The sequence below is a fragment of the Phyllostomus hastatus genome, unplaced genomic scaffold, assembly GCF_019186645.2.
Source record: "Phyllostomus hastatus isolate PE091 unplaced genomic scaffold, TTU_PhHast_1.1 phas_contig_159, whole genome shotgun sequence".
Classification (NCBI taxonomy): Eukaryota; Metazoa; Chordata; class Mammalia; order Chiroptera; family Phyllostomidae; genus Phyllostomus; species Phyllostomus hastatus.
Genome location: NW_025333640.1, coordinates 5,668,105 through 5,790,000, shown reverse-complemented (window position 1 = coordinate 5,790,000; position 121,896 = coordinate 5,668,105). Strand labels below are relative to the sequence as shown.

Here is a 121,896-nt window from a genome sequence, read left to right as displayed (position 1 = left end):
AAATGTGAGAATTTATGGTCCAAAGCAGAGGAAGATGGGATGGGGAGGAGGAAAGGGATTTTAGAGATCCATGAGGAAAAACTCTGGCTGGGTGAAGGAAAGGGAAGCTCCTGGCTCATGTGCTGGAATAGATGGAGGTTCCATTCACTAAACCTGAGACCCGGAAGAGAGGCACGGTTGGCAGAGGGGGAAGTGGGGGTGTACGCAGGCAGCCCCAGCTGTGGACTTAAAGTCTCCAGGACGCCTGAGCAGCACCCTACAGATGTGTCGAGTTCATTGATTAGATATGCAACTGTAACAAGATGAGATTTTGAAATGTTAATTTTTTCCCTCTTCCCTAAACGCTCTCCTTAAATGCTCTCACCATTCTTCTAGCCAATCAGCAACATAGATATGGCCTCAAAGAGAATTTAAATGTAACAGCAGTAGAAAAGAGGAGAAATGTTAATATTCTTTTTCCCTCTTCAAACTAGAGTCCTGAAAATCAAAAGGGGAAGCCCTAAGTGGAAGAGCAGTTGGAGTTCATGCCGTAACAAGGTGACAGTGCAGATGTTCCTCGGGTGGGCAGCCAGCCAAGAGTGAAATATGGAGTTTGGGGCTTAAGCCAAGGAATCCGGGCCCTTCACACACTGAGAGAAATAACTGATTCAGGTTGGAAGCTATTTCCCATGACGGCTAACTGGTATGCAAGATTTTAAGATTAACGATCACATTTCACTAACATTAAGCTTGTGGAGTTGTGATGTTTCTATGAATAATCTCTGGAGGTACTTTTATGGTTACAAGATGGGGAACAGAATGGTTATGAGTATGTTTTTACCCAAGGGTCTTCATTCTTGTGAATATTTTCTGCCTCATCTCACACCTGTGTCAATATCCTCATCTCCTTAGAGTTTCTTTTCACAAGCTGGTTAATTAAGCAGCTCTCAGTTTCTGGCTTTAGGTAGGATTTTAGTAGCCAGTAAAAATAGAAACTAGAAAGTTTATAAAAAATGTAGGACTTAATAAAAAGTATAGAAAATTATAAATATTTTTTATAAGGTGGTGAGGTCTGTGTTATGCCTCCACAAAAAAATTAGAATGAGAATAGAGTGAAGGCGCACTGTGACCATCTGTACTCGGAGACAGCGCCCAGAAAGGGGAAGGCTGTGTACATGGACAGGGCTGTGTGTGTGTGCCTGCCTGTCTGTGTGTGTGTGTGAGACGGAAGAGACTTTGAGCACATTTGTTAAAGAGGAAGTCTAAGCTCAACAGGGGTTCAAATCCTGACTCTACTATTTATTAGCTCTGTGACTTCAGGCAAATTAGTTAACCTCTCTGTGCCATAGTTTCCTCATTTTAAAAGTGAGGTATATGATTGCAGCAACATATATCAAGGTCCCTTTTGTACTGTGAAGTGTGTGTGTGTTTCTTAAGGCACTTCCCCCACCCTCCCCACTGCCCCCACTCCCACAGAGTCTAAGTTCCTCCTAAGCAGGAGGGAGTTCTGTGACTTAATCACAGTTGTGTCTCTTGTATTAACTGACACAGTATTTCCTATGCAGTGGCATTCAATGCACACCTGGAACATACTAAGTGCTCTATAAATGCTTGTTGAATGAATGAACAAATGTTGAACTGAGTGTGGTAATTAAAGTTAGCAGAATTTCCAAGTATCTATTTTTCTTCTAAGCCAAACATGATTGCTACTCTAGGCTAATGCATTTTTAGTTATGTTTCAAGGCCAAATAAATTTGTAATAAAAAGTTATACGATAATCATTACACATTCTTAGTAGAGTATTTGTAATTGAGGAAGAATTTCACCCTTAACTATAGACACATTCTGTTAAGCCAGACTGTTCCTCTAAAGGGCTGACAGCGGCTATAAAAAAGCTTGTTCTTTCCTGCGCTTCTCTTCCTTTCATTTGTCTTCAAAGAATCCCTATTTGATGATAAAATAGAATCCATAAGAAGAAAGACCAAAAAGAAGGGCGAAACGATCAGTTTTGACCTTCGCGTCACCCCGTAGTTCGCGGCTCAAGCTTGGGCGTGCGCGCGCTTTTGAAAGTGAAAAGGATCCCAGTGTCAACGACTGTTGGCGAGTGTTTTGGCTTGCTGGCGGGACGCTGAAGTGGTCGTGGGATCCTGTTGGGGGACACTGGGTACCAATTTGAAGACATTCTTGGCCTGGACTTCTCGCCAGCCGGATCTCTTTCTATCCGGAGTGTGACTGCGGCAACCTGCGGCTCTAGTAAGGGGAGCTTTTCTCCAGCCCCTGACTGCGCGCCGGCCTGGGTGCGGGGTCCAGGGAACAAACACACCGCCGCTTACCCCCACCCCTACCCCCGACCCCCGGCCCAGGTCTTTGCGTTTGCTTTCTTAAGGAAAGTTGAAGACGTTGGAAATTACACTGGTAATTGTCTTAGGGTTCATCGTTGCGACCCCAACTCGAGTGCACGTCTGAATCACCGGGTAGGGTGGGGATTTCATGAAAGAGATTGCCCTTTCTCTAAGCAAAGCTTGACATTCTGTACTTTTAACGGACGCTCCCTGGGAGAATATGATGGTTAGACAGGTTTGGGGAACTCCGGGTCTAGCAAGCTGCCATTGTTTTGTTTTCAAATACGTTTTATTGATTATAATGTTACAGTTGTCTCATTTCCCCCTTTCACTCCCCTCCGCCCTGCACACCCCCTGCCACCCCACATTCCCCGCTTTAGTTCATGTCCATGGGTTGTACATGTAAGTTCTTTGGCTTCCCTTTTCCTATACTATTCTTGCCCTCCCCCTGTCTGTTTTCTACCTACCATCTATGCTACTTATTCTCTGTACCTTTTCCCCCTCTCTCCTCCTCCCACTCCCCTGTTGCTAATCCTCCATGTGATCTTTATTTCTGTGGTTCTGTTCCTGTTCTAGTTGTTTGCTTAGTTTGCTTTTGTTTTTGTTTTAGGTTTGGTTGTTAATAATTGCGAGTTTGCTGTCATTTTACCGTTCACATTTTTTATCTTTTTCTTAGATAAATCCCTTTAACATTTCATATAATAAAGGCTTGGTGATGATGAACTCCTTTAACTTGACCTTATCTGAGAAGCACTTTATCTGCCTTTCCATTCTAAATGATAGCTTTGCTGGATAGAGCAATCTTGGATGTAGGTTCTTGCCTTTCATGACTTGGAATATTTCTTTCCAGCCCCTTCTTGCCTGTAAGGTCTCTTTGGAGAAAGCAGCTGACAGTCTGATGGGAACTCCTTTGTAGGTTACTGTCCCCTTATCTCTTGCTGCTTCTAGGATTCGCCTTGGTGTGTTCCTCCTTGGAACCCAACTTCTTTGGGACTCTCTGAGCTTCCGGGACTTCCTGGAAGTCTATTTCCTTTGCCAGAATGGGGAAGTTCTCCTTTATTGTTTGTTCAGATAACTTTTCCACTTGTTGCTCTTCCTCTTCTCCTTCTGGTACCCCTATAATTCAGATGTTGGGACATTTAAAGAAGACCTGGAGGTTCCTAAGCCTCTCATTTTTTCGAATTCTTGTTTCTTCATTCTTTTCTGTTTGGTTGTTTCTTTCTTCCTTCTGGTCCACACCATTGATTTGAGTCCCAGTTTCCTTCCCATAACTATTGGTTCCCTGTACATTTTTCTTTATTTCACTTAGTGTAGCCTTCATTTTTTCATCTAATTTGCTAACAAGTTCAACCAATTCTGTGAGCCTCCTGATTACCAGTGTTTTGAACTGTGCATCTGATAGGTTGGCTATCTCTGTCACTTAATTGTATTTTTTATGGAGTTTTGATCTGTTCTTTAGTTTGGACCATTTTTTTGTCTGGGCGTGCCTGTTACCTATGGGGGCAGAGCCTTAGGTGTTCACCAGGGAGGGGTAACCCATGTTGCTTAGTTGTGACGCTGTTTGTCGGGTAGGGGTCCGAGAGAGAACAGTGGCGCTTGCTCCTCTCTCTGCTGGCTTTCAGTCACTTCCCCTGCTCCCTACAAGCAAATTGGGCCCTTCTGGTACTGATTCCCAGGTGGGTGGGCTTGTGTATGTTCTAGCAACCTAGGTCTCTCCACCGAACTCTCTTGTGAGGGTGGGAATTTCTCCTGCTGCTGCCTCAACCCCCACAGGTGTTTTTAATCACAGGTTTGAGGCTTTATTTCCCCACGCTGGAGCCCTGGGTTGCGAGGTCTGTTTTGCTCCCCAGTTGTTCCTCCCAGTTTATCTCCGGGCGAATGTGGGATTGCCTGCTCCACCAGCCGCCCCCGCAGCCTTGCCCGCCCTAGTCCTCCAGCCTCCAGCCACCGCCTGGCGTGGTCCTCTCCGAGCACCTGTCTCTGCCCCTCCTACGGTCTGGACGAGTGTGTCTTCTTTAACTCCTTGGTTGTCGGACTTCCACGCAGTTCAATTTTCTGTCAGTTCTGGTTGTTTTTTGTTTTTAAATTGTCGTTGTCCTCATTTTGGTTGTGCAAGGAGGCACAGTGTGTCTACCTACACCTCCATCTTGGCTGGAAATCTGCCATTGTTTTATTGCACAAATGGCGTTACTGGTATCGGGGTCCCAGGCAAGACCTTGGGCTGCAGGCGTATCTTAGTTGTGCACCAGCTCCAGGCTCAGGGGCTTGTGCTGCCTGAAACAGTTCATTGCTTCAGCCCAGTGAGTCTCAGTTACAGTCTTATGGGAGGCTAGAACTGGTGAAAGATTTCTGGTGGAAATGGAGGCGGTTGGGGGTTGAGAAAGGAGCGTAAAGCAGTTCCATGCTTTGCACCCCACAACTAATGTTGCTTCTGATGTTCAGGGGAGCTGACTGCGGTTGTTATAACAACCGGCTTTCTGTAAACTCCTGGGCTAGGGGTTAGGCACGGAATGAACAGTCCGTGCCTCTACTCCCCAGGAATCCTACTGAGGGTGCAAGTGTAAAGGGCCTTAGAAATAATCTGATCAGAACTTTCCCTTTCTGTAAATTCTGCATTTTCCCTCTATTTTGTTTCTCTTTTCTCAGTTATCTTTTTCTCTCGTTCTTGTTTTTCCTTTTTTCTACTGGCTATCTACACATTAGCTTCGCAGTAGTATCTATTTTTTTAGTCCTAAGGTGGCTTAGAAGTTCATGAAAAGGGGACCCTCTGTTGTAAATTAAGGCAAATCTGAAGACAGTGGTGATTGTAGCTACATTTAAAACAAATGAACAAACTTCTTATTGGAAAATTAAAGCTGGGCCTTTGAGGTGATTTCTTTGTTCTTGGCCCAGAGTTTTTAAAGATGGTATTTATTAAGGGGTCTATAAAAAATTATAGAAAACATTCTCTGCTTCCACATTTTCCATAGACAAACCAAATGAGCTTACAGACATGTCAGAACAACTTGCTTTACAATAAGTAACTCAGTGTTAAATCTAACTTTTTTAAAAAAGTAAAAGCAAAAAATATTTTTGTAAATTAAGAACTATGCTACAGAGAAAAAAGCTTGCATGTTATGTGCAATATGTGCATTTTATTTGCATAGTCAACTTTTATAATAGCTTATTGAGATACAGTTCACATAGCATACCTTTGAAAGTATATAATTCAGTAAAATATTCAAGTCTATATTTGAATATATTAACCACTACCTAATTTAGAACATTTTTGTCACCCCAAAAAGAAGCCCCACACCCACTGGCTGCTACTGCACCTCCTCCTTTTCCCCCAGCCCCTGGCAGCTGCCGATCTGTTTTCTGTCCGGACTGGCCCATTCTGGACATTTCATGTCAATGAAATGAAATATGTGGCTTCTTGTGTCTGGCCACTTCCACCTAGCATAGTGTTTTCAAGTTTCGTTTATATTATTGTATATACCAGAAGTTTATTCTTTTACTCCTTTTTATGACTGAATAATAATTGTATAGAATATGTATTTTGTTGAATAATATTCTGTCATCATCTGGTGGATATTTCTGTTTCCTCTTTTTGGCTGTTGTGACTGCTTGTATAGACAGTCTTTCAAGGGTATAAAAGACCCGTTAACTCTTTCCAGGAAGTGCAAGGAGGAGACTTTACCTTTTTGTACCAGGTGATTTTTTTTTAACCAAGTGCATGTATTTTTAATTAAGACCCTAAAAGTCCCAGTTACTAATAGTATGGTCTTGGGTAGGTAATTATACCTCTGGGTTTCAGTTTTCTTATTGTAAGTAAAATTGGACTAAATATTTGCCATGGTCATTTTCAGTTCTCAGATTTTATGTTTATATGATAAAGTGAATGCTAGTATTTTTTTCATGAATAAGTGTTGTATTCTTTATTACTTGCACTGTAACTTTCAATTTATTTTTGTGGTAGGACCTAGAGTGATTATTACGATGGAAGAAGTCAGTAATTTCAAGACGCCTAGCAAATTATCTGAAAAAAGAAAATCTGGTAAGATATAGAAACTTTTATTGTTATAGCTATTAGAACTGTCCTATTATTGTAGTTTGATGTTTTATCATACAGTTTTAGAGTAAGTCCTCTTTATAACGTTGATCTTAACAAATTAGATTTATTTTATAGGCCAGGATGTGGTTATCTGTGAGCTAATTTTTTTGACATTGTAACAGATTTGGAGGTTCTGTCTAGTGAAGAATCAACTTACCTTGAACCATTAAGGAACTCCTTATGTTTTCATTCTCTCGAATAGGCATTTCTCTTGTAAGGGAAACAAATTTTTAAGGTAATTCAAAGGACAATCTTCTTAACAAAAACAATTGGGTATTGATATGCAAATCAACCCTTAGCTCACCTATACACAAAAATGGTCACCATTATAAAATTTCTTGATGATAACAAGGAGAAAATCTTGTCACTCATTTGTAATACGTAGATTTTTGTGTATTGACCTGGTATGCTGCAAACATACTAAGCTCACTTCTTCTAGGAGCTTTTTTATAGATCACTGAGGATATTGTCCATTGTACGTAGTTGGTAACGGGTAGATAAAGACAGTTTTACTTCTGTTTCCTCATATGTATTATTTCATTTCTCTTTTCATTCCTGATGGCACTGGTTCCAGCATATTTTTTAATGGGAGAGGTGTGAGTAGATCTCCTTGCCTTGTTCACATGAAGTACAATATTATATTAGATGTAGGGCTTTTGTTTGTTTGTTTTTTCTAGTAGGCTATTTTTAGAGTAGTTAGAGTCGGAGTGACATTGAGTGGAGAATCCAGGGATTTCCCAGTCTCCCCTTCTGCCCTCAGCTGGGGCCCCTCCCAGTCCCCCGTTTCCACAGGTGCCCTTTACCAGGTTGATAATCAGGAACTTTTCTCTAATTCCTGATTGTTATCTTCATGAATGTGAGTTGGACTTTGTCTAGAGTTTTTTCAGAATCTGTTGGGATAGTTTTTTTCAGTCTGTAGATATGTTAAAATAAATTATGTTAATTTTCAAATGTTAAACCAACCTTTCATTCCTGGGGTAAAGCAAATTTAATCATGATATATTTTATATATTGCTTGATTCAGTTTGCTAATATTTTGTGTTCATGAGGGATATTTGACTGTAGCTGGATTTTTGTTTTTGTTTTGTAATGTCTGTCTAGTTTTGGTATCAGAGTATTGGGTATTCATAAAGTAAGATGGGAACCATTTCCTTATCCTGAAGAGTATGGGTAGAATTGATAGTACTTCTCTCTACCTGGTAGAATTCACCAGTACAGCCATGCGGTCCTGGAGTTGTCGTAGTAGGAAGACTGAACTGTGACTTGATGGTTAATAGATGCCAGTTTGTTCAAGTTATTTCTTGTTGTGTGAGCTTTGTTCGTGTGTTTTCAGGGAATTTGTCTGTTACTGCTAAGTTGTCAAATTTATTGTCATAAAGTTATTTATTATATACTCTTATTCCCTTTCTAATGTCAGCAGGATCTGTGGTAATACCTCTTTTTTGATTTCTGGTACTGATATTTTATGTTTTCTTCCTTGGTCAGTCAGATGTGCTTAGTTTATCTATCTTGGTGACTGTTTCATGCGCTTGAAAAGGTATTTCTTGGCAAAGTTGCCGGGCGCAGTGCTCCGTCAACACAGCTGGGTGGGTCTGGTGGACCGTCTGTGCTGTCTTGTGCTGGTCTCCTGTATCCCGGCCCGTCTTCTGTCTGTTCTGTTGCTGAGAGAGGTGTGTCTCCAGCTGCAGCTGTGGGTTTGTCTGTTTTTTTCTTTCAGTTCTATCCCTTGTTGCTGTGCATATTTTGAAGCTTGTTATTACATATGTGTACATTCAGGAAGGTTATTTCTTTGATGAATTTACTCCTTTACTGTTATGAATTGTTTTTCTTTATCTGGTATTATACTCTCTCTTTGAAGTTCGTTTTATGTGATACTAATTGAGCCACTGCAGTTTGATTCATGTTTGAATATTATGTTTCACCACTCTTTGCTTTTAACCTATTTGTGTCTTTGTATTTAAAGTGGGTTTATTATACAGCATGTGCTTATGTCTTGTTTTATCTATTCGGGCAACTTCTGCCTTTAATTGGACTGTGTAGCCACTGTCCACATGTGGTGACTTAAGCTTAGGTTGAAATGAATTAAAACTAAATACAGTTACAAATTTTGTTTCTCAGTTGTACTAGCCACATTTCAAGTGCTCAGTAACCACGTGTGGCTAGTGCAGCGGCACTGGGCAGCAGAAGTAGAACCTGTCCATCATAGCAGAAAGTCCTCTTGGAAAGCATGTTTAGACCATTTACACTCAATGTAATTGTCTGTGGTTGGATTCGAATCTGTTATTTTTCTATTGTCCCACAGCAAATGGTGATTTCCTTATTTTTTTCTAATATTTTCTCTGTGCTTCATTTTTGGTACTTTTTGTTGCTTTGTCCTAAAATTTTAGTGATCTTTTGCTCTATGACAATGTTATCCTTATCCCTTGTATTTTTCCACTGTTTAAAGTACCGTTATGATCTTTTTTTACTTCTCTGTCTTAACTTGTTATGGTCACATTTTCCTTTACATTATTGAGAATGTTTTTAAAGATTTATATCTTAAGGCTTTTACCTGCTACTTCTACATCACTGTCATTTTATGTTATGTTTCTCTTGACTTTTCTCCTGGAGTGGGTCATATTTTTTTGTTTCTTTCATACCTGGTAATTTTTTTTTGGTAGGGAGACATTTTACATTGTTGAGTGCTAAACTTCTTAAATTCCTTTGAAGGGTGTGTGATTTTTGTCGTGCTCCACCTGCAGTTAAGTTTTCTGCACATTAACTTGTTTCTTTTGAGGCTTGGCTTTTAGGCTTTGTTCTAACCTTTTCCCTTGGGCTAAAATTTAGCTGCGCTAAGTACTGAGTCATGGCCCTTTAGAGGACCTTACTCAGTGCCCTGTGTGTTAGCGAGTTACCACACTCCGGCTGGCGGCGACTACTTCTGGACTGTGTGATCTCCGTAATGAGTCAGCCTACTGCTGGGGTTTGGTGGTCTCCCCCGCGCTAGGGAGTCATGTCCATCCTGTGTGCAGAAAGTACTTCGATGCTTAAATGAAGACCTCTTTTCAGATCTCTGGAGCTTTCTCTCCTATTTTGTGGCTCCCTCTTTAGTTCTGTGCTCCATAAATTCTAGCCAAGTAGATCTTCCTGACCTCTGGTCTGTCTCCTCCATTTGACAAGACGTCTGAGCTGTGTTTCTTTGTGCCGTGGCCTGGAAACTGCCTTTAAGCAGTAAGTTAGAGCAGTGACAGGGCTCACCTCACTTGTTTCCTTCTCTCAAAGATCACAGTCCTTCTCTGCCTATTGTCCGGTGTATAAAGATGTTATGTTTTGTCAAGTTTTCTAGTGGAAATTCCAGGAGCAGTTAGTTATTCATTAGCAAAAGTAGGGCTCCTCTGTCTCATTTTTTATGACTGTATAATGATCTGTAATATAGATATAATTATGTCTTGTATATAATAATACAAGATATAATTATGACTAATGATGATTACTTAGGATTTTTTTGTTTGTTTCTACAGCCACAAAAGGGAATCCTGATATTCAAATATATATGCTTCCACGCACGTGTGTGTAGGTCATCTTTGGGCACATGCTGTACTGTAGGCATCAGCAAACTCCTTGTAAAGGGCCAGATAATAAATAGTTTAGGCTTTGTGGGCCACATAGGGGCACTATTGAATATTCCTTTTTACCTTTTTTTTTTTTTTTTTAAGAGAGAGAGAGGGAGAGAAACATCAATGTGTGTTTGCCTCTCACATGCCCCTCAGGCAGGGACCCAGCCCGCATCCCAGGCATGTGCCCTGACTGGGAATCGAACCAGTGACCCTTTGGTTTGTAGGCTGGTACTCAGTCCACCAATCCACACCAGCCAGGGCTTTTACCTATTTTTTTCAATCCATTAAAAAACAATTTTTAATTTGTGGGTCATATAAAAGCAAGCTATTTTCTGACTAGTACTTCAGTGTCACTGTAAGACAGAGCTCCAAAAGTAGACTTTGTCAAGGGGTCTCCATTTAAAATTAGGATGCAGAGTGTCCTAATTAGGCTGAATTAGAGCAATTAGGATTGCTCTCCAAAAGATTATGCCAATTAATACTCTTAACAATAGTATGTTGCAAATGTTAGGATGCATTTGTAGAAGTTTTTTCAAGTACTTATTTTTTATTTCTTTCTGGCATTTAGCATTGTGTTCAACTCCGTGTATAAGTATCCCTGCCTCCCCGTTTATGCAGAAGCTTGGCTACGGCACAGGGGTAAACGTCTACCTTATGAAAAGGTGAGTAGAGGATTTGAGATGAACCTTTTTATGTGAAACTGTAGTTCCCCTGTACTTGGAGACAAAGGAATATGCACATTCAAATACTTAGATTTGAGACATGTTCCTGATCCTCTCTGACTGCTATATTTGAGTCTTAGAACCTTTTATAACTTCATCAGGGCTCTGCCTGCAATACTTTTCACCTAGCTTTCTCCTGATGGATTATTAAAGGAGCAGTAATTCACCTTATAATTTTTCCTTGGCTTGTATAGGAAGGGAAGGGGAACCAGCCTGACCAACACAGCATGTTTTTAGGTTTATACTGTTTCTATGGTAGATAGAAATGCTTTCTTTAATAAAAAGCTGATGAATTGAGAGTAACATGGCAACGTGATGGAAGTGGGTATTCTTGAAGCATTTGTTCAGTTTAAACACCCCTTTGTGTTTGAACTTTTTGTATGTGCCTAAAAACTCTTGTCTAAGTTATTTTAAAAAATAAATTCTCATAGGTTTATGGCTAGTCTCTCTCTCTCTCTCTTTTTTTTTTAAAGAAAAATGTCTTTAAATGTAAAGTATATTGTCAACAAAGATATACGGTGTGTAACTTAATCAGAAAGCTTCCTGTGGCTGATAATTGGAAAACAGCAGTCCTGCCTGAGCCTTCCTCTCCTCATAACGTGTCCCGTCAGCCCGGGACTTCCCCTCCCTCCCGGCTACCCGGAGGTCTGTCTCCTTTGCTTCTCTGGTAACCTGGGTCCTCTGTTTCCCTGTGTCTCATGTCTTACTGTTTTGTGGTTTATATCTTGTTTTGTTTGAGGGTATCTAGTAGCTCCCTCTGAAAAGGTATACAGGAGCTACATTTTTGATCATTTACATTTCTGAAAATGTTTTCATTTTACCTTTATCCTTGAATGACCTTTTTTGTTCTTCTGGGCCAGAATTCTCCTTTGGCGGGTCATGAATTACTCTGTTCCTGTATGGTTCACAGGGATTCAGCTTTGCCACTAAACCTCAAGCTAAAGACCCTCTGCTTTAGCCCCTTTCAAAGTTAGTCTTCAGTCTTGAAAAGCAGGGGGGCTAGGGAATGAGCAGCTGCCTGATGATGTGGAATCAGGGAGGTGTCTAGGGAGGAATCCACCTGCTTTTGGAATAACTTTCAAGAAGTTCACTGGGCCTGTTAAGTCATTTACTATCATCTGCCTTCCAGCTTCCAAAAGTGTGTTGCTATTGTCTCTTGCTTATTATTCCCATCCTTGTTGGTGGGTATATGTCTTAAAATACCCCTTTGCTTTTATTTTAGTGAGGCTTGAGAGGGCTCAAAATTTTATGTGTATTTTAAGCAATCGTTTCTGAAAGTATAATTTAAGTGTTAAATCAAGTTTGTATCCCTAGATTAAACTCAATATACTGTAATAGTTTTTGATGTATTATTTTAAAATATACTGATAGATACAGTTTGCTATATTTAGAATTTTTGCATCTGTGATAGAACTGAAATTGGCCTGTAATTTTCCTTTTATTGCTGTGTCAGTCTGGTTTTTTAAATTAAGGTTATACTAGACTCTTAGCTCATTTCCTTTCTGTTCCTTGGAACAGGTTGAATGATAGGTTCCTTGAAAGTTTAGTAAACTCACTTGGAAAGTTATGAAGGCTTTGTATTTCTTGTGGGAAGATTTTAAACTCTTGATTAAATTCCTTCCTTCATCAGTTTTCTTAGATTTTTCTAAGAATTTGACCATTTTGTCTTTTAAATTTATTGGCTAAAAATGTTAGTATTTATTCACTTATATTTTTAAATCTATCTGCCCAGTAATGTCTCTATTTTTTTATTGTAATATTATTTTTACCTCATTTTGTTTTTTTCCTTGTGCAATCCATTCAGAAATCTGTCTGCTTTATTAGCCTTTTCAGTAACCTAACTTTTAGCTTGGCAAAGTGTTTTATTCAGATTTCATAAATGTGTTTTTTGTCGTTCTGTAGACTAGGATATGTTATGGAAAAGGTGAAGATGTACTTGATCACTGTTGATTCTAAACATTCAAGGCTTATGGGTACCCCTTGATAATTGAAAAAAAAATTTTTTAAATAAAATGACACAATAGAGGTTATCTCCAAATGCTGTTGTTATCTAAAACTGGAGATGTAAGAATAGTTTAGATAAGTCTGTAGATGACAGATGTATATCTATTAAGAAATCTAGTGATCCCTTGAGTACATGTGTGTGTGTTTTTTTTTTAAGATTTCATTTATTTATTGTTAGAGAGGGGAAAAGAGGGAGAAAGGGAGAGAGAGATCAGTGTGTGGTTGCCTCTCACCCGCCCCAACTGGGGAGCTGGCCCACAACCCAGGCATGTGCCCTGACTGGGAATCAAACCGGCAACCCTTTGGTTCACAGCCCATGTTCAATCCACTGAGCTATACTAGCCAGGGCCGTGTATTTTTATTTTTTATTTTTTATTTTTAAAAAAGGTCCTGCAATCATGGAGCTATGCTTATGAGGTAATACAAAGCTAAACAGATTTTTGGTTCATTCTGTTATGTTCTTATAGATTGACTTTAACTTTTGAGGCTGTTTACTAACTTTTGTACACTTTGCTTTCATAATTCGCTATCCTCTTAAATAAATGGCTACCTTGTCAGATAAACTTCTCTCCAACTTTGTTGTGCCTGTTTGTTTATTAGGTAAAACACTTACACTTTATTAAGATGGTCAGTCTTCCTAGAAAATAGACAACTTACCTTTTTCTTCTTATTTGTATCTTTATTATTATTGCTTTAACTGTTGTCTTTGAGTATGCAGTGAAAGATATAAGATGGATTAGTTAGTGGCAAGGCACAATATTCGTTGGTGAAGAACAGTCTGCTGTTCTTTGGATGATTACATATGTGCCAAATATTTCTTGTATGTCTCTTCTTTAAGTTTTTTTCTTAGAGTCCTGACTGGTCTGGCTCAGTGGATTGAGTGCCAGCCTGTGAACCAAAGGGTTGCCGGTTCGATTCCCACTCAGGGCACATGCCCGAGTTTTAGGCCAGATCCGCAGAAGGGGGTATGTGAGAGGCAACCACACATTGATGTTTCTCTGTCTTTCTCCCTCCCTTCCCTGCTCTAAAAAAATAAAATCTTTAAAATAAACAAATAAATAAATAAGTAGTTTCTTAGAGATTAGTGTTTATTACTTTAGTATTCTAGAACTTGTCTCTGGTACATATAGTTAAATGTTTGATAAGTACTTGGTAGTGTGATATGCTTTAATAGAAAAATATAAAAAGAGTAATCTTGAAGTTTAAAATTTATAACATTCCACCTTTTTCTTTCTTCTCTTTTTACTATCTCCTCCCTTCCAGCAATAGATATTCAGACTATTCTTATAATCAATACATATGTCAGCTATTTATCTCAGTTGAAAAGGAAATGTAGCGGAGGTGTTGATAGTCCAAAATTTGTAAATATTCTTTTATAAAACAACAAATCATTATCAAGTCCATTTCAAAATTTGGTAGTTCTTGTTAGTCATTTGAAATGTATAGTTATTAATCTTTATACATTATGATTATTTTTTTAAGATCTCCAAGAGGCTTGTCTTACTCTCCTTGGGCTGTGAAAAAGATTAATTCTAAATGTAATGGTCATTATCAAACTATGTATCAAAAGAGGCTAACTGATGAAGCTAAGATTTTGAAAAGCCTTCATCATCCAAACATTATAGGTAAGTTTAAATTTATTTGGTAGCAGTTTCTGATTTATTACTCTGTTTATCAGAAAAAGTTTGTGTAATTTCTTAACCAGTTTCAGTAATAAAAGTGAAGAGGATGGTGGTAGAGTTTGGTAAGAATCAAATTAATGTGAGCATTCTAAAATAAAAATTATATAATATTCTTAGATGCTTAAGTATAAACTTAGTACTTCATGGGAATAGATAGTCATGCTGGTACTATGGAGGATTTGGGAATATAAAATGATCTTCATTTGGATAATTTCCCTGTTTGCATTTTTAATATAAGTAGGGCTTGTGAACCATTATATTTAGGAAAGCATAAAATATTTCAAAATTTTAATTTATGATACTATTTGCAAGCGCTGATGGCATTTTAAGTTAGATCTATTGAATTAGTTTTGTAAATAATAACTGTTTCATTGTAATTTGTCAGTGTTAATCCAGATCCATTTTCAGTCACAGCTTTATGTAAAACATAAGAACTGTTGTTCTTCTCTATTCTAGTAAGAAAATGTTATGTTTCTTAAAGGTTATCGTGCTTTCACTGAAGCCAGTGATGGTAGTCTGTGTCTGGCTATGGAATACGGGGGTGAAAAGTCTCTAAATGACTTAATAGAAGAACGAAATAAAGACAGCCAAGGTCCTTTTCCAGCAGTCATAATTTTAAAAGTTGCTTTGAACATGGCAAGAGGGTTAAAGGTAACTATGCCATTATATTTTATATGACTTTCATGGAACACTAATAAGCTAAATACTTTAATACCTAATTACATGGTAGGATTCCCCCTACAGCCCCACAAAAAGGGGTTGCCTTAAGTGAAAGTTGCCTTATGGAATCCTTTATATTGCAAACTGCACAATTTTCTTGATCAACAAAGTTGATTGTTTTGAGGCCTTTGCGTAGCCTGAAATAGCCCAAGTCAGGTAGTTTTGCTTATAGAAGATCACATGTTAGATTTAGTTAAAAAAGGATTAAATTTAATATACATTTACTGATTATGCCTGAGGATGTAGCCTACGCCCCTATTGATGTAAACAAGTGTCTTAAAGATTGCTCTGTGGGATAAGTTTTGAGCATCAAGAGTAGTCATCTACAAGTCAAATGAAAAAAAAGTTCTTACTTCCATGCAAATAAATTATTGTGCCTTTGGATGGACACAGTGTTAGAAATAAAAAGAATTCTATACCCTAACTACCTTAAACAGCAGTTTCGTTGTTCCCAGAAAACAGTTGAATGATTCAGAGCAGACCATGTGATGTTACTGATGTCAAAGTTACACGTTAGAGTTGAAATAAAATTGATTCATGAAACGTAAACCGGAAAATGGCAATATTTCTAAATATGTATATATTTTAATATGTGTATAAAAAATCTTCAGTGGATAGGACAAATTAAATCATTTAAATTATTTAATAAATAATTAAAATATGTGGAATTAATAAATTATGTTATAAATATATTCAAGCAGGAGGAGCAGAGTTGCGCAGTGGAAGCGTGCTGGGCCCATAAATATATTCAAGCATATTCTCTTTTTAGGCAACATTTAAATTAAGCACAGTGAGTGTTTCAGGTTATATTCCAAGAACTGTCTCTGCATCATTTTCAAACCCAGTCACAGCAGATGCTCAAATGCTGATGAATGAACAAATAGCTGTTTTGTAGGATATTTTTGATTATGGATGAATATCGTTAGCAATTCTAAGAAAGGGTTAATGTGTAAAACAAAATACAGTCTTAGATTCTATTTCTGTGTCTTCTTGTTGTGAGTTATGTGAAGCCCCGAGTCACCTGCTGTTTTACGTTATCTGTTTGTTTGAAGAACGTGTGCCTCAGTGTGAAGGGTTCAAAACTAGTCCTGAAAATTTCCAGCCTCAAGTAAAGTTGCAGTGTATTCTGATATTTGCTGTAGCATCTTTTGATATAAAAGTATGTAAGCTGGGTTTGTAAATAAAAAGCTTATCTTTAAGTAGACATCCATCTCAAACAAGTCCTTTTAGTTTTCTGGTCAGTATGGCAGACCGGCATGGGATGTTTCCTTCTCGAGCTTGAAATGATTTGAAGTGATGGACAAGTAAAATCCTGTCATTTGGGGAGTTCAAACTCTATTTGTTTGAAGGCCATTTTATTTATACGTGCATAAATATATATACTTTTATTTTTGCTCAGATATGTTAAATTTTTCACTATTTTAGTATCTGCACCAAGATAAGAAATTGCTTCATGGAGATATAAAGTCTTCAAATGTGGTAATTAAAGGTAATTTTGAAACAATTAAAATCTGTGACGTAGGAGTCTCACTACCACTGGATGAAAATATGACAGGTGAGTATTCTAATTTTTTAAATTTGTTTTTATATAATTTTAAAATTTCTAATTATATATTTAAATAGATAAGTTCACGTTCTTCAAAAATTTAAAGTGCAGAATAAAAAGTATTTCTCCTGTTTCTCTCAGCCTCCAGCTCCCTCTCTTGCTGTACACACAATATAAATTATTTTCTTATTAATATACATTTTAACTGAAGATAACTTGAACTGTTTCTAACCTAGATTGGGGTTTTTAAGTGGTAGAAGATAAAATTTTAATAAGTTTCATACAGAAATGTATTTGGTACCAGTGCAGTGACAAGGTTTGGGAGAAGGAGAGGACCCTGGAGTGGAAGTAGCAGAGAGGTGCAAGTGGAGGCCAGCCTTCTGCTCTTTGCTCCCTGTTTCCCCCCGCCCCCACTCCTTCTCTCTTTATTATAAATGCTCGACGTTCTCTTCCTAGGGAATTTAAGGTATGTTCTTAGTGAGAGCCTAGAGACAGTCTTAAAAAGAAAGCTTTTGCATTCAGCTATTTAATACATAACACTTTAATTTTCCTCTTTATTTGAATGTTGTTTAGAACATATGTACACCTTAATTTCTAGCGAAAGTTAATGCCTACAAGTTGAATTAAAAAGTCTAAATAGTCATGAACCCTCAGGCTAAATAACTGCTACGAATTTGAAACTTAGAAAATAAAAGAATTTGTTGAAAAGAAAAATAAGATATTTAGCATAATTTTCTCAACCATTCATATATTAAGTAGATAAAACTGAGATGTAGAAGATTGAGTAGGTAATATGGTCAATCTCTGCATTAGACTATTTATTAAAATTGACCATATATATTAGGTTATAAAAGAAAACCTGAGATTACAAAAACTGGAAATAGCTTAGTGGTTGACATTCATTGTCCTCAGTGCTATATATATAGGTATTATAATACAATTGGAAACAAAGGAACCCAAATGTTTTGGGAATTTAAAATACTTGTAATTGAGTCTTAGTTGGGTTGCTCAAGAAAAAAAGACCACAAATCACAATATTAAGAATGAGAGGTAATTGCCACAGCTTTCGCACATATTTAAAGATCTGTAGATTGTCACAGATAGCTCTGTGCCAACAGATTTGACGACTTAGATGAAAAGAACAATTTCCTTGAAAAATACAATTTACTAAAATTGATACAGGAAGAAATAGGAAATCCAATAGCCCCATGTGAAAGAAACATTCCCCCATTGAAAACCCAAAACCCAGACTGCTTTTCACTGTTAATTTCTATCAAACATCCAAGGAAGAAATGGCACTGGTTTTTACAGTTTGGGTTTTTTCCCCCCAGAAAGTAGAGGAGTGGGGACCACTGCCTAATTTGTTCTGAGACCAGCCTAAAAGATAGTACATCTGACCAACTAGGTTTTATCCCAGGAAAGGCAAGTTAACATTCAAGAGTCAACACAATTTACCATATTAACAGACTTGAAAACTACATAGTCATCTCAATGGATGCAGAAAAATCATTTGACAAAATCTATCTTCCACTCGTGATTTAAAAAAAACTTGCTAAATAGAGGAGAGAACTTAACTTCAGAAGGGGTATCTGCAGGGAAGCCTGCAGGCAACACTGCACTTCAGTGGAGGACGAAGGCAGCATGCCTGCTCTGGTCGGCGGGATCAGCGCTGTCCTGTGGTCCTCGTGAAAGCCATCAGGATTGGAAAGGAAATGAAACTGTTCATGTTTACAGTTGATGTGATTGTTTACATCTCAATCTACAAAAGAACTACTAGAACTAATAAGTGAAATTATCTGTTATATTTCTACATATATAGTACCAAAAAGCATAAAATATTTAAGAATAAACCTAACAAAAAAGCCAACCAGGTACAGAACACCATAAAACATCACTAAGAGAACTGAATGGGGTGTAAGTAAATGGAGAAAGATCATGACTGTGGATTGGCAGGTTCAATACTGTGTACCATGTTAATTCTTCCCAAACTGATCTGCAGATTCCATCCAGTCCCAACCAGCATTTTAGCTGGCCTTTTCTTGAAATTGAAAAGTTGACTGAAATTTAAATGGAAATGTGAGTGGATCTGTGTCATTCCTGGGCAGAAGCCAGTATGTGACTAGACCCTTTCCCTTTTCCCTGAGTTTGCAATAACAGGCACATAGGAATGGTCCTTCACTCAGTCAATAATATGGAGTAGCATAGTGTGAAAACTGAAGAAGCAGGCACAGGGATTAAATGGTCTGTCTGCTTACAGTCACACAGCTTGAAAATGTCTTTGAACCCGGGCAAGACAATCTAGCTGCAGAGTCTGTACTCTTGACATCCATAATCTGTTTATACTCTTAGCACTTTCTAAGAGAATTGCTGTTTATGTACACCCTTGCCAGCTATCCAGCTTTCTGAATATCAGTCTGATAGGGAAAAAGTAATCCTTATTAATGAGTTGAGTGTATTCTTTTCATGTTTACTGGCTATATTTAATAACTTGAATTACATGTCAAATCATTTGCCCTTTATTATTATTATTTTTGGGGGTGGGGTGGGGTAGGGGGAGTGGTTTGCTTGCCTTTCTTGCTGATTTCTAGTGTTGCCGTTGAGACAATTTCACCTGCGTTTTACTTGTTTCAGTAACTGGCCCGGAGGCTTGCTATATTGGCACTGAGCCTTGGAAACCCAAGGAGGCTTTGGAGGAGAATGGCATTATCACGGACAAGGCGGACATATTTGCCTTTGGCCTTACTCTGTGGGAAATGATGACTTTGTCTATTCCACACATTACTCTTTTGGACGATGATGATGACGGTATAACTATATATTTTTAATGTAAATCCCGGTGTGTTTGGTTTGAAGTAAGATTAGTTTATAAAATTTTGTTTTTCTATTAAGTTAGTTTTAAAACAAGCAAAGTGATTTAGTGGCATGAGGTATAGATTATATTAGTACTGATGACTAATTTGGTACCATCTTGGTTTAATTTTATACAATTGAGATATAGATTAATTCAGAACAGGGAGATAAACTGAGAAAATTCAGAGGAGCAAAAAGTTACTTTAAAAACTTCCCTGGCCTGAGATTAGAAAGCTGTCCTAGTAAGGGGCTGATGATCACAGATTAAATCCATGACAGTAGCTAATCTTCACCATGGCCAGACTATTGAAGAGACTGTGGTTATAATAATGAAAAGCATATTGGATGATAAATTCTTGTTTCAAAAGGGTGAGTTTGAGCAGTTGATAAGTCCATGATTTAAAGTGACGTTATTTGTTTCAAACTCCTTCATGAGCAGATAAAACTTTTGATGAAAGTGACTTCGATGACGAAGCGTACTATGCGGCTTTGGGAACTAGGCCAGCTATTAATATGGAAGAACTGGATGAAACATACCAGAAAGTAATTGAGCTCTTCTCTGTATGCACTAATGAAGATCCTAGAGATCGTCCTTCTGCTGCACACATTGTCGAAGCATTGGAAGTAGATGTCCAGTGAGCTCATACTCCCAACTACCTGAGCTTCAAGTATGGCTTATGTGTATAACTGTTCTGTTTATTATATTTATGTAGTTACTATGATAATCCATACTTATTAGACTCTTTGAGAGTGGCCTATTTTAGAACCATAGCACCTTGTTAACATTTGAAAACTATTTCTATTATAAAGGTATTTCATGTGATCAGCATGTGATATCATAGTGGGTTTTCTGTAAATATAAAGTTTAAGAAACTATTTTGAGTTTATAAGTATTGAAACTTACTCATAGAGATTTAAAACAATAGCAATATTTGTCTAACATTAATTTGGGTAGAGTAACCAATAACTATTAATGATTTTAAATATTCTATTTAATGGATCTATTTAAATTAGCACTTTGCAGTACAAAATGTGTCTACATTTGCTTTTCTTTTAAAACATTAAACTTTGCTGTTCTTTCTGGGCTGTTGTGCTTATTTAATATGGTTTCTGGGAGCTGAGAGACTGTGGCTCAAAAGAGTAGCTCCTTGGCGAAGGCTTGTCTTGCCCTCCCGGTTCTCCACAGATCTTTGGTCTTTGCTTTCATTTATTTAATGTGTTTTCTGTACTGAGATCCCTTTTCTACTTAATCTAAAGCTTAAGCATTTCACAGTTCTGGTGTGTAAAAACAGTAAAACTAATAGTGTGATAGAAAATAAAGGACACTTTAGTTACCAGAAGAGTATTATTTCTTTCATCTCCATTGCTCTGAGTGTTGTCAGTGAAGTTGCTGAGTGAGTGAAGGGGTTTCTCTCTTGTCCTTATTTTGGTAATCTGTAAAGTGAGGGTGATTTGGACCAGTAGTTTTTATCTGTCAATCACAGCCGCCCCTGGGAATTTTCGGTTATTGAATTGTGCCTGTCTAGGTGGTAGGCCTGGAATTGACTGTAGAAAGAATTTTTAAAATTACTGTTAAAGGGAGGATTGAACCACTGTGCTGTGAGCATTAGCAATTTTAGAATCCACTGGAGGGTTGATATTGTTTTTTAATTTTTAGAGAGAGGGGAAGAGAGGGAGAGAGACATTGATGTGCCAGAGAAACATTGATTGGTTGCTTCTTGCATGTTCCCAATCAAGGACCTGACCTGCAACCCAGGCATGTGCAATTGAGTCGCTGACCTTTTGGTTTGCAGGATGATGGCCAATCCATGGCGGAGCCATGTCTGTCAGAGCTACAGGGTTCCTATTATGTGAGATTGTACCAAGCAATGGTACACAGATTAGTAAGCATACCTTCTATCAAAATATTAATGTGACAGCCCTGGCTGGCGTGGCTCAGTGGATTGAGCCTCTGCCTATAACTGAAAGGCTGCTGGTTAGAGTCCCGGTCAGGGCACATGCCTTGGTTGCAGGTCTGGTCCCCAGTTGGGGGCATGCAAGAGATGACCTGTCAATGTTTGTTTCTCTCCCTCTTTCTCCCTCCTTCCCCTCTCTCTAAAAATAAATAAAATCTTTAAAACCTACAAGGTGAAATTTTAAAAAAATAGTATGACACAAAAATAACGATCAAAATAAAATGAGAAAAGATTTTTAATGAAAAAAAAACAGATTTGTGGGATATGGTTAAAGATGTGCTTATTGAAACATGTAATATTAGAAAAGTCTGAAGGCCCTGGGGTTCTCGCTGCCAGGTCACAAAGCAAGACTTATCCTGTCCTTAAAAGCCTTGAAACCTGGCATTGACTTGGCCTCTTTATGGATGAAAGTCCTGTCCAGGAGAGTTCATCTGAATTGAATTTTGGCTGTCATGTAAATTTCCTCCACAATCAGCATATCTAGAGTTTCTAAAAATCCTTCAGCTGCTTTCACATCAGTACCTGCAGACTCATTGCTCACTCTTACATTATGTAAGGGATGACAAACGATTCTTAATCATTTAAACCACTCAGAGCTAGCAGTAAATTCAACGTCATAGTTGGGTCCAGCCTTTCATCATCTCAAGCAAACCTTTTGCTTTCCAGTGACCATCTGGGGCTGAGAGGGTCATGCCTGTGTCTGGTCTTGAAGCCAGGTTGAGAAGTTTCTCCAGTTTTTGTTAGTATTCCCTTCAGTGAAGCAGGTTCCTTAACAGTTTCCATCACTTTGTTCTTGCTCTTCAAGAATGTGGCTTTGGTGGAGTGGGACATAATCTGACTAGTGAGCAATAGTGTCATTGATTTTCCACCTTTCAGTCCTTCCTTAATCACTTTGAATTTCCAATTCAGTCCCTCAAGGTGGCCTCTCTTAGCAGTGGATTTTAGATGCTTAAGGGCCATGATGAACAAAACAACATGAGATTAAATCAAGAGAAAAATATGCAATCAAGAAATGCATTTAAACACAAGATGTATGAGGCTGCTACTGGAGTAACAGCATACTGTTTTAGAGTATACGTTTTAAAATAAGTAGAGTACACCAAAATAATGGTAAAGTGTAGTAATACACAAATCAGTAAGTCATTTGTTATTAAGTATTGTGTACTGTACATACTTGTATGTGCTATTCGTTTATACTACTAGCAACTCAGTATTTTTTATACCAGGATCCCCACAGAAACATGAGTAACATGTTACCCTGTGACATTCCGGTGACGGTGATGTTGCTAGCTAGGCAGTTTTCCACCTGCACTATAATCTTGTGGGACCACCATCATATATTCATTGTGTTGTTCATTGAAATGTCAGGTGGCACATGACTATGTACTTGTATTATATTTTCACTGCCCGAAAAATCCTGTGCTCCTACGTGTCTCTCCCTCAGCCACATATATTTTTACTCTCCAGTTTTGCCTGTCCAGAATGTCATGTACTTGGAGTCCTACAGAACATAGCCTCAGATTGGCTTCTTTCACGTGGTAATAGTTGTTTATGGTTCCTCCATGCCTTTTTGTGGCTTCTTTTTAGTGCTGAATAGTAATCCACTTTCTCAATGTAGCTGTTTATTCATCTACTGAAGAACATCTTGGTTGTTTCCAAGTTCTGACAGTTATGAATGAAGCTGCTATAAATAATCTGTGCGTAGGTTTTTGTGTGGATGGATATGTTTTCAATGATATTTTTTTTACAAAGAGTATATACTACTATTTTTATAGCCACAAAAAATTAGTATATTCAATTGTATGAGAATAGACAAAGAGAATATTGAAAAGAATTTTAATTGATCCATCACAAAAGCATTGAGCAAGCAAATAATGTTAATAAAATGTTTAAAATAAAATTAAAAACAGTGCAGAAAATAACATTAAAATGTTTGCATAATTACATTTTAACACGTTCACATTCTTTTGGAACTCAGGCTTTTAACTTTTGGTACCACGTTAGCTTACAGGCAAATAAAAGAACATAAATGAACACACTCTACAGTTATAACCTGGAAATCTACTTCCGTAGAGAATTATTGCCAGATAGCAGTTAAATGTTTTTAGACTCAACAATCTGAATAATTCTTTGCTTTTCAAGGTATCCATGAATTATAATAGAAAACTTATTTTTAAAAAGATTAAAACATTTAGCTGTATTTACATAAGGTTATGTTCTCTGGCCCATCAGCCTAGATCCACAAGGTCCGGCACAAATAACACCCCTTTTTTATTACAAAGTCATAAGCATGTAATTAGGTAACATTCAAGCGCTCAACATATCACACTGAAGCACACCATATGACATTTTAGGTGAAATGTTCAAATTCAAACCAAATTATTACACCCATATTATTACCCTACCAGTCACACTCAAGCAGGTGTTACTTCTGCTGGACCCTGTATATACTCACTGACCTTCGTACTGATACTATACATTTTGTTAGATGTCATAGGACAAGAAGTATTTCAGACATGCAAAACAATTTTAAGTGTAACCAACTATGTGAATCATCTAATCCCCACTGGGGCATCCATTTTGTTGTGAAGTTCAATTCCTAGTAATAAGTTCACTAAAGATAAGTAGCACAATTAGCGTACACCATAAATTAAATTACAATAGTGCAATTACTAAGTTTAGTTTTAATTAAATCTGGTGAGAACTGCTTTCAATTAATGATTTTTAAAGAGAGGAAAACAAACTATAGAATTCTGTTGTACATAAAAGCATATGGAAGTCTTTACCATCTTACCCCATTAGAAATTATACATTTAAAACTTTCTAAATATATTCAAACTGAGCTACCTATAAGGTGAAGATTCCTGGTACAGAATTCAGGAACTACCTTTAAAAACTGGGTGTGAAAATTTTATCTTTAAATTTGCCTGTTTGCTTCTGATTGAGGATGAGATAATCCTGATTCAAAAGTGCTCCATACAAGGTAAGCAGGCACATTTCTGTTGGAAACCACCTTGCTTTGTCAGTGTTCTTACGTAAGAAGTAATTTTCCAGTTATGTCTACGGAGTTTCAGAATTAAGGATTCAGAGTGCTAGTGCACATCATCCAAAGATTTCTCCTTTGAACCTCCAGATACTTTTTAACAAATCCCTGACTTTTCAGTTCATAAGGAACAGCAGATTGTGTGTGTGCACCTCGGTGTTTTTAACATTTGCTGAATGGTTATTATATAAGTTGTCTGAACTCATTCATATAGTAACTCTTCCATAGTTGAAACTGGCTTTAACTATTAAAGTTGTATACAAGGAAATTAGGGGTGTTGCAATACTTGGTTGCAAATAACTTGCCATCTGGTGTTGGGTCAGAAAATGCTATTTCATCAGTACTGAGAAAACAGCCAAACATGAAGCGATTCCTAAAAAAGAGGAAAATAAAATTTAACAGTGAAACCAAATTAAATTTTGATTAAACATTAACACAATTTATTTTAAAGCAATCCAAATATAAAAATTAAATCTCTTTAAATAAACTCAATTGAAATGAACATTTTAGCCCTGGCCAGTGTGGCTCAGTTGTTTGGAGTGCTGCTCTGGACACCGAAAGGTTAACAGTTCAGTTCCGGTCAGGGTTCATAGCACCGGGGTTGCAGGTTCAGTCCCCTCTTGGGGAACGTACAGGAGGCAACATTGATGTTTCTCCCCTTCTTCCTTTCCCTCTCAAAAAAAAATTCTATCTTATTATGTGATAAGATCACTTAGTGTTGTTTTACTTTTTTAATCCTCACCCAGAGACAGAAACATCGATCTGCTGCCTCCTGTATGCACCCTGACCAGGACTTGGTCCCTGCAACCTAGGTATGTGCCCTGACCAGGGATCGAACCCACAGACTTGGTGTACAAGATGATGCTCCAGCCAGCTAAGCCACTTGGCCAGAGCATGACTTAATGCTTTAGATTTGAGATGGAAGTCTAATATTTCACAGAACAGAAAACTGAGGTCCAGAAAAAATTCTGCTGAGACAAAGGGAATCATACAAACCATCCAGCTGACGAGGTGATCCACAGTAGCGAACAACTAATAAGAGGCAATATTGCTGATTTAAAGCCACAGATAATAAAAACCAAAGAAACCTACCACTGATTTTAACCAATAACTGCATTCTTTTCAATTATACCACATACTCAGAGCTGTACGAGGATAAAAACTAATCTGCATTTTGACTACAACTCTCCCTGACCCAGAGCTGTTAGGGTTAAAAGTAATGAAATGGTTGAACGAATTCAATAAACGTAAGGGATAGTGTATAAAGTAACTGGCCCGTACTCTTCAATGTCATAAAAGAAAAGGCCAGAAAACTGGCCCAGGTTAAGGGAAATGAGGACTAAAGAGATGACGACGTGCAATATGCGATCCTGGGCAGGGGAAGGAAAAGGCTATAAAGGACATTTGAGACAAATGCCAAAATTGAAATATGAACTATACATTAGACAAAAGCATTGTCAAAATTAAATGTCCTGAATTTGGTCATTGAACTCTGCTTATGTAAGAGAATATCCTTGTTCTTAAATAAATATACACTGAAATACAAAGAAAGTAAACATTAAAACTGGATGAATCTGGGCAAAGGTATATGGGGGTTCTTTTTACTATTCTTGCTACTTTTTTTTTTTGAAACCACTTCAAAATAAAAACTTAAAGGATTGGATTCAATTAAAGGTTAAGCTTCTGATATCCTTACTATATAAATGCAGTGTTCATTGCTGAATGTCCAAGGCAAAACTGGCTTGATTAAACAGTCCTGCCTTTATTAGTGCTATCAGCTGTAGAAAATATATTACATCTGTGGTTGAGTCCTAACTGTCTTTTTACTAGCTAGCTCATCAGCATAAGTTTGTACTTAATAATCCCACTTGAGCCTCGGGTGATTCTTATGTAAAGTAACTAGGAGTAATACTCTACCCTTGTGAGGATTTAAACATATATTGCCTGTATGGACAAGAGACAATCCAGCCTAAGGTTCCTCACATACAGGCTAGACGTCAGTTACGTTACCTGCATCTTCAACTCAGACATGTCAGAAAAGATGTCAGAAAAGATGTTCTCAAATGTGTTTTATATTTCTCCTTTGAGGGCAATTTAACATTTATTCATTATCACTTAGAGATAACCTACTGCCTTAGTACTCAAAGTATGATCTACAGACCAGCAACATTCATCATCACCTGAGATCGTACTAGGAATGCAGAATCCCAGGCCCTACCCTGACCTACAGAACCATACCTGCACTTGAACAAGATCCCCAGGTGATTCAATATGCACTTTCAAGTTTGAGAAGCACTACACTACTTCCTGGTGGAGCTAGGTAAGATACGGGCACTCTACATATAAAATTTATGTATTTCTTCATATAAAATATAGGAAATAGAGGTATTTCATAATTAACTGTCCAATAAAAATCTCTGCAGACACCATTTTTTCTCACTGCTCTGCTTTATAAAGTGTATGTGGGTGAGCAGGATTGTGACCAAAGATGGGATCCCCACAGTGGTCTCTGGTGTTCTTTCTTAAAACGTGTATAGAACTCAAAAGGCTAGATAGAATGATGCTACTCAAAGGGTGGTTCTCGTTCTGGTCAAAGTGCGCTCCCTCACTGGTTCGTAATCTGTTATCAAGTACAGAAGTTGAGAGAATAGTGTTGCGAAACTCACCCGTCCAATCTAGATTAGGTGAACTAACATGAGCAAGAAATAAGCTCATTTGTCACGTCAGAAACTTTTAAGTATCAATGTTAATGCATATGAGTTTAAAATGGAGAATTGCTATTTGAGATACAGTTTGTATACTATAAGGCTTAATCGCTTCAAGGTGTACAATTCAGAGGTTTTTCAGTAATAGTACAAAACTGTGCAACCATCACCAATATCTAATTCCAGCAGCCCAAAGCCATCAATCATCACACTCCAATCACCCCTCAGGCCCTGGAAACTACTCTTCTACTTTATCTGTGGATTTGCCTATTCTGGACATTTTCTCTAAGTGGAATCATTCAATATGGGGTCTTTTGTGACTGGCTTATTTCAATTAGCATAATGTTTTCAGGGTTCATCCGCACTGTAGTATCTGTATCACACTCTATGGATATACCACATTGTATATGTCCATTAATCATGAACTTGGTTTTCATGCTTTTTTGGCTATTATGAATAATGCTGTCATCAACATTCACATACCAGTTTTTGAGTGGATTTATGCTCTCATTTCTTTTGTGTATATAGGTAGGAGTACAATTGCTGGGTCATATCGTAACAGTCTATTTCTGAGAAACCGCCAGCCTGTTCCCACAGCAGCTGCACCGTTTTACATTCCTGTAGCGAAGTACAGGAGTGCAGTTTCCTCCACATCCTCACCAACACTTGTTATTTTCCCTTCTTTTGATCAGTCATCCTAGTGGGTGTGAAGTGGTATGAAGTGGTGTCTCATTGTGGTTTTGATTGGTGATTTAGTTTGGATAACTCATTATGTTGAGCAGATTTTCATGTGTCTATAAGCCATTTGTACTTCTTTGAAGAAATAGTCTTTTGAAATCCTGCCCATCTTTAAATTAGGTTGTATGTCTTTTTATGATTGTATTAAAAGAGTTCTTTTATTCTAGATATAATAGACCTTTATTAGAGAAATGATTTGCAAATATTTTCTCCCACTCTGTATTGTCTTACTAATTCACTTTTACATTAGTTACACTTAAGAGTTATAATAAGTCTATTAATTACCTATTTACTATCAACGGACATGTACAATTTCTGTAATTTTTTTAACTTTCATTTTCTTTGTTTTATATTTAATCATTAAATATTTATTGAAATGTTAATTTTACATCTGTTGAAACTGAATAAAATTAGGACTTGTACTTTCCTTTTTTGTTTTGTTTTTCTATTTTATTTTCTAGCAATTCATCTTTATTTTCTTTTATTAAAGTCTTGGTCTGTAGCAAATTAAACTATTCTTTCTTTTACCACAGGTAGTTTGAAAAGCACTGGGTTATTATGTTTCAGACCTGGGAAAGGGAATGTTGTATCCTAAACTGAGTAAATTTAGTTTAGTTTTGTGGGAGTTTTTTCAGTGCCAACACTTGTCTTACTCAGCCCAACTTTGATAGAATGTATCCAGAAGTGTCTTATCAACATCATTCATTTTGGATCATGAGCTGGGAATGGTTCTGGGAAAACCAATCTGGGCCCATTTTATTTTATTATATTTTTTACCTAAGAGTATCAACCAGTCGTCTTGCAATGCGCTTTCTTCTCTTCAGTCTGAAGACCCAGATTCTACTTATCCCACAGACTGCAGGGACAGGAACATCTGAACACTGCCACGCCCTGTGACATTCTCGAGAAGTTGGGGATTCTGGACCAGTTGGTTCAGACAGGACACGGAAGGCCTGCAATGATATATAGAAGCATCTAGAGTTAACGATACAGGTAAGTTCACGTTTCTTTTTAAAAACCATCCCATAAACAAAACTTAAGAGTTTAAAATTAATCTTATTATCCATTCACCAAAAATGTTAAAATTCTTTCATAGTTGTTGAATTCTTACTCTTTTATAGTTACACAATGCTTGAAAAAAATACTAGTGGTGTTGAGATATTCCCAACATGCCAGTGTACTACATACCATCATGAAACTTTACCATCATGAAAAAGAGAAAAAACTGTAAAAAAAAACAGACTGATTTTTAGTACATAAAATACATAAACTTCTCTTATTCTCTCCAACCTAAAATGTATATATTTTTTAAAAATGAAAACACTAAAGATTTTTACAAGTTAACTACAAAATTTGATTGGCATCTATGGCTTTTTAAGAAAATGTTTTATTTTGAAATAATTACAGATTCACAGGTAGTAGAAAACTAGTACAGACAGGGCTCAGTTTCCCCCAAGGGTTACACCCTCCATAACTATGGTACAATATCAAAACCAAGAAATTAACATGGGTATAATGTATGTGTATAGTTTCATGACAATTCATTATGCCAGTATTCGGTATTCATTTAACCATCACATTCAAAGTACAGAGGTACTCTACCATCACAAAAATCTTCCTCTTGCTACTACCTCTTTAAAATCACACTTACCTTTCCCCCTCCACAAAAAAGTATAAAATAAGTTTATGCTAGCTTCATTTCATGACACAGTGAGATAAGTATTTTAAAAGAAGGAGACAAGTGTGGAATATGATACAGGTAGAAAGAACACATTTCAACTATAAATGTCTATCTACAAATTACCCTGGAAAGTCCTTGAAGGCAAAAACTACATCTCTCTATTCTAGAACAAGGTCTGGCAACTTTTTCTGTTAAGAGGCCAAATCACTACAATTTGGGCTCTTTGAGCCAGGTGGTCTCTGTTGCTCCCACTCTAACCTGCCATTGTTGCACAAAAGCAGCTGCATGTAACACAGACATGAATGAGCATGGCTGTGTTCCAGGAAAACTTCATTTACAAAAGTAGGCGGCAGCCACATTTGGCCCACAGGCTATAGTTTGATGACTCCTTTGCTAGTACTGCTAGGGTACTGCTAATTAGTACCTAAAGTAGATTCTAATTAAGGAACAAGTAACAATTTTGGCAAATATACAGGGGTGAGCAAAAGTAGGTTAAATTACCAGCCATCATTACCCAAAAGATAAAAGGATACAAAATAATAACAATAATAGGGAGAAAAAGACAAATAATAAAAATAAATAATACAATAATACATAATAATACAAAAGTAAACTGTATACTTACAACTATAAACCTACTTTTGCCCACCCCTGTATTAACCTGCACTAAGCTACGTGTTCCTTACTTGGGATCTACAGGTTTGCTTATTTGAAACCACTGTACTTTATAGGCCAGCTATAGAAATGACTGCATGAACATGAGACCGACTAAAGTTATCCTGCTTTTATAGTGCAAAATACAAATATTAACAGAAGTAAATAACTTCAATTATTCATACAGTTAAGGATGTTTCAGCAGGAAAAAAAAGTCACTTATGGTAGTAGTCTTAAATGTTTATTGAGACTTCTCCCAACTAATTTATTTTGCTCATAAATTATGCCAGTAATTTAAAAGACTTACAACGTACCTGTGTGATAGGCTCTGCAATTAAACACCCAACTACTCTCTTTTCATCAGATATGAAGAGAAAAGTTTTGGTTTTGTTTGGACATCTGGGCACAACTTGCTGGAAGCCCAATTCACTGTCAACAAGTTCTTGGACGTCTTCTACCTAATGATTTTAAAAACCAAGAGATGAATTTGTTTTAAAAAGTGCAAGAGAAACTATAATTATATACACAAAATTTACAATCACTATCATTTTAGCCTCTTTTATCCCTATTTCCTAAATCTGCATAGCCTTCTCTTCTCCCAGTTATTTCACTGTTGATGCATGTACCTGCCACTTTGCAAACTGGGTTTTAAGAACCTGTTTTAAAGATCCCTTCCGGCAGAAAGAAATTCAGACTCCTGGGAGGGAGAAGGAGTATCAGTGCCAAAACAGGCTTTGTTTCAGCTTTATTCATTGTTTACTGGGGCTAAACACCCAGCCGAATAAGTGCAGGCGACACTAACACAAGAAACAGACTCTGGAGCCACTCATCTCTCAACATCGAAAAGTTTAGTTTCTAATCTTTCACAAGTGGAAGATAAATGTAAAGGATAAGCTTTTGTCTTTTCTATTTATTTATTTATTTTTAGAGGGAGGGGAGGGAAGGGGAGAGAAACACTGACTGGTTGCCTCTCATAAGCACCTTAACCAAGTGGGGACTGAACCTGGCATGTGCCTTCACCTGAAATCGTAATCAAACCGGCAACCTTTCTCTTTGTGACACAAGGCCCGAACAACTGAGCCCCACCAGTCAGGGAACAAGCTGTTGTCTTTAAACTCCAACTTCCATTCCTTTATTTGTCTTATAATTCTAAGTTTAGTTTTGTATGAGCTACTATGAAAATCATCCTTACATGTGTACCAAAGGGGATTGTATCAGCAAAGGCGTTTCACTCTTCAGCACTGGTGATCTCTTGGTTGGGGAGAGGAAGCAGGAGGAGAATGAGAATTAAAAAGCTAGTGCCCTGGCTGGTGTAGCTCAGTGGATTGAGTGTGCGCTGTGAACCAAAGGGTTGCCAGTTTGAGTCCCAGTCAGGGCACATGCCTGGGTTGTGGGCCAGGTCCCCAGTGGGGGCCAAGTGAGAGGCAACCACACATTGATGTTTCTCCCTCTCTTTCTCCCTCCCTTCCCCTCTCTCTAAATAAATAAATAAAATCTTAAATAAATTTTAAAAAGCTAGTGTTCTGTACCTTTTTGATAGCGTAACTTGGATCGTGTGGCAGAACCAACACAATTTTCCCATCCCAAAACTCTGCTACTACACGTTCTTTTTTCCAGCCCTGCCAAAGAGAAAAAGAGTCATAGTTTAATTTGAAAAGGAAAAAAACCCATAACATTAAATAAATAATTTAGTTTGGAGAAGACAAAAAGAACAGCAAATGATATATAAAAAAAAGATGGAACAAAATCCAATTAAAAACTGGGGGAAGGAAAATAAAAGATGCCTAAAACAAAGTGCCTGTCCTCAAGTGGCTGACGCTCTATTGGGAGATGTGTGAATACATAACCTATTACGAAACAAGGCAAAGTCAAATAAGTGTTCTTCATAGGAATATGCAGGATCCATCATACCTACTAACTTGGAAAAAAGTAAGTTGTTAGGAGTGGGGAAGTGGGGGATGGGCAGAATAATAAAACAGGCTAAAAATACTATGAAGCTATGAACCACAGCAATAAAAATGGGGCTGGGGGAGGATGCACTTGAGTAGCAGGTATCATAAAGATAGGGGCAATAATAGGATGTATTTGGGCCAGCAAGTTGCTTGATAAAGAGACCTCAGAAAAGAAAAAGCCTGGAGAAGTCACAGAAAAGCTGTTTTCTAAGGCTATCTATGAAGAAGAAGTTAAAGTGTGGAGGAGGAGGAGGGAGGCATCCTCGTCTTTGAATTTTGTGTATTGACTGTTCAGCTCTGCTCAGAAAGCTAGAGGTAAGAATGCAGGGTATTCATTTAACCTGGAACAATACTTCTATTATATTAGGATAGACAGTTTACAATGGTACTTTTTAACTTTTAAATACTGTTAGCCTCAAATATTAAGGACAGTAAAACTATAGATGGTGAAATATTTATGGATATATAGGTCTTTGAATATTTAAGAAAAAGACGTGTATCTTTTAAAGCAGTTTTACTTTTAGGACGAATCGGAAGACTAGTGTTTACTCACCGTGTACTTGATTCCCTCCAGAAACCTGTGGTGGTACTGAGCATGCTGCAGCCCGTCCTCGGGGCTGGAAGCCGCGTAGATCATGCCACAGGACTTGCACATGGTGGCTCCGAAGTGCTTCTGGCCTGCGTCCTATTCAGGGGAGGGAGGAGCCATCCAAGCATGTCACAAATAGCTCTGAGTTTAGTTCATGTAACCATTCATTCAAATTTCTCCTTATTTTTATGTTGGCACAAGTGAAGTACTAAATGAAAGTCTGGGTAGTCTATCTTCCTTCCCCACCCCCACGTAAAATGAAAAAGAAAAAACCCAAGAAATGCAATAAATTAATAAAATAAGTGGAACTATCTCTTGAAACGGACATGTAAAAAAGGAAAAATCAAGATTCTTTAGCTAGATAGACCCATAGTTCTAAAAAGGAATAGATTAAATCATAAAATTTATAGCTAAGATAAACAATGGAAACTTCTTTATTAAGCTCTTAAATAGAAACCTAAAACAGCCTTGTTTCAATGACAAAGGGCAAAGTCTTAGAACTTTTATATTCATTATACAGTATTTTTCCCTTGAGTATTTAGAAATATTAAAATTCTTTGCCCCAAGAGTTGATAAAAATAAATATGATACATAACAAAAGTTAAGGGAAGGCATAGATAAATTAACAGGGAGATCAGAAATATTTGATGTCATGGCTTACTAGTGAACCCAATTCTATCCCATAAGGCTTTGCTCCATGTTACTGGAAATTCCAGGTTCTGCAGTCTCAGGGCCAGAGAGTAACTACTTCATGCTTTGCAGACCACACATGATTTGTCACATACTCTTCTCCTTTTCCTCCAACCTTTACAAAATGTAAGAGCCACTTTAAGCTTACAGATCGTGGTCTATACTTGGCCCATGGCCAGACTTTGCCAAACACCCAAGTCTAATACATTGTAGCTATTCTCATTAACTCTTTCGCTGATCAACAATAATCTTCCTTATCTTAAGGCAACTTATTCATCAGCTTTCTGCTAAATGATTAACATCACCCAACAGTATCAATTTGAAAATTCACTTGACTATCTTTAAATGCTGCCATTACAACAAAACTGGCATTTACAAAACTCAAAATATCTATAACCCATGTTAACTATGCTAAGACAACATGGCTGATTTCATGTTCTGTATGTGAGAGCCATGGACAGGAGGAGCAGTTTGAACCTACTCACAATAACAAGCTGGTCTTTTGTTTCTTTATTGGTATCTCTGGCATTAGTACTCTTCTGGGTATTGATCTGTTTCAAGAAGTTAGTAGGTGTGTTGAATCCCAAAGGAGACTGTTCTTCAACTAGAGATCTTGAAATAAAGTTGATAAATGTTATTTAATAATTTAAAATGTTTAGAGAATTACAATGAAGAGAAAACTGATACTTATATGACATTTGTAGAGCACCTGGCAATTTTAGTGCTTTCTAGAGACAATAACTTGATAAAATAATAGGATTAGGAACAGTGAGAAGCCTCAGGCCCACTCCCGATCAGAAGTTTACTCAAGGGAAAGTAACTAGTAGAGAATGGCGCTGAGACTCAAATCCTCGTCTTGTAACTCCAAGTCCCAGGGACTTTCATCTGTAGTATCAGATGCGCATGCGCAGGATCTCTTCCTGATTTGACCTCACTCATAAAAAATAATATTTTGTTTGCTTTACACATTTTAGGACAATATTTACCCATGTAGGTATACAGAAATTCCTGGAGTACCACAACAAATACGTAGATTTGAATATTAAAGCCCACAGATCCATAGGAAGTCAGCCATCAGCACATATGACCCAACAACTTTTTACTTGGGCGGTGGTTGGAGCTAATACATGCACTGGTCCTCATGTCTAAAGCAGCACCCTACAATTGTCAAATTCTTAGGAAAAAGTGTTTTTGGCTGGATAGATGTTGTCAAGGCAACCTTTTCCCACTAGGAAAGAGTGTAAGGATTGTCTTATAGAGGTTGCAGATTGAAGCCCCTCACCCCAAATTCAGCTAGCAGATAAGTTTTGAATGACTAGGTGTTTAAGACTTTGAATTAGTTTCTAGTATTTTAAAAATGTAGGGATTTCACTTAAAAATGTGTATTTCCAATATTGCAAGAGAAACCGTAAGATCACTAGACCTCTACTTCTTCAAAGAACCTACTAGATGAAGCTAAGCAGCACACGCCCTTTTACATGGGCATGCATTCTCCAGCTGGCTGCACTCTCCACCCTGCTGCACTCTCCACCCAGCTTCGCTGGCTCTGTAGGCACTGAGTTTGTAACCCTTGCCTTGTAATAAAAGGGACCTTGGTTTTCCAAGGAACAAAGGAATAGATAACTCTGAGAGTATAGGCAAAGAGAAAAATAGGCAAGGAAACAAACCTAGTGCCTAAAGCAAGAAATTAAAAAAGAAAACACCTGACAATAAGAAAACACTGGGTGGAAAAAACTGTCTAAGGCTTTAAGCTAAGCCAAGCTGTCTTGTCCTGTGATCATCTGATTAGAATGGCTTTCAAACTGACTTCATTAACCTTGGGTAAGAAATACATTTTACATCATGACCAATGGAGATACACACATATAACTTAAAAAAAATGTGAGATGTATTATTCCATTTAAAAAATTCTGGATATAATGCCCTTGAACTGCTTTGACAAACTGCTGATGGTAATTATTTAATACCTGTAATATAGAAAACACGCATCTAGGTTGCTGGCACTGGTCTCTCTATGTAACCTTTGCTAAGTGACTCAGCTCATGACCACAACCTCTTTACTTCTATCTTAGCAATTTTAACACTTTATTATATGTATTTGTTTAAATGCCTTTCTCTAACCATAACTTCCTAGATAACATGACCATATGTTATTCATCTTCACATAACTAAAAACTCAGTATAGTTCAATACCACATAATACTCTATAAATGTTTGCCAAATAAAGGAATAAACCAAAAAACAAATGTGAGACTGTGAACCCAGATAATCTGTAGTCTACTTAAAGTAAAATAGATTAAACCACAAGAAATTGTAGGACCTTTTGGGTTTTATATACATAGCAATCTCAAATGACTCGACCAATAGTATCCTTATCTAATATCTCCTTATGCTAGATTAAATTAGTTTACAACCTTTATCAGCTAACTATGATAGATTTCAACCCTTAATAAACAGTCATGAAAGAAGACAGTGATGAGAAAAGGGAAGAGTGAAAGAAATAGGACTACAGCCTTTGAAGGGGGAACACTGCCCACCCAACCCAGTCTCTGAGGTGCTTTAAGGTGAGGAGCACCTAAGAGTAGGAGAACTTGGCTAGGAATTTCCTTGCTCAATGCCTATAGCCATTTATTATTAAACCGGGAGAGAAGTATCAAAGATGCTTAGGAAGATGTTCAGACTATAAGAAACTTCTTGTTCAGAACTTCCCACCAGCAAGCTCACATTCACCCAGGCCTCCCCACACCACACTCTTAGTTTTGACCAGGATAGTGGTAGCTTCTGCTGGGATTTATAATAGCACCAGGATGCTGCAAGTTACTTAATCTTCTGGCCAGAGTCTTCTCATCTATAAAATGGGGGTAATAATGGTACCTACATCTAAGGTTGTAAATGCTCATTAAACATCAATTGTTACTGATATATTATTACCCAGGGAAAGCAATATTGCCTAAAGGGCTTGATTCAAATACAGATTCTAGTCTTGGCTCTGCCACCTAATAGTTGGCAACTGTGGCTGAATTACTAGGTTTCCTCAGCTAAAAACAATTGATAATAGTATCTTCCTTTTAGGTTGTTGTGAGGATTAAGTAGGATAAAGGATATAAACTACTTATTATGGGCCAGGTTCTACACAAAAATGTTAGCAATTATTATTACTCAAGTCCATAAAGATCTTTCTCTTCTCCCAACTCTTAGGTTCTTATGCAGTTTCTATGAAAGGGTATGATTTCGTCTTCTATCCTTAATATCCCCTTAGCAGAGAAGGAAAAATTGTTCTCCAAATTAAGAAGTTTAAGAAAGAAAAAGAGACCCATAGGACTCATAATTAAATAATCATTGAACATTAAAAGAGCAATTCCTACCTTTTTGTATTGACTGAAGACGGACTGAAGATGGGATAGACAGTGAACTCAGGAGAAACTGGCAGGGGAAAAGCGACAATAATTTATATTACAAAATAAACTCAAAGTTTTACAGCTTAAGATTTTAAAGACTAATAAGACCAAAATACTCACATTATTTGACTTCAAGACTTAACAGTAATCAAGACAGTATGGTACTGGCGAAAAGACAGACAGACCGATGGAACACAGTAGACAGCCTAGAGACAGACCCTGCAAATACAGTTCACTGGTTTTTGACAGAAAGTCAAAGGTAATTCAGTGGAGAGAAGACAGTCAGCAAATGACGCTGGAACAAATGGACATCCATATGCAAAATATGAAAACACATACACTAGCTCAAAATGGATCACACATCTAAATGTAAAATGTGAAGCTATAAAACTTCTGGAAGAAAATATAAAAAAGAAAAATCCGAACTTGGATTTGGTGCTAAGTTTTTACGTAAAACACAAAAAGTACAATACATGAGAGAAAAATTAAGCTAGACTTTATTGAATTAAAACTTTTTGCTCTGCAAAAAACACTTAGGAAAATGAAAGGACAAGCCACAGGCTGGGAGTAAATACTTGCAATCATATTTCTAATCAAGGACTTGTATCCAGAATACAAAAAAGCATCTTAAAACTCAGCAATAAAAAAAAAAATCCAATTACAAATGAGCAAACGATCTGAACAGACAGTTTACCAAAGGCATAAATACAGATAGCAAATAAACACATGAAAAGACGCTCTGCATCATTTGTCAAGTGAAAAGCACAATGAGATTTCACCACATAGCTATTAGAATGGCTAACATCAAAAAACTGACAACAACGAATGGTGGCTAGAACAGTGAGTCACAGGAACTCTTACTCTTTGCAGATGGAAATGCAAAATGGCACACTTGTTGTGGGACAGTAGTTTGGCAGATTTTTATAAAGTGAAAACTTAGATTTACACACAACCCAGTAATCGTGATTCTAGGTATTCACCCAAGTACTTTGAAATCTCACACCCACAGAAAGCCATGTACACAAGCGTTTATAGTAGCTTTGTTCATAACTGCTAAAAACTGGCAGCAGCCAAGACGTCCTTCAAAGGGGAAAAAGATAAACAGACTATGCATGGTATATCCATAGTTTAGCAAAAAAAAGCAATGAACTATTGATATACACAACAATGTAGGTGAGTCTTAAATGCATTTTACTAAGCAAAAGAAGTCAGAATTGAAAGGCTACATGTTGCACAATTCCATTGGTGGTAAAACCATAGGAAATAAATTAGTCGTTGCCAGGGGGATGGCAGAAGAGGCATTGGTGACCACAAAGGGTACACAGGGGAAACTCTGGGTGAGAGAACTGTTTTGTGGAGTACTAGGAGTGGTTGATACATGGCTCTATGCACTTGACAAAACCCACAGAACTGTATATAACAAGAAGTGAAGTGTAATGCATGTAAAAACAAAAGTCATATGTCGAGGGACCCTGAGATGTCCTGCAGACTGTGACGAATGAAGCCGACTGTATTAGAACTGTACGGCATAACTACTCTGAAGGAGGTGGGGAAAGAGAGGGAAAATGACCTACGTAACTTTACAAAATGCTGTTTTGACTAAAAATTGTAAGGCTAAAGACAAGACGACCATACTTTATTTCTCTAGTTGGTAAATTTGTTTCTCATAGATTATGGATTAACAATTTAAAAACTGTCCTGCAGGTATGGGAATGAAGAATTAAGTAAGTGGAGAGTGAATGGTGAGAACTACATTTTTCACTATCTGAGGGAAGTTACAGATAAACAGGAAAGGGATAAACCCTGTGGCACTGGATTAGAGTCACAACATCAAATGTGAACTTATGTTTCTTTAGTACATATACAGATGGAGAGATACAGGAACAAAGTATACGTGGCTCTGTCTTCTGAGAGCGCCTAGAAACAATGCCATGCCAGTAGCAATGAGCATAGTGAGCCCAGGTAGTGAGCCTACATATTATTCCCCAATAGAAGAAACCAGGATTCCTTGGAGAAATGGCTAATTCTACAACTGGGACGAGGAAAATGCATGATGAGACTGGAGCATCTTACTAATGCCAAACAGTAAGGAAGTGCTCAAAAAACAAAAGGATGGTACATGCCAAAGAGAACTGACCTGAAAAGATCTCCCAATGGCCTGAGCAATAAAATAAATAATGTAGTATTAGATTATAACCCAGAATATAAAATAAATTTTCATGAGTCCATACTGATAAGACTCCATGAGTCCATTTATTTATCTAAAGACTAAATAAATAAATGAGAACGAAGAGACAACTCTTCCCTACAGAAGAATTCCAAATAAAAAATAAACATTTCCCCTCTCCAGGAGATGGAGCTCAATCCCCAACCCTCCCTGAAAGGATCGGCTCAACTTACTGACTTGCTTCCCAAGGCGGGGGTATAGAAAGGGAAAAGGGTCACTTCACAGTGGGGCAACCTGGCTAACCTCCGCCTAACCGAACACTGGAGGTTAACACCCTCTGTCGTGTCACGAGGACACCAGCACCCCCAATCCTACATGATGGGAAGGGTACTGCACCTCCGTGGCATTCTTCCCCAAAACCCATTACTCGAAGTTTAATCATGATAAAAACATCAGACAAAACCAGATTCAGGGACATTCTTGTCAGTACTGCTCAAAAATGTCAAGGTCAAAAATGTACCCCACCCCACCATTCTGTTGACATTGTGTCTGTAAGTGCTGCATCGGACTAACATGTAGCTTCTAGATAAACAGCATGTTTGTATAAGAATCCTAGGAACTAACTTCAAAAGATACAGACTCCAGCCTTCAGGCATCCCAGCACTGGGAGACTTTCGGACCTTAGACTACAATACAAGGAAGATGCACACCAGACCACCACTTGACCAGTTTCAAGGTCCTCAGAATGGACTGTGCTGGACTGTGCTGGTCTGCACATAGAGAATTTTTCAGCCCCCTCCCCTTGATCTCTTTCTTGGTTTCCCTCTTTCTCCTTATAAAAACCTCTGCCTGTGCTGAGATGTTAAGATGGGGTTTGGGACGAGTGTCCCCCATCTTCACCAGCTGCCAGCTCTCGAATCAGCCATTTGTCTGTACACCAGCACCTGACTCTCTAGTATTGGCTTTTGAAGTGGCAGGCAGCCAAACCTGGGATCAGTGTCAAAAAACAAGCAAACAAATGAACAAACAAACATGGAAACAAGGAAAAGACAGAAGATGTCACAGAGAAGAGACTAAGGAGACATGAAAAGTAAATGCAGTGTGATATCCTGGACTCGCCCTAGAACAGAAAGAGGGCATTCATGGAAAAACTGGTGAACTCAAAGTCTAGAGTTTAGTTAACAGTCATGTACTAATGTGGGTGTCTTGGTTTTGACAAAGGTACCATGGTAATGTAAGGTGGTAACACTGGAGGAAACAGGGTGAAAGATGTATATAGGAATTATCTGAACTATCTTTACAACTTTTCTATAAATCTAAAATTATTGCAAAATAAAGCTTATTTTTAAAAAGACCAAAATTAAAATAGTAGGTGATTAAAGAAAAATAACACATTGAAAGTGGACACACTTTTGGAGCTCACTGGCTGCAAACAAGGCCATGCCAGGTGAGGCCTGACCTGCTCGGGCCTGTTACTTCACCCGTCTGTTTGCTCGTCTATGAAACGTGCACACAAACCTATTCCCTGGGGTTGTTGTGAGAATTAAATGATAAACTACAGTTATTAAGTAATAAACTTTCATCATTCGTATACTGCCTTCATGGATTTTGCCATATCCTTTTGCCAAATTATCCTGTATAATTTCATATTGATACACATAATGAAGCATTGTCATAATAAATTCATTCTGAGAAGTTTTCTCTTACCTGCTTGGTTCTCACTGTGAGAATCTTCCAAAGGAAAACACTTATTTCCATCAGGTTTATGTTCCCTTGAAGAAACTACTCCACCTGAATCCTGATGATAATAGGTAAAATTTTTAAAAAACTGAAATTCTTAACCATTTTCCATTTAGTGAATGAATTCCAATAAATGTTTCTAAAACTAAATACCTAGTTTATTATGAATTATTTTATAACATGATTTTAAATCCTCAATTTTCAGCCTATCTTAAGGACAATTTCCTCTGTTTACTAAATGTGCATAACCTTTTAAAAGACAGAGAATGCATATTTAAGTGTGCAATTTGTCATCCTATCAAAAATGTATTTATAATTCCTGATAAAGATGGCAGAATGGAGACATAGAACACCCTTTCTATAATAAATTAAACAAGAAAAATGAGTGAAAATGGCAAACATTTTTCCAGTAGCCACCATACTAGAAAGGGACAACCTTTTATCATAAGGTTTAAAAACAGGGATCCAGGGAAAGAAAAAGAACATTCTTAAGTATTTGAAGAAAGTTCTAACTCCCCCTTTTGGGCAGTAGATGGGAAGTGGGAAAAGCAAAGTAGAAAAAAATTCTGACAACTTTCACTGACATTACTAATTTGGTGGGACTTAGAGAATGTACAGCTTGGGGAAAAGTCCTTCTGATTAAAGTAGAACTACTCCAGACCATAAGATCTCAGTAGAGATGAGACACACCATCAGATTGCCATTTCTTAAGGCTCCATAATGAGTTGAGGAAAGGCTATGCACCCAGTAATGAAGACAGGATTCACCCCTCACTAGTAGCAATGAATACTAGTAGTGGGTATTTAACAAAATCTTAAGAGAGGAGAGCCTCATTCAACAAATTTAAGATGCACAAAAGCATAGCTTCTCAAACTAATGATAACTAGACAGAATCCAATGCCCCTTAAAATGAAGCTCAGAAAATAAGGCAGAAAAGAGCATTGCAGAGGATTGGTCACGTCACTGTACTAGACAGACACGGAGAATATGAATCAGGAGATGCCTGGGTGGAAAGGCAGACCTCGCTCTACTTTGAGTTGCTGGATTAAGAATTAATTTTAGCTTGAATTGCCCCCCAAATTTTAAAAAATTGAAACATTTATATAAAGTAAAAAATGTAAATAGAGTTTGATGAATTTTAATACACTTACATACCCATGCAACAAACTCAAAACACCCAGCAAGATATAGGATTTTTGTGTTATTGTTTGTTTGTTTTGGCAGGAACCATATGGAGAATTAGTAAAATTAGACTTACATTGTGTAGCCAGCAAGAACATGTTCCATTTAGCAATAATACAGAATTGGAAATACTTGATAAACAAGAGAAAACATTTACAGTGGGAACCGCAAACTTAAATGCCTACAAGGGCAGCAGGTAAAATTAATAGCAAAACTGATCTAATTTGGTACACAGGTGTTGATGTAGTGAGGGAAATGAAGAACTCATACCTGTCAAAATGGTAGGTAGCCTGATACTGGGTTCTGAGAGATTATTGCTACCCATGAATGAGGGCTCAGCTTTGCCAGACCTCAGTTTTTCATGATACACTGGAAATCTGTTATCTTACATTTAAAAAAAGAATGCTGACTCAAAAAATTTTATATATAGGCAAAGCAAAACATTTATGGCTGGATTTGGTTCACTGGCCACCAATTTATAATGTCTGCCATTGAGATTTGAAATTTAGGTGACTACAAGAGGTATAATCTGGGACTGAATCTGAAAGGAGGCAATGAAGAGAACAATGAGAGAAGGTAAGTGAGTTTGAATTGCTCAATATGAGCCTCACTGTGAAAGCCTGTCGTTTCTCCAGCTGCAAAGACTGCGATGAGTATAAATCATCACAGACATACAATCCCCAAACTGGAAGACAGCCCTTCTTAAAGCCTGTTGCCTCCCTCCATTGCTTTCCATCCCTAGCTACCTGAAAACCAAAAGTCCTTTCTGTGATGAGATTACTGATAGGAAGTCAACAGAAGGGGAAGACCTGAATTGCCTATTGTGGTAGCCACCAGCCACAAGTGGCTAATGAGAATTTGCAAGAACAATTCACTAGTCCCAATTCACATGTGCTGCAAGAGAAAATAAACATTGATTTCAAGGACTTAGTACATAAAAATGTAAAATATTGCATTAATGACTTTTTGTACTGGTTAACACTGAAAGGGTAACAAAATATATGGGGCTAAACTTTTAAAAAAACTTAATATGGCCACTAGAAAATTTTAAATTAGTGCGGTTGGTATTCTATTTCTGTCAGACAGCACTAGTCGGAGCTATCTGTGTTAAATTTATGAGCAAGGTCAAAAAAGCATAGAATAGCAACAATGAAACCATACTATATACAGTGAACAAAAAACCCAACTATATGTTAACAGTGATCATCTCCAAGTACTGGGTTTGCAGACAATATATTTTTATACTTTCTGTATTCTCTAGATTTTCTAGAATAATCCAGTACTTTAAATAATATGCTGAAACAAACAAAAATCTGCTTATTTTCTGGAAACCTGCTATATGAATTTCATTATTTCTACTTTTTAAAAACACTGACTACCAAATAAAAGTTGTTAAACTTCTCTGGACTTTAGTCATGAGGGATTTTAATAAAATGTATACCTTAGTGCCAAGGAAATAATGATAGGTTCCCTTAAGCCAAAAAGGGAAGAAAAGTCCCATCTTTCCACCCTGACTCTAAATTCTTTACAGTGATTAAACTATACTGTTTGGAGTCATAAAAACAGTCCTCTAGACTGCAAAGAAAATAAAATATTGTTCAATCATGTTACATATATAGCATGTATACTGAAGTTTTGTTATACAGCCAACTTAGTTTTTAAATGATACATTTAGTTTTCTTTACCTTTATTAATTTCTCTTCATTTTTACTTCTTGTTCCCAGCAGCTCAATGTTCAGTTCCTTTTCTATTAACAAGGACTTTGGCACTTGTTTTGTCTCAAAACCTTTTCTTTCACTGAAAGTCTCTACATCAGAATCTTTAATCACTTCTGACTTATTCTCTTGAGTGAGTCCCAGGATTGGCTTATTTTCCAGAGACAATTTTCTAAGAGAGGATTTTTTTCTAACAAAAAATGCTGCTCCACCCTGGAGTGTTACTTGTGGTTTGACTTTTTGGCTTAGAACTCTAGGAGCATGCATATTCTCAGCTGAATAACAGTTGTTCTCTTTCTCCGCACTTGGTTTGTAGACCACTCGATTTTGCATGGGATTTTTAGAATTCTTTGATACAGGCTTGATGCACTTATAACTTGGTTGACCCTTAGCAGTTAAGCTCTTGCGTGGTTTTTTGTTCATTTTCTTGGAGTGGACTGGTTTTCCCTGTACTTTTTCTGTCACACCAGGAAAACTCTTAGCTTCATTATTAGTCTTTACACAAATGGATCTACTCTCTTTTATCATCTTTCTTTCCAGTGGATTGAGGTAACACTTATTTTTGTTGTAAAAGGATACAGCAGACACAGAAGATGTAAAAGGTGAGCCTTGATTTGCAGATGGTAATCTATTTTTCTTAGGTGTTTGGAGCAGACTTGAAATGGCATGGCCTTGTTGAGAGTAAGGCACCTTTTCTTCATTTTTACCACTGCTTTGGCAAATAGGTTGTTTATTAGGTGATGAAAATATATTTTCGGTAAAGTCCAAAGTTAATTTCTTTGATGGAATGTCTGATAATAGGCTATGAAAAAAAAACAAGGTCCATTGATAAGAATTTTAATTTTACTTCAATTTTTGTCAATTTACTAAGTAATAAATGCTACCTATAGGTCACACTAAAAACATTACATCTTCTCCACCAAACATCCATCCACACACATTATCTGTTAGTTTAACAGTAAGATTTCTCAAATTGTTTTTGCCAAGCAAAGCATTCAAATGGTTTTCAAAAGATAGTGTTTGTGAAAACACTGTTCACAAAGAAATTTTCATATATGTGTATATGTGTATGTTTTGAAACTATTTTAAAGTCCTGGCCAAATACAAATTACAGCTCACATACTTTGCTTGAGTGGTTCCGAGTCTTCTAAAATGATTAATTCTATGTAACTAGGGCCTGTTCTGTGGGAAGTAGTTTACATTTGGTGTGACACACAGTAAGTACTGAGTACACAGACTTTCTAGAATGGCTAACAGACCAGCATCTACTGCATGGAAAACACTGTGTAAGAATCTCGTAAGAGAGCAGAAAGGAGCAAGGTAATGGGAGATTTGACACACATTTTGAAGCCATAGTAAATAGCTCTTCCTGTGATTACCTGCAAAAGCAGTAAATAATTAATTTTGAAAGCTTACAGTATTTCCAGACTAGAATTAGAATATAAAATATTACTATAGCTAGTGGAAGAATGGAAATTTTAAGAAATAGAAGAGAGAAGGTAAGAAAGACAGGAAGGTGAATTTTTCTTTTTTAAGAATTTCTACCCATAAGATGAGACTTACCTGTCATAATTCAAAGAATTCTGCTTCCTTTTCCTTGGAGTAAAAGCTGACATCTTCTTAACTGAACTCCTAAAAGCAACAGGACAATTATAATAACCAAATTCATCCAATGTGCATAGAAATCACTATAAAAATTATACCTTAAAAGTCTGAATTACTTTTTGTATGGGTGATGGTCCATGAAGATCCAAGAAAAGGGTTTTTTTTTAAAGACTTTATTTATTTATTTATTTTTAGAGAGGGAAGGGAGGGAGAAAGAGAGAGAGAGAAACATCAATGTGCGGTTGCTGGGGGGCTGTGGCCTGCAACCCAGGCATGTGCCCTGACTGGGAATCGAACCTGCGACACTTTGGTTCGCAGCCCGCGCTCAATCCACTGAGCTACGCCAGCCAGGGCTCAAGGGTTTCTTTTTTAAGCAAATCACTGTAATAAAATTTTAAACGATGAAGGTAAAAAAAAGGAAAAACACTACATTACAGTAGTAATTAGAACAGGAAATAAAAGCAGGTATAGTACATGTTTCAAGCTGGAAAATGATCTTACCAAAAATGAAATATTTTTTACACTATTTTAAGGCACACTCTCCCTTTAATAGGCCGGATTAGTTCACACCAAGTTTAAACATTCATCTTCTGCAACACTCCCTTGCCACTGCCCTCACCCCACCCCACCCCTACACCGTTAGATGCTGTCCTATGCCTCCATTCCATCTATGCTTTCTTAATATTCTCCATTTAACACATTTTCTTGTTGGTGTAACTGCATTTCAACAGCCTGTATATGCAATGAAACCATTCCAACTTTCATTACGAGTCCAGCAAAAGATACGCTCCAATTTTACCAGGCGAGAAACCCCAACCAAGCCGCTCGTTTCCTTTTACAAAATACCCTGACCTCCTTAGGCTGCTGACAATAAATAATCTTTCATCTTAACTCGAGCAAATGGCATGTTGCTCAGCAACGTTTCCCCCTTCCCTTCCTTCGGACGAGGTATGTTTTGTAAAATGACACAAGCGTGATTTCAAAGTTAAACAAACAGAAAGACCAGGGTCTCCCGGAATTAATGTCAGCTGCGGCTTAGAAGCCCTTTCTAAGGCTGAAAGAGGAAAAGATTCTTTTCCTCTTTCAGCCTTAGAAAACTCAAGACAGGAAAACTCCGGCGTCAGGAAGATAGGAACCAGCTGACCTGGAAGTGCGAGAAGCAGTTGGTGTCTTCGGTCCTTGACATTCACCCCCACCACGTTCTATAGAATCTCCCGTTCTTCTCAGTCTTCCAGCCCGCGCCTCGGCCCCCTGCAGCAATTATTACCTGCACCTCGGAGCCCGCGACTTCTCCTCAGTCAAGCCTGTTGCTCCGCCACTGTATTCAAATTATCGCGCGCCAGGCCTGGATGAAGCTGCTGTGTCCTGATTCGCCACTTCTCAGCGCTTTCAGAAACTGGCTCGATGATTGGCCGCACATCAGTTATCGTCCCGCCTACCGGAGAGGTGGTCTCCAAGACTCTCCCGCCCTTGGGAGGTGAAACTCTCTCCACACCCGGAACCTTGCCATCCACGATCCCTTGCGGCCGCGCGTTCCACTCCCCAGGCCTTGTTTAGGTGTGTTCTGGGAATTGTAGTTTTCCGTAGAATACGCCCTCATGAACATTCTGGGGTCACTTGGTGTAAGATGTTTTTGTAAAGTAGCCTCTCGAGATTCTCCAGGCAGTTAATTTTCAAATATGAAGCTTTGGCGTTCAACTTTTTTTATTAGTAGTATGTTAGGTTTCTAGCTTATTATTTTATCTTTGAGGTTAAATTAAAAAAATTAAGTCATAGCACTATTATCTGCTATGTGCATTCTTGCACGCTTTGTTTTAACTCATTTACTCCACACCACAACCTATGAGGAATGTATTATCATTCCCATTGTACAAAGAATAAAACTGAGAGCCTGAAAACAATTACTACATATAGGCCATAACTAGGTTCTTGCTTTGGGGAGCAGGAACGTTCCTAAAGTACTCAATGATTGTTAGCTATTGCTTTTATCTGTGTGGAACCACTTCCTGGTACACTTTGCCCTTTTATTAGACTAATTCATACCAAGTCTAAACATTTACCTTCTGCGATGGAACATTTTTAGTCCTAAATAAATTTAAGTGATGCACTTAACTTCCTAGAATGCAGTCAGAATGAAATAAGAGGAACAGGTCAAAGCGAAGTACTGTGTGAGCTTCAGCGAAGTGAGATTATGACCACTTTACAGCAGGGAGATCTCTGAGGTTCACAGGTTTGAAATTTGCTCAATCTCACAGGTAACAATTAGCAGATCATAAAGGCAGAACAGTCCTAGTTGAAATCTCAGAGGCACGTTGCCTCTGGGGAGTATCACTAACAATTTATTTGAGTTGAGTGGGATGTCCTAACCCCCTCCTCCTATTAATTTATGTAACGCTAGCAAAATAATCGATAAATTAGCTGCTCTACTCATCTTTATTTTGCAGATGAGGGAGGTGAAGCACAGAATGTATCCAAATGTGGGCCTTACAAGTGGTGGAGCTAGAATGAAAATAACGGAGGAATTTGGGTTCGTTAAAAATTTAACGAACTACCGAAGTATCAAGTACCGCGATTGGCTCAGTGAATATCCAGTTATGAAAAAGGCAAACAGTTTATGCTCTCTGGGAGCCCTTGCGGGGGTGTGGGGAGGCAGATAATACCAACAAATAAGCCTCAAGACTTAACCACCCACTGGGTGGAGGTACCAGCCAATGACATTTTTCTTTTAAGATTGTTTCATGCAGGGTGGGGGGAGGTAGAAGAGGGTAGAGGGGGCATAAATGGTGATGGAAGGAGACTTTGCTGGGTTGGTGAACAGGCAGTACAATATACAGATGATGTATTATATGATTATGCACCTGCAAACGGTATGATTTTATAAACCGATGTTACCCCAATAAGCTCAATAAAAAAGGAAGATGGTGTACCCCTTACCTCCCCGCCCATGTTTTCCAACCACCAGCCGTCCGGGCCCCATCCTCTCCCAGGGTCTTGAAACACCCTCGGCCGCCAACACCATCGGCTCGCCAAGATCAAAAATGGCACTGACGGGCCGGCGTTATGACGCGCCCCAACACCCGCCGGAAGTGCGCGCAGGAGCTCCAGGAAACTGGCGGCCTCCGCGTCTGGTCTCCTGCTCTCCGAGAGTTGGGCGCTGCTGCTCCACGCTGGGGTCGCTGCGCCGTCGCCGGGATCATGGTGTTCTACTTCACCAGCAGCAGCGGTGAGTGGGCGCCACGACCTCCGGGGTCCCTGCTCCCCTGTGCGTTTCCGAAGCCGGGCCGCCGCCAAGCTAGGATCTCATCCTAAGGCGCTTCCTCCACGTTGGGCTCCTTTTCCCCGCTCCCATTCGGTCCTCTGACTCATTCCGCCCGGTGGTCTCCGAGTGTCCCCTTGTCGGGGGCCGCTGGGTGGGGTGGGGGGCGGCGGATGGACTGTCCCCTCTGCGGTCTTCGCATCCGGGAGTGTTCTCTGGCCTCAGTGGGGAAGACTCTGTTGTTACCTGGCATAGGGAGTTTGTGGGCTTCTTCACACCCCATTTCACGACCCCCACCACCACCCCCTTGGCCTTTATTCGGGCTGTGCCCTAGTGAGTATGCACTTTGATAAACAAAGGAGACACTTGTCAACAGCTCTGCCATCTGGGAAGTACGCCTTACCCTTCTAGAACAGGATTGTAGGGTCTCGATGCAACAGCGTAAAAGACCTTAGAATGGTAAGAAAGCCACTCCTGGGTAGACTTGATGTCTCAGATGTTGAAGAGTGACATGTGGTGATGTTTCTGACTTGTCGTTGGCAGTCAAAAAAGAAAGGGTGCTTTTAGTTCCCAGGAAGTAAATACTGTGTGTAGACTTCGTTTCTCTGCTGTGTTCTCTGCTGGAATCAACCCCCAGTTCACTGCTACATCCTTAAGACAGCTCTGGCTTACGTTTTTCAAATGCCTTTCCCAATCTATCTTCCACCCAGGGATTGTTTAGGTATACTTTTTCAGGGACCCCCTTAACATTCCGTGTATACCTTTGGTATTAGCACTTAATGGTAATAAACGCTGTCTGCTTGAGAGTGTAAACCCTTTGAAGGCAGGGACAGGATCTCCTTGTTTCCCCTAGTATAGTGCCTGGCTCATAATAGATACTCAGTAGATGCTTATCGAATAAAACAAATGTTATTTTTTTAAATTTAGTCATAAGACTAAATATTTTTCCATATTTTTCCAATAAATAGTCTTTAGACTAAGACTATTTTATTGCTGTTATCTTTGCTTGCCTGTTAAAGGTGAGCTCCGTGTTTGTGTGGGGTTGAGCAGGGTGGTGATTTCTCTTTAGAGTTGAGAACACTAAGGCCCAGAGATGTTGTAACTCACAGACCCCACCCCCCAACCCCTCCTACTCAATCACACTGTCACATCTCTTTTTTTCTGGGTAGTTTAGACTTCCATGGTGTGCCATATGCTAATATTTCTCTGCCTCTCTAGATTTGGTTGGGCTTACCCATATTACTAAAATTACTAGAAACTAAATTCAAACTAGCCTGAAAAATCATTTTAGGCCCCTGATAGCATTTTCAATCTTTCCTCTGTACTGTTTTGTTCTGTCTGACATAACTTCAGCATCTCTTTGTAGCTTCTCTACTCATGAAATTTCCCAACAACATAGATATCTATATGAGCTCAGAAGGAAATAAAAAGTATGGGGGGTCTATAAGTGCTAAATGTATTTTATGCTAGTTGCTTTAAAGCTATTCCAAATTATTTAAGCCCTAGTCATACATGTACAGGTGCCCTTAATAGAACAAAGTGCAGATTTGTGGGTCATATTTTTCTCATTGGCTTCCATTATAGTGTCAGAACTGCTTCCTGTTGGAAAAATATTTAGCCTCTAAGTCTAATAAAACTGCCCTTGTGCAGCAAATCTCTTAAAATTGCAAGGTCAATGGAAAAATATATAACTTTTCCAGTAAAATAGTAGTAAAGCGACATATCCCAGTACGGAAAACAACTTGAAATGCACAATCTTCAGGAACTGATTTCATATAGATAACCAAGCTTCTAACCAAGTGGTTGTGGCCTAAAACCTTTTTCAAAAAATGGAGAGAAAAAATCTCAGTAGAAAGCTTTGCCTTTCCTTTTGTTTCAAGATTAGTATCTGACTAAAATCTGTTCAATCCTGTTCTTTCATGTTTTCTCATAGTGACATAATGAAACATTAGCTTTATTATATTTCCAGTGTCACATTCAAGACCATCTGTGTTATGGACCCACAAAATACCTGCACTTTGCTCATGAAGAGGTACTTAGTACTGAGTACCTCTGAATAGCATCTGTCGTAGGATAGACTGTCCTGTATGTTATGCAGTGGTCACACGGCCCCTCAAGGTGGGTTGGCTGCCATGCCTCAGTCATCTACAAGTTAACCAGTTTCCATACTAATGAACCCTGTTATTTGGGTGAGAATAACGAAAGTACCAAAGTAATTCAGTTTATTTTTTTGTCTTTAGCTCTTTAACACCCACAGGAGCTTAATTCAGAACACTTGCTCAGCAATCATGCTCTTTTTAGTTCTGACATAATTTCAGTCTTTCAGAAAAGTTACAGGAAAAGTAAAAGCCTTTTATTATATCCTTCTCTTAGATTTCCGAGATTTGAACATTTTACCTTCTTAACGACATTCTAACAATTGCATTATTTTAATTTTCCCTGATATTTTCACTCTTCTCCCAAGTATTTTTTTCTTAAAATCAAGGATATTCTCTTATTAAAAGACATTTTTCATGATCAAAATTAGGAAATTAACTTTGCAACAATACTATTATCTAAGTAGCTTTTACTCAGTGTCCTAATGATTTGTCATTTTCCTTATAACAAAGGAAAATGACAAATCATTACAAGGGACTCTTTAGTCTCTTCTAACCTAGAGCATTTGCTCAGTCTGTCTTTCATGACGCTTGCTAGTTGAAGAATTGTTTTGTAGAATGCCCCTCAGCTTGGGCTTGTAGCAGTTGTGTAGGTCAGCCATCCAAACAATTGTCTGTGGTTCTCTTGGCTGTAAGTTAGGTAACTTGGCCGACACAGGGACAGCTTTGTTTTATTTTAATCATTTTAAAAATTACTTTTGTTCTGATTGCAAAAATGACCTGTATATTGTGTGAGAGCAAGCTAGCTAAGGTAACTATGTTAACAGATGTATATCCTTCCGTACATATAAAGAAAATGGATGCATATATTAAAAATATATATATGTGAACATAAATATGCATACTTAATTACATATTCATCTATTGTTTACAAATTGAATCTTATTGTATATGGATATACAAGAATACTGTGGCCCTTTCTTTTTAATGGGTACGTGACATTTTGTTTATGGATATACTATAATATGTTTAACCAGTCTTAATTAGTGTTTAGCTGGTGAAAAGAACATCATGGCTGGATGGAGTATTTAGTTAGCAGGATATACTCCTAGCGGTGACATTGTAGGATCCAAAGGGTATACACATATAGTATTGCCAGGTTGTGCACAGAGAATCTGAAACACTTTTTAGTGTTGTTCCTGCCCTTCTGGCATTTTCATATGCTATGCTAAGGCCTTATGAAGCCAATAAAATGCTCAATGATAGATAAGTATTTCTGTCAACTAGGCAATGCAAACATTCCCTTCAAGATTACTCTCAACTTCTTCCAAGTAATTATGGACTGTAGTCATTATAACTGCTAATCCAAGGAATTAGGAGTTTGCTCCCCAAGAGAGGCAGCCACAATCAGTAACCTAGGGAATGTTTCATTACTGAAGGGACAGGTCATCCTGAGCTCAGCATTTGTAGTGAAAGAGTGCCTGCTCCCTGGCCTTCTGAGTCCCGCCCATGTGTGGCAGTTCTGTGCTCTGGAGTGACAGTCGGCACTCTGCCAGACTAGCCTGGCACCCATCTGGTGTGTCTTACAGATTGAACCCCTGTGACTGTTAATTCAGGAGGTTACATTCAGATGGCATCAACTAAGTTTGGTAGACGAGCTTGGAAACCCATTGCCCAGTTCGGATTTCAATTAGGAAACCTAACTTTCTGTTTGACTCCAGATGGCGCATGCCCACATTAAAACACACTGCCAGTACAGTAAATTCCTAATGTAAGCCATACCAGAACATTCAGTTTGATTTAGGATAGTGGTTCCCAACCCTGACTTAACATCAGAATCACTTGGAAATCTTTTAGAAAACATCAGGGCCTGTCCTCCAGAGATTAGGATTTGGTCAGTCTTAGTGGAGCTGGTGCATAATTAGGGGATTCTGATATGTAATCAGGGTTCAGAGCCAATGATTTAGAAGCTTAAGAGGCATATTTCTTCCCAATGGGACAGGCAGCCCATTATAATTTGCAGCACACCTGGAATATAATTTAATATTGGCCTAATTAAATGATGAAAAATAAAACTTAGCTAAGTCTAGGAGCCTATTTTTAAATGATTGAGGTGAAGGTTGGATTTTTCTCTTTTGAAAATTCTTTTGAAAAAGGCAGAATATAAGACTCAACTGGAATTGCACTGAACTTTACCCAGGAAAGTAGGAAAGTAGCTATTTTTTTTATTATTATTATAAGAGTCAGAAAACTTTTTCTGTTTGGGCCAGATCATAAATATTTTAGACTTGTGAGCCACACTCTATAGCTTATTCTTCCTTGGTTTGCTTTTTTCCAGCCTGCTGAAAATTAAAAAGCATTCTCAGCTCCAGGGCTGTCCACGCACAGGGCTCACTTTGGCCGATGGGCCATCCTTTTTTTGCTGACCCCAAATCTAAGCATTTGTCACCACTTGTTTTTCCCATGACACACTTTTGGTGATGAAATTATCTGACTACTTTTTATTTTTGTTTTGTTTTAGTTAACTCATCTGCTTACACTATTTACATGGGAAAGGATAAATATGAAAGTAAGTTTCCTAAAGCATTTGATTTTGAAATTTCCAGAAGGTAAGTGTCAATTGCCTTTTCCTTCTATGGTTTGTTGGATATGAGTTTTCAACTTACTACTGCTAACTAACCCATTATAAAGAACTCCAGGGGATTAACTTGCCTAGAATTTAGTTATATCAGGTAATATTTGAGCTAATTGGACCACTAATTGCTCATTGGAAGCTTACTTAATGAAAGTTTTGTCATTAGGTTGATATGAGTCAGAGGTTAACCTTTGCCAGTTTAGATCAAATAAAAATAATCTGTGCCTTGGACTCTAAAAAGATCATTTCCTGCCGTTTTCACCACATTTAAGATTAGTGGAAATATGTCTATTGGTTTTCTAAGGCTGAAGATGGCTCTTTTAAGTCAAGGAATGTTAACAGTTTTTGTCTGACTTTGTCGACCCTTGTCTTCAGAATGAAATACATCACTTCATACTGTATACACAATCATATAACTGAACGGTATACACTTTCATATAAAGAAAACAAAAATACCCATATTGTTTGCTATGCCCTCTACTTTCTGTTTTATTTCCTGTTTTAAAAGCTAGTCTCAGCCTGCTAAATTAATTTTTTGACTCACTGATGAAATGAACTAAATTTAAAACTAAAAACATCGCTTGAGGGGTAACCTTTTTGACTGCAGGAGCGAGGAGGGCGGCGGAAGTGAGGTTCAGCTTCCTTGATCAGGCGAGCAGTGGGCTGAGGGCAGTGGGCTGGCAGCGCCGACCCCCAGGGTGTGGAGTACAGAGAAAAGAGCTGCAGTAGTAAGAGCTCTTGGAGGAAGTGCCAGAATTACTCTTCTTCAGTCTTGGAAAACACAGCTGCTTATCTCATGGGCTAGTATAACATTTTGGAAGAGACAGCTCCTAAATCAGGCCAATCTGGGTTAAAATTCCAGCTCTTTAGCAAACTAGCTATAGTGATTTAACCTCTTTGAACCTCAGATTTCTTAGATGTAAGAAGAAGACCATTGGTGGTATTTACTGTGTGAGGTCGTGAAGGTTAATGAAAGAGCCTGGGTGAGGTGTCTGGGCCCTAGTGGGCACTCAGTAAGTAGTAGTTGCCATACTGGAGTTTCTTCAGCTGCCCAAGCGGCCCTTCCCGCAGTGGGAACACTCCAAGTGGGATGACTCTGCCTCCGTAGTGCGGAGAGCTGGGTGATCCGCTAGAGTCACCTTTCAATTCCAGGTATGGCGTTTTTTTCCCTCTCTAAAACCACCAGTGTCTGTTCTAGGTGAGGTTTGAAACTGACCACAGTTTAAACTTGGTCCTTTAAAAGAGGCAAATATAACATTCTTCAGTATGAGACATTGACATTAATGACATAAATAAGGCCAAAAACTAAAAGATGTCAAAGAGCGGTGATGTAATTATATAGGTAGTGTATATATATATACTTATATTTAAAATACTATATATGCATACAATATATAGCATATATGATCTCTAATAATGTGATGTGTAATTGTTATATAAATGTAGTTACAATTCAGATCTACATAAAGTTTAGAACGTTGCTGTAACATGGTTGCTATAAAGCAGAATCAGTATAAGCAAGATTATCACATCCTTGCCAAGAGAGTAAAGCAAAACAGAATAATGTAACTCAATTATAAAATTTTTCCTTTTAATGAATTTATGACATTGATTCTAGATATGACTTAATGGAGAAGCTGCAATATATCAGTTCTAGATTTTTATGTTTCTCTAGTAAGCCATAAATTGTCATAGGTAATATGTATTTTCCTCAGAGCATCCTCCTGATGCATGCAGCTGAAGAGGGGGTGCTACCTTCCTGTATTCCATTGAACAGTAAGGCACAGTTAGGAGCCATAATTGTACCTACAGCAGATGTCAGTTCAAACCTGACCACATCTGCCTTTCTCTCTACCTCATCACACGTGCGAATCCAAGATTGAGGTCACTGAGAGGCTCCTAACACAGAGCTGCTTTGTGAGGTTGTACGAGGGTTTTGCACTGCACAGCTCCGGTTGTGGGTGGGGGCCGGGGGAGTGGGCTTTATGTATTTCTTGCAGCAAAGAGCTGCCTCCGTCCTGGCTCACACTGACTGGCTGCCCGCGGAGCCGGGCGGCCTGAGGCAGCTGTGCGGTAACTCTCCCACCTTGTCTCTCCGGCCTTCCGATTCAGTTACTGTTCGCTGGGTCCCTTTGCGCCAGCCTCTGTGAGTGTCCAGAGAGGGAGGTTCAGTCTTGTGTTTTCACAGTATCCAGGTGGAGGCACTCACCGAAGCAAGTGTGGGTCAGTTTTGCTCTGAACCTAAATTGCTTTAAAAAATAAAGGTTATAAAAAAGTACGGGCACAATAAAATTAATATTAATAGCAAATACTGTGGAAATGGAGGAGGCAGAGAAAGAAAACTGGATTAGGGAAAGCTGAGAAGGCTATGTGGAGGAGTAGCTGAGGATGGGCTAGATTGTGCAATATTTTATGTTTTGTTTTTAATTTTTGGTGTTTTTTTTTGGAATCCTTTAAATGTCCTTTGGAGGAATTTATATCTACAAATATAAATCTAGATATAGAATCTATGTCTGCATATGTCAATCTAGATTCTATCTAGAGTCCACTGGAGTGGTGTTTTGTTGTCATTAAAGTGTATATAAAATAAATACACTTTTCCCCAAGAAATCTTGGAGTCATTTGGAGGTGTCGACTTCCATAGCTGCTTTGTAAGAAAGGTGTAGTGTTTATTAAGCACTCTGTGCTCTGGTGCTCCTAGCACATCGCACTTACCTTCTAATAATAGTCTTGATGACTTTAGACTAAGGGCTGGATGGAATATAAATGAATTTCTATTGACTTGTTTACTTCCACTAAAAAGCGTCTGGTGTGTTCCTTTTCTTAGTCAGCAGGTGTCACCAGGGAGCCGAACATTGCCTGAGGATGAGGTTTTTAGATTTCCCTTTACTTGTTCTGAGTACCTGCTGGCTGTTTGCTCAGCTGCCCACTTAGGCTCCTAGAAAGCCCCTCAGAAACTCATGGTGTCTGCAGTTGCTAAGAGTACCCTCATGCAAGGTTTATCTTCCTTTTGCTTTTCTGGGAAGCAAATACCCCATTAAAGTTAGAGAGATTATATTTTCTTGGGTACATTTAAAATAATCAGATATGTATTATTTTGTGTACTTTACAATTTTTAACTCTGTGTCTAGTACTTTAAATAATGCTTCTGTGTTAAACATAGTTACTAATTGTTCCTATGGCTTCTAGAAGTACAGGGCAGGGCAGAAGTAGGTTTACAGTTGTGAATAGGCAAAACACAGCATTTCTTCTTCTATTATTTATTAATTATTGTATTATTTTCCATACAGACAACTGTGAACCTACGTTTGTCCATACATGGATATAAACTTTCTGTGGTGATACATATCATTAGTCTTAAAAATGTGTATAAATTTTGAATATTCGCCTTTTAGAAATACACCTTAAAGAAATAATCAGGAAAATGGACATACTTATTTAAAAATATTTATTGAAACATTTATAATTAGAGACAACCCAAGTGTCAACATTAGTGAGTTTATCCATCTGATAGAATCAGGGTGTTATTGTTTCCAAATAACTTTTTAAAATCTTGTTTTACTTTTACCTATCATACATAGTTTAAAAATTCTCATAGTGCCCTGGCCAGGTAGCTCAGCTGGTTAGAGCATTGACCCAATATACCACGGTTGTGGGTTTGATCCCTGGTCAGGGCACATAGAAGAATCAATTAGTGAATGCATAAACAGGTGGAGCAATCAGTGTTTCTCTCTCTCCCTCCCACTCTAAAGCCAACTTTTAAAAATTTAAACATTCAACAGAATGCTTGTAATAAAAACATCAGCTCCCTGCCCCATCCTTCCCAGTACCTATGTTCCAGTCTTCTGTTTTATTTTAGGCAATTCTTATTTTCTTTTTTATACTTCTGGTGTTAGTTTCATTCCCTAATTTTCTATAATTTTAAAATTCAGGGTTTTTTTTTTAAGAAGTAAAATGTAGTCCATTGGCTTTAAAATTTTAATAAAACAATTTAAACATATAAATATTATTACAGTGAATCAATTTTCTAAGACATCATCCAAGCTCAGCTGCTCTGTTTTGTCAGTTGTATTATCTTCAAATAGAAATATGTTTGAACTTTCGATTATAAGTATTGTTATAAAAGATTATCACAGTTATAATTGTCAAGTTGTAAAAACTATTTTTACAGAATTTTCAAGCATGAAAGTCTCTCTGAATTACTCTTCATTAAGGGAGGGAAAAAAATTGTGGGAAGGATTGTAGTTCTCCCCTTCCCAATAAACTCTGGCATATCTTCATTTGAAGGTTTTTTGGTTTTGTTGTGTTTTTTTTTTAACTTTTTCTTTGTTCTCTTGTATCTCCTTGCAGATGAGGATCTAATAAAGTATGGCTGGCCTGAAGATATTTGGTAAGTAACAATTTTGGTTCTGCTTTTAGTGGATCATTATTTACTTTTTTACACGTAGTCCACCACCTGACTCCTATGATAAGAACTAGAACTTCATGCTTTGGATGTTGTTTATGAACGTTCAGAGGTAAATAGCTGATGGCTAGTTCCCTTCGTTCATAATTACCGTCCGAACTGGAAATGGCGCCTCAGGATCAGAGCTCAGACCTGCGAAGGCCTCCAGAGCATAGGCTTCCTCTTTGTCCTGTGTGTGTCTCTGACTGCACTGGGGTGGCCAAAAAGTTCATTTAGTTTTTTCCGTACCATGGTGCTAGGAGTGCTTAGTTGTCTTTAACTTCATTTGAAATAATTTTGTTAGATTGTTATTGTGACAGCTGTCATATCAGCATACATTTAAAAAAATATCAAAATTGGTAAATTTTTGTGCAGTCATTTTAATATTGAAGATGGAAGAAGATATAGATTTTTAGCATATCATGGTTTATTATTTCAAGAAAGGTAAAAACGCAACCGAAACACAAATAAGATTTATGCAGTGTATAGAGAAGGTGCTGTGAGTGATTGAACACGTCAAGAGTGGTTTGTGAAGTTTCTTGATACTACTGACATTTTGGCCAAATAATTCTTCGCTGTGGGGCTGTCTTATGCATTGGAAGGTGTTTAGCAGCACCCCTGGCCTCTACCCATTAGAGGCCAATAGCAGGAGATAGCCAGCATACTCACAATATCCAAATCAATAAAGTTATTGGTGAAAAAAAAATGTGTTTCTTATTTTACGGAAAAAACTAAATGGACTTTCTGGCCAGTGCAGTAAGTTTCTGAGGCCACTGCAGCTACACACATTCAGACCACTCTTCCCGAGTGGGTGCGTGAAGGCTTCACAAGAAGCACTGAAGAAAATAGACACACGCTTCCAGGTAGGTGGATTGTGGAGCATCTGACTAGACTGAGCTTTGGAGAAACACGGACTGTGTTCCCTTTGTCCTTGTAACTCCCTCGAGCGTTTAGCGCTGTCTTGATCCAGCCCCTACCCCTTCTTTCTAAAATAATTTGTGGAAATTTAAATAAGACATACTTCCTTAGCCTCTTTCCAAGATAGTTGTGCTGCTCTCAAAACGTAGTCCAAAAAACAACAAAGTAAATGAAGGAAAAAAGACCTCTTTATTCTTATTGAGTTCTACTCTTTATAACTGCCTTAGAGCACCACTTGGGTTTTTCTGCTCTCAGATCCCGGACCTTCCCGTGGTGCACGGACTCTGGCCCTTCATGTTTCTTTCTTGGAATGCTCTCAGCCTCGGTTTGCTCACTCGCTCTGTCTTCAGCGCCCGCCGCTCATTCTGACCCCTGTGAAGGCTCCGCTCCTGGAGCCTAACTCTGCCCGTGGAGTGGGATATGGTCTCCACAGGTCCTAACTCCCTGCCAAATGCTCCCCCTGGAGATAAGCTCATGGACCCGGTTGCTTTGATGAGAGTAATAGTGAACATTTATTGAGCACTGAACTATATGCCAGATACTGTTACGTGTCTACCTCCATTAGTACATTTAGTTCACAGCATCCCTGGGAAATAGTTGCTGATAGTATGCCCATTTTTCAGATGAGGAAACTAAGGCTAAGAGAAACTGAACAGGCCTGCACTGGGTGTCACTGGCCCCTGCAGCTGGCTGTGGCTCTAAGTCACCGCTTCTCCATCCCTCTAGGCTGCTGCCCTTTGGCTGCAGGTCATTTCTTCCCTCAAGCTGTGGCTGTGGTCTCTCTGGACCTCTCTTCTCCAATTGTGGGCCCAGGCCCTTCACTTAAGTCCCTACAGAGAGTGTAGGCTGCCGCTTCTTAGAAGAGTTGATTGATGTTAATGAGGTGCACAGCACCGAACGCTCAGTGGGAAAAACACGACAGAACCTAACTGAAGCTCCCCCTGGACTCTGTTTGCGCCCTTTTTCTGCCCCCAGCCCTGTGTGCAGGCACCGCTGAAGGGCACTTCCTCTCCTGCTCCAGCCCACCCCACACGAAGGGGCTCGTCCATGACCCCAGTGGAAATGCTTTTCTATCTGTCACCCTCTCAGGTCCACCTACCAGGAACCAACAGGCACTAGAAACCTCAGGGATTTTAAAGTTTTTTTTCTTTTTATCTGCCCTGTCCCAGCACAGTGGCCTGTTGTCTGAACTCAAGTATGCTGTCGTGGTAGGTGATGCGTGGTACTCCCTTACCTTGGGTGGGCAGTTTGCACTGCTCAGAGCTTCTGGATTGGGTGCCACCCACCTTCCTAGGACCCTGGACTGTAAGCTCCAGGAGGACAACGATCTGTTTGGTTCACCACCGTATTCCCAGTTCCTAGCATGGGACCTGACTGACACCTAGGTATTCAGCAGTGGTTGGTTGGCTTTCTAATTGACTAGCTCTCTGCCTGTCTAGAAATGACCTCCATGGGCATTTCTTCCCAACAGCTGCAGGTTATCACCATTCTGAGCGCCTGTCACCCCCATCTGGATTATTTCACTTGACCTTGAAGCCCGAAGATCTCTAGACTTTGTCCAGGGAGATCAGAATGGCTGCACCTGTTATGTAGTTACCTTTTTAAAATTTTTAACATGTCAGGTTTGAGGCAGAAATACCTGCATAGAAAAGGGTATATATTCAGATGCACCATGAAAGTCAATTTACCTGACATTTAAGAAAAAAAATAAGTGGAAGAGAAATTTCCATTTTAAAACGCACACCCCATGTATCATGATTTGGGTTTTTGCATTTCATTGACGCTGACTCCTGGAATAGTACGTAACCAAAGTGGTGTCCACGGACACCTAGACACCCCTTGCCCTTTCTGACTCTCTGTAATAGTCCTGAGATTATTGACTATTGTGGAAAGTGAGTGACTGACTTTCAGAAGCTATTTGAGGTTGGAGGAGAGCCGGAAGAGCCCTAAATTCAAGACCTGTCCTGGTGCACTGGTGCATAAATTGTGAGTCTTGGGAACATCCTGGGGTCCCGGGGCGTGCTAGGAAGGATGCAGTTGGTCTGCATTCCAGGGCTGGTTTTCCTGGTTCACTGCCTCACTCTGGTGCATCACCCCCCCCCCCCAATGTCAACATCTGAAGTCACACCAGGGAACCTCCTGAGGTGCCTTTAGACAAAGGATTTTTCTAGCGTTAAATGAGAAGGAAACTAAATTCATCTTTAAACAAAGGAAAGTCGAAAATCTGCTTATTTGCTCCAAACTCCACAATGAGTGGTATTTTCAGAGATTCCACTTGAGGAAGTTAAATGACCCAGCTTCCGGGGCCCTGCGTCTCTTATCCCTAGGGCATTGATTCTTTCCTTGAAGTCTGCAGTCTCTGCACTCGGCAAAGGTGATGGTGATTAAGCAGGAAGAGAAAGAACACAGAAGAGGGAACTAGTGGGCATAATTTAAACTTCGAGTAAGCATTTTGGGAGGTATGGAAAGGCTTTTTTTTTTTAAGGAAACAATGAAAATAGTTTATTTACAGAGCTGGCTTTTTTGTGTGTTTTACATTTGAACCAAAGACCCCTGCTTTTACGCATCCCCCAGCCCTTTAGGTGGAGGTGTGCCTGTGAGCCTGCTGTTTCTGTGTGTATTTCAGTACTTTGACTACTTATGTATGAATCCATTAGATATGTATTGAATTATTTGTGCATTTCTTTTGGTAAAATTTTACATCAAAGGCCTTTAAGAAAAATCAGAATACAATTGGGCCCTTATGGGTACACAGGAGAGTTGTAAATGGAGAAGTGGCTGGAAGCAAGTTGGAATGGGAGAAGTCACTTCTCATTGAGCTTGCTTACTAATGGGGTATTTTCCTAAGATCCTGAGAGTAATGAGATATATAATTTCTAGATTTGCAAAAAAAAAAAAAACCAACAAAAAACCATTTTCTTGGGGGGGGGATGCCTAGCTCAAGATGATAATCTGTAGGACTCTCTTACATGGGAATGCAAATGAGTCAGTGAGGCAGTTAGAAAAAAATAAACTAGATGCTATACTCATTTCTGGTTATCAGTAATGGTTAAGAATAAAACCTGGAGTCATCATAGGCTGCCAAAAATGCATATGTTTCTGTATTCAAAGTGACTAGCAAGATGCTCATCCTCTTTAAAGAGGACATTAGAAACAGCCTAATCTTAACCTTTATATAGAGTCACACTGTGAATGTGTGACCACTGCACTTCTAAAACATGCATTAATGCTAAGGAAGTGCCTGGAGAAGTATATGATGGTGGTAGTGGTGCCCCCTAGAGCTTGACCCCACAGTCTTCAGTCTGGGCAGGTCAGGACTGAGGAGGAGACGGCCAGAGTTAACGGAGCGGCAGTCGCGAGGTGTTGTTTGGTGCTGGGGTTCTGGGGCATCTCTGGGTATTGCAAAGAGATAGTCAACTTCATTTGGTCAATTGTGAGTATGAAAAACTTAATATCCCAAAGTGTTCGACCAAGTGAGAAAGTACATTTTAAAAGAGTTAATGAAATTATTGGTGGATGATAGAGTCTTAGTGAAAGGTAAATTTAGGACATTGGGGCAGGTGGGCATTCAGAATGTTTTTAGGACAGTGTCGTAAAGGGCAGTCACCATGCTGTCCCAGGAGACATGTGCTGGTGCCATCGCTGGGTTTAAGGCTGGTTGCAGCGTTGGGCTGACCCCTTCTGTGATGTGTCTGTTCACTGCTTTCACTCCTCGCCTGCTCTTCCAACTCTGCTTGGCATTCTCTTTGTTTTGCCATCGCTTAGAACTCGGGATGTTGCGTCTCTTTCTCTCAACTGGTGCCGTCTGCAGCTGTGAGGTGTTTCTGTCAGTGGTCCAGCAAGTCTCTCAGGATTGCGGCATTGGAGTCTTGCAGACTGCCCTCCTTCCCCTCTCTTCTCAACTGAAATTCCTTTCCCTGTTTTCTCTAAGTCCTGTGCTTTAGTCAGGGACCCACCAAGTCTGATTGCCAGTGAAGCCTTCGGTCCCTGGCAGGGCTGTCTCACTTAAAACAGCACCCGTCCCAGGGCTGTAACATTGACTGCCTCCTGCACTTGTCTGGACACTTAGTCCCGCCGTAGTCCCGCCCAGCCGCAGGACTTCCCTGTGCATCTTATCTCTCCCAGTGGGTAGTGAGCCCTATGGAGGCAGTGACTGCGTTTCATACTCCCCATGGTGCTTAGGCACTGAGTTAATACTTTCTGGATAGGAATGCTTTAAATGCAAATGGCCCGAGGAGATGGCTGTCTTGTACCTCCTGCTAAAAGTGGTTTTCATTCTTTGTAGGTTTCATGTGGACAAAATCTCTTCGGCTCATGTATACCTTCGATTACATAAGGTAACTGGACTTAAACATGGATTCATGACGTTTTCTTTGGTGATGAGCATCACATCTTGTCCTCTCCTTTTTTCCGCAACTGAATCACTTAAGTAATATGTACAGAAGGCTGAAATTAGATTAAGAACTGTCTTCCCCTGACCCAGAAAATCACTCAGGGAGAGTCTGCTGATTTTTGAGACTTGGACATAGTACTTATTTCCCAGGTAGAAGCACTGCTGTGTCCTGCCAGGTCAAATGTGTTCTCTGTCACCTCTGCTTTCTCTCCCTTTCATTTCAGTTGATACTCCTGTACTTACTGTCTTCTCCATTGGAGATCGTGCTGCGGTTCCTTTTTTTCAAGCTCATGTGATTTTCCTGCCTCACCAAGGGCAGATGTTCCCAGTTATCAGGGGCTTTGGGAGGTTTAAAGCAGCATTATAATAATAAAGGGAAAAAATGTAATCTTTCCTAGTAAGGCAAAACCACTACTTTTCTAATGTATCTTTATAGTCTTATGGGGTTTTTTTTTTACTATTTTTAAAAATTTTATTTATTTTTAGAGATAGGAAATGGAAGGAGAGAGGGAGAGAAACATCAATGTGTGGTTGCCTCTTGCACACACCCTACTGCGGACCTGGCCCACAACCCAGGCATGTGCCCTGACTGGAAATCAAACTGGCTGGCGACCCTTTGGTTCACAGGCGGGCACTCAATCCACTGTCCACACCGGCCAGGGCATATGTTATATTTTATATAGTTGAATCATAGGGTATATATACTCGTTATATGTATTTTTTTAATGTTTTATTTTGGAGTAATTTTAGATTTACAGAAAAGTTGCAGAGAGAATGCAGAGCTCCCACGTGCCGCATACCCAGTTCCCCACATTGTTAACATCTCACTTCACCATGGGAGATTTGTCAGAACCTAGAAGCCAACACTAGTGCATTGCTATGAACTAAACTACAGGCTCTGTTTTGAGTTCATCAGTTTTCCATTAACTTCCTCTTTCTGTTCTAGGATCCAGTCCAGGGTCCACTTGCATTTAGTTGCCATGTCTGTGTAGTCTTTGGTCTGCGACAGTTTCTCACTCTTTCTGTTTTTCATGACCTTGACAGTTTGAGAAGCATTGGTCAATATTTTCTACTGGGATTTTCTGCTGTTTTTGCCAGGCATAGACTGGAGTTACAGGTTTGGGGGCAAGAATTGCACAGAGGCCCTCTCACCTGACACAGAGTTGGGAGACACTTGTATGTGTACCAGCCGTGCATCCACATCCGAACAGTCCTTTCCATATCTCTCCATCTCCACACCAAGCTACACACAAGCTCATACAAATGTACCTGACAAATCCATTCCAGCCTTTCTGCCTTGCTTATCTGTCGGTTCCTTCTCAGACAGTGAGCCACCTGGCTCCCCCACCGTTTATATGCTTATTTGTTTGACACCCGTATACATGCGAGTGGTTTCAGGTTTGTTAACCCATTTTCCTATATGAAACAACTTTATTAACTAATGTACAGTGTTTGTATGCAGGGGTTTTTTGGGGGGAGGGGTTGCCTTATAGTTTCCAGTCAAAACAATTTTTCAGATTTACTGAAAAGCCCCCTCCCCGCCCCCCCCGCCCCCCCAGACCCCTTCAGTGACACTGTGTCGTACGCTCGTGATACGGCTAGATTCTTCATCTCGGTTGGCATGCCATCCTGGCGTCCCCTGATCAATTGCATTACCTTTTAAAGTGACTGTTTATAAACTTTTTCATGTTACTTTTATTATTTTTATATATATATATATATATATATATATATATATATATATATAGGCTAACTGCTTTGAGTTGGCAATATGCCACAATTAATGAAAGCTTATATCAGTACAACCACTATGGAAAGCAGTGTGGAACTTCCTCAGAAAACTGAAAATGGATCTGCCTTTTGACCCTGCGATTCCACTGCTGGGACTCTATCCGAAGAATACTAAAACACCAATTCAAAAGAACCTATGCATCCCAATGTTCATAGCAGCACAATTTACAATAGCTAGATGCCGGAAGCAACCAAGATGCCCATCAGTAAATGAATGGATCAAAAAACTGTGGTACATTTACACAATGGAATTCTATGCAGCAGAAAGAAAGAAGGAGTTCCTACCCTTTGCAACAGCATGGATGGAACTGGAAAGCATTATGCTAAGCGAAACAAGCCAGGCAGTGAAAGACAAATACCATATGATCTCACCTTTAACAGGGACCTAAACAACAAAACAAAGAAACAAGCAAAATATAACCAAAGACACTGAAATAGTGGTCAGGCTGACAGTGCCCACAGAAGAGGGTAGAGGGAATTTCAGGGGACAGTGGGAAGGGTTCACGGGAACAAACTTAAAGGACACATGGTCATAAACTAAGGGGAGGGTGGTAATGGGAGGGAAGTGGGGAGGGGTGGGAGGGGGGGCTGGATTGGGAGTAAAAAGGAGAAAACTGTATTTGAACAATGATTAAAATAAAAAGAAAGAAAGAAAGCTTATATCAAAATTTAGATGATTTACAGTTTTTAGCATTATGACCCTGCAGTAAGAAATATCTTTTTGTGAACTGCTTTCTGTTTTTCTTTTGAATTATTTTTTACAGTAATTCTCAGAAATGGAAGTACTGGGTCAAAAGGTCTAAACAGTTTGGTAGCTCTTTTTAGGTCAGATTACTCTCTGAAAGTACTCTGCTAATTTAAAATGCTATCTGATAATTATAGGTTTTCCAAACACTTTGGGGAATTCTATAATTTAAAAAAACAACAACCTTTTGACCATTTTAGTAACCACCTGACCCACTTTCATACTTTCATGGTGGTTATAATATTCCTCCCTTAATCTGCTAGCAGGGTGAGCACCACGCCCCACCTTGCACTGTCGCTTTGAGGCCTGCACCGTAAAGGGAAAGACGGAGACCGTGAACTCTGTGCGGCAATAAAATTCTGAATTCCCCTAAGCTACTTCTTGCCATTTTGAACTATTTTAAGTTTAGGAAAAAATAGAGTGTGGTTTTATTACCTTTCCTTTTGGTTCACGTTAAAGATTTTCCTTTGGGTCCTGCCGTGTTAGAAAAATGGAAGTAATGGTGGTTGCCCCAAGTTCACATTAGCACGAGTTGTTACCCTATTTTGCCATGTACAGTGCACACCCACGTTTTGGCGTGCATTATACATGGGATTATTATAACCGTTATTATGCCCGTGGTATGTAATCATCATACCCACGTATAATGTGCATCCTTATTTTTCCTTCAAAAATTTGGGTGAAATGTGCATTATACACAGCAAGATACGGTGCTTATTTGAATAGAAGTTTCACTGTTATTTTCTTTTGGAAGCACACAGTGTGCTCAGTAAAAAATATATTCTCTTTAAGGAACTCTTACATGGTCCATGCCCTGCAGTAAACGGCATAGCCCTTTGTACCTAGCAGGTGCCAAGTAAGTGTTGGGGATGCAGTAGGACTGAGTGGTTCAGAACCCAGACTCTGGGTGTGAACTCCGGCTCTGCTCCTTGCTATGTGACTTGAAGCAAATTACTCAGCTGGGCCCATTGTCATCTGTACACGGGAGCTGACAGTACCTGTGTTACTGGGTCCCTGTGAGGGTGAAATGAGCTTGCCTATCTCAAGGACTTAGAGTAATGCCTGGCACATGCTAAGCACTTATATGTGTTCATCCTTTTCTATTGATGGATTTATCAGTTGGATTCATCCCAAACCTTGAAGATCATAGGTGTTCAGCTGTGCTCTTTCCTAGGCATTTTGATTTTTGAAAACCCATAGAAAATATCTCACTTATCTAGAGGTTTCTTATCTTATTAACATAGATGGCACAAAGCCCACAGTTCAAATTCTGATCTTTACATTTTGAGAGTACCTTAACCTCTCTCCACGTAGTTTGTTTACTCTGATTTTATGCATAATGCTAAGCTGAATGAGTTTTTTTTCCTGCTCATGTTGTTTTAAAAGTTGCAGAACAGGAAGTGGAGAGTGCTTCAGGAGTAGTGACTGCCTCTGGTGGTCAGAGGGATGTTGGAACATGGCCTGACATCAAGGCCAAGAAGCGGTTCCGCAAGAACTCTGTAAGCGCCACACCCTGGGCCTAGTTCCTGGAGCGTGGTTCTAGTCCTGGGTTCATCTCTCAGCTCTGTCACTTAACTACATATTTGGAACCTTGGCCCAGTTTCTTTCCTCACTGGGCTTCATTTTCTTCATTGGTAAAGTGAAGATAATACTTACTATCCATTCATATGTCTATTTACATAGTACTTGGCATGCAGTGGGTATGTAAAAACTGGTAGCTCTTGTTTTGTTTTTGAATTCTTAATTTTGATTTGTTTAGCATAGGGTCAGTCAGCTCCTGTGTATTGTAAAAGGCCCCTGAAGCCATCACTATTACCATATTATAGCCTAGTGTAATGGTTGATATTCATAATGATGACATTGTATTATCCAGATATTAAATTCAGAATCCTCTCTGTGGTTAGGGAATTGCACAAAATGAGATATGCTTTTTTTTTTTTAATTTATTGATTTGAGAGGAGAGAGAGACATCTCTTGTTCCATTCATTTATGGATTGATAGGTTAATTTTTGTATGTGCCCTGACCAGGGATTGAACCCACAACCTTGGCATATTGGGATGACCCTCTAACCAACTGAACTACCCAGTCAGGGCTCAAGATACATCTTTAAAATAGGGACAAATTTTAATCACATAGTTTTGGGTCAAAATTTGTGTATTTGAGAGATTCCTATTTAAAACATTTAATATAAACCAAAAAAACACATGTAGAAGCATAATGAAATACCCGTAATTTATCTAAAATATTTATGTAGGTAGAACATTTCTTTCCCAGACAGAAGTGCTTCTGTAATCTCATGCCTGGTAGGAGTCAATACCGAGTTGATTTCCATTCACTCTTGCCTCAGATATTTTTGTTCTTCTGGGAAGGCTTTGCTTATTCAGCTTTGACTTTGATACAGTATCTGTAGACGAAAGAATCAATATTATTTCTCCCTTACAGTGGATGGTTTTATTTAACACACCAAGAGCTTGCTTCCTGATTAGGACTGAGGATAGATGTTGGAGACTCAAAACTATGTCTTTTTGAGAGGAAAGTCATACGGGACCTCAGCTAAGAACACATCCAGGTGTCTTGAAAGCTTCCCCACAAGGTTTCCAGAAGTAAGAATGAGAAGAAAGAGGGAGAAATTACTCAGACATAATTACAGTTAATATTTTAGTAGTTTTCTTTTATACTCTCTGTTGGTATTTTTCACTTACTTATCAATATTTTCCATATTACTGCCTTCTTAGTTTAAAACACTCCTGTAACAGACTTCATTTTTCAATGCTCTGAAATACAGTTGAAGAGCCCCTGCTTTTAATAACATTGTGGCTGGTGAGGCCACAAAGCCCAGTGAGTGCTCTAGTGTCGATCAGTAACAAAGTCCTGGACCATTTGGTTTACTTTTGTGTTTCAGGGGGAGAAGATAGAAGACATTCCAAAGGAAGTATTAATGGATTGTGCCCATCTTGTGAAGGCCAATAGCATTCAAGGTCAGTTTTCCTAGAAGTGTTTTCAGAATTAGCACTGATTTCTCTGTGTCTGAAGTGGATTACATTGTAGGGGACATGTTTCTGACTTTGGCTTGAGTTGAAGGACTAACATGTTCTTTAAGATGGCAGTTCTGCTTCCTATTAAAGAACTAAAGACTGATCTCCCCTCCCCTCTCATGTTTACGGCCCTATCTCAACTCTTTTTTACCTTGTTTTCTTTATCTCAAATAGTAGGTTGCCCATCCTTAAGGTTATTTGTAGAGAGACTTTTGGAAATCAAGTTATGTTAGTAGCTAAGGAAGAAATGTGTCTCGTGGCTTTATTTTTAATGTTTGATGTCTTCATTTCCACTGTTTGTCATTAGATACTACAGCTCAAATCTCCAAATCACTCTTTCCTGCTTTTCTCCTTCCTTAATCTCCCTAACTTTTGTCTCCCTGTAAACTGAAGGTATCAGCTCAGTTGATCTTTATCTCCCAGAGAGTCTCATTTAACTGATCTGGGGTAACCCGGGAGTATCAGCTGCTGCCAGAGCTCTCCGGCTGATTCTGAGTGCAGAGGGCTTGAGAACCATTGGTGTTAAGTGTTTTAGGAAGGGCCTGTGGTGCTGGGCGTGGTGCTTTATTCCTACTGTACAGGACTTAACCTGTCAGTAGTGTGGGGTGAGAAGGACAGTTACTGAGTGGAGGTGGGAGTTAAAAAGGGGAGCCAGGAGATGGTGTTCTGCTGGGAATGTTTGAGTGAGTAGATTGGATTTTAGGCATAGGACATAGACCTGCATAGGGTAGAGGTAAGTTTGGTTTGAAATGAAGTTGGAGAAGATCCAGAGGGTTGGAAAGAAAGAAGGTCTGGGTAGAAGATAGCATGGGGCAGACACACAGCCAAGAGCAGGCACCAGGGGTTGGTGACTACAAAACAGGAACTGAGGGGTGTACCCTCTTCTCCATCACGTAGACTGTGTTTTCTGAGTCTAACTCAAGCAGCTTTAATGTTTCAGGTACCAAGTCGAAGAAAGTGGAAGTCTTGTCTTGTAGAGCCACTGACTTTCTCTTAACTCCATAAATCATTAAGTTGCAGTTAGTTTTAGGACATTTACTTTTTTAAAATTTTTTAATCCTCACTGAGGATATGTTTATTGATTTTAGAGAGAGAGGAAGGGGGAGAGAGAGAAACATTGATGTGAGAGAGAAACATCTGTCTGTTTCCTCCCATACGTGCCTTGAGCAGGGATCGAACCCACAACCTCGGTATGTTCTCTGACCGGGAACCGAACCCACAACCTTTCGGTGTACTGGAAAACACTCCAACCAACTGAGCCACTTGGCCAGGGTGGGACATTCCATGTTCATGAGTTAGAACAGTGTCTAAGATTTCCAGTTAAGATACTCAGTTATTGACATTAAAAATGGTGTAAATTAAAACCATCATTATCTTCTTTCCTTGTGTGTTGCAACCTCTTCTGCCCTGGCTAGCAGATGTGACTTTCTTAAAGGGGCTTCTTAGCCCAGCCTCTTTCTTCTTAATCTCTTTATAGATGACTAGTTTTAAAGAAAACAAGAAGAGAAGCCTTGACATAGAATTACTCTTCTCTCCTCACTCCCCTTTCACAGCCGTGGCTCACTTAGCAGAAAAAGGAGCTAGGCCTAAGAGTCTCACTGTCGTGAGTGAGTAGCAGAGGATGCCGAGGAGTGAAGAAGAGTGTCTGTGCCAGGAGATTTGCTAAGTGCGCTCCATTTGTGTCACTGTGGAGTTAAAATATTTTCCTCCACGGCTGACCGCCTTCAGCCTTCAGCATCAAGGAAGGTGTGGTTCGACTTGTTTGTCTTCATAGAGTCTGGTGATCCTGTTTTCTATTCATCTTCTACTCTCTTTCCAGATTAAACTTTCTAAAACCTTGGACACTTTTCATGACACCCCACCTTGTCTATACAATTAAGTCCAAACTTCTTACGCTGGCATTTTAAGCATCTTTGATCTGACTACAGAACTCTTTTTCCCTTCACATACTTCACACTCCAGCCAAAGCAAATATTTGCTGTTTTCCCACCTTGTGCCTTTGCTTTTACAGTCATGTGTCGATTAACGATGGGGATACATTCTGAGAAATGCATCGTTAGGCGGTTTTATCGTTGTATAAACACCATGCAGTGAATTTCTACAAACCTAGATGGTGTAGCCTCCTACACATATATCCTATTGCTCCTGGGCTGCAAACCTGTACAACATGTAATGTAGTGTATACTGTAGGCAATTGTAACACAATTGCAAGTATTTGTGTATCTAAACATAAAAAAGGTACAGTAAAAAATGTGGTATAAAGGATAAAAAAGGGCAGACCTGTGTAGGGCACTTAGCGTGAACAGACTGGAAGTTGCCCCAGAGTAAGTCACTGGGTGAGTGAAGACCTAGAAATGCTACTGTGCGCAACTATAGCTTTTATAAATACTGTGCCCTTATGCTGCACCAAGTTCATAAAAAAATATTTTTCTTCAATGTAACCTTGGCTTACTGTAACTTTTTAATTTTTTAACTTTTAACTCTTTGTAATAATAGCTCAAAATACACACTGTACAGCTGTACAAAAATATTTTCTTTTTATATAATTTTATAAGCTTCTTTCCATTTTTAATTTATTAAAGAATTTTTTTTTTTTTTTTACTTTTTAAACTTTTTGTTAAAGACGAAGACACTAATATACATATTGGCCGAGGCCCACACAGAGTCGGGATCGCCAGTGTCACCGTCTCCCATCTCCACGTCTCGTCCCACAGGAGGGTCTCCAGGTGCGATGACACCCACAGAACTGTTGTCTCCTGTGATAACACTGCTTCCCCTGGACCACCTCCTGGAGGGAGGCTCTTCTTAAGATATCACTCTTTTCAGAAAAAGGTCCATGGTGTTTGCTTGGTGTTTTTTTTTTCCAACACAGATTTGCTTATAAGCAGATAAGGCACCGTAAATATCCTTCTCTATTAATGAAAACCTTTCCGTGTTGGGGGTCCATGTTTTCTAACTTTTTAAGGATCTTACTAAAGTTTGCAAAAGCTTCTGCTACAACCTCCTTCATTGCAAATTTTCTTGAGAGTTCTTCATTTTCTTATTCTAAAGTTTCCTATTCTCTTGACTCATCTTCAGCTATGCATCCTGTTCCAGTTCCAATTACCCCTCATTAGTCAGTTCCTCAGGAGCCACCTCTAGGGCTCCTTGATGTCATCCTCATCCACACCCAAGTTGAAGTTGGTTGCCATCTCAACCATAGCCTTGTTGATTTTTTGTGACCTCCTTGTCCTTGACAAACTCTTGGAAGTCATGGATGAACCTCTTGAGCATCTTCTTCCCAATGCCATTTATACATCACTAGGCGATAGAAGTTTTTCAGCTCCATTATAATCTTATGGGACAACCATCATAGGCAGTTTGTCATTGACTGAAACGTTGTTACATGGCACGAGATTGTATTGTTCCCTCTGCTCTCAATTTTGTACTTCTTGTCAATCATCGCAAGTCCAGATCCAAGCTCAGTTTCAAGGTCCACATAATAGTTGTAGTACTCACTAACACTGAATGTTAATTATATTCTTAGCACTTTACAAACTATTCCATTTATCAACCCAGATAAATTAAAGATTATTATTGTCATTTTATAGATAGGGAAGCAGAGCTTAAAGAGAATTAAGGAACTTAGCCCAAGGTGTCAGAGCTCTGCCATGTAGTAGGGGCTGCATTTGAAGTCAAGACAGTCTGACTTGAAAAGTCTGCTGTCTTGCCCACTAAGCTGTATTAACCCTCTCATGGAGCCTTTCCCTTCCTCCCGTTGAGCGCCCACTGCCCCTCTGTACCACCTTAGCACCTTACCTGTAGCTTTCTGACATTTGGTGAGTTCTCTTCCAGTTGCAGTTACTCGGGTACTCTCCTGCCCTCCTTTATAGTCTTAGAAGGCATGATCCCTTGTCTAATCCATGATTGTATCCTCCGTGCATGTTGGAGACTTGCTAAAAACTCTATTTTGAAAAATCTCAAACCTACAGAAAAGTTGCAAGAAAAACACAGCTCTCATATACTCCTCATTTAGATTCAACAATTTTTCCATATTTATTTCCTTTCTCTCTGTAACACACTCATGATTAACTTTTATAGCTGAACCATATAAAAGAAACTGTAGATCACACTCATCATTTCTGTCCTGAGAACAAGGATATTTTCTTCAGTAACTGCATTACAGTGATCCATTAAGGAAATTTGACATGGAGCAAATACTGTTACCTGATACACAGGTACATATGTCTGTACATACGTTTTCCCAGCGTCCCACCTCCTGTCCCTCTGTAGCTTTTTTTCTGATCCAGGATCACGTGTTACCTTTCCTTGTCATGCCTCTAGTCTCTTTTATCTAGAGGCACCTCTTTGTCTTTCAGGACATGGAGCCTGTTAGAGTGCAGACCAGGTATAGGATATGCCAGGATACGGATTAGTCTGGCATTTCCTGTTGCGTAGGATAGCGTCATGAATTTTCAGGCAGGAATACTTCATAAGCGAAGCAAGGTTGTGATCATCAGATTTCTCCCATGTATGGAGTGGTTTAATAAACTATAAAATACACAGGCTTTGCCATCTAATCTCAAAGGGCTTTAAAGAGTGTTGGCCCAGCAGTTAAACTGATCCTGCGAGCTGCCTGGAGGCTGTCGATGTAGAAGGGCTATTGGAGGTGGGGAGGGAGGGGAGAGGAGGAGGAACAAACCGGGCACCTGGCATCCCTTTCATCTGGAGCATCTCTGCTTTGATCACCTTGATATGTAAAAGAGGTTCCACTGCTAAAAGAAAGCTAAAAAAACACACAAAATTTTACTACAGTGTTCAGTTTCCTAATGTTTCAGATGAGATTGTGAGAGCCATGAGGACTTGCCCAAAGTGACGCAGCCTGTGCGTGGCAGGGCCAGGGTAGAGCGCGGGTGTCTTGAATCCCAGGCCATGACTCTGCTTTGTCTTGCTGCTTAACCTTTATTGGATCAAGGACTCCTGTGAGAATCTGAGCAAACCTGTTTGGGCATTTTCTCTGTAACATGCATATAATAAATGTGCATTCAATTTTAGTGAGTCTCAGAAGTCCCTGAAGCAAACCCTGGGCCCCACTGTAGTGCTTTTGCTTGAATTGTGTTTGTCAACTTTACCATTTGCCTTTTGTGGGTTTTTTTTTTTAAGTATTTCATGGTTTGAAGCACTTGATGCCTTGTTCATTCTATGCTGCCCCTTCGTTGGATTTTCACAACTTGCCAGTGGGTAAATTTGACACTTTGTTCAGTGTCATCCTGCCTGCATGTTGACGACCGTCTCTCTCGGCAGGCTGCAAGATGAACAACGTTAGCGTGGTGTATACACCGTGGTCTAACCTGAAGAAGACGGCTGACATGGACGTGGGGCAGATAGGCTTTCACAGGCAGAAGGATGTAAGTGTTCTGTGCCGCCGAGGGAGGCGGGGTCCTGCCCCCGAGTGGAGCAGGTAGTTTCTGTCTGACGTCTCTGTTGTCGGGTTCTCAGCATGTGACGGATGTTTTCTAGAGGGAATTAAGCTGGGTTGCTAAGCCCCTGGAAAGCCTCTCCTCCGTTCTGGGGGATAACCATAGAGTAAAGATTCACTATTATTCCCCTCTCTCCTTCAAAGGTAAAAATTGTGACAGTGGAGAAGAAAGTGAATGAGATCTTGAACCGATTAGAAAAGACTAAAACAGAGCGGTTCCCAGACCTAGCAGCAGAGAAGGAATGCAGAGACCGCGAGGAGAGGAATGAGAAAAAGGCCCAAATTCAGGAAATGAAGAGGAGGGAAAAGGAAGAGATGAAGAAGAAGAGGGAAATGGATGAACTTAGGTACGTTGGAGCTATGGAATTAGTATTGGAATTGGTATTGGAATTGGTATTGACCTTGAAGAGACTTCACTGTGACTCTAATCAAGGATTAGCCTGTAAGAATGATATACTGAAGAAGAAGGAAAAAAAGAATGACATACTGGTGGAGGAATGATATACATATAACAAGCTCAGAGCTTTAAATAACTCAACAAGGCATTTGTACAAATGTGTTGGTCAAGTGAATGGCCCTTCTATAGCGGCAAGATATGAGAGTGTATAAAATAAAATAGCTTATTTTATTCTTGGATAAACAATCGTAAGTAATCCTCAAAGTGTGGTTGGTAAACATCTTCAGGAAAAGAAGGGATGCTATATTAAGTGTTTAACATTGACAAGCTATGATATTTAAATAAAGTTGTTTCAGCTCTAAAGGCCAGTGCAAGTAACTCGGAAAGGTGGTTTTTAAGACCTCTTTTTTACATTTTCAAAGTTTAGAGTAATGAATGCAGTGAGGTCTGCTCCAAAACACCGCATTTTAAAATAATAAATAGTAGTTAAAATATAATTTGGATCTTGAAATTCTAGTGTATATGGCCATGAGAACACTTGACTACATTAGTTTTCTCTTGCTATTATAACAAATTACCACAAATTTAGTGGCTTAAAACAACATAGGTCTATTATTTTATAGTCCTGTATGTTAGAAGTTTGATGTGGTTCTCACTGGGCTCAAATCCAAGCATCGCTGGGCTGTGTTCCTCTCTGGAGCTCGAGGGGAGACTCTGTTTTCTTTTCCAGCCCTTAGAGGCCGCCCTCAGTTCTTGGCTTTCCACCTCTCCTTCCGTCTGCAAAGCCAGCAGCGCCGCATGTCTGGCCTTTCTTCCACGGTCATGGCCCCCTCTTCGATCATAGCTTCTCAGCTTCTAAGTTCCAGCGTGGTGACCTTGCGTTCCCACAGATAATCCATGATAGTATCTCCCCGTCTAAGATCCTAAATCACATCTGCAAAGTAGTCCCTTTGCCGTATGGGGCCACGTGTTCATGGGTCCTGGGCATGAGCCTGTGGACGTCTCTGGGGAGGATCATTGTTCTGCCTTCTTCACTGAGCTGTGTAGGTGTGTATAGTTCTCTGCCTGCAGAGGCCCCTCGTTTTTCTCGGTGAAAGGAGGAGGTTGACCCTGTGACTTCTAGTCACAGCATCCTAGGTTTTCCTACAGTTCCCCATAGATACCTTGTGTTAAGTATACCAAAAAGAAAAAGAGGTTTTGGTGTGTCACTCCCTTGGGTAATGGTGTAGTATCAACATGAGCTGTCCTGCCATGTTCTGACCCAGTTTCCGTGAAACCTGGATTATTCATCATTCCCATTTTCTAAGCTGCATCTAGACGCTTGTAGTTTTTCCCTGTGTTTCTTCAGGCAGATTTTTACATCACTCTGGTGCATGTATATAAAAAGGAAAATGTAAGTGGAACTGAAGTCACTTTTCTAGCCCATGTTTTCCTATGCAGTGTTATCCCTTCTGCTTCATTTTAAATAAATTATCGTGGGCCTCAGAAAACCAGAGCCAGTTGGTGTGTTTACTTCTGTGAAACATGTGCCGCAGACATGACTTCCACGTGCTGCCCAAGGTAGGAGACCGTGAAGCAGAACTGCAGCGTGAGGGACCGAGGCGCTGCGACGCACCGAAGGTGTGCTTGGCACGTGCAGAGCTGTGGGCGGCGTGCCGTCTTCTGCAGCTTTTGTGAAATTCCAGCCACACGTTCCAGCCACATCAGGCTTCTCATGTCGTTTAGTCCGTGTTTACATTCCTAGTGCCAGCATCACTTTAGTTTCTGCCTTGGACTCTTCCACCCAAGAGATCAAATGCTATGCCTATAAAATATTCCTGTTCTAAAGTCTTTCACTTGGCTTTTTGACAGTGAAAATACCATTGAATTTCACCAACTATTGATTCTTTTATTTGGACCATCTGGTAAGGAATGTCCGCTTTAGTTGCTGTGATTGCTTAAGAAATTGACTTTTGAATCTTCGGGGGGATTCCACAGATACATCAAGAAAATATTCTCATCCCAGGCAGTACCCCCAGTGTTTCCATGTGATTTCAGTGAAAAAGTACTTAGCCCACTATTCTGAAGAGCTGCATTCCAACTTCTTTCCAAGTCTAACACTATTATTTATACCCTGGACTCCATTCTAACTTTTTGAACAAGGATGACAGAAAGCTTTCTATTTCTAGTTTCTACGAGGGGCAAAAATGGATGGGAGTGTTCTTGTAGAGTCCAGGGTCTTGGAGCTCTAGTCAGGATCGTATCCGTCAGCCCTTTGCCCAGCCGTGAACAGAGCAAAACCCACAGTAAAGAGGGCACTGCCTTCCTTCTTTGCTTAAAAGGGCAGTAGCCCCTGGAGCTCCATTGGGTCCTTGCAAACAAGCGCTTTACTCCTTGTCCTCAGCATGCAGAAATTGTAACGGTCTGATCGTGTAAACTGGTCTGCATACTGCTCATCCTTTTTTAGGTAGTTTTTAGGAATATTTGGGTTGTTGGAAAGTTAGGTAGTAGCCAGTATATTAACACTTTCTGTTAATCATTTTATTCATTTAAACAATAATGAAAATTGTCCCTTCCTTAGACTTAACATTCTCACTTACCCATATTGTTCGTTAGCTCTTTAGCTCCTATTTGCCCTGTCAGCCTAAGAGCTAGTGGGGTGTTAGTTCAGAGAGTCTTTGCTCGGGGCTGGGTGTGGGGAGGAGTGCCTGCTGCACTGGAAGCCACACACAGAGCTCAGAGAGAGTAGCAGAGGAGACCCAGTGCAGAGTTTGAAAGTCCGTGGAGTCTCGGAAGTGGTCTTTCCCAGAGAGTTAGAGAAGCAGGACGTCTTCCCTTTGGTCTGCGTCTGGTTTCGGATAGCGAGCTTTCGGAGAAGCCCTTCAGGCTGGTGCCCACTGGTCTCCCGCAGACGCCGGGAGGGCGTGTGTGTGTGTGTGTGTTTGAGAGTGATCGTTTTTTTGTTCACTCATGTAAGTCGACAGTCAGCTCAGGATCAAGTCACTCCAAGTGTGGCGACAATATCACTGGTGACACAGGCGATGAGTTCAGGTTGCATGTCCCCAGATGTGTTTTAAGAGTTATGTAATTATTTTAATGAGTATTAGAAAAAAACAGCACATCCTACCTGGGATTTGATGGATGTTACTGCTTAGAGCTGGGCAAAGTGTGGAAAAGGAGTGGAAATAAAGTCAGTATAAAGATAAGTGTTCACACTAGTGCAGGTGGTACACAGACACAGCAAACCAGACTTGGAGAGGATACCGTCTCTCCCTGACACGCTGGGAAGAATGCCCGCAGCTCCCTCAGGGAGTCATAGGGATGTCATGTCATCTGAGGAGTTCAATTTGCACAGTACACAGAAGTCCGAAGGATCCTTTTGAGAAATTTAAAAATTTTACTCAGATAATGATTTGCAAACCAGGGAACATAGCCCTCGGTATGAACCAAGAATACACTCCAAGATGGGATGGAGGGGGGAGGGGGGCCTGTGGATAGGGCAGGGTTTCTAAAGACAGAAGTTGCAAGGGGCTGATGATCGAAGAGATGGTTTGCTAGGGGAAAGGAGACCACACTTACATCATGTGTTTTCTGATTGGTGTGGGCAAATGGTTGGCTGACTCCACGGTCAAGCAAGTGGGGTCATGTGATAAGAATAATGGATAATATGTGATGCAGCCTTTCTGAAATCCTAGTTCCAGCCCAGGCATGTTGAACAAAAAGGTTTTTTTAGTCACACAGTTACAGTACAGGGAGTATTATTTACTGACAGTGCAAAGAGTCTGATTTATCAAACAGTACAATTAGCACAGGGGCATTTGCTTGCTCTGCAGGTGGTTTAGGAGCCCAACAAGTTATGATATCAAAGATCTCGTAAGTCCTCAGTGCTTACATCCGGTGATGTAACCCAGTGAAAGCTTACCTGCCCTGTTTTAATTTTGTGATCTCCTACTGGGCTTGTGTGGTGTTGTAGCAAACTTTATTAACATCAGAATCAAGCTCACCATGTGGATATTGAAATAAGAGCCAGGGAAGTGTAGTTGAGAGAGGATCCGTGAGTAACAGATCAGAAAAGACAAAGGGCGGGGCACTGGCTCCCTGACGCAGGGGAGTTTAAAGTGGGCGTCTGGGAAGTCTGCGCTGGGGTCCGAGGCTCCGCTGATTGGAGTCGGAGAAGGACGAGACCCAGGTGAGGTGGTAAGTCCCACAGGTTCACGTGTCATCAGTTCGAACATTGACGTGAACTTGATTTGGGAGCACAGATCACTTCAGCAGGGGGTTTAATGTGTGACAAATAAAAGGTTATAGTTGATAAATGTTAAAGCAGGAATTCAAACTCAAGTCTGTGATTCCAAAGTTCATACTTCTGCTATACTATGCTGCCTGTAAGGCAAGGAATGAACAAGTTGACAAGGCCAGAGTCAAGGCCATGCACAGGGAAATAAAAAGAGTGAAAGGTTTTGTTCAGTCCAAAATTTCACGCTGTAAGTCATAAGGAGCCATTATTAATGGTTTCTTGGTCTGTCAGGAAGAAGTGGGCTTGTAAGGATCATGAGTTTAGTGGCAACACATAGGAAGAGGTAATGGTGAGACCACGGATTAAAAGGATGACATAGTCTGATGTGGAAATGACCGTTTTAATGGTGCCTCCCTTTGTTCTCTCTGACACACTACTACTGCTGCCTTCTATAAACAATGCTGGGTACCATAGTGACGCGGACACTGGCCTGCAGTGTCTGCAGCGTTATGGATGAGATGAAATAAATTCACACGGACTACCGAGTCCTGTGGAAGAAAAGGGATGGCTGGTCTCCTCTCTCAAGGGAAGAGCAAGCCTTGGAGCGCCTCGGCCACCCTCTCAAGAGGAGAGCGCCCGACCCTTGCCTCAACTGGCTTTTATTGGATTCAATTCGCATAGGAATACAGGGCATATATGTAAAGCTCATTAATCATTATAAGGCAGTAAAGATCAAACAATAGCTAACATACGAAGAACTCCGAGGGCCTATTTTGAGTCAGGGTCAGATAGTTAAATGGCCATAAAATTTTGGGGAACAAACTCACTCCCTGCTTGGACCCTTATCATTTCACTGAGAGCATTCTAAACAAAGCAGGCTTCACGGGATTTTACATATTCTTTCTTAGGCCTGATTGACCTAGGGAACCTGCCCTTTCCAGGACAGGGCTGCACCCAACACCGGCATTGTTTCAGGCTTAGGGCATTGTCTCTGGCTTAAGTCAGGCAGGGGAAGTAAGACAGCCAGGAGATTAGAAGACTTCTCACAGACAGAATGAGGACTCAGGCTATGTCAAAGCCGAGGGGCAAGGGTCCATCACCCCTTTTCTGTAGCCCCCAAGTCCTTCCCTGGGGGTCCCCATGATCATACCTGTCTTAGGTCATCCCTCCCTTGAGGAATCTTATCCATCATTGGCTAACTGATCAAACACTGGGGGCCAGGCAGGGTGAAGTAAAAGGAGTAGAGGCGGCACCCCTGCCAGGAAGATAAGCTTTGTCTCCTCAGTGGCTTATGGTCCGAAGGTCGAAGGTCGCTCACTCAGCCTTAGCCATGGGGGGGTTACAGCTCCTGAAACCAGGCAGGGCAGTTCCCAACACCATAGCTCTTCATCTTGATGATAAGCTCCTTCAAACAAACACATATTTGCATCCTGTATCCCCTTATATGTGACCCAGTGCTTTGCATATGCAGTGAGTGCGTAGTCAGCATGTTATGGATGAATAAGTAACGGAAATTAGCTTCTCTGGTAGTCAGTGGTTCTTGCACCAAATCCACACTACTAGTTGAGGGGTGTGGGGGCGGGATGGGAAGGGTGCTCTAAGCAGAGGGAACTCCGTGTGCAGGACCCCGTGCGGGAGGGAGCAAGGCAGACAGGACTGAAAGTAGGCCCACGTGTCTGGGGCAGCTGGCCTGCGGGATGGCACCAGTCTGTGCAGGGCCTCACTGACCGTGTTCATCTTCATCCGGAGAGTTTGATGAGGTCATTAAGCAAGGGGTAGCATGATAAGGTTTGTGGTTTGGAAAGGTTACTTCTTTGACCTGAATGGAAAGGGAAACAGGTGGGTGTGGCTAGGCCAGTTAGGAAGCTGTTGCCATTGTCCAGGTGAAAGGCAGTGCTGCCTAGGACTGTGGTGGCCATGTGGAGGTGGAGCAACGTGGATTGATGACAAGTAATTCTGTAGATAAAAGGGCAGGGTTTGAATGAAGATAGATTGGATGGAGGGGAGAGGCAGGGAAGGAATGACCCCTGGGTCTCTGGTTGTGACGTGGAGTAGAAAGCTATGCAGTTCTCTGAGCTGGCAGGGTGCTGGGAGGGGTACTGGGAAGAACCGGACCGTCCTTGGTAGCAGGAAAGACCATGAATTGGGTGTGGGTATGTGAATCCGAAAATAGCCTTGAGGCATCCAAAAAATGTCAGACAGGCCCTTGGACTAATGGGATGGATGGGAGTCAGAGGAAGTGCTAAAGGAGGGTGAATTGTGTGTTGCCTTCATTACGTGGGAATTTAGTTTAGACCCAGTGGTCCTTGAACGAAGGTTATAGATGCCCACAGTGGGGCATCTGAATATATTTTAACCTTCACGGGTGATTTTAAAGTGCAGCCCGTGTTGGGATTTCCTGTTCTAACCACTTTTTAATCAACATATCTTTCTCTTTCCTCTCAAGCAGCTTATTGATCTTAATCCGTTTACTTATTTCTCACAGATACCACTTACTGCTGCTAATATCTCCCTCTGGATGCCTTCCCGCAGCTCGTTGTCTGTCTCTCACTGTGACAGTTCTCCTGCCCTCCAGTCCTCAGTGTTCAGTTTTTACAGTTCATGTTTGCTTACGTGTCTCACCATTACTTCAAGAGTGACTTGTCCCAAACCAAGCACATCTTCTTTGCAACACTTTCTCATTTCTCTCAGTTGTAGCATTATTTCACCCAAGCTAGAAACCCTGATGCCATGGTCAGTTCCTCCCAGATCTGCCCCTTCTTATCGCACGACTGTTAACTCTGCAGATTCACTCCCTTGGGCCAGGATATTGCAGTAGACTGAGTGGACCATGAAGGCAAGGGCGCGAGTGACCTGGGAGGCAGACCTGGGTTCCAAGCTTTTCCACTTGTTAGCTGTGGGACCTTGGATAACTTCCCTGCCTCTGCCTGCTGTGCCTGCAGGGGACATGACGCACTGCCTTAGAAGGTGGTTGTGGGGGTTGCCAGTAACTTATGAAACACGTAGCAGTGGCCCTAGCAAACAAAGGATACTTAGTAAATGGTAAATACTGTGGCTATTAACTGATCTTTGCTTTAATCTCCTTTCCTCTCTTCTCTCTGCTACAGATTGTTCTTTTTAAAACACTAGTATTATTGTCTCTTGTTTCTTTGTGTATCTTTAATAGAAACTTTGTGTATGTCTATTGTTGAATAGATCTTATTTCCCCTCCTGATAAATTCTTTGGGTGTGAGGCTTTGTTTTAGTCATCTTTTTCTATTTTCTTCCCATCCCATCCTCCACCCAGGCTCAGCACAGCATCTTCTATCTCATGGATATTTAATACTTTTCAAATCTCACATGTCTCCCCTCTGCTGTGCTGTGTATTGTGGCTTCTTGCTGGTCACACTGTGCCAGCTCACACAGTTAGGACGACACAGTCGGGCCCCACACATCTAGCCTCATTTCCCCTACTTGGCTTTCAGACCCCACTTGAGTGGGTTTGAAATGTCCTCATAGATACCATGTATGTACCTTTGTTCTTACAATCCTCTGGATCGCTCCCCCTCACCCATCCCCATGCACTGGGCTCAGTTTCGGTCCTACCCCACCTGAGAACAGTGCCCCCACAACCACACCCACTTCGGTGCATTTCCTCCCTTGAGTCCCTGCATCTGCAGTTTGGCCGGTGTACTGCAGCTGTGAGTCATGTCTGCTCTTGGCCTTAGAAGAATTCCCTCGTTTGAATAGTGCCACACAGTTGTGGAGGGGACCTGAAATGAGTATTAGTGAGCGGTTCATAACCTATGAAGTGCTATGCATGTCCTATTGTTTATAGATACTTATCCTTTCTATATTGCAGTCTCCCTGAGGTCAGGGACTTTTTTCTTTGAAAGACCCTCAGTGGTGCTGGATACATGTAATGTTCACCTAATACTTGCCAGCCGTATAACCTTATTTAATTTTTTTTTCTTCCAGGAGCTATTCTTCACTAATGAAAGCTGAGAATATGTCTTCAAATCAGGTATGCTCAAGTTATTTGCTTTTACGTTGTACCTTGAAATAATTCACTGCGAGTGTTTGGCAGTTGAGCTGCTGGCCAGTCCTGACCGACATGTGGCACGTGGCTCGATGTGAGTTAGCAGCAGCAATGGGGCTCTTGGGCCTCTCCTTCCTGTGGACTTCCTCGTGTTTGTCTTTAAGTAGGTCCCCTGGTGTCATGTGTTGTCTGTTGTGACGTGTGGGTCTGTTAGTCCTCACAGGACTTTCCCAGGCCTCCTTTCCCGCCGTTCTAGCTGCAGACATGCCAGAGTGCCTGTATGGGTCAGTGTTCTGTATTAATGTGACCGTGGAATCTATATTACAAATGAGTGACAACAAACTTACCACCTTCGATTAAAAAATAAAGCAGAAGTACGAACCCTAAGATCTTACCTGTAGTCCAGCGACTGCACCGGCGGTGTCCATATCCCTGGGACCTGTGGTAAAGAGAAACGGTGGTCAGTGCTGTGGTGCTGAAAGGGTCTTCCTGGCGTCAGCACCTGGTTATGCTAAACTGTTCTCTGCACAGAACTGAGACCGAGTGGACGCATGTGCTATATTGAATGTCTTATAGTATAGTTTACAAATATGTGCTGTAGATCTGTTTTCTCCAATGCACCAGGCACTGATTGCATGTGGCTATTAAATTTAAGTTCATTAAAATTTCATTTGATTCATAGATTCAGTTTCTTAGTCATACTTACTGCTTGTAGCCAGGGACTACGATATTAATGCATAAATAGAACATTTCCATCATTGCAGAAAGTACTATTAAATAGCACTGCTTTAATACTTGGAAATAATTAACAGAATTCAAAGTCTCTTAAAGGTCATCCAGTCAAACCCCATATTTAAATAATGCATGAATTGAAATTGTTGATAGGATTTTATATCTTGTTCATGTTATATACCCTTCTAAACTGAATAAGAACAATATCTTTATCTTTGTGAAGAACTAAATTTAATGAGGCTTCTTTATGAGTCAGAAATGTATCTTTATAATTTATTCCTGAAAAATTGTAGAGCATCATCATGTCACTAAATACAGCCTTGAATTTGAAGTTTAGAGACTTAAACTGTTGTTCACTAACTCAGCAAGCCTAGTGAAGTTACTGGACCTCTCCGAGGGGTGTGCATCCGCAGTGGGGAGGAGCCACTGCCTCTCGGGCGCTCCAGAGTCAAACGCGGGCACCCGCGGGAGCGCTCCTCAGGCTCAATCACCGCGAGCGCAAGCCGTCATCACTGTTTCCTGTTCCTGTCACCCCACCAAATACCAGCATTAAAACAGGAGATGGGTTTAATCTCCTCTGGAAGCCACTGGGTTCCTTGGAACCCACAGAGTAGTTGAACAGAGAGACAGCAGTCTTCACCACGCCTCAAGTCTCCTGACCTTGCTGTGGCGGTTGTGGCTCATCAAAGGTCTCTGCTATTTAGGGGCAGCTTTCCAGCAGAAGCCTGGCACCTACGTTATGTTACAGTTTTAAGCATCTTCATTCCTATTGTTATGGATTTTTTAAGTTGTAATGTTGTCCTAGAATTATGAAGTCAACACACAGCATACACACATATGAATACACATATATATGCAAACACCATCTTATTTCAGCAGATATTAAAAATTTCAGGATTAGGAAATCAGATTTGCTAACCACAGGATTACTAATCCTTCTGCTTTCCTTCTCCTGCTGTTGCTGCTACCCCTGTTCCTGACCCGGGTTTGAATCCAGTTCAAGTTTCCAAGGAACCTTTGCACTGGGTGCTCTGATTCTTTCTTGCCGGAAGGGCTCTCTGAGCTTTTTCCCTACCTCAAAAGGAAAAGCTGTAATTCTCCTTGTAACTATCTTCGGTAACAATCAGTGGATTTTTCAGCTAAATGCTGGTGTTTATGTAAGATAATTTTTAATTTAGCTTTTACCAGTGAGAAAACTATTAGTCTTTCAGTCTGAAGCTGGTTTTAATTTTGTTTCTGCTCTCCTATTTAGATTAGTTCTCTTCAATCTAATTTCTTTCTAGTCTTTCTAAATCTGGTATCAGGAATCATAAACAACTCCTGTGAACATTTTATTTGCTTATCATTTTATAAGTGGATGACAAGACACCTATTTTTGCTATATTGAAAAACATATTGACTCTTAAAGTGAATCTGAAATATAAAAATTGTCCTGATCTCAGGTATATATTTAAAAGTTACCGTAATCCCAAATTGCAGATTCTCAGACACACAGGAACTCTTTGCGAATGTATCGCACAACCTTTATGGGGAGTGTTGCATTTTCGTTGCCCCAGCCTAAATTATCTCGGGGAGTTCTTCGCTCTCGGTGTTCGGGATCTAAAGCCAGCCTTCAGAGAGGCGGGTGGCTCAGCCTCTCTGTGCTCTTCAGTTTAGCGCTCGGGGCAGTCGCAGTTTTAGTGCTTGCACAGAAGACCACCACTGGTGTGCTGTGGCCTCGTTCCTTGTGCTAATCGAAGAGACTCTCACACAAAACTGCTGAATGAAACTGGAGGTTGAGCCAGACTTCACAGAAACCATTGTTTTCTACCTGGCTCTCATATTTGCCCACACACCTCAAATAAGGCTGCTAAGAAGGAGAAAAGTATGTCTACCCATAAGCCCACATCCTCTCTTCCTCTAACAACTCACTGTCCTGCAGTGGGAAAGGGAGAGACACGGGAACAAGTGGCGTGTTCCAGCTGGGACGTCTTCGGTCGGATGGACCAGAACTTGCACTGCCAGCGGGTGCCGGCCTTCAGAGCAGGTTTTTCTCCGCGTGCACAGTGTCTCAGAGAGGATTCTAGGCTGTGCTTTTATACTTGTTCTTCAGGACTCGTTTGAAAACCACATAATCAAATCAGTCCATTTAAACTATGTAAGGTTTTTTATCAAAAACTTGGCAAGCCAGGTAACTTAGCAACTAGTCTGTGGCTTCCTAATGACTTTCCCAAGTTTAAAAAAAAAATCAAAGCCATCTGTGAAGTCACAAATATGTGACAACCTTTGCAGCTCAACATAGTTGAATTTAGGACAAATTCCTAAATTTTTGCAAATTCCCGATATTTTTGCATACCAGCACATCGTTGGCATGTGGTGTTATGTGGCGGATCTGTCGAAGGAACACTCGAGTTTTCTCGCCGCACCCTGTATTCCCTCGGCCGGGCCTTTGTTCACAGTTAGGGCATCGCTGGTGCCTGTTGTGCGATCTGGGCCACGTAATGCGTGATTGCACCTTAGGGCGTGTAGCTGCTCACCGCCTTTCTGAACAATTGACAGTTTAAGGTAGAAAAGTTGTGAGTGAATTTAATTATTTTACTCTTATTTCTGAACTTGACAATTAGGCATAAGGAGGCTTGTTACTTAACACTTAGTTATAAACTTTACAGACTGAGTTATTTATTTTGAAGGCTTTTATGGTTTCACTTTTTTGTTTCCTACAGGACGGCAACGATTCAGATGAATTCATGTGAATGGAGAAAAGGACTTTGCAAAGATGTGAATTTAGGGACGTTTTGATTTCATCCGTGTTCTGAGTTATAAAAAACAACCAACCAAAATTCTACCTTCAGTCTACACAAATATCAACTTGGGATTTTCTTTTAATTGTTCCGCTTTTTGCTGACAGAAAGGATCAGATACCTATGTATCAAATACAGTTGGACTTGAAGACAGCATGTAACACTAGGAAAGTGAAAATATATGTGCCAGAACATGTCTTGTTAGCTCACAGAAGTTGGCTGTCCTTGTTCTTGGGATAGGCTTTAGAACAAACCAGCTCGGAAAAGCATTTCTGGTATGTGGTCTGCCTCTGAAAACAGATGTCTTGAAAAGCTTTTTATATTCTTAAAATAGCTTCACTTCTGTGAAGAAGGTGTTGGTGAGCAATATATAGGAATGTTCCTTCCACCCTTGATTTCCTGATTAGAAAAAGAAGCATGCGGGTTCTGAGGATGGTGACAATGCGTCCAGAAGATGGCTGGCCCCATCGTCCACGTTCCGCTGTGTTGTCTGATGCCACGGACAGAGTTGTCCTTGCCTCTGAGCTCACCTTAGCTTCTGCATTCGACACCCGCACTGTCCCTGAGCGATGCCTCCACCGAGGCACTGTCAGACTTAGAGGAGCAGTTGGTGTTAGTCAAGGGCGGGGCTTGAGGCAGTCTTTGCCTGGCTGAGCACCAGTGACTCTGCTCCGCCCCCCCCACGCCCCTCCCCCCACGCCCCGCCCGGGACTGCAACGTCCAGGCCCTGGAGTGGTTTCTCAGCACTGAGGGGAGAAGCAGGGAGGGATGCTCCGTGAGCCATTGTGAGGACGTAGGCTACCTGATTTTTGTCTTGGAACGTAGCATAAAGCGAAAGTCCAGGTCGTAATTACGATTTTAAGAAAATTAAGCATTTCCTTAGCCAGCCAAATGTTTATTTACCTCGAAATAATATTTATTTCGAGTTGTAACCCCAGAGTTCAGATTTATCAATTGTAGGCTCAGTGACTTAATATATAACTGTGCATACTCATTCAAACTACCTGCTCTCTGGTGTGATTCTGACTAGAAGATACATTTTTATTGAAACTGTAAGGCAACCCCTGTAGAGAAAAACAAAGCTACACAATTAAAGGGAAAGAGGTCACAGCCCACAGGTCAGGAGGCACGTGGAGTCACCCTTGAACCACACCCAGAGTTGTGCACGCATCCTTCCGGTTGCGTCAGAATGAGTTCTGACCCGGCAACAATGGCCCCCAACAAATCGTCTGTCTGTAATAGCACTTCGGGACAATGGCTGAAACCAAAAGACTTCCACGTTTCTTTTTATTTCAAGTTGGTGTATGGGGTTGAACTGGAAACTTTCCCTGAGGTATAGGCCAAATTTTGAGACAGTGTGGTAGACAACTCCAGAAATTAATAATTGTGTGTGTGTCTCTCTAATGATATTTAGCCCAGAGTTCTGTGATTTAAAAATATAATAAAGACTTTTTTATTTGGAAGGACATTGATATATAAATTCTTACAACTTGCTTATTATCCCTACCCTCAGCTGGCTTTGTGGGGGCTCTGGCTGTAGAAAACAGAAAACCCTACCATCATTTATAGGTTCAGTCGGCCGGTTCTGTGGACATGCCATCTCTCCCACTGATAAGTGCGTCTCTCCCCAGCTGCCCCCGGGTCGAAGTGGGTGACCTCAGCAGCTGTGCTCTCCTGCCTGGTTACTGGAACCACTCCTTTAACACTCGGCTGCCAACATCTAAAACAGGGAGGCTTTTCCCCAGCAGCACCCGTGCCGCCTCAGCGTTCTAGTCCCTCTGAAAAGCTCCTCTGCACCCAGCAGGACAACACACCGGATGGAGCTTTGGAAGACTACATCTGCCTTTACTGTAGTGTAGGAGATCCGAGGGTCCACCTTTTAAACATGTTACAATTCAGCTTTCGCTGGTTTAAATGTCACAGCCTCCCTTCTGAGTTCTCCCAGCTGAAGTCCAGGCTCTCAAAGCGCTCCAGCTGCTCCGTGCTGCTTCCCTCCTTCCCCGCCCGTGTGTCGGGCCGTGTTTCCCACAGCTCTCTTGGGCCCGGAGAACGCAAGCATCTTTCCCTTGGAGAACATTGATTCAGTGCCAGTAGGTCAGGCTGTTGGCACTGATGTCGCCTCGTTTCTTGCTGTTGGCATGTTTCATAAAGTGCCTATAGGAAAATTCCAAATTATTGGTATTTTTATGAGCTGTGCCCTTGATCAAATGTGTGCGTCCTGAGGATTTCTCTTTCCAGTTCTGCCTCCAGTTTTCCCTGCTCTGCTCGCTCTGCATGTGGGTGAGGTTCACCATGCCATTTAATTTCCTTCCCATACTACTATGTTATATTTCTATAGCTTTAGAGTTCTTTTCTTTTCCACCTTTGTGGATCTAGGGTCACAGTCCTCAGGCAAGAGAGCTTTGTCATGGTGCTGGGGAAGTTCGCCACGTGTGGGAGGTTTGCACGCTAGCAGGCAGCGATGGGCTTTGGTCGAACCCTTTCAATATCCTTTGTTAATTGTTTCTTTCTCGAAGCATGGGTTTTGGTGAGCTTTATTAGTGCCCACAGTTTCCGCTGCTTAGGGCGGGGCAGGGCACACGTACAGCAAGGTCAGAGAGGGAGTGCTCGGCTCTGGCCTCCAGTGTAAGAACAAAGCCCTTCCTTCCACTCCCGCATCCCTCTGAGAAGGGGACGCTCCGGATCTCCAGGCTGGAAGAAATGGGACACTTTTCCAGTCTTTCCTGAGCTGTGACCTTGAAACCAGCTCTCTGCTCGATTTCAGTATGGCATCATGTGTAACACATCCCATCCTCAGACTGAGTGCAGGAGGAGTGGGTGAACTTTGGATTGTAAAGGAGACTATAAAACAATCAAACTAATTAAAAATGTAAAATTAGAAACTCAAAGTCCAAGCCAAGTGTCAGTCTCGACCCCTTGAACACCAGCAGGTCTGCGACAGCTCAGACGTGAGGACAGCTCTGCTGGTGCCCCACAGGCTCACGTTCAAGTTGCGCTGAGAGAGAGTCTGCCGGGCACGTGTGGGCCTCACATGGGGCAGGAGACTGCATGTGCATTCTGCCATTTCGTGACTGAGACGGCAAGTGCATACTCATCATGTGCTGGGTGGATGATGAGTCGAGTATAATAAAGCTTATAGTTCAAGTAGAACCATGTGTGTGTGTGTGATTTCCTTTCTCCTTTCTCCTCCAAGACTCAGTCTCAGGAATGTGCAAGCAGTGAGAAGGAGGTCCTTAGCTACCCGAGATGATGCTTTCACACTGGGTTTTGCTCCTTAGCAGGAGGAAAAAGAGCAGAGCAGAGCAAAAGGCAGATTACTCAAGGATTCCAGGAAGAGAACATAGAGCCTGGACCTCAAGGACCATGGGTTTGAGCTCGTGCTCGACGTTTACGTCACCGCCCACCCCACCGCCGGGTTCCTAGGATTCTGCCTGAGATCTTGACCACGCGAGGCTGCCGGCGTGAAGACTTGTGGGAGCCGTGTCACTGCTGAGGGCAGCGGCTCTGGACCCAGGTCCTGTTTGTGATTCACCCCTTCTGTGGTGGCACCTGTGCTGAGCTCACTCATCAGTACATCCGCAGAGAGGTCCTGGGGTGGAGGGAGCCACAGACACACATTCCAGGGTCTCTCCCAGCGCGAAGGCATATCCGAATGTTGGTGGGCGTTTCTCACCAGTCAGGGCAGTACCTGCGTCCTTGTGTGTTTAACGGCCTTGGCTGCTGGAATTCTGGGGTTTACGTTTTTGGGTAAATCAGCCTGTACGGGGAATGCAGGCTGAAGCCAGAATGTTCACCGAAAAGAAGGCAGAGGTCCATGCATGTACTTGGTGGACTCGGGAGTGCACTGAAAATGCAAACACCTATCAAATGCGGTATAGTAACTATGGTTTGTCATTCGAATGGATAGACCTGTGGTTTTTTGTCTCCCCTTGATTGCTTCATTTTGTCTCTGATTTCATGGGTGTGTCGATTATTGGAGGAACCCTGGGCTTTCTACCTTCGTGGTGTGACCGTGGCTCTGCACCGTAGCCGGAGGGAATTAGAGACACGTCCCTGCCGTTGGCGGGTTCCGGTGGGTGCTGACTGGGCACTTTCTGCCTTGTTGGCAGCCGGGCGAGGAGGCCTGGGAAAGGAGTGCTCGCTGTGTCGCTTGTGCTGGCTCCCAGACCTGGTGAGTGGGCGTCAGTGCTTAAAGCTGAAGAAGAAGGAGGAATTCTCCTGAGTCAGTATTATTTTCCGTTCCCACATCAACCCCATCCTGCAACCGCTGCAGTGAAAATACAAGACGAATGGCCTGACATTTCACATCCTGCCTAGACGAGGCCGAGCTGCCTGCGCTCCTGGTGGTGTTTTGCTTCCTGCCTCAGCAGTTTGCCTTGCACGGAGAGGACTGAAACCTTGCACGGAGAGGACTGACGTTTGCTGATCGTTTCAGGACACGCTCTTGAGAACAGGCTCGCTCAGGTGTCCCAGGCTGGCCTGTTGGTCTTGCACCTTCTTTAGCTCTTTGTCACATTCAGGGTAACAGGTCAAAATTACAGACTGAAAAAGGTAAAGAGAAGCAGTAGAGACAGTGCCTTTTTATCCAGCTCTGCCTGGCCAAATGATTGTCTTCATTTGTGACGCTCTTAGCTTCCTTACATCCCTGCGAAACTCTGAAATTTTTGTGTTATGGTTAGTGTACTCGGCATCAGTGAGGCTCACATAACTTTCCAAGACTTCAAGACCCTTTAGAAAGGGTTAGAAGGTCTGAAAGAGACAAAGCTTCAGTTTGGTCACAAACTGCTTTACTGCTGCCTGTGGTTTCCTCTTCCAACAAGAAGGGAGGAGCTGGTCCACATTCCTGCCCCAGCCGCCCAAAGGGAAGCCCCTGCTGCTTGGTCCCTCTGCCATGGTGGGAAGCGTTGTGCTGGTGTGTTTAAAACCAGTTGTCGACTGGGCCTTTGTAACAGCGAAACCCTGGTGAGCAGAACGGCACCTGGGCTGCTTTCCTCCCTCACGTCTATCCCGACAGCTGCTCATGTATCGGGACTAAAGAGGGTAAAGAGAATGCAAGCCTGCCCTCGCTCAGCTCAGCATGCGGGTCCTCCCTCCACGCAGCTCTGTGCTCCACCGAGTGGTCTCCGGATCTCCCAGGGTGCTGCCTGAAATGTTCTTGCTTAGAACAGGCACAGATTTCCAAGGCAGTGGAACTATTCTGTATGAGGCTGTGATGGTGGGTGCGTGCCAGTAAACATTTGTCCAGACTCATGGCATGCCCAACACCGCGTGGCCCTAATGTAAACTGGACTCTGCGTGATTACAGTGTGTCCGTGTAGGGTCGTAAGTCCTAACAAATGCACCCCTCTGGTGGGCGGTTTGATGACGGAGGGGGCTGTGTGGGTGTGTGGAGGGGTAAATGGGAAATCTCTGTACTTCTGCTCAATTTTGCAGTGAACCTAAAACTGGCCCCCCAAAATAAAGCCTTCTTGAAAGAAGAAAAGGGTTTATAAGAGTGATCGGTGTTTGCAGCTTCCCTTCTTGGAGGCAGTTAACCTTACCTGTTTTTTGTTTTGTTTTTAATTAGAGTGTAGCTCTAGGTCTGGACTCAGTGACCTGGGCATCCTGCCAGCTTTATGGCCTGGGTGTGCCAGGGGCTCAGCTGCAGAATGGGGGCAGCGGGGTTTCTCTCTTCCTTTGTATCCTGGGGCATTTAGTCCAAGAAAAAATGTCCAGCCACTTCCCACACCTCACACCTGGCTGCCGGGGCTTAGGGAAGGTAATGAATTCAAAAGTGGAGAGGATCAAGAGGCTTAGGAGTGTCTGGGTGTCCCACCCACTCACAACCTCTGCTTGTAAACCAAGTTACAGGACAGGCTGTCTGTGACTCAGCTCCTGTGTTCCAATTAAAATCTGAGCTCTAGACAGTGAACCAAGGGCAGGAAGAATGCCACCTGCTTTCATCTCAGGTTTGTGCTTCAGGGGGGAGGGAGGTGGTAGGGACAGGACTGGCCTCAGGCAACTGAAGATCTCAGCACCCCAGCTCCCCCTTGGTTTGTTCTCTCTCCCACCCCCAACCTGCTACCCCGGCTACCCAGGCCTTAGTGCCTCCTCTTTCCATGTCAGAAGGAAGGGAGAAAGGCGTGGTGTGGGTGAGGATGTGCTCAGCATGATGAAGCAAAGGGAGCCGTCCACCTTTCCCACCCCTAGATTTTACCTTTAGGAGTGTGGGTTTGGAATACAACTGAGCTACTTGGGCATGTGCCTTTGACAAATCAGTTGTCCCCTCTGGGCCTCCTTGTGCCCACTGGAAAACGTGGAATAGGGCTAGAGCAAGGGTTATAAATTCCAGTGCTATGGGGTCAGGCAAGTGGTGGAAAAGAGGCCTGGGGAGGCGAGGTGAGCATGTACTCCCACACGCCGTGTGTGAGCGCCCAGCCCCGCTGGAGAGGACAGCTGCTCCTCTGCTCCCGCTGAGAAAGGCCACGGGAGAATGAAGTTTGTCGTAGAAACCAGTGAGTAACTGATTCACTGCAGGGGCTGGACTTGGTGGGGCAAGAGAAAAAGGAAATGGCTTTTTTTCTTCCAGTCACTTTCTTCACTAATGCACTAATTTCTCTTCCCCACCCTTTGGTGACATCTTGGATGAATAGACCAGATTCTGTGACTTTCTGATCCTTTCTCAATACAGGAACAGTTCCATTTTAAAATTACAGCTTCCTTTTATGTATTAAAAACCCCAGTCTTGTTTAAGTCAAATTTGTAATCACAATTATAGTCCAACATGTCAACTCACCTCCTAGTTCAGGTCTGATTCTTCATTCTGCCTCTCCTAGCTCAACCCCACGCTTCCCTCTTCTCCAGCCGCTGGCTTCTCCAGAAGCGGGCAGAGGCTAGAAAGGGGGATTTCGGGAAGCTTACCGCTCAGCTCTCCACTGGGGCCGAGCGTCGGGGTCTTCTGTGACAGGCACTGTGGTAAGGGGTGTGTCTCGAGATTAGAATGTGGGTGTACTCAACCACTTAACTGCTCTCAGCTTTGACACTTGTGAATAGCCAGCAGCAAATTACATTACAAATCTGAGTTTAAAGTCCAATTTTCCAATTTTTACATGTTAGCTCAAAATTAGTCGCCACTGCTGGACCACGCCAGGCCTGTCCATGGTCTGGACATGGCCACAGGCTATCAGTTTGAGGGCTCTGGGTGAGAGTGGGTTCCAAGGTCTCTGGCAGTCCTCATTACCTGTGAATTTATGGTTTTCATAGATTTAGCAAGAACCACCTGGAAGTCATCCATGATTTACCCTTTTAGACAGCACCCTCCCCCCACACACACACACCCGGGAATTCTGGGTGGCAGAGGCCTCCTGGAAATGCGTTATCCTGAGTGCCTGCCTCCTGTGTCCTGAGAAACAGACGAAAGGCAGGGCCAGCAGGTGGCAGGAGAGAATAGCACGGGTCTCAGCTTCCGTGTTCTTGGGAGTCTATTGTGTTCTTGCAGTTGGACGGGAGGCTGAACACAGGACCTAGGTCCCCTCTGGCGCTAAAAATCTTAAAGCACATCTGGAAAAGCTATACTTCTGGGGGTAGGACATGGCTTTCAAAGCTCTTTGCCACTGAAATCTTAGAATTGTGAGGTAGACGATGCCTAAAACCTCTAAACCAATACCATGTAAATGATTTTAAAAGAAAATGGCTGTCAAAATATAATGCTTAAATTTAAAACCAAATGTCTTTTGTTTCAGAAGCAGTTTCTAGCTTCACTTTGCAGGCATAAGGCATGGGTTTCTGGAATCGCAGTCTGGGGAGGCCGGGAGGGACTGGAAGGTCACCTAAGCCAAGCAAGCACTCTTCACCCGTTACAACATCCGGAGACAGAATTGCTCCGGTCTCAGCGCGAATGCCTCCAGCGATGGGAAACACATGGCTTCATACAGCCACTGGCTATTTGAAAGTGATTCTACCGAGCCAGAGGCGGCCCCACCATGACTTCTGCCCATCACTCTGTCTCCTGGAGCCACATGGGGCAAGTCGAATTCTTCCACCTAACAGCCTTGAAACGTCTGAGGGCAGCAGCCCATTGCCACCTGTGACCACTTCTGAACGCCCATTGGCAAAAAGGGCAGGCGTCTGAGGACAGAAGGCGGCTCCTCACACCTCACGGGCCAGGTCCCCCCAGCTCTCCTGTCTTCCTAACTCCCGAGAAAGGGCAGCTCCCCGACAGTGCACAGGCCCACGTGACCCCAGGGGCTCACACAGGGCAGGCGGGTGCGGACCATTTTCCCCACAAGTGGCCCGGACCGCCCGACTCTTTGACTGTGGGCTAAATCCTTGAAGTCTCCTCCTCATGTCACAGTGATTGGACTGCCGTTGGGACTTTAGGGGGTTTTTTGAACCAGAGGACTTGAGATTTATTCCTTTTCATTTTTTTAACTGTAAAATATAACGAACACCCAAAAGAGTACATGGAAATATATCTTCATCTTCAAGGGTAATAATACGAACACTGTATTCTTTCCCCGAGCTAAGAAACAGGACAGGCTACCCCACCAGCCTCCCTCGCTCCCTCCTGATGGCCTGACTTCTGTGATGACGGTTCTCTCTCCTTCCTGGCTATTGTCCCCTACATGCATTTCTCAGAACAATGCACTGTTTGGTTCTGCCTGTTTGAACTTTATATGAATGGAATCTGATTGTAGGGTTTTTTTTGTTCAATTACTTGTTTCCTTCACTCAGTATTGTGTGTTTAATGAATTTCCCTATTAAAGATATGTTGTGAGAGTCTATTGAGTTCATTCTGGCTTTAATTATTTTCTCTAGCATAATCCCCTCTACAAATGCTACCTACATATTCATGAACATTCCCTCTGTACTGTCATCCACAAACACTGGAAAAACACTGAGAGGGGTAGGTCTCAGGGTAGTGCTTTCAGCAAGTTTCTAGAAACATTCTAAGAAGACTCAGTTATTCAGCCCTCTTTGGGCACACTTATTCAGTGCTTAATCCTCCATATTTTATTTTAGTCCAGATTATATTATTTCCTCAGTTATCAAAACACCCCTTGCTTGAAATCCAGGTAAAATATATTTATGGCATTTTCCTGACCTACCAGTCCAGCAATCTGGTTAAAATGAGGCTTGGAGATCTCGTGATGGCTCCTGGTCATTGCTGCAGCGCTTTCCAAACGACAGAGCAGCCTCTGGTTTCTGTAATTTTGCCTGAGATTGATGGCAAGCTCACCAAGCCTACAGTTGTGGGAAACAGGCCTTTCAAAAGCCAGAACTACACTTTGCTTGCCATGATTTCTGAAAATTCACAACACTTGCTTCCCTTCGCAAGTTTTCAATACCTGGAGGGTCCTTTTTCTGGGCCAGGAAGTTATGACTCAGAGAAAACGAGAGGCAGCTAATCCACTGAGACAAGAAAGGCATTTTTAGTGCCGAGAAGGGAACAGGACAAAGCTCTTAATGACTGGCTTCCAGAAAGTCACAGCTACAGTAATTTTAAGAAATTGGCCGTGGAAGTGGGTTTAAGAATTTGAGGGCGCAGGGGCAAGGTCGAGATAGTCGCTGGAGTGATGAAAAGCACACTGTTACGAGAGGTGAATCAGATTGCCAAGGAGTTGGCAGAGTTGGAATGATTTTGTAGTCGGTCCATTTAGCATGGAATAACTTTCTCCACCAGCCAAGGAACAGGAGAGGCGAAAGAAGACAGAATACTCCAGGGCCGAGGGCGTAGCACTTAAGGGAGAAATTTGGCTGAGTGTAGGCCGTTTGTGAGGGCAGCTTCAAAGGGGCTAAGGAGCTCCAGGCTCCAGGGGTGGAATCAGATGGAGCAAAAGGAGGTGTGGACTGGGAAAATGGGGGCACACTACGTGACTGGTGACCTGAGGACAGGTGAGTGGGTTCTGGTTCTGGTTGGAAAGGGAAGGCACAGAGTGTGACACTGGGTGAATGGACATGAAGTAGGGTGACAGCGTGGCCTGGGAAAGTGGAGTACATGCTGCTGATGTCAGGAGGGCGGAGCAGGCCCAGGTGAGGCGTCCCTGTGCAGGTGAGCCCCACTGGCCGTCAGGGCAGCCCACATGCCAGGAGCCCGAGTCACTGGAGTTGAAGGGGAAAGTACCCGAACCAGATGTGAACTTCGGAGCAGCAGGGAGACAGCAAGGGTCGTGGTCTTGAGGCAGCAGGAGGGAGGGAACACAGCAGTTTCCCACATGACCGTGAAATGCGATGGCAGTGGGAGACATCCCCTCAGGACAGGGGCAAGCCACTTTGGCCGAGGAGATGGGCGAAGGAGAAAAGGGGATTCACAATGATAAATCCAGAATGTCTGGGTTTACATCAGGGCCCAAGGCTTTGTGACAGGAGCTCTGGGAGTCAGACTTTTGGGAGTGGGGCTGAAGCTGATTGGAGAGCTGCTGGACCTGGTAGGGGGGCTCGTGAGTGGTTTTCCGAGGAGAGATCTGCGGGTAATAGGGATGAAGGCACAAAGAGTTGGGAGGTGTGTGTGAGGGCCGGCGGCGAACTTGTTGAAGCCTCAGACTTCCCTAGGGGGTGAATGCGTTCCACTTCTCATAGATGCAGAAGCCCGGAGTAGATGAGAACACAGGCAGTGAGTGCCCTGAGCGCAGGGGCTGCCCGGGCCTTTATCCTCACGTCCACGGGAGCACCTGCCCACCCAGCGTGGGGAGTTCGTGGCAAGATGGGTTATCCCCTCGACGCAAGACATGCGAGCCTTTCCAGGACACGCAGAAATGGGAGGTCTTTGAAAATACACAATGGCTTCCAAAACCAAATTAGAGACCGGCACGATCTAACACATGCTTGGCTCATATCTACAAATGCATTACTGCTGTGCCATCCTTGTGTTTGCGTTTAGCACGCGCGAGGCATTTCATGCTATTTTACACTTGTAAGCTAGCGGTGCGCATCGCTTGCTGAGGCATCTCAAACATCTGTAACATGAGCCAATCAAGGCCAAACAACATCTGGACCATCTCTGCGTAAGGCTGAGCCCGAGTCCTGCGTGTTCCTGGCAAGGCCCCAGCTGCACTAGCTTTATCTTAGCGAGGGCCACCAGGGCTAATCTTGTGTTCTCAATCATTGCCAGAGGCCAGAACACTGCAACCCCAGGGTTTCCTGAGTAGTAATCCAGCCCTGCTCTCATTCTTGCTTTATTTTTTAGTTAAAACATTTTTTTCTTGCTTTATTTTTCTCTATAGCATGTATCTGCCATACTACATGTTTTTTTGTGTATCTACTTGTTCCCACACAGGCTCCACAAGGGCAGGGGCTTTTGTTAACCCTGTACCCCAACACTCAGAGGTGCTGGCTCATAGTAGGCATGAATTTCGTGGGAAACAGGGAAGCGTTCTAGACCACAGGTGGCAAACACAAGGCCCGCGGGCCAAATCCCGCCCTTCACCTTGTTGTATCTGGCCTGGTACCTTGTTTTTACCCGGAGGGAGCACCGAGCTCTCACTTAACAGTTAAGGACTAGTTACCTGTATACAGTCCTAAAATTACATACAGCCCTTTGAAGGCAACTGTGAGGCTGATGTGGCCCCCAGTGAAAATGAGTTTGACACCCCTGGAGAGGGAGGGAGACTGAAGAACATGACAGTTGAAGGCGACACAGGATTATGAGTTAGATTTTTGTTGTTGAGGCCATGACAACGACGGGAAAGTGGTGTGACTGTGACATGGTGGTGAAGCATCAGTGCTCCTTCCCGATTTTCCTGGTTCTTCTGTGCGTGTGGAGGAAAATGTTTTTGCTCATTGGAAACACAACTGAAGTATTTGAGAGTTGCGGGCGTGCGTGCCAGTGCTTCACCAACACGTGGTTTGGGGGGAATGTTCTTGGTGCTTCCCTTGCAACTTTTTCATAAGTTTGATTTTTTTTTCCAAAACTACAATGATACCATTAAAGAATGTGTATTTCCTAGGCCTGTCCATTAAAGAGACTCAGAGGCTGTGATTAACCAGCAGCAACAAGTGTCTCCTCTGCCCCAACTGTCATTCCTAAGCACCACTCCCCGCCGAAAGGACTCGGAGGTTCTGAAAGCACGTTGGATCAGAGGTCCAAAACAGGGAACATACGAGACAAGCCAAGAACATTTTATCACTCCTGAAAGCTAGGAAACTACCAAAGACTACTGAGTTTGGGTCAAAAGGATTTAGGGGATAATCTAAAGAAGACAAAGATGGAACTATTTGAGCAGGAATGAAAATCAGTGCAATAGATTGAAACACATCAAAATCCTTAAAACCCATGAGTTCATAATAGTAATAGAAAGAATTTATGCGTCAGCTTGGGATGATACAGTGTGGGAACCAACTCATTCTGAAAACTGGAAAACAAAAAAGAATTCACTCTACCTTCCCTGCAGGAACTGTACTCATTATTGGAGGAGGAAGTTTCTCTTTCAACCAATTCCAGCTGGTAAGGGAATATGCAATGCTAGAATCGCCATTTTGTGAAGCTTTTATGAGCTAATGGACCGAGATAACGATCCTCAGTATCCACTAACATCACAGAAAGAGAGACCAGTAGACGTGTACTCCCTAATGGTACAACGTCATGTGACCATAAAGTATTGTTGCTCAGAATCACACCTCACATCTGTACGTCTCACTATCCATTTACAGGAAACACCTGGGACAAGAACATGAGTTAAGAACGTGACCAGCACACTTCAGAATATGGGATACCCTAGGGAAAATGTCCCAGCTTCTGTAACAAATGAAGTTTACAAGAAAAAAGGAAAAAGAGGGAGCAGGAACTTACAGATTCAAAGAAACTTAAGAGATGTATCAACCAAATGCTATGTGAACAGTTGGGGGGAATCTGAACACCGAGCATTTAATGATAGTGCGGATCTGCTTCAGAGCAACCCACTTGTAGAGGTGGGGAGTGGAGCGGGGAATGATGCAGTCAAAGGAAGTGTGGCTGTGAGTTGCTCTTTTTAAAAAAAAAATCTGCGTGATCCACCCATTGCTCTCTACTTTTGTTATGCCTTAAGTTACCCTTAGTACTTCTAAATGTCATTAAACTCAATTGCCCATTGATTTCTGCCGAGGTTTTCCGGCTAGGGTGCCTCCCAACTTGTCCAAGGGGAGCAGCAGGTCCTCCCACACGATGTGTTAATAGCATCCCCTTTGAAAAAGCAAAAAACCTTCCCTCTCCCTCCACCCAACGGTGAGGAAACAGAAACGAGAGAAGAGGTCGAGGCCCCTCTCTCAGGTGGTGGAAGGTGTTCGGTTTCCAGCCCGGAACAACGGCTGTACAGAGGGATCTCGAGACTCAAATGTCTGAGATAATATACGTGAAAGAGCTCGTATGTAGAAAATGACTTGCGAATGTAAGGCGAGATAGTTTTTGTTTTCAGTTCTTTCTCCCGAAGAGGGTTTTTCTTGGCCCCAAGCTATAGGAAAAAGGAGTATGGGGGAAGTATTCAAGCCTAAGAGAAGTCTCTCTTTGATTTTCTGCAACCACACACCACTGACTGAATTTGCTGACCTAGGGATCCTGACATCTGCGTCCTAGGGCAAGGGCTGCCTAGGCCGGCGGGGAAGGAGGTCCGCAGGGAGGGAGGGGAGGAAGGAGGGGCAGTGGGTGAAGTATATGAATCAGAGTCAGCTGGAGCCAGGCATCGGCACTAGGTTGGCCGTGCAAATGACACAGCTGGATTTCCTGGTTCCAGCCCTGGGCTGGCCTCCACACCTCTGGGCACAGAGGGCATTTGGAAAAGCCAAGCAGCTGCCCGCTTAGCAAAGGGGCTCCACTGGTCAGGGGGAATCTGAGGTTGGGCAGGTGACTCTGAGCTGGCATCCACGGGACTTGAAGCGTCCCCTCAACCACTCCCCCGCCCCAGCCCTGAATCCCAGCACTATCCAAAGAGATGCATGGTTGAAGTTTCTTGGACCCAGTGGGGTGCATTAAGGGGAAAACCACGATGGCATGGAGGCCTAGGCGGGTGTGCGGAGGCCACAGCGTTGTGGGCGGGATGCTGGGGCCTTGCTCCAGTCCTGGTTTTGCCTGGCCTGGTCACTTACCCCTCCTCCCTAGGTCCAAGTTACCCCAGGTCTTGAGTAGGCCCCAGAAATCTTATAAAATCTCATTTTCTTCAGCCCTGGCACCCGGAGAAACTCAGGCTGAGGATGTTTTGTGGGGGGTGGCGAGTGGGATGTGTGAGGGAGGCAGCGTATTGGTGAACTCACTAAGGGCTCCCTTAATGAGCCAGGGTGTGAGTTCCGTTTTGGACAAGCCCAGAGGACACTGCCCTCTGGGGAGAAGTCGGGGCTGAAAGTTCAGATTATTTTACAGCTTTTGAAGCAAACATCCACTCAGAAAATATGATGTCACCAAGCATGATTTGATTACCCTGCGGGGCGCTGGCAGCAGACACCTCGCTCCCACCTCCAGCTCGTCCTCCTCAGGAGAGAGGCGAGAAGAGCCTCTTTCCAAAGCCAGAACGATGCTTCTGCAGGGGGTTGGCCCAGCGTCTTCTGGCTCTGTGTGTGTGTGTGTGTGTGTGTGTGTGTGTGTGTGTGTGTGTGTGCATATGTGAGAGAGAATGAGAGAGACCCCCAAACCGAAGGAGTGAACCTAAGCCCACACACGGGTTCTGGAAATGCTCTGAACTCTCCTCACGGCCAGAACCACAGCTAGTTCAGGAAGCTTCCCTCCAGGCCAGCCTAGCCCAGGGTCTATAATAGTGACCCTAAGGACAGCGAGGGGACACTTGACCGATACTTCTTTCACTGTCCCTAAGGCCTTACTCTCTGAGAAGGCCACACGGAGCCCCAGGAATCCGTGAGGAGAGTATTCACTCAACATCCATACAAGTCTTTCACCCTTTCCTCTCCCACCCTGTTCTTTTTGGCTTTGATTCTTTCCACATGTTGGGTGTTCCTCTCCCTTTCTTCCCCTTTCCTCCTCCTTCCTCTTCTCATCTTCTCACTATAAGCTGATACCCTTATTTATCTTTTATTCTATACCAGCCCCTCATTCTTCTAAACATGTTACGTGCAGTGTGTCATTTAATACAAGTTTTTCCCCTCACATATTTTATACAAGTAATTCTCACTCATTCTTAAAAAAAAAAAAAAAAAGGACATTCAGGTGAAAAACAACAAAAAACTTACGAACAATTAAAGCCACCCCCTAATCATTGTTGATGTTTTGGTGTATGTTTTCCCAGTTTTCTCTGTAAGAATAATCCCTTCAAAACCTTCTAGAAGATTCTTTGGAAGTCAGAAGTCCTGGGTTTGTGACTGAAGCTCCACCTTGAGCAAGTCACAGCCCTCCCACCCCCACCCGCAGCCTGGACCTCAGCTTCCTCAGGCCGCACCTGCCCACAGGGGAGAGGTGAGATTTTCCTCTCAAGGAAGCCCCGGCCAGTTGCCTTTTGCCACCATTTTAAGGGTCAGACCTGGATTCTCGGCCCAACCACACACTCTTCCATCCCCTCCGGCCTCGCCCCTGACTTCTCAGCTCACTTTTCTGCTGGCACCGTGGAAATTGCTCCTGTTTCCCTTCACCTATACTAACAGACGCAAAGCGCTGCCCCAAGCACTTCTCCCACGCTCTGAGTGTCCTGGGCCAGGCACAGGTGCTGCCCCAGTGGGATGGGTGCTAAGTGTTCCTGGGCTTGGCCCCTTCCTCCGCTGATGTCCCCACCCGGCGGGGCACTCGGGAGGCTCCTCTCCCGTGTGGCCTGGGGCTGTTTTTCCCTCTGGAGGATCCCGGCCAAGTTTCCATGGCCCCGCGTTCAGGGACCCTGGGCCAGGGCTGTGGTGTGGGTAGCTTTCGGTTCCATGTGGGTTCTCAGCAGGAAGAGCTTTCATGTGGGTGCCAGCTGGACTCCCGGGCCCAGCCTCGGGGCCTGGCAGGGCCTGAGGAGGGAGAGCTGTGAGCGTGATAAACACTCTCTGTTTGGGAGCCGGTTGTTGGGAAGGAAAGACAAGAGGATTGGGGGGCTGGGGACAGCAGGTCACAGTGTCCAGGCCGAGAGGAGAGGGACCATCATGACCCTGTGGCAATAATACAATGTGGCCTTTTCCACCCATGAAGAGGCCTTGGCAGAAACATGAGGAAGCACAGTCCACTGGGTGGGGATGGAAAACAGTTTCTCAAGCCTGCCTTTGCTCCCTCTCTCTCCCCAGGCTCACTGAGCCTAATCAGGTCAAGCCTGCAGCTCCCGCAGCCAGACACAGTGGCATTGTTTTAACAGCCCCAGCCTCCCCCCATACCCCGTCCCACTGAGAACTGAGTTCCGACAAAGGAGGCCCTGAGGGATGGGCCTGAGAGGACAGAAGCCCGAGGTCTGGGGAGACAGGGTCACTCCCTCCGTCACCCTCTCCTCCCTCCCACTGGTTATTTTTCTACCAGAGACCTGAAAGGGAAAACAAGCCAGCCAGCCTCTGGAAAACCTGAAGTCTGTTTTTGTTTACCTAAGGGCACTTTCCGAGCAAACTGCTCCCTGAAAGGTCAGCACTAGTCCCAGGCAGCCCTGGGGCTGGGGACCGGGGCTGGGGGGTGGGGGTAGAGAGAAAACCCTGGGCCACTTTGGGTCAGATGACTTCACCGGAGCCAGGGAAGTGGCAGGCCAGGCGGCAGGGAGGGGAGCTTCCTGCAGATGAGGCTCTGGGAGCCCTTGGCTGCTACAGAAAACTTGAACGGGGCTTGTTTATCTGCCTTCCAGAACACCCAAGAGCATGGCTGAGAGGCGGGAGCCATGAACCCTGGGCAGGACACAACCTCTTGCCATCTGGGCCTGGGTCTGCCACTACCTCTGGCTCCACCGCCCTGGGCCTCAGTCTGTGTGAAGGCACCAGGGTAGCACAGCCTTGAGGTGTCTCCTAACCCACATACTGCAGACTTCCAGCAAACATTTACTAGGCATACACCGTGTACCTGTTGCGTTACCAAACCCAAGGTCCCAGATAAGGTGACCCATAGCCCCAGTTTGCCTGGGACTCTCCCACTTCGAGTACTGGAAACCTAGACGGTTGCCCATGCCAGCCCTAGCCCTCAAGCAGCTTAAGACCTGAGAATGGTGGCAGATGTGTGGTGGAAAGCATGCAACACGTGGTCTAAGAGAGGGTGTGCCAAGGCATGGAGCTCAGAGCAGGCAGAGTGGCTCTTGGCTGGGGAGCTGAGAAATTTCACCATGCTGACACTTGTGGGGAACAATGGGTAGATGTTTTTAAAAAACCAACTGTATTGAGGTATCAATTCTATACAATACAGTGTGCAGTTCAATGAATTTTGACAAATGCGTTTACTCACGGAACTGTGACCAATCAGGATATTTATCTCAGCCCCAAAACTTCCCTAGGGCTCCTTTGTAGTCAGTCCCAACCTAACCATTCCATCCCAGGTGACCACTTACCTGGTTTCTGTAGCTATAGATTAGTTTCACCTGTCCTAGAACGTCACGGAAGTGGTGTCATACAATCTGTGCTCTTTAGAGCCTGACTTCCTTTGCTCAGCATAGTGTTTTTGAGATTCACCAAAGATACCGTGTGCATCAATAGTTTATTCCTTTTTTGTACTTCATTCAGAGTATGAATATAACCACGATTTGTTTATCCATTTATCTGTGGATGAACATTCGAGTTGTTCCCCGTTTGGCGTTTTTTTGCTATTATGAAAACGCTGTTGTAAATATTACATACAACTCTTCGTTTGGATGTATGTTTTCATTTCTCTTGGGTAAATTCTTAGAAGTGGAATGCTGGGTCATTGGTTAAGTAAATGTTCAATTTGATAGGAAATTGCCTAACTTTTCCAAAGTGGTTGTACCATTTTACAACCGTACAGTCAATGTATGTGTGTTCTGGTGGCTCTACATGCTTGTCAACATTTAATATTATCAGTTTTTAACATTTTGGCCATTCTAATGACCCTTCATAGTTTAATTTGAATGTCCCTGGTCTTTAGTGAAGTTGAACACTTTTCATTCATATATGTCATTCATATATCTTCTTTTGGAAAATGTCTATTCAGGTCTTTCCCCTATTTTAAAATTGGTCTGTATGTCCTTTTAAAAATGACTTTTAAGAGTTTTTTATATATCCTGAGTGTATGTCCCTTGTTTGATATATATATAGCAAATATTTTCTCTTAGTCTGTGGTTTGCCTTTTTATTTTCTTTTTTACAATTTTTAAATTTTTTTAATCTTCACCCAAGGATATGGTTTTTATTCATTTTAGAGAGAGAAAGAGAATGAGAGAGAGAGAGAGAGAGAAACATCAATGTGATAGAGAAACATCAATTGGTTACCTCCCAGACAGGCCCCAGCTGGGGCTCTAACCGCAACCGTGGTTAGCTCCCTGAGTGGGAATGAACCCGTGACCTTTTGGTGTATGGGACGATGCTCCAACCAACTGAGCCACTTGGCCAGGACACCTTTTTATTTTCTTAAAGGTATGTTTTGAAGAACAAAAAGTTATAATTTTGATGAAGTCCAATTTATCAAGATTTTTGTTTTATGGCTTTTGACTTTTATATACTAAGAAATCTTTGCCTATCATAAGGTCATGAAAATGATCTCCTATGTTTCCTTTGAGGAGTTTTATAGATTTGCTTCTTACATTTAGGTCTGTGGTCTATATCAGATAAATATGTTCAAAGAACTAAAGGAAAATATGCTCAGATGACTGACAAAATAGGGAATCTCAAAAGAGAAGTGGAAGTTATAAACAAGAATGAATGGAAATTTTAAAGTGAAAATTATAATAAACTGAAATGAAGTATTCACTGGATGAAATTAACAGGATGTTGAAAATGGAGAAGAAAAGGTCAGTAAACTTGAGGACAAATCAATAGAAATTATCCAAATTGAAGAATGAAGATACAGCAGAAAAATGAGCAGACCCTCAAGAGCGTATGGAAAAATACCAAATAGTCCAACAACATTTATGAAATTGGAGAGCAAGACAAAAAATGGAGGATAAATACAAAGGAAACCACACCCATGCACCTACCAAAGGGCTCAAAACCAAAGAGAGAGAAAAAATTGGAAACACCCAGAGAATAGAAGACACACTGTATACAGAGGAACAGTGATATGAAACATCACTGACTTCTTATGAAAAGCAATAGAGACAAGACAACAGAATGAAATCTGTCTACAGAATTTTATATCCAGTAAAAATGTCCTGCAAAAATGAGGGGCAAACAAAATATTTTCAGAAAAATGAAAGCTCATAGAATTCAGAGCCAGAATATCTGCATTATAAAAATTGCTAAAGGTTACTTGTTTATGCTAACAGGAAATACCAGATAGAAATGTGGATTGGTAGGGAAAAGTGAAGAGTAGCAGAAAAGGTAAATGAGTGGATAAGTATTAAAATTTGTGGGATTTTTATCTTTGAATTTTCTTAAGAAACACCTCACTGCTTAAGAAAAATTATAAGGTTATAGGGCATTTACAGTATATCAGGAAGATATTATAACAATAGCACATTAGATAAATGAAACTGTGCTGTTATAAGGTTATTAGTGAAGTGGGAATGTCAGGTGTGAAATGAGAAATAGGAAATGTGGCCCTGGCTGGTGTGGCTCAGTGGATTGAGTGCCGGCCTGCGAACCAAAGGGTTGTTGCCTTGATTCCCAGTCAGGGCACATGTCTGGGTTGCAGCCCAGGTTCCCTAGATGGGGGCATGTGAGAGGCAACCACACATTGATGTTTAACAAAATAAATAGGAAATGTGAAGTCAAAATTATGAATTATAAAATGTGAAGGGGTGCAATATTGATCCTAAATACACTTTAATAAGTTAAAATACATATTACTAACCTAGAGAAAGCACTAAAATGTAACATCTATAGTTAAGCCTTTAGAAAAAATAAAATGGAATATTAAATTTTTTTAATTAACAGTTTTTTAAGACTTTATTTATTTTTAGACAGAGGGGAAGGGAAGAAGAAATAGAGGAAGAGAAACATCAATATGTGGTTGCCTCTCGTGTGCCCCCTACTGGGGACCTGGTCTGCAACTCAGGCATGTGCCCTGACCAGGAATCAAACTGGCGACCCTTTGATTGGCAGGCCACACTCAATCCACTGAGCCACACCAGCCAGGGCAGAATATTATTTTTTTAATTAATCCTGAGAAGACAGCAAAGGAACTACAGAAGAATAGAAAACAGAAGGAACAGACTTCTGGCAAGATGGAGGAATAGGTGGACGCACCGTACCTCCTCGCACAACCAAGATTAGAACAACAATAATTTACAGATAGAATAACACTCAGAACTGATAGAGGACTTATCTGAATGGAAGTCAGACAGCCAAGAAGTTGAAGTAGACCCGTACATCCAGACTGGTAGGGGACCACGAGCCGGGCGGGCGTGGGGCTGGTGCAGGTCGGCAGCGCACAGAGGTCGGGGAAAATTTGGTACGAAATCGGCGTGACAGCCATCCAGGTAGCAAGAACACAGCGGGGATCCCTAAGTATGCAAGCTGCAGCTGGCGGACCCAGTGAGGCAGCGATTGTGGACCAGGGCAGAGCTCGCAGCCCAGGATCCCAGAGAAGAGTCTGAGCCCAGGAGAACGGAACTACCGCCATTGTTCCCCCCCGCCCCCGCCCCCGCCCCCCGCCCCCGCCCCCGCCCCCGCCCCCGCCCCCCCCCCCCGCCCCCGCCCCCACATATAACGTCACAATCTAGCGACTGGGTTGCCCCGCCCCGGTGAACACCTAAGGCTCCGCCCCCCACCGTAACAAGGAGAGACAGGGAAAGACATAAGACATGTTTCCAACAGAACAGATCAGTCCCCCAGGACTCATCCTTTTGAGTGACCAAGAAATAGCCAATCTATCAGATGCACAGTTCAAAACACTGGTGACCAGAAAGCTCACGGAATTGGTTGATTTTGGGAGCAATTTAGATGAAAGGATGCAGGTTACCATAAAACAGATGCAGGAAGATACGCGGAGGAGAGCCAATAGTGAAAGGAAGGAATCTGAGTCTCAAAACAATACAGTGGACCAGAAGGAAGATAGAATCAACCAAGCAGGAAAGCATGATGAAATAAGAATTCAAAAAATCGAGGAAAAGCTTAAGAGCATACAGGACACCTTTAAACATTCTAACATCCGAATTATAGGGGTACCAGAATGGGAAGGGGGAAAGCAACAGATGGAGCACGTATTTGAACAAATAATAAAGGAGAACTTCCCCAATCTGGTAAAGGGAACAGTCTTCCAAGAAATCCAAGAAGCTCAGAGAGCCCCAAAGAAGTTGGACCCAAGAAGAAACACACCAAGACACATCATAATTACATTAGCCAAGGTAAAAACGAAGGAGAGAATCCTAGAAGCAGCAAGAGATAAGGGGACAGTAACCTACAAAGGAGTTCCCATCAGACTGTCAGCTGATTTCTCCAAAGAGACCTTACAGGCAAGAAGGGACTGGAAAGAAATATTCCAAGTCATGAAAGACAAGGACCTACATCCCAGATTGCTCTATCCAGCAAAGCTCTCATTTAGAATGGAAGGGAAGATAAAGTGCTTTTCAGATAAGGTCAAGTTAAAGGAGTTCATCATCACCAACCCCTTATATTATGAAATGCTAAAGGGACTTATCTAAGAAAAGAAGATAAAGAAAAGATGTGTATAGTAAAAGGACAGCAAACTCACAATTATTAACAACCACACCTAAAGCAAAACCAAAAGAAACTAAGTAAACAACTAGAACAGGAACAGAACCACAGAAATGGAGGGCACATGGAGGGCTAGCAGCAGGGGGGGGGGTGGGAGGAGGAGAGGGGGGAAAGGTATAGAGAATAAGTAGCATAGAATGTAGGTTGAAAATAGATAGGGGAGGGCAAGAATAGTATGGGAAATGTAGAAGCTAAAGAACTCATAAGTATGACACATGGACATGAACTAAAGGGGGGGAACGTGGGTGGGAGAGGGGGTACAGGGTGGAGGGGAGAGAATGGGGGAAATGGGACAACTGTAATAGCATAATCAATAAAATATATTTTAAAAAATGTAAAAAAAAAAACAGAAGGGACAAAGGAAAAACAAATACGAAACAGTAGACTTACAGCCTAACATACTGAGTGTTACATTCAGTGTTGAAGCACTAAACACTCTAATTAAAATTCAGAGATTGTTGGGCTAGATTTTTTAAAAACACCCAACAAGGTACTGCTTACATATGAGGCACTTTAAATGCAAGGGTAGGCAGGAAGTACACATGATAGGACGGCAGAAGAGGTAGGACAGCGACAGTGTGTGCGGGAAAGCTGGCACCTGTAGGAATAACAAAACGGGGAAAGCAGACTTCAAGACATGGCAAGACATAAAGAGGGAAAAAAGAGGTAAAGAGGGATGTGTCAGAATAAAAGATATTAATTTAACAAATTATGCTTATATAAGTTGAATAACAGAGCCTCAAAATTATGAAGCAAAAATAACAGAGTCAATGAAAGAAATAGACAAACTCGCAGTCATAGGTGGGTATTTTAACCCCCCTCAGTCAGTAAATGATGGAATAAATAGACCAAAAACAAGCAAATCAGTTAGGATATAGAAGATCTGGAGCAACTCGAACTAATGGATAATTATAGAACATTACATCAAATGCAGCATAGTAAACATTTCTTTCAAAAATGTGGGTCATCAAAATAGAATATATATTGGAACACAAATTGTCTCAATAAATTTTAATAGATTGGAATCTTACATAATATGGTTTCCAATTACAATGAAAATAAATTAGAAATCTATGAAAATAAAATATCTAGAAAATCAAAAATCCCTCCAAAATTTGTCAAAAATTGATGTTTTCAATTAAACATCATTCTACAAATAACACCACTTTAGAAGGAAGGAAAGAAGGAAGGAAAGAAGGAAGGAAGGAAGGAAGATGCTATGTCTATTACAGAAATTTAATTTTTAATTTTTGTGTATAGTGTGAAGTAATATCAAGGTTTATTTTTTCCCTATAAAAAAGTCATTTGTTGATAAGACTCTTCTCTCCTTACTGAAATTCTTTGGTGCCTTTGAGGGAAATCAGTTGATAATATATGAATGGGTCCCTCCCAACAGGCAGTAAATAGGCACCGCTCTCTCTCTCTCTGTGGCCAGCTTCCGTTCCTCCTCTGTGTCTCCGGTTATCCTGGACAGGTCAGATTCACAAATGAAATCGTCAGTAACCTGTGCTCACCGAGCTGGTGTGGAGGTAAGCTTCATACTGATCCGAGCTCCACTTACCTCTCATTCCCACACGTTCCCTTCCCTTCCCTTCTCAGCGGTTCATTTCTTCAACTCTCTGCTCATTCCTTGTTTTTTTTTATACATGCTTTGTCTCTACTTCCTTTCCTGTTTAAAAAAATATTTGTCTCTTGGGTCATAGGAATATGATCTATATCTTTGTCAATTTATATGTATATAAACCAATATATAGGTGGAAATCCATTTACACTTAATATTACACATTTATATATATTACATATGACTGACCTACACGAGTTGACTCTCATGTATGTGCCCGGTGAGGGGCATTGCTGCACATGTTGGTGAGAGTGTACGTGACACGGTTTCCGTGGAATTAGTTGACAAAACGGAGCTGGAGAACATCCAGGGGAGAGAACTTAATGCACTATAAGCACTGGCACTAAAATACACCCTTTACATACAAATTTAATTTGATCCTCATTACTGCTCTATGAAGTCAGGAGTCTTACACTTATTTTTCAGAAGAAAAGCTGGGGCTCAGTGAGGTAAAAGTAACTTGCCCAAGATACAGGTGGTAAACATCACAGCAAGAGTTCAAACCAACATCTTTCTGGTTCAAATGCGGACTCCTTTTACTCTACAGGACTTTTCTTCCCAGACAGATGCCCAGAAGTGTAATCAAAGGGCACACAGTTCCCGGACTCAGGAGTTTGGAGCGAAGGGAAGACGATATATGGGCAGTAGACCCATGGGCCAGCATTGCCTTGATGGGAGTCATCGCATCACAGGGCTCCTGTATTACGGTCTCCCACCGGAACCTGAGTGGTCTGGGACGGTTTGCGATCAGGCCCGGGAGAATGAGAAGTGGTCAGGGAGAACTTACCCATGGGGATCAGAGATTTAAGTAACTGAAAATCGCAGAAAGGGAATCAATTACAGGACTCCTAAAGAGATAGGCCCAAGATCCAGGGGGAGGGACAGAACCCTCAGGTAATAACAGGGTTATTTGGTGCAGAAATTTACGGGAACCCGCAGTGGGCAGAGTTAATGAAGCAGACTGAGCTAATCTTCCCAGAAGTCACTCCCATGTGGAGCAACAGGAACTGGGTGAGCACCATGGGCCCCCTCCTCTCAGCAGGGGGCGCCGGCATCACTTACCGTCAGTATGAAACCAGTGGTCAAGTTGGAAATGTCAGCTGGTTATGACTCGGAGAGTCTTGACAAGCACAAGGAGAAGGGAAGGTGTGGGAGAGTTTGAAGAGAACAAAAATATAGGGAAGAAAGAATCTCAGAGATTGTGCCACTCTGGCCAAGAAGAGAGACTGAGCTGGGGATTTTTTAAAAATGCGCTCCCTAGAAAGCTACAGCCTCCAATGAATGTAATGATTTGCTAAACTTTCCCCAGTCTGGTTACGTGTCAATACACCTTGCTTTAGAAAGGCGGCCTGGCTTCTTTGCTTTTTAAAGTTTTATGGTAAAAACAATTGCTCAAAACAGTCGCAAAATCCAAAAGAGGCAAAAGAATATACAGGAAAACCTAGGTCTGCCTCCTACGTCCGTGGCCCGGTTCCTCAGTTCGCTGTCCCAGAGGCAGCTTCTGTCACCCAGTGTCTGCGCAGCCCCCAGAGACATCCTCAGAAAACAGCTGTGTGTATATGTACGGTTTTCACACAAGTGACAGCACTCTGGACACTCCTCTAGCTCCTTGCTTTCTGTAAGTTTTAACTTTTACAGTATATTTTGGAATTTATTCCTTATCAGTACATAGAAAACTCCCTTATTACTTTTTAACATCCTTGAACATAGTTCATTTTGAGAGAGAGAGAGAGTGAGTACAAGAATGGACGTGGACCGTCAAAGGATATGTGTGTTTCAAAATATAGAGAATGGTTGTCTCCATTCATGAAATGCGTGCTGGCTGCTTGTTTGCAAACAGGTGCAGCTGGCCTGTGAACGATCTGACGGATGGGAGGAAACCGAGCAAAGGTACCCTCACATATGCTATTCGTCCCAGTTGTTCCGACGATGCTGTGAGGTGTGAGGTTAAGTAATTCCTGTGTTTTGTCCAAGAAAGTCAAGCTCAGCAAGGTGCCGACAATTCCACATTAACTGGGTAACTTCTGATCAGCCTGTCAGGTACTCTAACACAGGGGAAGGTTGCATCTCTCTGGGTAAAGGATGGAGGTCATTTGATTTCTGCAAGTATGTACATACGCTTCATGATAAATACCCTAAATCAGCTTTCTTATCCAGGTTGGTCTCAGGTGTGGGCCCGGGCTTCTGAGCCTGAGCAGAGCTGAGACAGCACAACCGGTCTGTTCCCGTCCCACCAGGTGCAGCGGTGCCCTGGGGCCCCGAGGTGACCCGGTGGAGCCACCCCAAACACAGTGTTCCCAAGATGCTGGAGCAATTAGGTGTCTTCTTCGTGCCCACACACCCACATCCGAACACAAGGACTTTTGTTTCCAAAAACAGGGCCTTGGGAAGCCTGCTCCACCCACCCGCCGAGTTCCTCCTAGGCGGTGTGGGAAGATACCGAGATAGGAACGAGACACGGCTCAGTGCATCCATGACATCGCACTGGGTCACTTGCTTTAGCTCGGAGCTGTCGCGCAGAAATCACGCCTTTGATCAGCAGCTCCTGTTTCATTTCCTCGTTCCTCGGAAGTTTCTGCCTCCAGCCTGGCCTAAAGCCCTTCCCCACTCAGCTTTCCAGATTCCCAGGCAGCCAAAGCTGTTCCCACTGTCCCCACTGTCCCCCAGGTCAGTCCTTCGGTTGGAACCTGGGGAGTCTGTAGACCCTCAAACCCAGAGAGTGGCTCCCTGGACACTTCTGGAACTGGCTCATCAAATTTTTCTCTCAGGACCCTCTGGGCTGTCTGGACACACTCCTTTCAGGGGCTGCTCCTGGTTTTCAGGCTTTTCTGATGGACTGGTTTGGTCACTGGTGTTTTCAGAGAATTCCCCACGGAGTTCCAGGTTTTAAGGAGGTGCCTTGGGTGTTAAGGAGAGCCCTTTAACCACACGGGTTTCCCACCTTTAAAAAAAAACTGTGAACTTTATATCCTATATTCAGAAAAGTACCAAAACAGATATGTACAGTTTAAAAAGAATTATTTGTTAAAAATTTAAAAAGATTTTATTTGTGTATTTTTAGAGAGAAGGGAAGGGAGGGAGAAAGAGAAGGAGATAAACATCAATGTGTGGTTGCCTCTCGCTCGCCCCATACTGGGGACCTGGTCTGCAACCCAGGCATGTGCCCTGACTGGGAATCAAACTGGTGACCCTTTGGTTTGCAGGCCAGCAAGTACTCAATCCACTGAGCCACACCAGCCAGGGCTAAAAATAACTATAAAGCCAATACCCATGTAACCTCTACCAGGTGAAGAAATAGAACATTGCCAGTGCCCCACAAGTCCCCTTTGTGGACCTCTCTAGTCAATTTTATGACTGACATTCAGGGAAGATGTCTCCTCCTAACAAGTCTGAAAAACAGTGAGTTAGTGTCCTTCCCAAGTGCCCCTCCAGCCACATTCACGGCATCTAATCAAACATCTTGCTGTCTTCTCTCTAGGTCTCTGAGGCTCCGAAACTCGGCTCTCACCTGACCCCTGCCTTCGACCCCACTACCCAACCGGGTTAGGAATAAGTGTTAGTAGGTAAAAATACCTAACAAAGCATATAGGTGAGGGAGAAGTTGTTTGCTATGGTAAATCCTCCCTTTGCCTTTTCTTTTTTTTAAAGAAGTATTTTTGGGGTTTTTTAGTCACTATCAAGGACTTTGGCACTTTTTCCCTTTAACTAGGGGGTCCTTTTTATCCCTGTCTCCCTTTCCTCCAAATCCTAAGTCATGGCTGGCCAGTCAGTCATGAGTACAGCAAAACATTCTAATTTTGGGGCACAAACCATGCACAGGTCACCAACTGCAGGTGCAGTGACCGGCATGGAATCTGTTTCTGTCCATCATTCTTAGTGAGACAACCTGCAGTACAGGAGGCATTCAGTCAACAGTTTTGAACAAATACAACTTTTCTCGGACCAGTTCCTATTGTCCAGGCTTATCCCAGGCTCAGGGTTTCCTTCTACCTGAAACCAGCCAGATTCCTGGTTGTTCCTGGTTCCTCTTTGTTGTCTGAGCTGAGTGCCCTCCTGGCCTCTTCACCGAGGCCTTGACAGACGGTCTGATCTCTTACTCTGTACTTCCTGGTTTGCTGTATGTTCAGCATCCACTCGGGGGCAGAAGCCACACCAGTTATCCAATAGAGAGGAATGGGTACAAAGAAGTGCTGACTGGCATAAAGTCAATCAGAGAAAAGGCAAGGTGAGAACCCCAGTATACATGGAGCTAACCACTGCAGGCAGCAGCTGCCACCTCCAGGGCTGGGGAACAAAGGGATGAGGTGAATTATCAAAACTCCAAAACTTGGAGGAGGGGCCCATGAAGCTAAGGGTGGGGGCTTGGCTCAGCTAGTGCTGGGGTCTTTGAGCTTGGAAGAGAGGATCGAGCCCTCTGAGAAGGGGCACCTGGCAACCGGTGCTGGGATCCCCCACAGAAGCGGGTGCAATGAGGCCGTTTCTGTGTTGGACACACTTAGAACTGGATTCAGTTGCTGTCACTGGTAAGGAAGGGAGGTCTGGCTGATGCTCACAAGAACAAAGGTTTCCAGGAGGCAGACAGGAAGGAGGGAGCCCCTTCCCCCCCTCCAGTCTTGCCCTTTGCACCTAGTGCCCGCTCTGGGCAGAGCAGAACCTGGAGCCAGGTGGGTAAGAGAACTGAGGCCAGCATCATAAAGCAGGTGTAGAGGACTGCAGAGGTCAGGACTGAGAGACGATAGCTTAACAATAGTGGGCACTGATGGTCCGACAGGTAACTGGCTCCTCTGAAAGCACCAGCTGAAGGGCTGCATTTGGTCTGTTCCAGCCCACACGGAGGGAGCACCTGATTCTGGGGAAGCAGAGATGAACGAAGGAAGCACAGTGCCTGCCCTGAAGGACGGCCAGTTGGGCGGCAGAGCACGTCTTCATACAGATTATTACGGTTCGAGCAGTCAGTGCGAAATGCTCCCGTCTGTGGCTCACCCGTCCCCATGCTCTTGATTTCTCCCCCTGGTCTTGAAGATTCCTCAGGGAAGGGCCCCCTGAAGAGAGGACATTTGAATGGAGCTCTGAAGGATGAGGGGGAGTCAGCCAGGGGAAGGCCATGGGGAAGAGAGTTCTGGGTGATGAAATCCACAGGTGTCTCTACCCTGAGAAGGGAACGTGCTGGCCTGTTTCAGGCAGATCAAGGCCACCGTGTTTGGGGGAGTGAGTGAGAGGCGGAGGGACAGGTCAGAGAAATCAGCGGGGTGTGGAGCAGGCAGAGCCTCATGAGCCCTGTTAAAGAGTTTGGATTTTTTCCCAAGTGTGATGGGAAACTGCTGGAAAGGCTGAAGGCACAGAATAGATGTGGCCTGCTTTACACCAAAATAAAACCCAGAATCCTGGTTGCTCTAAAGACAGCAGCACCACGAATGGAAGAAGAAAGACCAGTGTGCTGCGAAGTCGGCTGTGCACCGCACACCCAGGAGGTCACCTCCATCTCCGCAGCCCTGCGGAGGGCTTTTATTATCCTCACTTCACAGACACGAAAGTGAGGCTCAGTAGGTCCCACAGCTGGTCGGAGCTGAGATCCAAATCTGGACGCCAGACACGTGCTCCATCCATGTGCTGCCAGCCCGGAGCTTGTTCTTCTGTTCCCCGTTCATCGGGGAAGTGAAGGGGCCCAAGAACATCTTCCCCAACTGTCTGGAGGCCCAGAGGAGGAGAGGGTTAGAAGCCTCTGACTGGCAGGCATGTAATCACGTGAAAGCCAGGTTATTAAGTTCGTGGTGAAAGGTGAATGGCAAAATAGAGGGTGTTGACTGAATTAGCTCATCGTCGTAGAAAATAGCAGGCAAAAAATACCTCAGACACCATGTGCCTTTTACGTTTTATTACCATGTGTCATCTCCTATGCCTTTTACCATTTACTTCTTTTTCTTTATTGAAATTTACAGGCCCCCCCAGTTCAGTGTTGAATACAAGTGACCATAGCAGCAGACACCTTGTTGGTTGGGGTTTTTTTTTTAGCATTTAAATTTTTTTTTAAATTACAGTTGGCATACAATATATTAGTTTCAGGCAGATACCCCTGTTCCTGATCCTAAAGAGAATGCATATTCTCTCTCTGTCTCCATCTCTCTCTCCCACCCTCCCTCCTTCCTTCTTTTCCTCCCTCACTCTCAAGCGTATTTTATTAATTAATGTAGTGGAAGATGGCGGGAAGGCTGGTTTGAGGGGAGGAAGTGTGGCTGTATTCAGGGTCTATTAGTGTTGTCATCAGGCTGTGAGTCTGCTTTCTTATTGTGGCTCCTTTCTGAGACAGGGTCTTATCTCACTTTTAGGCAAATGGCCACAGCCATTCCAGGCTCTCGGTCTCCTGAGTTGCTTACCCCATACAGAGAAAGCGCCTCTTTTCTAATATTTCTAGCAAAAGTCTGGAGGTAACACTCTTTGGCTAATTGGATAACATGCCCATTGCCACAATTAGTGTGGCCAGACCTGAGTCACTGGTCCACCTCTGGGGGGATGTGGGTGGTGAGGTCAACCACATTTGAACAACATGAAGTGATTATAGGGCTTTATACAAAGGGAAATAGGGGTGCTGTTACATGGAGACGAGGGAGTGCATGCTCGGTAAACTAACAACAGCTGTAGATAGGGTTTGAGCCGGGTTGGCAGGACACACAGGACTTGAGCCTGGAGATACATCATCACACATAATAATTTCTTAATGTGGTCTAATAACAAACCTGTGTTCCAATTTCTATGATTTCCAAAAACGAATGTCTTTATAACTGGGTTTGTTTCCATTAAAATCCAAACAAAGTCCACACATTGCATCTCTTAAGTCTCTCTCATCAATAAACTTTTACTTGAAGATAGTTTCAATGAGCATACATTATATTAGTTGCAGGTGTACATCATGATTCAATATTTGTATATATTGTGAAATTATCACCACAGTGAGTCTAGTTAGTGTCTGTCACCATATAGTTACAAACATATTTCTTGTGATGAAAAATTTTAAGATTTACTCCTTAGCAACTTTCAAATATGCAAAACAGCATTAATTAATGCTGTCACCATGCTGTGCATTACATGCTCATGACTTACTTATTTAGAACTGGAAGTTTGTACCTTTTGACTCCCTTCACCTCTTTTGCCCCCACCCCCATTCCCTGTCTGTTCTCTGTATCTATGAACTTTAAAAAAAATTCTGGGGTGGGGGATGGGCTGGGATGGGAGTAAAGGGCAGAAAATGTACTTGAACAACAATTAAAATAAAATAAAATAAAATAATTCCACATATATATGAGATTATATGGTATTTGTCTTTTTCTGTCTGGGTTATTTTACTTACGTAATATCCCCAAGGTCCATCCATGCTATTGCAAATAGCAAGAATTTCCTCTTTCTTATGGTTGGGTAATATTCCCCTATATGCATGTACTACATCTTTATCCATTTACCCATCAGTGAACACTTGGGTTATTTTCACATCTTGGCCATTGTAAAGAATGCCACAGATAACATGGGGGTGTAGATACCCTCTTCTTCTAGAAACACTATCCTAGTGTTTTTATTGTCTTCAGACAAATACCCAGAAGTGGAATGCAAGTCTCTTGTAATCTGTAATATCTCCTTTACTCTTTATTTTTCCCATGGTGTTTATTTGTTGAAAAAACTGAATCATTCTGGGTTTGCCTGGCCCATCTCCAGATCAGGAAGATGATGTTAATGTGTTTCTCTCTCTGGAGCTGTTGTATGTAAACTGCAGGACTGATCTAGAGACTTGATTACAGTTAGGGTCAATTTTCTTTCTTTTTTTTGGCAAGTCTACGTAGGTGGTGCTGTGTACTTTCTATTGCATCATATCAGGAGGTATGTAATGTCTGGTTTTATTAAAAGAAATGATTTCATTTTTTCACCTTTATGAAAGATGTTTGCTGTGGGCTTTTTTGGTAGATATTATATTTTTATGTTTAAAAATTTCCTTCTATTGTTAGTTTGATAAGATTTTTTAAAGTCATGAATGGATGCTTAATTTACTAAGTGCTTTTTTTTGCATCTATTTATCTATTGTCTTTTCTGGTCTTGGTAACAAGGGTTTGTATCCTCATAGAATAAGTTGGGGTATACTCCCTCTTTTTTCTCTTCTTTGGAAGAGTTTGTGTTAGATTGGAATTGTATCTTTTTTTTAATATTTTGGTAGAATTTACCTATAAGTCTGTACATGGACCTGGTGGGGAGTTTTTTGTTTGTTTGTTGGAATATTTTAAAACACTCATTCAGTTTCTTTAATTATTTCAGAATATTCATGGTTTCTATTTCTTGAGTCAGTTTGGATGAGTTACATTGTCCTGGGAATTTGTTTGTTCCATCTAAGCTCACAAATTTATTGATATCAAATGTTCTTAACATTTCCTTTTAAGGTCACCTTTTTCATTTCTAAAAATCTCTATTTTTGCCTTCTCTCATTTTTCTTGATTGATATTGCCTACAGCTTATCAATCTTATTAGTCTTTTAAAAGAACCAACTTTTGGCTTTCCTGATCCTCTCTATCAAAACCTCCTTTTCCCATTTTGTTCATTTCTGCCCTTTATTATTTTCTTCTTTCTGCTTTCTTCATGTGTGTTCTGGTGCACTCCTTCACACTTTTTAAGTCGGGTACTTAACTCTTTAATTTTAGCCTTTCTTCTTTTTTTAATGTAAATGTTTTCTCCCCAACTCCTGCCTTGGCCACATTCCTGGACTTCTGAAATTTACTCTTTTCCTTATAAAATAGCTTAAAAGTATTTTCTATATTTCAACTTCCTTTTTATTGTAATTTCGCTTTTGACTCATGAGCATTTGGAAGTGAATTTCTATTTTTTATGAGTTTTAAAAAGTGATTGTTGATTTACACTCAGTGAAATGTGCAGGTCAAGTGTACAGTTGGATGACTGTCATCGAAAGCATGAGTCTCTGTAAATCACACATCTGCCAATACACAGGCCATCTCCAGGCCGGCTGAAACTTGTCTCCTGCTCTCTCCGTCCACTCCTGCCCTGCCCCTGCCCAACCTGATGCAGCAGCTGTTCTGACCTTCAGCATGGTAGCGTCGCCTCTTCTAAACTTTAATATCAACGGAGTCATCCTGGGCATGCTGTGTACTCTTATATCTAGCTCTTCTTCAGTGTCGTGTTTTGACACTAACAAACAATTTTTTGTTGTTATCCTCTCTCTTCCTCTCCTTCTCCATCCTCCTCTCCCCCTTTCCCTTTGTCCTTTCCCTTCCTTTTCTTCTTTCTGAGAAGTTCATATTTCATTGCATGAAATACCGTAATTTATTTATCCCTTCCTCTGTTGATGGATAGTTGGGTTGCTTCCAGTGTGGGGCAATTATGATGATGAAAGTCATTATGAATGTTTTTGTACAAGTCATTTTGTGGAATATGTTTTTACTTCTCTTGGGTAAATACCTCGGAGTGGAAGTGCTGAGTTACAGGGTAGGTGCCTGTTTACTTTTATAAGAAATTGCCAAACAGTTTTCCAAAAAAGTTCTACCATTTTATACTCCCATCAGGAACATCCTCACTAGCACTGGACATTTGAAGTCTTTTTCAATTTAATTACTCTAGTGAGTAAAATGTGATATCCTATTTGTTTTTATAATCAATTTTACAGAGGTATAAATTACATACAATAAAATACACACACATTTTAAATGTATAATATGGTGAATTTTGACAAATGTCTACGCCTGCACAATCTACCATCTCTAATCAAGGTATAGAACATTCCCATCACCTCAGGAAATTCTCTCATGGCCCTTTACAGTTAAGTACACCCCGCTTGTGCTCCAGGTAACCCTGATCATATTTCTACCACTTTTGGTTTGTTTTGCCTGTTCTAGAATTTCATGTAAATGGAATCATACACTTTGTACTGTTCATTTGGTATGGCTTCTTTCATTCAGCATAATTATTTTAAGATACACCCATACTTTTGTGTGTTAGCATTAACATTTGCTTTTTAAAATTTATTTTTAGAGAGAGGAAAAGGGAGGGAGAAAGAGAGAGAGAGAGAGAGAAACATCAGTGTATGGTTGCCTCTCACGCACACCCTACTGGGGATGGCCTGCAACCCAGGCATGTGCCCTGACTCGGAATTGAACAAGCGACCTTTTGGTTCCCAGGCCAGCACTCAATCCACTGAGCCACACCAGCCAGGGCAACATTTTCCTTTTCATTGCTGAATGGTATTCCATGGTAGAGCTGTACCACAACTTGTTTATCCATTCTTCTGATGATGGATATTTGGATTGTTTTTACTTTTTGACTATTATGAATAAATCTTTTATGAATATTCTTGCACAAATATTTTTTGGATACATGTTTTTGTTTCTCTTGGATACATTCCTAGAGTGCAATGGCTGAACCAAGTGATAGGTATATGCTGAGCTTTTAAAGAAACTACCAAACTGTTTACCAGTAGTATGTGAGTTTCAGTTGCTTCATATCCTAATACTCAATGGTTGGTCTTCTTGACTTTCGTTATTCTAATAGGTGTGCAGTGATATCTCACTGTGGTTTCAGTTTGTATTTCCCTGATTGCTAATGACGTTGACCATCTTCTCATACACGATTGTCCTTTGTGAAGTGTTTTTTGAAGCATTTCCTAAATTTTATGGGTTGTTTTTATTCTTATTACTGAGTTGCAAGAGATATATATTCTATTTATAAATTATTTGTCAAGTATTTTCTTCCAATTGTGTAACATACCTTATATACTAACTGAATCACTTAGTGTGCAGATTTGAATTTTATGAAGTCTAGTTTATCAATTTTTTTTTCTTTTATGGTTAATGTTTCTTTTATTTTAGCTGCAAACCCTCTGCTATCCCAAGATCATGAAGATATTTCCCTGTGTTTTTGTCTAGAAGCTCTATAACTTTAGCTTTTGTATTTACGCATCTTGAATTAATTATTGTTTATAGTGTGAGGTGGGCGCCAAGATCTGTTTTTTCCCACATGGATGTCCAAATGTTCCAGCGCCTTTCTGATGTTGTTCACATTTATATGCTAATTTATTGTTAGGGGAGCAAGAGTAAAACGGAAAGTGAGCTAGGAGGAGGAAACACAAATACCAAATGGTGTGTTTCTGAGTCAACTACCCTTGCACAAGAAAACAGCTGGCTCCACAAACACGGGGACATCTGTAATGCGCAAGCTGGGAGCAGCTACCGCCTGATTCTTGCTGTCCACTCTCTTGCAGTTCTTAATCCCTTCACTTTTTTCACCCCATCTGCCAAACTCCCTCCCCTCTGGCAGCCCTCTGTTTTCTGTATCTATGAGTCTATTTCCATTTTGTTCATTTATTTTGTTCTTTAGAGTCCCCATATAAATGAAATAAATTTCATTTACTCCAATCAATCAATTTACTCCTCTTTCTCATTTATTTTTTTAAATAAATGAATTTTAGATTTTTTAAATGTCTTTCTCTATCTAACTTATATCACTTAGCATCATACCCTCTAAGTCCATCCATGCTGTTGTGAATGTTAAGATTTCATTCTTTTTTATGGCCAAGAGTATGTCCCACAATGGTTTTTGTCTCCTCATCTATTGACGGTACATGACTTACTTCCCTATCTCTGCCTTGTAACTGGAGTGGTTAGCTCACTTCCATTTAATGTAATTATATAATTAGTTTAAGCTTATATTTTTTTTCCGGTTTTTTATTGGTCCTACTTTTTGTTCATTTACTCCTCTTTCTCATTTATTTTTAGATCAATTGACTATTTATAGCATTTCATTTTATCTTCTATATTTGCTTTCCAACTGTAGCTCTTGGCCTTATTTTTTAGTGGTTGCTTTAAGAATTATAATATACATGCTCAGTTAATCATAAGCTGATCTCAAATAAAGACAGTTTTACTTCTTCTTTTTAATCTGGGTATTTTTTTTTTTACTGCTTTATTGCATTGGCTAGGATCACCAACACATGGGTAACTTAGAGGGTACAAGCACATATCCTTGACTCTTTTCAGATTTCAGAAAAAGCACTAAGTATTTCACCCTTAACTATGATGTTAACTGTAGGTTTTTGTCTTTTTAGGGTGTTCTTTATCTGAGTGAGAAAGGTGCATTCTAGTCCTAGTATGATGAGTTTTTTTAAATAAATGAATTTTAGATTTTTTAAAATGTTCTTACTTATCTATAGAGATGACCATTTTGGCTTATTTTCTATTAATGTGGTGAGTTATACTGATCTTGAGTGTTAAAACAACTTTGCATACCTGAAATAAGACTCATTCATGATATATTATCCTTCTTGGGTATTGTGGATTCAATCTGCTAAAATTTTGTTAGGAAATTTTGCTTCTGTATTC

The 121,896-nt window shown here is 41.5% G+C and overlaps 3 protein-coding genes across 5 annotated transcripts; 2 read left to right on the top strand and 1 right to left on the bottom strand.

Moving 5' to 3' along the window:
* Positions 1–2,071: 2,071 nt before the first annotated feature.
* Positions 2,072–20,845, top strand: PBK (PDZ binding kinase). The gene is made up of 8 exons (XM_045831497.1): positions 2,072–2,232; positions 6,280–6,357; positions 10,579–10,672; positions 14,219–14,361; positions 14,900–15,069; positions 16,564–16,693; positions 19,316–19,489; positions 19,974–20,845. Exons 2-8 carry the CDS (start codon positions 6,300–6,302, stop codon positions 20,171–20,173), a joined length of 969 nt encoding a protein of 322 aa, XP_045687453.1. The 5' UTR covers positions 2,072–2,232; positions 6,280–6,299; the 3' UTR covers positions 20,174–20,845.
* A 3,313-nt stretch (positions 20,846–24,158) lies between these two features.
* Positions 24,159–48,400, bottom strand: ESCO2 (establishment of sister chromatid cohesion N-acetyltransferase 2). 3 transcript variants are annotated; one of them, XM_045831685.1, is made up of 11 exons: positions 48,283–48,400; positions 45,307–45,375; positions 43,714–44,545; positions 40,814–40,904; positions 36,907–36,964; positions 34,027–34,153; positions 32,816–32,947; positions 31,840–31,929; positions 30,625–30,768; positions 28,753–28,928; positions 24,159–24,905 (listed from the first exon to the last, which is right to left on the bottom strand). In XM_045831685.1, the coding sequence occupies exons 2-11, from the start codon at positions 45,357–45,359 to the stop codon at positions 24,773–24,775; spliced, it is 1,836 nt and encodes a 611-aa protein (XP_045687641.1). In that variant the 5' UTR covers positions 45,360–45,375; positions 48,283–48,400; the 3' UTR covers positions 24,159–24,772. The 3 variants fall into 3 exon arrangements, with proteins under 3 accessions (XP_045687641.1, XP_045687643.1, XP_045687642.1); XM_045831687.1 differs by lacking the exon at positions 48,283–48,400 and adding an exon at positions 46,616–47,252; XM_045831686.1 differs by lacking the exon at positions 48,283–48,400 and adding an exon at positions 46,493–46,626.
* Positions 48,401–48,447: 47 nt separating this feature from the next.
* On the top strand, positions 48,448–87,731 carry CCDC25 (coiled-coil domain containing 25). The gene is made up of 9 exons (XM_045831628.1): positions 48,448–48,571; positions 53,222–53,269; positions 57,686–57,725; positions 62,983–63,034; positions 68,530–68,605; positions 73,946–74,049; positions 74,265–74,467; positions 82,691–82,736; positions 86,186–87,731. The coding sequence occupies exons 1-9, from the start codon at positions 48,544–48,546 to the stop codon at positions 86,213–86,215; spliced, it is 627 nt and encodes a 208-aa protein (XP_045687584.1). The 5' UTR covers positions 48,448–48,543; the 3' UTR covers positions 86,216–87,731.
* Positions 87,732–121,896: the final 34,165 nt, after the last annotated feature.

Bases quoted from the DNA above. Each gene is read 5' to 3' on its own strand.
- PBK (XM_045831497.1), top strand. From the start codon at position 6,300: ATGGAAGAAGTCAGTAATTTCAAGACGCCTAGCAAATTATCTGAAAAA. The intron at 16,694-19,315 runs GTGAGTATTCTA...TACTTGTTTCAG, and splicing joins ACTGGATGAAAATATGACAG to TAACTGGCCCGGAGGCTTGC. The intron at 19,490-19,973 runs GTATAACTATAT...CTTCATGAGCAG, and splicing joins TTTGGACGATGATGATGACG to ATAAAACTTTTGATGAAAGT.
- ESCO2 (XM_045831685.1), bottom strand. From the start codon at position 45,359: ATGTCAGCTTTTACTCCAAGGAAAAGGAAGCAGAATTCTTTGAATTAT. The intron at 34,154-36,906 runs GTAGGAATTGCT...CTTTATTTCAAG, and splicing joins TCTTCAGTCAATACAAAAAG to ATCTCTAGTTGAAGAACAGT. The intron at 32,948-34,026 runs GTGAGTAGGTTC...TCCCCTGAATAG, and splicing joins CAAAAGACCAGCTTGTTATT to GACGCAGGCCAGAAGCACTT.
- CCDC25 (XM_045831628.1), top strand. From the start codon at position 48,544: ATGGTGTTCTACTTCACCAGCAGCAGCG. The intron at 53,270-57,685 runs GTAAGTTTCCTA...ATCTCCTTGCAG, and splicing joins GGGAAAGGATAAATATGAAA to ATGAGGATCTAATAAAGTAT. The intron at 57,726-62,982 runs GTAAGTAACAAT...CATTCTTTGTAG, and splicing joins GGCTGGCCTGAAGATATTTG to GTTTCATGTGGACAAAATCT.